Source organism: Schistocerca piceifrons, chromosome 1 (assembly GCF_021461385.2).
Source record: "Schistocerca piceifrons isolate TAMUIC-IGC-003096 chromosome 1, iqSchPice1.1, whole genome shotgun sequence".
Taxonomy (NCBI): domain Eukaryota; kingdom Metazoa; phylum Arthropoda; class Insecta; order Orthoptera; family Acrididae; genus Schistocerca; species Schistocerca piceifrons.
In genome coordinates, this window is record NC_060138.1 from 1,211,046,195 (window position 1) to 1,211,190,373 (window position 144,179).

Here is a 144,179-nt window from a genome sequence, read left to right on the forward strand (position 1 = left end):
AAAAGAACCTCTTGTCCAAGTCAGTATTGCTCCACGATCCGTAATAATTTACCTATAATTATCAGGAATTTGCTACTATAATGTACAGATAGTGTTATTGGGAGCCAGTTGTTGCCTAGACACATGAATACTTTTACTGAGTCGTCTGAGTAGATTCACTGGTACATTCCTTCTAAATTGTGGTACTGTCTTTTATCTTACCAGATGAAGTTGAGCCAACCCCAATAATTACCTTTCTTTATGAACGATGATAGTACAGGGTACAACTTTGCCTAATTTGGCTGGTGATCATTTATTTTCACGTAATTACAGTTTACTCGATTGCTAATAGATCATTGGTTCGATTCCTATTTACGTTGCTACTGCTTTCTTTCAGCAGAAATCTTTAGGGAAGCAAATTTAGCCTGACACCTTTCCATTGCCCTTTGTCATGGTCACAAAAATAAAGATATTTTCACAAGGAAAACATTAACAGCATGTTAGTACCTTAATAGTAGCCAGGAGTGTTATACGTTCTGCAGGTTTGATTTTCATTAGGATGTCAACCAGTCTGTGCAATATTCAAATATAACTTGAAAGTCTTCCTGGTGTCACACTCATTTTATTCTGTACAGAAGCGCTTCACAAAAGCAGCTCACACTGTACCATATTATTTAATATTGAGCATCTTTCTGAATATTTCTTTGTCTTTTTTTTGCTTTTAAATTTTCATACTAGGATTTTGTGAATTATGTTGTGATTTATTCTATGATCAAGTATCTTTGGTTCCTGTGTTCCATGGAACCTGACGAATTAAACTAAATTAAGTCAAATATATGACAGTCTAGATTTTCTCACTATGTACCTGTACTTAATTCCTCGGATTTCAGCAGTGAAATTTAATGAATGGTAATCTCTTACCTCATCTTCTGCTGAGAAGTGACATTAATCGTGGAATGAAATTTGCACTGAGTGGTTTAACAGCAGAGTAGACGAAAATCCTCAATTTCCATAAAACACGCTACCATGAGTGGATGTCCTGCTGGTGCACATGTCCCTCTCCCTCTCACATGTTCTGTGCTGGACTGCGTCCACTCACAGAGCTGCCAATCACAATTTATGAGGACGCCGTGTACAGTCGCAGGGCATGGAGAGTTCATTCGCGTCCATGGTGATGAACAATCGAATTTTTGTATTCCTGATTGCGAGTAATGGAGGGAGAGAGGCGCAGGCCGTCTGCTCCCGTTATTTCGTCACGGGTCCGCCAGGGCTGCGTCCTGACAGGGTCGCCAACTCTGCTGAATTATTCAGCGGCTTAAAACCAGAGTACGTCAAAGCGGCGAGTATGAGGGCCGAATAACTGGACGCCACGCTGCTGGTTAGCGAAACACAGCCAGAGAGGGAAGCCCTTGTGGAAAAGCCGGAAAATCCGGCAGCGGATTTTTTTTTTTTTTAGGCCGCAGACTCGACCGCGTGATTTTTCCGTTGCGAGGGGGGCGCTAAAGCTGAACTCCACTTGCGTAATCGCTGATCTCTCTGATACAAATTCACACATGCACGCAAGCACGCACACACACACACACACACACACACACACACACACATACAGGGGGAGGCAAAACTGCACATGGAGAGAGAGAGAGACAGACAGAGAGAAGGAGTGGGAAACGCAGATCCAGAAAAGCAGAAATAAGATATGTAAAGAGTTATAGCCCCAGTGGTTTTTTGTACAGCTGGTACCTTGAGTACCTCGCTGAAAGTAATGAATGATATCTGAGTGAAAAATGTTGGGAAAAGTTTTTGGCCAGATTCTGTGTACCGATTATAATTTTTCATAGCGCTATTTTATTGCATGTCACTTCTTTCCTGGTTTTGCCCAGAAATTTATAATTAAAGTGAACTATATTCACATTAGTAATATTCTCATACAAAACGAAGTGAATGGCATTTATAACTTAGATAGCTCTATGACCACATTTACACCTGTTACATTAGTGTACATAACAAAAAGTGTCACTGCTGAAGTAACTAAAACTCACCCAGGAAACAATAGCAGTACCACATATCATCATGATAGTCATCGAAACTTAGTCTGTAGTGACTTTCTTTCGAAATGGAAGCAGCAAGTAGCTGCGCTGTCATCAAGTTGATTTAGCATGGCGTTCAAGGGTACAGTGATAGCTGCAGTAGAAAGAGGTGAATGTCTCATTACTGAAGTACAGACGCATGTTTACACGGTTTGTTTGTGATCGACGGTCTGGCGATATTTCTTTGAAGTACATGAAACGAATATATGAAATACACTGAATAACCAAAGAAATTGGTACACCTAATATCGTGCGAATACGCAGAAGTGCAGCAACACGACGTGGCATTCACTCGACTAACGTCTGAAGCACTGCTGTAGGGAACTGGCATCATGAATCCTGCAGGGCTGCCCATAAAACCGTAAGAGTACCAGTGCGTGGATATCTCTTCTGAACAACACATTGCAAGGCATCCTAGATATGCATAATAATGTTACTGTATGGGGAGTTTAGGGACAAGCGGAAGTGTTTAAACTCAGAAGAGTGTAACTGGAGCCACTCTGCACCAATTCTGGACGTGTGGGTTGACGCATTGTCCTGCTGAAATTGCCCAAGTCCATCGTAATGCACAATGTACAAGAATGGATGCAGGTGATCAGACATGATGCTTACGTACGTGTCACCTGTCAGTCGTATCTAGGCGTATCAGGGGTCCCATATCTTCCAAATTTGCACACAACATTACAGAGCCTCCACCAGCTTGAATGGTTCAAATGGCTCTGAGCACTATGGGACTTAACATCTGAGGTCATCAGTCTCCTAGAACTCAGAACTACTTAAACCTAACTAACCTAAGAACATCACACACATCCATGCCTGAGGCAGGATTCGAACCTGCTACCGTAGCGGTCGCGCGGTTCCAGACTGAAGCGCCTAGAACCGCTCGGCCACTGCGGCCGGCCCACTAGCTTGAACAGTACCCTGGTGGCATGCACGGTCCATAGACTCATGAGATTGTCTACATACCCGTACACGTCCATTCGCTCGATGTAATTTGAAACGAGACTCGTCCGACCAGGCAACGTGTTTCCAGTCATCTAAAATCCAATATCGGTGTTGACGGTCCCAGGCATGGCGAAACTTTTTGTATCGTGCAGTCATCAAGGGTACACGATTGGGCCTTCGGCTCCTAAAGCCCATATCGGTGATGTTTCGTTGAATGGTTCGTACGATGACCCTTGTTGATGGCCCAGCATTGAAATCTGCAGAAATTTGCGGAGGTGTTGCACTTCTGTCACGCTGAATGGTTTCCTTCAGTCGTCGTTGACCCGTTCTTGCAGGATCTTTCTCCAGCATCTGCGATGTCGGAGATTTGATGTTTTGCCGTATTCCTGATACTCACGGTACACTCAACAAAACAATTTGGAATATTATTACAAGGGAGACAGGGCAACTAAGCGTACAGGATGACGGCATCACCATCAAAGCGAATGGAAACTTGATCAACAACAAGCCGGAAGTCGAAAACATTTTGAATAATCGTTTTTTAAATGTTGTAGAGAAAATAGGATCTAATTGTTCACTAGAAGAAGCAAGGCAGTTAATGGAAAAGGCCTTACCGACACCATTTGATACAACTGAAATTCCGCCCACCTCTCCTTCTGAAATTAGGAAGATAATAAACTCTCTCAAGAATAAAAGCTCGCAAGGAATTGAACGCATTTCCAGCAGGATAATAAAAGCTTGTTCCCAAGAAATAAGTGGGATTCTCAGCCACATATGTAATAGGTCTCTGAAGCAGGGTATTTTCCCAGATAGACTGAAGTATGCCATTGATAAACTACTGCATAGAAAAGGGGATACGTCTGATGTCAACAACTATCACCCAATCTCTTGAAAAAGTAATGTATTGTAGAGTAGCTTCACACCTTTGTAAAAATAAAGTTTTAACGAAATGTCAGTTTGGTTTCCAGAAGGGTTTTTCAACGGAAAATGCTATACATACTTTCACTAACGAAATATTAAACGATCTGAGTAATCGGAAGTCACCCGTTGGGGTTTTTTGTGATCTATCAAAGGCTTTTGATTGTGTAAATCGTGGAATACTTCTAGATAAGCTCAAGTACTGTGGTATGAATGGGACAGTGCTCAAATGGTTTAAATCATACCTAACTGGAAGAGTGCAGAAAGTTGAAATAAACAGTTCACATAATATGCAAAAAACTAGTTATTTCTCAAACTGGGGAACAATCAAGAATGGGGTGCCGCAAGGTTCGGTCTTGGGTCCTCTGCTGTTCTTAATATATATTAATGACTTGCCATTCTATATTCACGAAGATGCAAAACTGGTACTTTTTGCCGATGGTACAAGTATAGCTATCACACCCAACAGACAAGAATTAACCGGTGAAATTTTAATGATGTTTTTCAGAAAATCATTAAGTGGTTCTCTGCGAATGGGCTATCATTAAACTTTGACAAAACACAGTATATACAGTTCCACACAGTAAATGGAATTACACCATTAATAAATGTAGACTTCGATCAGAAATCGGTAGCTAAGGTAGAATATTCAAAATTTCTAGGTGTATGCATTGATGAGGGGTTGACCTGGAAAAAACACACTGAGGATCTGCTGAAACGTTTGAGTTCAGCTACTTATGCTATTAGGGTCATTGCAAATTTTGACGACATACATCTGAGTAAATTAGCTTACCACGCCTATTTTCACTCTCTACTTTCGTATGGCATTATATTCTGGGGTAACTCATCATTGAGTAAAAGAGTGTTCATTGCACAAAAGCGTGTAATCAGAATAATTGCTGGAGCTCATCCAAGATCATCCTGCAGACACTTATTTAAAGAGCTAGAGATCTTCACTGTAGCCTCACAATATATATATTCACTTATGAAATTTGTTATTAACAATCCGAACGAATTCAAAAGTAATAGCAGTGTACATGGCTACAACACCAGGAGAAAGGATGATCTTCACTACTCAAGGTTAAATCTAACTTTGACTCAGAAGGGGGTAAATTATGCTGCCACAAAAGTCTTTGGTCACTTACCTAATAGCATCAAAAGTCTGACAGATAGCCATATAGCATTTAAAAGGAAATTAAAAGAATTTCTTAATGGCAACTCATTCTACTCATTAGATGAATTTTTGGATATAGTAAGTGGGTAATTTCCGAACCCCCACAAGAAAAATTAAAAATATTAAGTGTCATGTAATATTTTGTGTAATGTAATATCTTGTATACACACCTTTTATTAAGCTTACACGTTCCACATCATTACGAAGTGTCGTATTCATGATCTATGGAACAAGTACTAATCTAATCTAATCTAACTCTTGAAATGGTCGTAGGGGAAAATACCCTCTTCATCGTTACCTCGGAGATGTGTCCCATCGCTCGTGCGCCGACTACAGCATCACGTTCAACCTCTCTTAAATCTTAATAACCTGCCATTGTAGCAGCAGTAACCGATCTAACAATTGCGCCAGACTCTTGTTCGTCTTATGTAGTAGTTACCGACCGCCATATTGCGCCTGTTTATATATCTCTGTATTTGAATACGCATGCCTGTACCTGTTTCTTTGGCTCTTCACCGTATGTCCCTTAATAGGTAAAGTTACATGGGTAAGCTAACGAAAAAAATTCATTGATCCATGTCTTTGGGAAGGTGTACATCAGAAAAGAAACAAAGGATTTTAAAAATAGGTTGTTTGAAAAGGAATTTTCACTGGCCGATGGTGTATGCTATGGTTTGACACTTCTTGTTAGATTTAAACTTCTTGTCATAGCGAAATTCGAACATGGGACCTGTGCCTTTCGCGGGAAAGTGTCCCACCGACGGAGCTGACGAAACTCGACGCACCCAACCCGTTTACAGTTTCACTTCTGCCAGTACGTCTCCGACTCTTCCAAGCCATGTATCCACTGAATCTTTTCTGTCAGGAGTGCTAGTTTCGCAAGCTGCGCAGGAAAAGGTCTGTGACGTTTAACATGTAGGACAAGAGGCACTGGTCGAACTAAAGCTGTGAGGGCGTGGTGAGAGTGGGGGGTTGTGTCACTAGAGAAATCAGTCAGTGGAGTTCCTGCTCGCGAAGGCAAAGGTGCTAGTGCAAATGTATGTGAATTCCTAAGGGACCAAACTGCTGCGGTCATCGGTCCCTAGACTTACACACTACTTAAACTAATTTACGCTAACGACAACACACACACACACACACACACACACACACACACATATACCTACAGCCGAGGGAGGACTCGAACCTTCGGCGGGAGGGGCCGCACGATTCGCGACATGGCTTCTCTAACCCTGCGGTCAAAGGTCCTAGTTTCTAGTTCCGTCCAGTACAGATTATTAAGCTGCCAGGATGTTTCAGGCTAGCTTTTATTCTTTCCAGTGTTGATTGAAAAAACTGGAAAACAATGATATGTGTTTAGGGGCGGCGTTAAGGATAGATTTTACGGCACAATTCAAATGGTTCAAATGGCTCTGAGCACTATGCGACTTAACTTCTGAGGTCATCAGTCGCCTAGAACTTAGAACTAATTAAACCTAACTAACCTAACGACATCACACACATCCATGCCCAACGCAGGATTTGAACCTGCGACCGTAGCGGTCGCTCGGTTCCAGACTGTAGCGCCTAGAACCGTACGGCCACTCTGGCCGGCTACTGTATAGTTAAATACTTCATTAAACTTTTACATACAGACATAGGAGCTAAGTTTTTTACATTATAGACTGATATCAATCATTTCTCTATCTAAGACAGATAGAAATAAGTAATCAGTTCGTAAAATATAAACAAAATGATAAAATATATGTTATTTTTGGGTATACCAAGTATTCTGAATGGACTCTGATGTCAAAACGTGCCTACAGGTAGTGCGAAATTTTATTTGCGTTGCGCTTGAAATAAACCGCGGCCGTTTGACAGATGTAGGCCGCTTCCAGGTGGCCGGATGTGTCCGTGCTGTTGTGGCAGACGGGGTTGGACTGTTGCCGCCAGAGGCTTTGGCACTTACGGGAACGACCGCGTGTGGTGGCGAATCTGCGGGCACCTCACTACATACGCTAATGAGTCAAACCAATGAAAATACTACAAACCTTTTGACTGCTGCCCACCGTCAGATTGAAATCCTCCCAGTGGCGTTGCAGGCATATAATGCGGTAAGGAAAGTATATATGGTGATTCATATTAACGTATTAATTTTTAAAAACCCCTAAAGAGACGAGGTAAGGATGTAAGTATGGAAAAGAAATGTTTACTTCTCTTTCAGCTTCAAAAATTAGCCAAAGCTAATTCATAATGTTTTAGCAATGAATGTAATAGTATGAAACACAAACACTAAATATGTTAAAAATTAAAAAACATTTTCTGCTTGCACAACAACTCATTAATTTTTCAGGAAGTGCGGGTAATGTGGAAACGCCTTAAAATTGTGGGAAACTGACTACTTCACACGAAAACTATAAAAATGTTGGACACTATTTTATTTTGGATTGCATTTAAATTTCACAAAAATATTTTAAACGCAACTGTAATAGAAAAATGCTTCATAAGCGAAGTTCACTTGCAAAAATCGCATATGTAAATATCTCCTTCATTTCCGGCACACAAAGAGTGACTCCACTCCTCACACACTACACACTTAATTCACAATTCCCCCCCTAACGTCTTTGGAAAATGTGCCTCCACAAAAAATACAAATGGCATCTTCTTCAGTAGGTTTTTCTTCCCCAACTGGGAGATCCAAATCTGACTCACCTGAAGAGACAGTTGGTGCATTGGGCTCTTCATCTGAATTCTCAGATAACTTAAGTCGTTTTTTGCACGGTTTTCTAGGAGGAGCTTCACGTTTTTTCGTGCTTTTGGCAGGTGCCTTAGGAAGCTTCTGTTTACCCTTCAGTAAGGAGTCTTCAAGGCGTGGTTTATAAGGCGAAGATGTCATAACAGCTGAAGAACCTGGCTTACGACCTTTGTTGGAAACCTTCCTCTTCAGAGGAGGGATTGGCATGATATCTTGTAGAGAAACACACGTGTTTGATGAGGTATTTGACAACAATGTTGACCTTCTGCTTTCTCTTTGGCCATCTTCACTTGGGCTCTCAGTTGTCACAGGTCTGAATGGGTTCTGAATTTCTTCCTCCTGGAGATGCTAGATTCTCATAAGTTCCTCTCAGACTTCCGGCCTCATCTAAAACTGACGTGGCAGCTATAAAGTCGATTTCTGCAAAACACAGTCCTGGCACATGGGAAAATTCCAGTCTCCAAAAATTCTTTTGCAGCAATAGAGCTAGTCTGGCACATTAAGTAGGCTTTCCCAAACAACTCAGATATGTCATATGGTCTTAAGGGCCGGCTGCTGTGCCACAACCATTGGTGAACATACTCAGCGTAATAGGTCTTTAGAGTCCCCGTAAAGGTCTTATCAAGTGGCTGAGTTTTATGAGAGGTGTGAGGCGGGATGCTCACGATTGTAACATGGTTCTCCCATGCATGTTCTATAACTTGGAGGTTTCTGTCATGACTGTTATGCCCATCAAGAAATCACAACACAGGAGATTCTTTTGAGGGATATGCCTTAGAAATGAAGTCGTCAAACCACTCGAAGAAGAGTTCAGTTTGAATCCAGCATGGGGGATGGCATTTACCAATTGTTCCAGGTGGTGCTCCTTTCAGTAGAGTATCAGTCCAGTTCTTCCCGGGGAAGATCGTCATTGTTGGTATGAAAGTGCCGCCAGCACTCATACAGCATATGACAGTCACCATGTATCCTCGCTCTGCTGATGTGAGGGCACCTGCCTGACGTTTACCTTTCAGTCCAATTACATGTGGTAGTCGGCTCTGTACGACACAGAGCCCAATGTCGTCCACAGTGTACACACGATCAGCACTATACGAGTGTTTACTGTACTCAGCTTCCAAAATGTCAAAAAACTTGTCTGCAGCTTCGCTGTTGAACCCATTTGCTCTCGAGAATGAGGTCCTCATAGGTTTGTGGATTGTGAGTTTATTTCTGTGTCGTCTAAGAAAAAGATCAAACCAAGCTCTACCTTCAGCATTTGAAGTAAAAGGATGATTAATATTATTTCTTTCTGCTAGCTGATATGTCATTCTCTTGACATCTAATTTGGTAAGGCCATAGAAGCGATTATCGATTTCAGTGAGATACTGTACCAACTGTTTCTCAATAGCATCAGGTAGTACAGGCTTACGTCCAAGTCTCAAAGAAACACGTTCTTCAGGTGACATATGACTATGCACAAACCTTTGAAGTAGGTAGGTAGGTAGGTAGGTAGTTAGTGTTTAACGTCCCGTCGACAACGAGGTCATTAGAGACGGAGCGCAAGCTCGGGTTAGGGAAGGATTGGGAGGGAAATCGGCCGTGCCCTTTCAGAGGAACCATCCCGGCATTTGCCTGAAACGATTTAGGGAAAACCTAAATCAGGATGGTTGGAGACGGGATTGAACCGTCGTCCTCCCGAATGCGAGTCCAGTGTGCTAACCACTGCGCCACCTCGCTCGGTAAACCTTTGAAGTGTCGTCTGAGGTACACTGAAAGTTTTTACTGCTCTTCTTAACCCTATCTGCTTTTCACTTAAGGCTATTATAGCTTTAATCATGTTTTCAACATCCCACTTCTTTACAATAGCTTTTGGTTTCCTATCATTTAGCTTTCGTGGCATCTAGAAACAAACACAAAACGTATTAGAAATAATGTATTTGATGTTGGTATTGTGAAACGTTTCCACATTGCCATCGTATGTACACTTCGAGATTACCTAAACAATGGCCATTTTAAATTTCGGTAGATTACATTAAGCAACTATCCATTTAAGGTTGACAAAGGACTACCAAAACCTTCTATGCACCTCACTTTATAAAGACGTAAAGAAAGATAACTACAAAGTATGTAGATAAATATAATACCAAAACTTACCGCGAAAAAGGTTTAGGAAATGCGCGAACGTAAATTGCATCACTGTCACGGCGTCTGTGACTCAACTGACTGCTGTCTCTCTACCGTGACAAATAGGAACTATTGCAACAATTTCTGGCTGCCCCGCTCTAGTGCAGCACTCTGTAGGCCAGGTACCAGACGTTTCCACATTACCCACACGCTTCCATATTTACACTCCTACCTCTAGGTGACGCTGAGACATGTTGTTTAATATAAGACACGTGGGACCGCAAATGCTAGGAAATACCTTAAAAGCAGTTGAAAAAAAATACTGGACTTGTGACGTCACCAGGTCGCGTACCGCGCCGCACGTAGCATAACATTACGCTGTCACCACTTTCTCGCTTCTGAGGCGCTAGGCGTATTTCAGGCAGCCATACGCTTGCCTAAGGGCTTATCCGGACATCGACCTGGTGTAAAGTGGAACGTTACTCATCCGATCAGGCGACTCGTTTCCATTGAGCCACGATCCAGTCTCGCTTATCGTATAACTGATGATGACACTGTGTCAACATGGCAACACGTAGGGGTCGTTTGCTGCGGAGCCCTTTGTACTACAACAATGTGCAACCGAACGGCGTCCTCCGAAGCACTTACGACGGCACCAGTTCTGTTCTCTGCCGTCACATCTGCCACAGATCTCTGTCTAACCTGCTTAACAGACCTGGAAAACTTCCGACCTTCGCGCCCTTTTATGTGAAGTGGACTTCCAACACACTGTCGCTTACTCGTGGTTTCACACCCTTCGACTACTTTCCATCGATGCTCAAGTCAGTAATACGCGAACAACACCAGCTTCATGAGATGTTCATTTCCACTTGCTGGGCCACAGTAATTTGTTCTTTGTCTGTCGCGCGTGTCAATCGGTTTTCCTATTTGCGGTCCGTTTCTTCGCTAGATCGATTCCTCATTCATCTGCGCTCCATTTATGAATATTCCTCACCTCGCCACGTGTCCGCAGCGCCAACAGGTGGCATTCAATATAGTGGTGGGCAGCGGGCATAATGGTTTGATTCATTAGTGCGTAACGGCAGACTCCAGGTGAGTTATCATTATCATGGACACAGTACATAGACGTACCTCATAATAATCGTGAATAACAACGGCATTGATAGTCGTAGTAATAATTACATTTACCTTTACATGATTACTCTGCAATTCACAATTAAGTAATTACTATTAAAAACAGTCTTGATCACGATTTATTTTATAAGGTGACCGGTTTCGACCACTACTGTGGTCATCTTCAGACCATTGAGTGGAAACCCCTTTCTGTTGGAGAATCACAGATGAGAAAATTAATGCAGTGCGAGAAACTATTTTTAATAAGAATAATAAGAAAATTGCAGCCCTTGTTAGTCACCAAAATATGTGTTCACAAGATGTTTCACCAAATGTACATCACTTTCATCCAAGAGTAACCAATCTAACCAAAATTTCTTTTACTCCTGCCGAGACAACACTTTTAAACAAAGGCCTAAAATATAATTTAGCTCCACAATTGAGCAATGCAAATATTAAACGTGTGATTGCTGATGTAAAGATTGCTGCAAAACATGCACAATTTAGTAGGTCTGAAATATGTGACATTGCACGTAAGAGTTGTGATTCTCCAACAGAAAGGGGTTTCCACTCAATGGTCTGAAGATGACCACAGTAGTGGTCGAAACCGGTCACCTTATAAAATAAATCGTGATCAAGACTGTTTTTAATAGTAATTATTTACAAGACATTGATCACTGCTGTTCCCATAATGCATTCAAAAGTAATTCACAATTAAGTGCCTGCCAAAGGGGTCATCGAACCACCATTAGGTTGTTTCCCTACCGTTCCACTCTCGAAGAGCTCACTGGAAAAACGAACACTTGTATCTTTCCGTACGACCTCTGATTTCCCTTACTTTATTATGATGATGATTTCTCCCTGTGTAGATGGGCGCCAACAAAATATTTTCACTCTCTGACGAGAAAGTTGGTGATTGAAAATTCATGAGAAGATCTTGCAGCAACGAGAAACGCCCTTGTTTTAATGAGTGTCACTCCAGTTCGTGTATCATATCCGTGGCGTTCTCCCCTTATTTCGAGATAATACAAAACGAGCTGTCCTTCTTTGAACTTGTTCGATGACTTCCGTTAATACTATTTAATGCGAATCCTGCACTGCGCAACAATGCTCCAGAAGAGAACGAACAAGCGTAGTGTAAGCCGCCTCTTTAGTAGACCTGTTACATTTTCTAAGTGTTATGTCAGTAAATAGCAGTCTTTGGTTTGCTTTCCCCGCAACATTATCTACGCGATCGTTCCACTTTAAATTATTAGTAATTATAATCCTTAAATATTTAGTTGAGTTCGCTGCCTTTACATTTGTGTGATTTATCGTGTAACTGAAATTCAGCGGATTCTTTTTAGTGATCATGTTGACGATTTCACATTTTTCATGATTTGGAATCAGCTACCACTTTTTGAATTGTACAGATATATCGTCTAAATTATTTTGCAATTCGTTTTGATCTCCTGGTGACTTTACATGGCGGTAAATGACAGTATCATCTACAAACAATCTAATAGGAGTGCTAATATTGTCTTCTAAATCGATTATGTAGATCAGGAACAGCAGAGAGCCTATAACACTTTCTTGGGGAACGCCAGATGTTACTTGTGTTTTAGTCGATGACTTTATGTCACTTATTCCGAACTGTCACCTTTCTGGAAGGAAATCGCGAATCCAGCCACACAGATGAGACTGATTGCATATGCACGCAGTTTCATTAGAAGTCGCATCTGAGGAACGGCGTCAAAAGCCTTCTGCAAATCTAAAAATGTGGCGTCAGTTTGGAGTCCCCTGTTGATAGCACTCATTACCTCGTGAGAATAGAGAGGTAGTAGTGCTTCGCAAGAACGATGTTTCCTTTATCCGTGTTGGCCATTTGTCAATAAATCGTTTTCCTCGAGATGATTACATAAATATTTGTCTCATTAATATTATTTTAAGGAATTTCTCATTATATGTAGCTCCTGTCGAGATTTTTTTTTCCTTTATTGGATTTCCATCCTCCCCCCCCCCCCCCCCCTTGAAGGGGGCGGGCTGGCAGTAGCATAGTACGAGGCTCTTCAGCCCACAGAATTATTTAAAACATAAGAAGATAAGAAACAATAAAAGCAAGCGACTCCTGTCGAGTGGGAAGAATGACATACTAACACAATGTATGCTAGCAGTACACAGGGAATAAAATATGGAGCAGACGTTGACAGGGCGGGGGGGACAGAGAGAAAAAAAAAAGTGCAGTTAGCAGATAACATGGATGAAAGAAAAGCAATTAATGAAGAGGAAAGTTGAAGTAATGCTGACATTGTGGCAGAAATACTGGTACACTACTGCGCAGAAGGAAGACAACCGGGATATACTGAGGAGGAAGTTAGATTTAATGGTAAAAGATATAGCTGTAATCACTTCATGGATGCACTGTGATTTCGGATAATCCGCATATTGCTAAATGGCTTGTTCAAATGGTTCAAATGGCTCTGAGCACTATGCGACTTAACTTCTGAGGTCATCAGTCGCCTAGAACTTAGAACTAATTAAACCTAACTAACCTAGGGACATCACACACATCCATGCCCGAGGCAGGATTCGAACCTGTGACCGTAGTGGTCGCTCGGTTACAGACTGTAGCGCCTAGAACCGCACGGCCACGCCGGCCGGCAAATGGCTTGTTCCCGGCTCGTCTGAGTGAAGTGGAGAGAGAGGTGGACGTATCAGACCCTTTATTCCAGTACTGGAAATATGACTGGTATGTGATACGTGAGGAGAGGCATTATCAGTGATTAAGATCCAATGCAGTAAACAGAGCATGGCTTAAGATCCAATGCAGTAAACAGAGCATGGCTTATCCAGTCTCATTCGGTCTAACTTAGCGTATGAAAGACTCACGCGATCAAACAGTCCGATATTACACACATATCTTCCAAGCAGTCATTTGCAGTTTTCACTGTTAGTCTCATGATGAACTACACAGCAATAGCAAAGATTTCCCAGGACTAAATATTGCACTAGTATTTGTTACAGATTGGCGAGTGAACGCGACATTCATAAGTGCTCCCACAACTATTACTTCATTTATGGAGGTAACTGATGTACTGTATGTATTGCTATGATTACGAACCTTACGCTGTGTATGTGTTGCATGTTTAGTTACTAGTAGCAAATGGTTACTAGCTTGTCGTGACGAAATGGTAGACCAATTTACTCAAGAGTAAAGCAGTCAAGAGGGTAGAAGAAATAGTTCTATCGTTTGCAATATTTTTGTAGGCTGTTGGACTGCGTAGAAATTCTAATTCAATGTATCTGCGTCAGCAACTGTACTCTCAAAATAATTTCGAAATTCGTGGGTGAGTGTACTTTCCGTTGTGCCAAATATTAAGGTGTGCGTGGGAAAAACGACTGCTTGTACGTCTCCATAGGAGCCGTTATTTGACTGACTTCGTCTATGCGGAATAAGATACACAGAAGGTTGGAGAGTATTCGCAGTTTCTGTCGTGAAAGAAGGTTCTTGATGTTTTCTATACAGGCTCACTTAAACATGTATAATGCCTTCTACGAGTGTCTGCCAGCTAATGTTTTCGCGCAAGACAAAACAAGCCTTCATAGTAAACACTCGATATCCCTTCTTAGCCTGACCTAATGTGGGTCTCATGCAAATGAACGGTATTCAAGTATTGGACTAATGTGGATTTCGTATGCAGTCCCCTTTGTAGACTGGAGTTTCCAAGTAACCTGCCAATGAATTGTATCCAGCAATTAGCTTTACCTGCAGTCAAACTGATGTGACCGATCCAGTTCATGTATCTACATTCTCCAATATTTGTGTAACATGAATTATTCTTGATGTGACTCATTAATGTTGTACTGAAAGGATACCACGCTTTCAGTTTTCGTGTTCACGAATTTGCGTTTCTATACATTACTAGTTAGTTGACAGAGTCTGTACTTGACTTGAGATCTAAATAGTACTAATATAATTTTTACGGACAGAATTTCTTCGTAGTTAACTGCATCATCTGCGAAAAGCCTGAGGTCACACATGGTACTATCCAGTAAGTCATTGCTCGATAACATGAACCGTAACCATCATTGTACGGGAGGCGTTCATTAAGTAATGCAACACATTTTTTTTATCTGCCAATATCGCTGGAAAAATACGGAATTTGTTGTGGCACATCGTGCGATATTCCCGCTTCAGCTCCTTTAGTTTCATGACGTGTAGGTGTATGGTGGTGCTACAGGTATTATTGAAAATGGCGTCTGTACCGGAGGTGCTTTCCAAGCAGACATATGTCACTGACTTTCTTTTGGCGGAAAACCAGAACATCGCAGATATTCATGGGTGCTTGCAGAATGTCTGCGGAGATTGACAGTGAACAAAAGCACGGCGAGGCGTCTGGCATCATAGCAACAAAGTCGCGCAAACTTGTCCGATCTCCGTAAAAAGCTGTGACTCCTGCGGTGTTCGAACGTGCAGTCACTCTCAATCGGGGTGCAGAATTGTACACCTCTGTTATAGCGCTGACATACTCGTCCACCAGTTGGAGTGTGTTCCCGAAGGGTTCGTCACCACCTAAGACAATAAACAGCAACGAAGGACCATCTGTGCGGAATTGCTTGCACTTTACGAGGCTGATCGTGACAATTTTTTGTCGAACATAGCTCAGGCGATGAAACATGAGTTCATCACTTCGTACCGAAGAAAGAACGACAGTCCATGGAGCGGCCCCCCACAGCTTATAACCTCACTCTTAGTTGGTAAAGTCCTGGCAAAAGTCTTCAGCTACTCTGAAGTGATTGTAGGGGTTATTTTGTTTGATGTTCGCCATCATGATACAACCATCAACTCTGAAATCTATTGTACTACCCTTAGGAAAATGAAGAAAAGACTTCAGCGTGTTCGTCGCTACAACTATGCAAACGAAATTCTCCTTCTCCACGACAACGCAAGGCCTGACATAGGTCTGAGAGGAGCCCACAAAACTTCACTGGACTGTTCTTCCTCATCCACCTGGAGTTCGGATTTGGCACCTTCCGACTTCAATTTGTTTGCCCCAGAGAACTATGCGCTCCACGGGAAGCATTACATGCGTTATCGGGAGGTTACTCCTTCACTAACACGTCTACCAGTAGACTGATACCAAGCCGGCATACTGCCCTTCCACTGAGGTGGCACAAGGCCGTCGCATTGAACGGAGATTATGTTGAAAGATAGAGATTTGTAGCAAAAAGAGTGAGGAATAGTAAGGTATATTCAAATTCTGAATGAAACCAACCTGCTTTCAGAAAGAAACGTGTTCCCAGGTAGATGCCGTGTTTCTTGACTTCCGCAAGGCGTTCGATACAGTTCCCCACAGTCCTTTAATGAACAAAGTAACAGCATAAGGACTATCAGACCAATTGTGTGTTTGGATTGAAGAGTTCCTAGATAACAAAAATGGTTCAAATGGCTCTGAGCACTATGGGACTTAACTACTGAGGTCATCAGTCCCCTAGAACTTAGAACTACTTACACCTAACTAACCTAAGAACATCACACACATCCATGCCCGAGGCAGGATTCGTACCTGCGACCGTAGCGCTCACGCGGTTCCAAACTGACGCGCTTAGAACCGCACGGCCACACCGGCCGGCTCCTAGATAACAGATCGCAGCATATCATTCTCAATGGAGAGAAGTCTTCCGAAGTAAGAGTGATTTCAGGTGTGCCGCAGGGGAGTGTCGTAGGACCGTTGCTATTCACAATATACATAAATGACCTTGTGGAGAACATGCGAAGTTCACTGAGGCTTATTGCGGATGATGCTGTAGTATATCGAGAGGTTGTAACAATGAAAAATTGTACTGAAATGCAGGAGGATCTGCAACGAATTGACGCATGGTGCAGGGAATGGCAATTGAATCTCAATATAGACAAGTGTAATGTGCTGCAAATACATGGAAAGAAAGATCCTTTATCATTTAACTACAATATAGGAGGTCAGCAACTGGAAGCAGTTAATTCCATAAATTAGCTGGGAGTAGGCATTAGGAGTGATCTAAAATGATATGGCCATATAAAATTAATAGTCGATAAATCAGATGCCAGACCGAGATTCATTGGAAGAATCCTGCTTGAACAGCTGTGTGGGACCTGTACCAGATACGGTTGATAGAAGAGATAGAGAAGATCCAACGGAGAGCAGCGCGCTTCGTTAGAGGATCATTTAGTAATCGCGAAAGCGTTGCGGAGATGATAGATAAACTCCAGTGGAAGACTCTGCAGAAGAGACGCTCAGTAGCTCAGTACGGGCTTTTGTTGAAGTTTCGAGAACATACCTTCACCGAGGAGTCAAGCAGTATATTGCTCGCTTCTACGTATATCTCGCGAAGAGAGCATGAGGATAAAATCAGAGAGATTAGAGCCGACACAGAGGCATACCGACAATCTTTCATTCCACGAACAATACGAGACTGGAATAGAAGGGAGAACCGATAAAGGTACTCAAGGTACCCTCCGCCTCACATCGTCAGGTGGCTTGCGGAGTATGGATGTAGATGTAGATGTTGCGTTACTTACTGAATGTCGTTCGTACACTCCCTTGCGGGCAAGCCAGACATTGCTTCACAATCTGTAGATGATGCTCCTTACAGGATAACGCGCAAATCCGTGCCCCTCAACAGATGCAAGCGTAGATTTATCGAATTATCCGGCGGAAATAAGAAATTCGGCATCAGTAGTAGCCAGTGGAGTTTCCAAAGTAGAGCCACGGATCGTCTGACAAGAGACGATGCCGGATCACATGGAGACCCTAAATCCAGCGTTTTAAGGAAGAAGGGACGCATGTCGCGGCAAAGGGAACCATAAATCACTGTGCACGATGCTTTCTGCGGGAGTGGTCCACACACGGTATTATGCGGGCCCGCTTTCCAGACGCGTCCCCACGCCGGCCTGGCTTCGCGAGCAGATGGCCTGCAAAATCCTTCGGGACCATCACCAACAGCTCATCCTCATCTCTCGATCTCCTTCTCTAACTCTCTCTCTCTCTCTCTCTCGTTCGCACGCACACACACTCACACGAGTACAGTTTTCGCGGTCCCACAGCGAGCTGCTCTCCGCTCTCCAAATATTTGTCTTCCGCTCGGCGAAAATTGTTTTTCGGGTTTGAGTTTTGGCGAGCGCAGGCTACCACCTGCGTGTCTGTGTGTGTGTGTGTGTGTGTGTGAGCGGTCACTCGTCGCGCAGAGCGGAATTCGCGGAATTGAGCAGATGATGGCGAATCTGGGGCGCTGCGTGTTGCGACAGAAACCTCTTCTCTACTCGGCGGCATCACCGAATTCTCCAAACGAGATTTCGCATCCCCCTTGCTGACCAGTCTATAGAAGAAATAACTCTACAAATTCCTCCAGAATTTCTACGCTTTTCATTGCTACCCATCACTACGTGATATTTGCTATGGACGTACACGGCGAGGGGAAGCATCAGCCGCTAGTGGCTTAACTCTCACACTCACTTACACAGAAGAATATATTTTCTGATTACTGCATACTTCCAGTTACAGGCTTACACTACAAGTATTATAAACAATTAGTAATTTCTAAAGCTCTATTTAATTTTCATATATTTATCGAGTTGCGTGCCATGGAAGTTTGCAGAAAGTTACTGAGGGGGGATGGGGTGGGGGGGGGGGGGGAAGGCCAGTAGTCCGTAATTACCAATTTTTATACAAATGAGGTGGTCACTTTCGAGAAGGCATAGTATCGTCTCACTGCGGTCAACCACGAAGTTGTACAATGACTATGCACTTTATTACAGTTCATGCTTTCTTCACAATCTTACTCTCATGTACCCGTTTCACTTCTCCAACGTGGCATGCTTACTGACTTCGTAAATTGCGTATCTGCCTGTAAGCTTCAAATTAAAAAAAATCCTTGCTTGCTTCTCGATATGCTACATTTTATATCTTAAACCTTAGATACATAGCCTGTACTAGGATTTAGGAACATGTGCTGTGTGAACTTTGTGAATTACATCGAAGGTCCAGAATGAGATTTTCACTCTGCAACGGAGTGTGCGCTGATATGAAACTTCCTGGCAGATTAAAACTGTGCGCCCGACCGAGACTCGAACTCGGGACCTTTGCATTTCGCGGGCAAGTGCTCTACCATCTGAGCTACCGAAGCACGACTCACGCCCGGTACTCACAGCTTTACTTCTGCCAGTATCCTGTCTCCTACCTTCCAAACTTTACAGAAGCTCTTCTGTGAAACCATGCAGAACTAGCACTCCTGAAAGAAAGGATATTGCGGAGACATGGCTTAGCCACAGCCTGGGGGATGTTTCCAGAATGAGATTTTCACTCTGCAGCGGAGTGTGCGCTGATATGAAACTTCCTGGCAGATTAAAACTGTGTGCCCGACCGAGACTCGAACTCGGGACCTTTGCCTTTCGCGGGCAAGTGCTCTACCATCTGAGCTACCGAAGCACGACTCACGCCCGGTACTCACAGCAAGATAATTATATCTTGACACACAGTGCAGATTCAGAAAATATCGTTCTTGTGAAGCAGAACTAGCTCTTTATTCGCACAACAGGGGATGTCATAGTGATTCCATACTTTTAGATATCCAGGCGGTTTTAGACTAACAAGCGATTTCTAATCACATAGAGTACTTGTGGAGTATCGGAGTATCATCTCAGTTGTCAGGTTCGATTCATGAAATCTTGTCAGAATGATTACAGTTGGTAGTAACTGACGGAAAGACATCGAGTGAAAGAGAGCTACATCTGGCGCTCTCCAAGGAAGTGTTATAACAGGCTCACCGCTGTTCCTAATCGAAATAAACGGTTAAGAGTTAATTTGAGCAGCGCTCTTAGAGTACTCGCAGATGATGGTGTCATTACCGTCTAATAGAGTCATCAGCAGATCAAGACCAAATGCAAGATCATCTAGACAAGATATCTGTGCAGTTAGAAGAAAGTGTGAAGTCATCCACATGAGTACTAAAAGGAAACCGTTGAATTTCGGTTACACGATAAATCGCACAAATGTGAAGCCTGTCAATGAAACTAAATATCTATGGATCATGAATTGGAGAGATAACAGAAAATGTTGTGGGGAAAACGAACCGAGAATCCCTTTCATTGGCAGAACACTTGGAAGATGTAAGACATCTACTAAAGAGACTTCCTCGACTTCGCTTGTCTGTGGTACTGCTGTGCGGTATGGGATATTTACCAGCTAGGATCGATGGAGCACATCGAAAAAATTCTAAAAAGGGCAGCACATTTTGTACTATCGTGAAATAGGGAGAGAAAGTCACGGATACAACGGCGGGGGAGGAGGGGGGGAGGGGGGTGCAAGCATTTAAAGAAAATGCTGTTTTGCTCTGTGACTAGATCTTTTCAAAAAGTTTCAATCAGGAACCTTTCTCTGCTGAATTCTGAAGTATTTCGTTGACGCCCTCGTACGTGGGGAGAAAGGATCGTCCGCAGCTCGTGTTCGTGCGGTAGCGTTCACGCTTCCCACGCCCGGGTTCCCGGGTTCGATTCCCGGCGGAGTCAGGGATTTTCTCTGCCTCGTGATGACTGGGTGTTGTGTGCTGTCCTTAGGTTAGTTAGGTTTAAGTAGTTCTAAGTTCTAGGGGACTGATGACCATAGCTGTTAAGTCCCATAGTGCTCAGAAACAATTGAACCATTTGAGAAAGGATCATCGTAATAAAACAAGAGAAATCAGAGCTCGCAAGGAGAGATTTAACCCTAGTAATAGCAACGCGTTTTGCATAACGCGTACTACCAGCGGCGCGGAGTATTTCATATCCACCACAAACCCATAAAAAAATTCCGTCATTTTTGTTATCATTTATAAACAACCTGATTTTTAAATATGTACAGAGCTAAAAGTAGGGTCTAGAACCTGAAACTGTCTTTTAGCACAATCGTACCAATATCAACGCATTTTCCACAGTGTGTACACGAGAGAAGGGTCACTTTATGACGATCATAAACATTTTTAAAAGACACTGCTTTCGTTAAATGTCGTTGAGTTTTATTCACAGCATCCATATGTTGAGTTACGTTTTACTGAAAAATTCAAAATAATTACGAAATCTTTTATAAGAAATCGATAAAAATAGATATACTTTCAAAAATTTTAAATATAAAGTACATAACTAGATTACAAAAGTACGGCATACGGCCTCCCCTCCCCCCCCCCCCCTCCCCCCTGATATTGCGAGGATTATGTGTTCATTTGTCCTACGCGCCATTCGAAAATGGAAAGGTAGAGAAGTAGCCTTAAGGTGGTTCGATGAATCCTCTGCCACGGACTTTAAGTGTGAATTGCAGAGTAGCCAAGCAGATGTGGATAAGGGCGAATAGTATATTCTTATGTTACATTGCCTGGAAGCTTCTGAAAGGAAGAGTTCAGCTTAGAATTTTGAGCAGGAACATTGGAAAAAATTAGTATAATTGCATAGGGATTTCAAAGCGGAATATTTTTTGTCTGTAAAGGTTTCTTGTATTTGTCGATGTTTCAACGAGAGTATCAAAAAGACGTTGGACTGGAATAAGAAACGATGGAAATGATAGTAGCACTCGACATACTCCTGGCCAACCTCTGTGAGTTGACATGAGGGGTACTGATGTGGGTAGGACGTAAAATGCAGTTCCATATTTCATGGAATATTGTTAAATGTTGAGTTCTAGTTCATATTGACACTGGCTGAAGCTCAATAGTAATGTAAAATTTGAAACTTCCTGGCAGATTAAAACTGTGCGCCGGACCGAGACTCGAACTCGGGACCTTTGCCTTTCGCGGGCAAGTGCCCTACCAACTGAGCTACCCAAGCACGACTCACGCTCCGTCCTCATAGCTCTACTTCTGTCAGTACCTCGTCTCCTACCTTCCAAACCTTATAAAAGCTCTCCTGCGAACCTTGCAGAACTAGCACTCCTGAAAGAAAGGATATTGCGGAGACATGGCTTAGCCACAGCCTGGGGGATGTTTCCAGAATGAGATTTTCACTCTGCAGCGGAGTGTGCGCTGATATGAAACTTCTTGGCAGATTAAAACTGTGTGCCGGACCGAGACTCGAACTCGGGACCTTTGCCTTTCGCGGGCAAGTGCTCTACCAACTGAGCTACCCAAGCACGACTCATGCCCCGTCCTCACAGCTTTACTTCTGCCAGTATCTCGTCTCCTACCTTCCAAACTTTACAGAAGCTCTCCTGCGAACCTTGCAGAACTAGCACTCCTGAAAGAAGTTTTAATCTGCCAGGAAGTTTCATGTCAGCGCACACTCCGCTGCAGAGTGAAAATCTCATTCTAGAAACATCCCCCAGGCTGTGGCTAAGCCATGTCTCCGCAATATCCTTTCTTTCAGGGGTGCTAGTTCTGCAAGGTTCGCAGGAGAGCTTCTGTAAAGTTTGGAAGGTATGAGACTAGGTACTGGCAGAAATAGAGCTGTGAGGACGGGGCGTGAGTCGTGCTTGGGTAGCTCAGTTGGTAGAGCACTTGCCCGCGAAAGGCAAAGGTCCTGAGTTCGAGTCTCGGTCCGGCACACAGTTTTAATCTGCCAGGAAGTTTCATATCAGCGCACACTCCGCTGCAGAGTGAAAATCTCATTCTGGAATGTAAAATTTATTCACCCACCTCAATGTCTCTATTATTAAAGTGTCAAAAAAAATTAGTTCACTAAACGATATACATTGGATCATAGCAATACGTAAAATCCTAACCTCGAATAAGTTAACCCCGTATATTCACTAACTGCACTTGATTGAAACTAAAGCGCTTGCTTTGAATACAGCGTGGATCCTCTTTGCGTCTAATTCTTCCTAGTGGAGGCTCCTGCTAGCAAAGAAGTATTAAGAACGATATTGGTGTTTGAGACTGTTAAATTGGCTGCCTGCAGTGATTTATTCAGCATTCAGCCTGTCCACCCGACCGACTAATGAGAGGATCGTGAACAGGGCTGCCAACATGGTGAATGCGAACTCTGGCTACAAGTCGCGATTCGCAGAGGGGATCGCATGAAAAGGCTTTCTGGCAAAAGCGTCTTCTGCCGGTACACCTCGCACTCGATGCACCCGCTCCATGGAATTATGGCATCTTAAGATTCGTTATAATGAGCTTAAAAATTTAATCATCTCTCAGATATTTTAGCTCTTCTTAATTCCCATACTTACACAGAAAAACTGGAGGGAATTTCCGCCTTGCGTAAGGCAATTTAGTTTTGTTCTACACACACTCGTTTCGTATTATATGCAATCTTCAGTGTTTTTTTCTTATTATTCTGCTTCCAATACGCTATCCGTTTTTTGAACTTATAGTACTATGTATTTTACCTTATAGTAAGTTAATATGAGCTGAATGCAGAAACTAAGTGTTTTCGAGATTAAATAAAATGCATGTGTGATAGTTCAAACAGAGGTCGTTATCAAAGTAAGTGCTTTATGACAGCTAATACTGTAGTAAACAGAACACAAACACAACAGGATACTTTGAAAATCTGCTTTAAGACACTACAGATCCAAAATAGTGGAGAGTACATAAGGTGCTGAAACATCTTTGGATAAAAGAAAAACTAATGCATTGTTTCGCATAAGGCAGCATTTACCTTAAAAATTTAAATAAATGGCTATGGAAATTCAGTTTCAGTAACCATATTGCTGAAAAATTACGTCGAGTAAAGAATAAACACTTGAGAAGATCCACTCTACCGAAAGTGACGAGCGGTGTGCTCAATGAGCAAACAGACTTTCTTCTTTACAGTTTCTTCCCACAAACTTTCATCAGTTTAGCAAACAGAACTACTGCAACCTTCATCCTAATGGATTAACGTTCCAACCACACACATTCTGAGTAATCACACAATATATAAAGTGAACCTAGGCCAAATTACATCAGTTTCTATAGTACTGTGCAACGTAAATATCTCACTAACATGACACTTCTGATACCGTAAGTATGTATCTCACAAAACCTGTCGCCTTTTTCTTCCCATACTGTTCCTACCATTCCACACATCTCCTACTCCACTAACTCCACAGAAGTTACACCTTGTCTAAAGTCACATAAGAGTACATACCGTCGATTTCATTGCAGCATTCAAATGTAGCCATGCCAGTAACTTTAAAAACTGTGCACATACCGTCTGACGAAAAATATTTAATGCTACATTGATATATTTACTTTTAAGAGCTTCCAGAAATTGACTCGATTTAATTTGAGGAGGATTTAAACTATATTGTTATTTTTAGCGGGAAACGTTTCATAGAATGTGCCCCCCCCCCCCTCCAACAGGAAGACTCTTTTCTTACCTTTGATTTTAGTTACTTTGTAAGAAGCTTTGTATTTTTGCAAAGCCGCTGGACACATGAGTATTGCGTTTTTCACATCTTTTCTTTGTTCCCTTGTTATATGTACACTGAAGCGCTAAAGAAACTGATATCGGCATGCGTATTCAACTACAGAGATACGTAAACATGCAGAATACGGCGCTGCGTCGGCAACGCTATACAAGACAAGTGTTTGGCGCAGTTGTTAGATCGGTTACTACTGTTACAATGGCAGGTTATCAAGATTTTAGCGAGTTTGAACGTGGTGTTATAATCGGCGCACGAGAGATGGGACACAGCATCTACGAGGTAGCGATGAAGAGGGGATTTTCCTCTACGACTGTCTCACGAGTGTATCGTAAATACCAGGAATCCGGTAAAACATAAAATCTCCGACACTGCTGCGGCCGGAAACAGATGCTGCAAGAACAGGACCAACGACGACTGAAGAGAATCGTTCAGCGTGACAGAGGTGCGAGCCTTCCGCAAATTGCTGCAGATTTCAATGCTGGGTCATCAAGAAGAGTCAACGTGCGAACCATTAAACGAAATATCATCGATATGGCCTTTCGGAGCTGAAGGCCCTCTCGTGTATCCTTGATGAATGCACGACACGAAGTTTTACGCCTCGCCCGGGCTGGTCAAGACCGACGTTGGACTATTGATGACTGGAAACTTGTTCGTTGATGGGACGAGTCTCGTTTCAAATTGTATCGAGCGGATGGGCGTGTACGGATGTGGAGACAACCTCATGAATCCAAGTACCCTTCATCTCAGCAGGGGACTCTTGAAGTTGGCGGAGGCTCTGTAATGATCTGGGGCGTGTGCAATTGGAGTGATATGGGACCCGTGACACGTCTAGATACGACTCTGACCGGTGGCACGTACGTAAGCATTCTGTCTGATTGCCTTCATCCATTCATGTCCATTGTGCATTCTGATGGACTTGGGCATTCCGGCAGGACAATGCGACACCCCACACGTCCAGAATTGCTACAGAGTGGCTCCAGGAACACTCTTCGGAATTTAAACACTTCCGCTGGCCACTAAACTCCCCAGACATGAACATTATTGAGGATATCTGGGATGTCTTGCAACGTACTGTTCAGAAGAGATCTCCACCCCCTCGTAATAGTACGGATTTATGGACAGCAGGATTCATGCTGTCAGTTCCCGCCAGCAGTGCTTCAGACATTAGTCGAGTCCATGCAACGTCGTGTTGCGGAACTTCTGCGTGCTCGTGGGCCCCTACACGATATTAGGCAGGTGTACCAGTTTATTTCGCTCTTCAGTCTAGCTACTACGCTAAGTTTGTGCTGACTGCCACATTGTACCACTCGTTCACATGTTGTGGCAGAAATATTGTAGAAAATGTGTTCCAGATATGTTCATAAAAAGTAATATGTCCATAATTAGATCTGTGAATAGTTTCTTGAGAGGTTCAAGGGGTCAAGTGTTGTATTTCCGTGTCATTTGTGCACAGTGTCAACAACCGACGACACATAAGTGGTCGTTACGTTGTTCATAGCTGATTTTTCGTTAAAATTCACCAAGATTAACGTTTACTCGGTCATTGCGCACACATGGCAATTAGCACGAATCCTATGGTCTGACATATGTAAAAATCACATTCTTCGATCATCTGCAGTTGACTGTTACGCATTAGAAATTGATCGTACACTGTAAATAAACTACACGGAAGTGCCTTGATGTGAAATGATTACTTTTGTATTACACAAACACGGAACTCTCTGTAAGCCCATAATATTTAAAACTTATTAGTTGTACATACTTGAAGTTTCTCCGACGTAAAGGTTACTACATTTCAGTTCAAAACACTCAGCTGAAGATGGCTGAATGATTGTAAGCCGAAATGTGACAAGAAGTCAACGTCATCCAATTGCAGTTCCGGAGCTTCGTGGAACAGTTGCACATAATTTCAAACCAGAAACTTTATTTACAGAGTTCACAAATTTCCCAAATAAATTATTATTTGTAAAGAAACTATAACGTGAAACTACAGCACCAAGAACGAACTTCACAGATGTTGAAGACAGGAAACAGTCTAAATTTGGGAACGAAATCACACAGCAATCACGGTGATCAAATGAAACTATATCGTTCCAGATACCTTTCCAAGTCTCAAACATCTATGACGTGTGTATGCTGACTGAAGTGACTAATAAAAATTTGTTCCGAGGCTCGGACTGGAATCAATGTCTCCCACTGACTAGGTAGACGCACTAATCACTGTGCCTCCCTGGCATAGCCGCTGTGCGCAACTACTCTCCTTCCGGCTACCTGCCAAGACACACTTTAAGATCACTTTCTTCACTGCAATAGACTCGCAATAATGTGCTGCGTCATATATCCCTTACAGACCATAAATTAGTTTCACATACATAAGAGTTTCGTACAACGACACGATTATTACGAAACATCTTACTTTAAATGAACAAAACAAAAGCAGTTAACTACGGATTATTGACCAGAATGTAACATCCAGAAAACTTGCTGAAAAATATTAAAGAAACACAATATTGATGACGACATTACATCAAAATTCTACTACCACGAAGTTGATAGCAATGTATCGAAAATATTTTACGAAATTGTTACGAAAAACTATGTTTTCTACAAAATCCCCATTTTTTGATCCTTCTCAATGAAAATGAATGTTCATTTGACATAATATATCACAGCTGCATTTTCAGATTTCCTGCAATTTTTAACATTCGTCATGACAATACTGTGTCGTATTGGAACACCTTAGTTACATCACTGAAAGGCGTAATTGTGAGTGTCCTCTATATGACAGCAAAGACTTGTCTTTATTGAGCGTGCTATTCACTAACTCGCTATTGTGAGCATTCGTCAGAAAATTCCAGAACATTATGTCACCTATAATATGAAGAGGCATTGTGGCTAGCGTCTCTCTTTCTACCAGACACACTCTTTCCACAGATTAGCTTTTCACGAAGATCGCTATGGTTGGTGTTCATGATAACATTTCTTACAACACCTATCTTAGGAGGAGATGAAAAGTGAGCCGTTTCCTTACTTCCTTAACTACAGTAACTTTTTTACGGAATTCACTTTGATTGGAATATACGAAAAATTTTACATTTCTACACTTACTCTATGATGCAGTTGAATGAGGGGTCATCCCTCCATTTTCACAATTACACTTGTACAACAAGGTCATTTTATTCATCGCAGCGAGCAGTCATCTGTCCTCATCTAGGTACCATTGAGTCTCGTATCAGGTTTACATAATGGACGTACCTGCAAAATACAGCACGTGTAAGTCAGGCAATCATAACTTTGCAGCCAGAGAGAAGAAAGTTTTTACATGTTCCTTCTAACTACGTATGAATTTTTCTCATCGCCATAAACAGGAATTTTATAAGGGGGGCTATGCTCCAGACTGAACGCTGAAATGCATAATCAGTCTTAAATGACGATGATGATGATGACGATAATGATGATAATAAACAGTACTTTTTCACAAAGACAGCTATATAATCTTCCTGTAACATATATTCAGTCATAACTTTACTCCAAAAAGTATTATTCAGTATTGAGAGTTTTTCAGAAAAAAGTGAACTAACAGCTACTAATAAAAGCAAAATGATAACTACATGGCGCTATTGCTTCTTGACTCAGTTTCCTAGACGTATATAATAATCAAATGCTCTTCAATCTCATATTTATTTCTTTTGCATGTTACTGCTGAAAGCAATCTGTTATGCAGTTTACTTCTCATAACATATACAAATCCACGATAAATGCAAAACGCTGAAAATATTGTCAGTAGTGCGTGTAGTTCGCAATAAACATAGAATACAAAACCAATTTACCTTATTTTGTGTAAGAATTTTTTTCGCCTGATACTTTGACAGTCATCAGTTTACTGCAACTGTTCTGAAACTTACACATGGATATACTGTACGATATTACTTTACCTTTTCATTACACATCATCTTATTCTACAAAATTTCCGCAATACACACTGGTCTCTCTCATGACTCATCCACTAGTTAATAGATCACTATGTATTTCTGTATTTAAATTAACAAAATGTTCTCCTTATAAGCATTGCTTTTGCTTTATATTTTTACAAAAGAATTTCCCATAACTGTTATCTCATACAAACGCTATATACATTATTTAGACAAGATAGGGAAGAAGGAAAAACGATAGCAAAATTTCTAAATGAAGAAGACATAGGTTGACAATGCGAAACTAAAGGAAGTAATATTGTTCAGTAACTCTGGGTGCTGTGTTGGCAAACACCTGACGTAGCAAAGATCTTGTGTTATCTTAGGCCAGTTAATTACTACTGCCCCCATATTCATTATACAAAACTATGACTTCCTTTTTCATGCTGTAACATATAAGCACATAGTGCTTTTCCACTGGTTTGTAACTAATTTCTTCCCACAAGGAAATGGCTAGTGCTTTCCAATTTACAACAATGACAGCATCTATATTTCCCAAATCCGACTTCTCTTCGTATTTCTTCAAAACCTCTGCTCCAGCCATCGTTTCCACACTTGAACCGGATATTTTAAGAAACCCCCGGTGCAGCTGAATACCTTGGATCTTTATAGGTAAGATAATTTCTTGCTTTAATGCTTTCTTACTCTTTCCTGTGGCCACAGTAATGATTGCTCGAGAAGCTGGCCTAGTAAACACTTCTGATTTATCAAGGAGGGAATTCACAAAGGTACAAACATACATCCAAAGCAATTCCAAAACAAGGTACCTTCTTATGCAAAATTTAAACCACGGTCATCGGTTGTTATGTTGTTTCTTCAGCGATTTGAGGAGCAGGTCCGTCCACCAAATTTTGCACTACTTCATGTCAATTGAATGCTACACATTCTGTGAACATAAAGCACATATAAATGGGAGAATTTTTTTCCTGAACTGTGGCAGCTTTAACCAGTCTGCACGCCAGTGAAAAATTAAACCATTTCTCAAAACCTTCTCTCTCTCTCTAATAATGTCACATCCTACAACAATTTCTTCTGTGTTGTCAGAATTTTCGAAATAACCCCCAGTTTCGTTTACTTTTTTTACTTCATCACTATACGACGAATTTTCTTCTCTCCTATAAAATTCTTCTTCTGTTTGTCTATAGTCCACTTCTGCTAGTATTTCTGCATTCACAGTGCTTTCTCAAAGGTTCTCTATAGGGTTCTCATTATCATACCAGTGCTCATTTACATTATGCGCACTCACCAACGCAGTAAAATGCCACTTAGCTTTTATCTCCTCGGTGCCAGCAGGGCGCAATGATACTGGGAGTTTGTCTGCCAAGCACTGCCAGCTCCGATGTGGAATCTGGGTCCCACAGCATCGTCGACGGCTGCTAACTGCTCCTGCTTCCAGACCGCCACGCCACGCCCCTGCAAGCAGCTTCCATTGCTGCCGGTCTAATTCGCTGAACAACTCCAGCAGTATCATGGTTACACCGCTAATATTCTTCACAGTACACCGTAGTGGCACTAAATATAAGTCCTTATTATGTGGTCCCGTTCGAAAGTCTGTCTCCACACGTGTGGGTGTTTCATTTTAATGTTTTATACTGCTGCTTTTAAAATTATAACTCACTTCGACTTTACGTTTCCCGGACGCGAAATGCACCATAATCGGCGGGGCAGGATATATAGTCTCATCCCTAACTCTTCAGTCCACCTACCTCAATAGGTTTCCTGTTGTCTGCCCCTACACTCTGCGTTGATTAATACTGATTCAGACGATAAAAGCAGTTTTGAAGAAAAAAATGGTTCAAATGGCTCTGGGCACTATGGGACTTAACAGCTGTGGTCATCAGTCCCCTAGAACTTAGAACTACTTAAACCTAACTAACCTAAGGACATCACACACATCCATGCCCGAGGCAGGATTCGAACCTGCGACCGTAGCAGTCACGCGGTTCCGGACTGCGCGCCTAGAACCGCGAGACCACCGCGGCCGGCCTTTTTTGAAGAAAATTCGACTACGTTCCTACCAAGCAAAGGTCGCGTTATTCAAGTTTGGGCTGCGGCGTGAATAGTAATTTCGATTGAAGATGGAGGTGAGATAGCGTTGTGTGTGCAGTTGGGCAAAGCTACTGTGCCAGGGTGGCGTAGTGGTTAGTGCATCTGCGAGTGAGTAGCAGGCCTGGATGCCAATCCCAGCCTTGATAAAAATTTTCATTCATCGCTTCAGTCTCCATGTATCATAAATCGCAGTGAACTTATCATGACCGCACACTTTTTGTGTGATCATTATTGAGTAAATTAATGCGCTCAGGGAAAGTTTCTTCACACAATAACCAGCTTTTCCCATTGTTCTATGGACAACAACGGGAAACTACTATGACAGAAAAACCTGATTAGGCACAGTGATACATTTTTATTGAATTCATAGCTATTCTGGTAAATCAGACTTCAACTACAACCATTTGATCTGTTCTAAATAGATTTCTTAAGAAGGAAACTGCTTTGTTCGTCGTGACCAAAATTCTGCACAGTAAAAGTTGGTTCTGATGCAATGTAACGAACAGTTTTGGCGACTACATGAAATGGTTTGAAATTATCTGTCCCTGCCCTTACTGATCTTTTTACTTGTATTTAATTTGTCAAATTTCTTCATGTGTTTTAAGTTTTCGTATTTAGTGTGTCATTTACAAATTAATCCAGCTTTTCTATCATGTTCTGGAAGCAAGAATCACCTTCTATATGCAATGAAATAATATTTTTTGCATCTTCCATAAATAACACTGTAAAGCCTGATGGGGGAACACTATCTAAATGAGTATTAGAGCACTGCTGAAAAGCTGGATTAACTAGTGAAAACATCGATCAGTATATATCGATAAATCTTGTTATACTTTGTCTTCTTGATTCTTATCCTTCTGAGGGTTAAAACTGAATTTTTTAGGGTTAAAAAAAGAAAGATTTCCGTTGTACTTGCTCACGAGACTAAATTATTTTCGAAAGATCTTTACTATTATTAGTATTTGAAAACACTGTAGTATTGCTCACATAAGTCAGCAGTAATTACGTTTATGCGCAGATCGAAGCGACAAATGAAAATTTTTACAAAGGTTGGGATTCCAACACAGACCCCTGCTCTGTAGGCAGATGCGCTACTACACATCCTGGCACAGTGGCGTTGCACAACTGCATGAATTACCCCAGCAAGCTTCCCTCCTCAGTCCCCATTCCCTTATCCCTACTCGAATCTCCAACTTGGTACAAATTCTCATTCATTGCTTCAGTTTGCACATATACATCACAGATGTGATGTGTGAATGGGAATTTGGTTGAGGAGGGAGGCGTGCTAGGGTAGTGCATGCAGTTGTGCAAAACCACTTTGCCAAGGTGGGGTAGTGGCTAGTGGATCTGCCTAGTAAGCAGAAGGCCTGGGTTCAAATACTGGCCTCCATAAAATTTTCTCGCGCACTCAAGTCTGCACCTATAAGTTATAGATGTCTGAGACTTCAGAAGGTCTCTGGAAGCACACAGTTTCATTTGATTACAACAATAACTACATTTTTCAAATACTAGCATTAACAGATGATAGAATATGGCGCAGGTTACAGCTCGTGAAACATATGTGTGAACAAAATTTCCCCAATTAGTCCAGCCATTACACATATACTTTGTTCTGTGTAAATTCATTTATGAGGTAAAACTGAGAAACTATGTCACATGTACCGAAATAGCTCATGAAAATACCTTCTCCCAATTGTAGATAGTTCCACCAATGGATGAAAAATTGTTTCGTTGTACAGTTCACAATAGATAAACAAGGAATTGACAGAAATACACACCAGTAACTATATAATGGCTACTACATTGGTGTAGAGCCTGCACATTATTATTATTATTATTGAGAGTGGTCATACACAAAGCATTGTTAGCCTTAAGTTTTCCAATGTCTACCAGTTCACAAGTAAGGAGTCCAGGAATCAAGTGGGTTACAAACAATGAGCGTACATTGGTGTAGAGCCTGCAAATTATTATTATTATTGAGAGTGGTCATAAACAAAGCATTGGCAGCCTTAAGTTTTCCCATGGCTACCAGTTCAGAAGTAAGGAGTCCAGGAAACAAGTGGCTTACAAACAATGAGTATAGCGGACGCATTTTAAACTAGTTGATTGTAAATGGGGGTGTGGTGAACCAAGTGTCGCTAGGGAAAGAAATGGCGTAGAGGAAGGGCGTTCTGTAGTGTCTACGCAACATGTGTATAGTTAGCTTTCTTTTCTCAGAATGATTTTTACCTAGTGCTCACGATACACTGAGAATTGCTTAATCATTCTGAAAAAGAAGTTTGGTCAGAAATAAGCAGTATTATTTGATTTATTGATTAATTAATTAATGAGATACCTACAAAAACTAAGTGTAATCTACCTTTCGTCACTTAAAAATAAAATTGTTGAAAGAAAATTCTTTGTGATTCTACAGTTTACACAGGTGCTGATGAGGGAAGGTGTGTTGTGGGGGTTGGGGCTTGACAGGAGTACTAGCTAATATATAGTTGTGCTTTGATGTAATGGTCTCAGAACGGTTGCTAACCACTGGTCTAAGGAGTATGGAACTTTATTTTCGTAATTCTGTGAGCAATTTTACCGCTAATGATCGCCCTAGTTCGCTATGACACTAGTAAAATATGTAAATGATAGGTGCACACTGTATACACCCATACAGGGTGCTGGTGTGAAGTTAGGAAAATTGGAGTAGCACTTGAAAACGGCACGATGCCAGTCAGCCATAGTGTAGCTTAAATGACAGTAATTGCCTAAAAATGAATGTGGAAAACAATTTTTTAATAAGTATGGCTGTGGTTCTTGATATTAAAAAAAAATACGGATACAAGGCTTACATGCTACATATTTAAAAGCGCTTTTTATTTAACAGTGCTTGGAATGTGTTCAAAGGCGTTTTGTAAGAACTTTTTTCCTTCTGTCGCACTGCTTTAGGAAGTCGATATCCGGATACTAACCTCCAGATCCCGTAAGTAGGGCGAAAATCGAAGGGGTCCCTCGGCTTACGAATGCATGTTAGTATTGACACGGTTCTGTCTAACTGCCAGGGCGCCCACGTGTAGCAGGCGTGCCTAGCACACAGGAGCTGGGTACTGTATCGCAGGCGTGCCTAGCAGGCAGGGGCTGGATACTGTATTGCGAGCGCACCTCTGAGGGAAGGGCGAGGGCTCGGCTGGTAGCCGCGCAATCAGCGGGCATTCAGAGCGCCCTGGTCGGGGAGGAGCCGCCGGTGACATCGATAGCCGCTGCCATTCCCAGGGAGGATAGGGGAGGGCGAGGGGAGGAGCAGAGGAGAGAGCAGACGGCCAAGTTTCCCCGCGGCAATGCGAGACGTGACCGCACTGCGGAGAGCTGGCAGTGGCGGCCAGGCCGACCGACAGTTCCAATGAAACTTACTGCACAGCTCTTTTGTTACACTTCGATTCATCGCGATATGCGTTTAGATGGTACGTGGAATGATTCTGGTCTCCTGTGCTTTTGTAGCGCTGTACACTCAATATTACTGTTACATTTATTTACGAGCGTGAAGAGTTCATCATCTCTTAAACCTTATCACACATCCTTAATCAGGTAACACTGCAATCTGCAGAGTGCATGACACCGTATGTAGTATTACTAATAACAATGATTAAAATAAAAAGAGTACAGTAACTAACTTATTGTATTACAGTAATATTAGTCTTATTTACATTTTGATGATTATTTTTCCAAATACATATAGTTTGTGTCGAATGGGAACAATAACTAACAGAAATGTGGGGCAGCAGTACAGGACTACTGGTCTGAAAAAGAAATATTAATTTTAAGGGAAGAAATAATCCGGAAATGGGTAAAAGAGATGAAACCAGTAATAGCAAGATAGCTTGAATTTCCTCTTGTTTTTCGTGTTGTTTTGGATAACATGCAGGTTACAGCATAGGTCTATTTTTGTCAGAATCGCTTCAGTAATGGAAGCATGTTACGTATTTTTAATTTTTAAGCAGATGGGAGAAGTAATGAGAACACTAGGACTAAACAAGTGGTGAAGGACGTAGAGTATGTGAAAGTCACGTCGCCTATACAGTGTTATCCAGGGTGCTCAATTTTAACTGAAGACATTGAAATATCTGGGAAACCACACCCAATAATACCACACACGACCTCTCCACCCTACTATTTTCTGGCAGCATCTACATACGTTTTGTGTGAGGCATATTCTTCGCCCCCCCCCCGCCCCCCCCCCCCCCACACAGATGGCGCTGTAGTCGAAGGAACAGAAATGATTACACAATCGTTATTTACGGCATGCTACTCAATGACCTCCCGAGTGGTCCCTGGATATACAATGGCACATGGAACCCCACCTCCATGCTGCGAGCGTAGGACAGGGCAGCATTTCATAACTTCTAACTGGGTACCCCATTCGCAGCTTTGTCTTCCTCAGACATATCGAGAAGGGGACTTCTCGATGTGCCACTGTGGCTGTGGCTACTCTGCTTTTCCAATTACAGTAAGTGTTCAAACTTAGTACCACCAACTTCAATACACTTACAAGGGGACTCCACTTCGTTTGGAACGCGGATTTATTGTAAACTTCGTACACTCGTAGTAATCCATGAGCACAAAAAAATGTGTAAACATTAGCGCGTACGTCTCAAGCGTTACTGGGAAAATCGCATGATAATTTCGGTCGTCAAATATGTATCTGTGCGTGGCCGTTTTAACTATAAAGCGACTGCAGCCGAGTGGTGCCAGCACGGTAGCTCAGCGTTTTGGGTAAGAGCGTTAGCTTTCCTGTGTAATAAAAGAACTGAGGGAACGGATGAACGAAAAAACTGTACGGGTGTCATCGGACGCCCGCCCTGAACAAATTCAGCGAACAATATAGAACAAATTTTGTTTTTAAAAAAAGAAGAGAAGTGGTTGGCGTTCAAGTCGCTAGATCGCTGGATCGAGTTCCGTTCGTCAGTTTTTTTATTTTCTACACAGTCATTTTCTTTACTATTTACACTCCTGGAAATGGAAAAAAGAACACATTGACACCGGTGTGTCAGACCCACCATACTTGCTCCGGACACTGCGAGAGGGCTGTACAAGCAATGATCACACGCACGGCACAGCGGACACACCAGGAACCGCGGTGTTGGCCGTCGAATGGCGCTAGCTGCGCAGCATTTGTGCACCGCCGCCGTCAGTGTCAGCCAGTTTGCCGTGGCATACGGAGCTCCATCGTAGTCTTTAACACTGGTAGCATGCCGCGACAGCGTGGACGTGAACCGTATGTGCAGATGACGGACTCTGAGCGAGGGCGTATAGTGGGCATGCGGGAGGCCGGGTGGACGTCCCGCCGAATTGCTCAACACGTGGGGCGTGAGGTCTCCACAGTACATCGATGTTGTCGCCAGTGGTCGGCGGAAGGTGCACGTGCCCGTCGACCTGGGACCGGACCGCAGCGACGCACGGATGCACGCCAAGACCGTAGGATCCTACGCAGTGCCGTAGGGGACCGCACCGCCACTTCCCAGCAAATTAGGGACACTGTTGCTCCTGGGGTATCGGCGAGGACCATTCGCAACCGTCTCCATGAAGCTGGGCTACGGTCCCGCACACCGTTAGGCCGTCTTCCGCTCACACCCCAACGTCGTGCAGCCCGCCTCCAGTGGTGTCGCGACAGGCGTGAATGGAGGGACGAATGGAGACGTGTCGTCTTCAGCGATGAGAGTCGCTTCTGCCTTGGTGCCAATGATGGTCGTATGCGTGTTTGGCGCCGTGCAGGTGAGCGCCACAATCAGGACTGCATACGACCGAGGCACACAGGGCCAACACCCGGCATCATGGTGTGGGGAGCGATCTCCTACACTGGCCGTACACCACTGGTGATCGTCGAGGGGACACTGAATAGTGCACGGTACATCCAAACCGTCATCGAACCCATCGTTCTACCATTCCTAGACCGGCAAGGGAACTTGCTATTCCAACAGGACAATGCACGTCCGCATGTATCCCGTGCCACCCAACGTGCTCTAGAAGGTGTAAGTCAACTACCCTGGCCAGCAAGATCTCCGGATCTGTCCCCCATTGAGCATGTTTAGGACTGGATGAAGCGTCGTCTCACGCGGTCTGCACGTCCAGCACGAACGCTGGTCCAAATGAGGCGCCAGGTGGAAATGGCATGGCAAGCCGTTCCACAGGACTACATCCAGCATCTCTACGATCGTCTCCATGGGAGAATAGCAGCCTGCATTGCTGCGAAAGGTGGATATACACTGTACTAGTGCCGACATTGTGCATGCTCTGTTGCCTGTGTCTATGTGCCTGTGGTTCTGTCAGTGTGATCATGTGACGTATCTGACCCCAGGAATGTGTCAATAAAGTTTCCCCTTCCTGGGACAATGAATTCACGGTGTTCTTATTTCAATTTCCAGGAGTGTATATTACAACTGATGTAATGGGAAAAATACGTGTAATCGGATGGACTCTTATTAAATTTACAATGTTATTTGGCAGAATACTAATTTTTATTAACACAAATAATATAATATTCATAACTATCGACTAGTAAACGACTAATCGCATAAAGTGATAATAAAAATGTATGCTTGTCAGTGTCTTCAAAACTGTTCCCATTTAATCGAAAGAGAACGAGAAATTGCTTCTTGGAAGACGCTATTAAAATACTCTCGATACTGCATAACCAATTATCAGCGCCGATTGTTAAGGAAATACTGCGTTATGCATGGTTTGCTTCCAAACTATCGTCTGAAAGACAGGTTTTTGAAAATGTTAACAAGGTTTGTTTTTCCACGGAAAACGTCAAAAGACCTTGCGTATGCGGAAACATAGCATTTGTTCAATGCAGCTGGTGCCGTTTAACTTTATGTTTTCCATGTTTTTACGAAAAATACCATCCTGAAAGTTGTACTAGTAAAGTCGAAAGCGACGATTAATTGTACATCTTTCGAAAGCCGTCTGTGCCGGTCAAATTTTGGAGGTAACAAGTCGTTTCGGGCGCCTTGCAGGTATAAGATATTTCTCAAATCACGGACAAGCATACCTTTTCAGTATGACTTTATGCGTTTGGCAGTTTACTACTCGATAGTTATGAATATTACAATATTTGTGATCATAAAAATTAGTAGACTGCCAAATAACATTGTAAATTTAATAAAAGTTCATCTGATTACACATAGTTTCCCCATTATATCAAGTGTAATATAAATAATAAAGAAAATGACTGTGTTGAAAATAAAAAAAAAACTGACGAACGGAACTCAATCCAGCGATCCAGCGGCTTGAACACTAACCACTTAAAAAAAAACAACACTTTGTTCTACATTATTCGTTGAATTTATTCAGGGCGTACGTCCGATGACACCCATTCAGCTTGTTCGATTGTCCGTTCCCTCAGTTCTTTCATTAGAAAGTAAAGCTAGCGCTCTAACCGAACATGCTGAGCTACGGCGCCGCCACCGCTCGGCTGCAGCCGCTTCATGGTTAAAATGGCCACGTACAGATATATATTTGACGACCGAAATTATCTTGCGATTTTCTCAGTAACGCTTGAGAAGTACGGGCTACTGCTTATACTTTTTGTTGCCCTCATGGAGCACTACGAGTGTACGAAGTTTGCAGCAAATCTGCGTTCCAAACGTCGTGGCCCCCCCTTGTTAGTGATCCGCCTTTCAAATGACCGTCCACAGGAGCCAGGGCGTTTCTGATGCGGCCGACCAAATCTTCACGGCTTGTTGACACTTGATGGTACACCATATCCTTTACATATCCACACAGAAAGAAGTCCAGCGTCGTCAAATCTGGCGACTTATGGGGGCCATCTGATAGGATCACCTCTACCGATCCACCGAATAGTGCAAAATCGGTCTACCACCTACCACACTTCAATTGCGTAATGTACTGAGCAACCATCATGCTGGAACCACATACGTTGTCGAACACCTATGGCAACACCTTGTAGTAATACCGGTGGTTTCTGTTCCAGAAACGTTCAATATTTGCGTCCGTCCAACGTGCCGTCGATAAAATACGGATTAAGGAGTTTGTTCCCCATGATTGCACACCATACGTAAACCGGCCAAAGACGTTGATGGTCAAATGGCCGTAGCCGGTGAGGATTGTCTACACTCCAGTAATGCATGTTACGCCGGTTAAGACTACCACGGTTTGTGAATGTAGGCTCATCGGAAACTAGTACCTCGTCTGCATTTGTTAATGTGCCCATTCACAAACCGCTAACCGGTTACCGAAATCGACGTCATAAAGTTCTTCATGCAGTGACACGTGGGAACATGTTTGCTAAGTTTGCTTCGTTTCCTTTTGCCGGTCTGTACGCTGCCATCTGACATTCAACAACATGCTTATAAAAGGACGAACGATGGTGGTGGTGGTGGTGGTGGTGGTTAGCGTTTAACGTCCCGTCGACAACGAGGTCATTAGAGACGGAGCGCAAGCTCGGGTTATGGAAGGATTGGGAAGGAAATCGGCCGTGCCCTTTCAAAGGAACCATCCCGGCATTTGCCTGAAACGATTTAGGGAAATCACGGAAAACCTAAATCAGGATGGCCGGAGACGGGATTGAGGACGAACGAGAGTGTGCTTTCGCTGGAAAACACTCGGCATACAAGGCAGCAGCATCCTCAACATTTCTCCTTCATTATCCGTAAATTATGATCACTTCAGTTTTTTCTTCGGTGATTGCAACGTTCATCGTACACTTACACGTCTCTTCTAAAAACGATAGGTAGGTGTGCAGGCAATAAACACTGCGTAAGTATTGTAATGTTGGAGCCGCTATCTGTTCTACTCTGCACTATATGTGAGCTCCGGTCACACTGTACTGCGTGTTATTATACGTTGTAGTTCGCTACATGGGCACGGTGGCGCGTTGAATAGTCCCATGTTAGATACTGCGGAGGAATACGATACTTCAAATTGGGTTTCGAATTAGAAGTTATAAAATACTGGCGTGGCCTATACTCGCAGCATCAAGGTGGGGTACCACGTGCCATAGGATATTCGAGGACCATTGAGTAGCATGTTGTACATTACGATTGTGCACCCTTTTCTATTCCTCCGATTACAGTGCCATCTGAAAAAAAAACGTATTTAGATTTTACCATAAAATCGTAATCTGCAATAAAAACCGGAGGTTATCATTGAAGATTTCAAAGTTGCCCCCGCCACCCAAGCACGAGGTAAGATTGGGTGTGGGAGGGGGGGGGGGCGGTCGAGTGTGGTATCATGGGGTGTCCCCTCAGAGACAAACAAATTGAAATTGTATTGTTTTTATCCGATCAGTAGTTTCCGAGCTGTTTCGATGTCTAGTTAAAATGAACACCCTGTCTACCTTCACTGAGCATAGAAGAACAACTGACATGGTCAAACAATCGTAAGTTACATACATCCTGAAGCAAGCATTCACGACTACCGCTAGTCTTATAGAGTTTCCTTTATTTGTGCTGCGTAATGGTTAAGATTCGACCTTGCTAAAGAAAGGTCAATTTTATGGAAATATTTATTAGACTCTCTAAATTGAAAATAAGCGTGAGTGGCAGCTTGTGACTAGTTTAGATGCTCTTATTAAGTTATACCATAGTCTATCGCTGTATTTGTGTTGGGCTAGCTGTATATCGTCAGGAAAAGTGCAACTCTTTTATCAAAATGTTGACTGACAAACTTTCAGTGGAATATTAGGGCAGCCTTGGGCTTCTAGTTATACTTATTTTGTTCCTACAGACCACTGTTCGCCAGGATCTCAAACTAAGATACACTACGAAAATTAAAATGGAATTACACAACGACTATGGTAACAGAATTGAAGACAAGTCTAACCAACAGTATTCTGTATAACGTCAATATCTCATCAATGCAAACGTCTCAAACGCGTCGGTTCCATTTATTACGGTTTTCCTACAGTCCGTGTTTCGCTACCAATAATGCTGTGCTCCAAACGTACCTTCTCAGATATTTCTTCCTCAAATAATGTTCGAGGTTTGATACTAGAAGACATCGTTTGGTCAGGAATGTCCTCTCTGCCTCGGCGAGTCTGCTTTTTATGTTCCCCTTGCTACGTCTTTCATACGTTATTTTGTTTCCAATGTAGCAGAATTGTTTCACTTCTTCTGCTACGTGGACCTCAATTTTGATGTTAAGTTTATCGATATTCTCATTTTTCCTAATCGTCATTACTTTCGTCTTTCATCTGATTGGCCTCAATCCATAGAATGCGTTCGTTAGACGTAGTTCAATTTAATATGTCCTGCAATACTTAGTTTCTTTTACCGAGGACAGCATGTAACCTCCCCTCAGTAAACATAATATTATACATCATTCAGATTTAGTGTAACCTCCCAACAGTAAAAAGAATATAAGTATATAATTCACATTCAGCGTAACCTTCCAACAGATACACTCCAAAACCTCCCAATAGTAAAATTTCGTAACCTACCAATAATTCAATGTGACTATCTCTCAATAAAAAATTGTCGCTCACTTAAAACCTTTCAATAATGACTGTGCATTTAAACTGGTGAATTTTGGACGTCAGCAGTGCTGCGTCATGGCCCTGAAAGATCAATCTCAATAAATAGAAAATTCTTACCTCAATAAGGTCGCCGGATAACGCGTATATATCTGCTCCTATAGGAAATTTTCTTGGCACAGCTCAGTGCAATGCTGGCCGATAGATTCGTTATGTATAAAAAGAAAGAACTGATTTTTCTTTACAATAATCAGGATGACCAAGGACTGGAGAAATTAGTAAAATCTTTTAATTGAGTTGAATGATTGTCGAAAGTTAATTTTTTATAAGAAAGATTATTATTAAGAGATTTCCTTTCAAAAGCATTTACATGGGACTTGATATAACAATACTACATATACACGAGGCTGCTTTTACCTTATACTACAACGCTCAGGCACCGCCATTGCTCCCACGACCGGCCCAGCCAACTCCACACACACGACTGTTAGCTAGTAACCTACTCCTACTGCTACACAGTTCCTACTGCAGTCAGCACTGCTCTTTGGTCTGAGATTCTCTTACAGCTTACATATCGCAGGCAGCGCGTGAGCAATCCATCGAAATTACATCTGCTCGAGTGCGCTAGCGAGAAATTCCTCAATCATGGACCTCTTACAAGCAAATACCTCTTATCATTGAAATCCTTTCACCTTGAATTTTAATCTTACTCTCTAGCCATTTTTTATTTGTATATTTATTTTTCGATGTATAGATTCAACAGTGCAGGCTAAAGATTCCTTCCCATTCTTTGGCATCTCTAATCCGAGCTCTTCGTTCTTATTGTTCTATTCCTGTTTTTGTCGCGTTTTGCTCTTACATTCTTGTTTTTACCCTGTACGTCTTGTACATACTGTGTACGCTAATATTTCCGTATAGCTTACATGTATTTTGCTGAGAATTTCGAACATCTCACACAATTCAACAAAACCCGACTTTTTAATTTCACACAATGGGCATATGGTTTGTGAAACTGAACAGTTCAAATTTCTAGGTGTTCAGATAGTCAGTAAAATCTCGTGGAGAGCCCAAGTGCAGGATCTTGTTCAAAGACTTAATGTTGTCATTTTTACTATTCGAGCGGTATCTGAAGTAAGAGACCGTTCGGCACGAAAAGTAGTCTACTTTGCTTATTTTCATTCGCATATATCGTATGGTATTATATTTTGGGGTAGCTCTCCCATTCTCAAAGGATATTTTTGGCTCACAAACGGGCAGTTCGGAGAATAAGTACTTTAAGTTCGTGAACCTCTTATCGACCCTTCTTCACTAGTCTGGGTATTCTGACATTGGCCTCTCAGTACAGATAGTCTTTATTGCCGATTCTTGTTAACTACATCAGATTAACCCCAAGAATTAGCAGCTTTCACTGAGTTAATACCCGGCAGAAGTCCAGTCTGCATTTGGATCACACTTCCTTGACTCTTGTGTAGAAAGGTGCGCAGTATACTGTTGCATCCATTTTCAATAAGCTCCTAGCAGTAATCCACGCGCTTTCAAATAGAAACTGAAGAGTTTCCCTCATGGGTCAATCCTTGTATTCTGTCGAGAAGTTCCTTGAAAAATTAAGCTGATTCGTATATTTTATTGTTGACTACGTTTACTTAAACTTATAGCTTATCTTTCTTGGGTTCATGAACATTTTATATTATCTGTTAGTATTTTTATATTGTAATTTCATGTACTGATTCGATTCATAACCTTGGAGATTTGCTCGTCAATTCAGTCCTACGGAACTAGACATGTAAAATAATTTTTTTTAAAAAACTGTACATTAACTAACGCTTTATCCCGTCGAAAAATCCTATGAACGTTTCTTGTCCTTAAGTCTTGATTCCATTGTGAAGCGCTACGTCAGAAGTGTCTCTCCTGTATCTTTAGCTTTGCTAATGTCAAATTGATCGTCATTTACCAGAACCTCAGTTTCCTTTTCTGCTCAAGGCAATGTACCTAAATATAAACCCAAAGAACTATGTTCCCTTTCGTGACAATTATCTCTTAATGGAATTCAAAAGACAATCGTGCTGAAATATGCCGTGTGGCGCTGTTTGTAAGAGGAGCTTTATCTGCGTCTCTAAAAACCATTTGATGTAAATGGTGTAGTTCAAATTGTCCAGAGCTGTCTACGGCTATGTCACTTAGGGTTTGCGCATCGTGATGCTCAGCAGTACCACAACCAGTTTGTTATTACCGCAATAACGTCTAACATGTAACCAGACATCACTGAAGGATATAAACATACATAGAAATCATGTATATATTGTTTCTAGAACACTAGGAGTTTTGTTGTCAGGCTCACATGGAATGAGACTGTAGTGGCGTATGGACAATGGAAGCTAACACAACGCCTGTAGCAGACGGTGGCTGAATGTTGAGTTGGCAGGACCACACCCGTTCCAGTCTTCCATCATTGGCACTGTAGCATATTACGGTAAAGCTGCCAAGACGCTGGTGATCTGTGCTGTCGTCTCATTTTGTGACGCATTGTACACCCCTTACTCCATGTGTCCCGTTTCTGTCCAGTTTTTCAATTTTCTTATTAGAGTTTTAGAGGGAGATATATGGCATATTGTATTAAAATGTATGCCCCGTCATTCAGTATATTCATTTAACATATCTCTCAGTGTTCTTCTGCTTTGGATCTGACTTAGTCTCTGACTTTCTCAGTCTACCTACTGTCTGTCAACAGGAAGAAAAAAAAATTCTGTCCTCTGTCCTACAGTTCGTTATAATATGTCTGCGTTGGAAATCATAAAACATCATGTATCGAGACATCTGAGAATTTTTACCAAAAGGGAAATCGAAACCGCTAGTGATATCCCAGATTTATTTTGTGCAATGAACTTAATTTTTTTTAGACTGAATCATTTACTCTGAAGCCAAGTGTGAGCAGTTGTTTGTACTTCCCAGCCGCGTGTCTGTCAGGAATACGAACCTGAAAACCTGCTTTTGTGGACAGTGCTCTTCTTCAGTTGTCCATGCACATCTCAAAGCTACTTTTTTTGGTAACTATATGCATCATTCCAAATGTATCGGAACTTCTACTACACACTTTGCTGGATTAGGGCTCCTGGTGTTTTTCGTTGTATCTCTCTCTCTCTTGTCTCTTGCACTCTTGGATGGTGTGTGAGCTCGCCATAAATTCATCCTTTGCTGCTTCAGCAGTATCATACTAGTTGTTCTCTTCACTGATGCTTTGAGAGTATTTACGGCACTTACACCTGTTATTGTTGATTTATACGAAACACGTTAGCTTCAGCTACTGTTGTTGTTCTCTACATGATGTCATTCCTTAGTCGAGACGTGTTGGTACTTGTTAGGTCATGAAAAAATGTGGCAGGGACAGTTATCTTGCTGGAATATACCATCACCATAAGCGAAGACATCAAGCTTGAAAGTGTAAGTAGGCTGTTTAGGTTTTTATATTGGTAACGCCACGTAGCGCTCTGTATGAAAACCACTGGCTGTGCTGTGTGCAGTCTGTGGCTGGTTGGCATTGTTGTAATATTCTCTATTGTAGTGTTGCGCAGTTGGCTGTTAACAGCGCGTAGCGTTGCGCAGTTGGAGGTGAGCCGCCAGCAGTGGTGGATGTGGGGAGTGAGATGGCAGAGTTTTGAGAGCGGATGATCTGGATGTGTGCCCATCAGAGAGAGTAAATTTGTAATATAGAGCGAATTTACTTTGTAGTTGAAGTTTTTCATTGTTGTACAATAAAACAGTTGTGGAATGCATGTAGATTTGCACCAAGTATTTCGCAGCTGCCCTTGCAGCTAACTAGATATTATTTTCAGTGCTATGTTAATGTGTTTTCTTTTTTTTGCTCTTCATATTGTGGTTTTCTTGTTATCATGTGAAATACGTGATAATTATGGCGTGTGAAAAACGTAACACTAGGCTTCAAAGTAATCTGAGAAATGATAGTGACGATGAGCGTAGCTTATCAGCACCACCGTGTAATGAATTAACAAACATTCAAAGTAGTAATTTGGTAACTGTGCATAGGGAAATGGAGCGGACAGCAAATAATGGTATAGAAAGTGAAACAATTAGTGAACAGGGAAGCATTATCGATCGATCGGTCGGCAACAGCTCGCCTCAGGATTCCGAAATGACAGGACACAATCTCGCAAATACTGTACATTCAGGTTTTGGGCCCTCACCGTTTTCTCAAATAAGTCAAGACACATTTTCTGCTTTTCAAAATGCGAATATTGCCGGTTCAAATGCACTGCCGAATAGCACTGAGGAACATGTTACAGACACCAGTGCATTGTTATTACAATTAATGCAACAAATGGGACAAAAGCTTCAAAAGTTAGACACAATGGAACAAAATCTTCAAAAGTTAGACACAATGGAACAAAATCAGAGACAAACACAGCAAAAGTTAGACACAATGGATCAAGATCAGAGACAAACACAGCAACAGCTTCAAAAGTTAGACTCAATGGAACAAACGCTTGAACAAACACGTGAAGGTTTAACTACTGAGTTACTTAAAATCGAATCGAAATGTCAAAAAGTCTGTAATGACGTAAAAACACAAATTTGTGAGCATTTTCAACCTATTTTTTCGTGGTATGAACATGCATTACAGAATCACGAAGCAGCCATAAAAGAACTGCAAACTATTGTTCATGAAAATCACGAGACCTTGCCGGCTCTAATTGACTCAGTTTCATCTACCCATTCGGTTACGCTATTTGCAAAAACTCAGGATAACTTAAAGGACACAGTAGATACTCTGAAAATTGGTTCAGAAAGAAACATGGAGGAAATTAGTTCATTATCAGAGCAAGTAGTCGAACTTTCGGATCAGCTAAATAATTTATCTACGAAGGTAGATGATAATCTGAATGACACAAGACCGGTAGTCTTTAATGATACAGAAGATTGCGAACAAATTAGGAAATTCAAACAACATCAAAATCAAATTAATACGCGACACCAAAGAGAAATCCGGGAAGTACAAGATCAGTTGACACAGGTAATACAAGAATTACATATTTCAGAAGACACTCGCGCTCCAATACGTGAAGAGGGACATAGAAATACGGAACAGCCATAAAATAATAACACGAGGCACTTCGTAAATTATGAAATAAATTGGCAGGGTACACTGAGTTTTGAGATGGAACCGCTGAAAAGAAGTAACAGTGACCGATATGCGACTCGCCGACATGATGATTTTGACTATAAGCTGTTCATTACTACACGTAAATTCAAAACATTAAAGAATTCTGGCAACGACATTCATCCACAAGCGTGGCTCCATCAATTCTTTCATTGTTTTCCTCCCATGTGGTCATTGGAGCACAGGTTAGAATTTATGTTTGGCTACTTAGAGAATGAACCAGCTGTAAGAATGCGATCGGTGATTCACGATTGTCACAGTGAAGGAGAATTTGATCATGACTTTCTCTCAGCATATTGGTCTCAATCTACACAAGACCGAATAAAATGTAGCATCATAATGATGAAACATTTCGAACAACTTGAATTTTCCAGTCTTGTGAAATATGTTGAAGACATGTTGCACAAGAATCAGTACCTGTCAGACCCATACAGCCCCTCAGAACTTATCCGCATTTGTTTAATCAAATTGCCTGAACATTTACGACATATTATTTTGGCAGGACGTTGCAAAGACGACATTGAAGCTTTTCAGGGACTGTTACAAGAACTGGAAAATGACACTGACAATCGCGGGACGCGAAAACAGGAACACAACAATTACAGGTCACATCCGTCACAATTACGCGATGAAAGAAAAAATAACTGGACATGACAAGGCTATTCATACAACGCAAATCGTGACCAAAACAGACAGAATTGGCAGAGTAGTAATAATTACAGAGAAAGATCGCATTTCCATAGTAATGAATGTGACAGAGACAACTATAGAAACAGACAATATGCGAACCAAAACAATTATTATCAAGGGAGACAGAATAACTTCAGACACAATGGTCCTCCCCGCAGTTACGACTCAGCGAGAAGTTATCCACCATGTGACCGACAAGAAATTAATTACAGAAATTACCGACATGACGACAGACGATATAATCGTAACGACAGACCTGAATTTCAACAGAACTGGCGAGAGTCAAACAGGGCAGGGCCTTCTCGTCAAGGCGAATTTGTAGAAGTTAGGTCTCCTAACCCTAATAACGACGCGCGCCAACAAAGAGACAGACAATGACTCGCACCGCAGGCAGCCACTTGCGGCAGCTGGCTCAGAGAAAAATGGCATAGACGTTAACCTTGAGAAAAATTTTAGCATTCCTTACCGATATATACAAAATGATAATTGCTTTGAAGTTGAAAGTCTGCTCACTAGAAAGGGTAAAAGATTGCACCACATTTCACATGTAAAACCGTTTATAGAAAGATAATCTGCTTTTTAACTTAGTCTTTGCCATAAAATTTTTCTCTTCACGTTACTAGTACACTTTGTCACACTTAGAAACTGTTAAAATGCAACTATGTCTTAGAGTTAACTATCCAGTCAAGAACCTAGGGAACTTATTTAGACAGTAATTACAAATGCATTGTTATAGTGAACAGACGACACAGTGTTATTGTGTGTGTACATTCTTGCTTGTTAGTTGCATGATTACATAACGACTATAAGGCTTACATACTTAGAACATATACTGCTAATGAGATTTTAATGCAACATTTTGGTTTACTTGAAAAGACATTCTTTATTTGAAATACTTTCTGTGAGATTAAAGCTGACTTAGTATTTAGTTTCTTTGACAGCTACATGATTGTATCACGACGCTACTAATGTGTGACATAATTTACATTGTTGCTTTTGTGCTGTATTTGTTTTATATCTGCACAGTTTTTCTGAATTCTTCTGGAAAGTAAAACATGTTTTAGTAGTAACTTTTGTGGTATAGCAACAATGAGAAAGCCTTTTTCGTAGCACAACAATACGTTACAGTATAGTACATTCTTGATCACAGTACTGTACGTGATAGCTACGATATCTACACACATAGCATTTCACTTTTGTTTATTACGACGTAAGTACATTGACTTCTACAGAACTTTGCTTACGGACGATGATAGTTATGACACTTGTTACATTTTTACCCTTAAGTAATGACAGAGATTATCTTACAACAAGGCGCAAAATTTAGCGCTACAGTACACGTATGTGAGTGATTAATTTTCTACTAAAGACATTTATTTTTAAATATTTTTGAATTACAAAGACACAAAGGTTTTCCGTGATATATTTCATTCCATTGCTGTAATCTGTAACACCTGAGGGTATAATTACATTAATCCCAAGAGGGGTACACGCCTACTTTGTGTAACATGTGTTTGGCAAGCACAAGGAGCCCTAGCTAATATGGTATTTGCTTATACAACTTTACAAATCGGTACCATATTTCTCTAACACAGAATTACAAAGCTATTTGATTATTTAACTGAGAGAGACAAACATTTCTTTCGACTGCGTCAGTGACAGATGTTTACGTAATTACACAGTTGGCTAACTTCACACTTATGAAATTGTATTTTGTCTGTACTTTGTGTACTGTTTATATTTTTTCGGAACCATTGTGATACTATGAGAGCTTTGAATGTCGTATTTGGTAAGGGATCATGATTTTTGAAGTACGTTTCAGGTAGATGACTTTATTGAAGGTTTTGAAATTTTTGAAAGAAGCTGTGACAAATTTGAGATGTGATTGATCTGTTATGATGTTATTATTATGACGACGATGTGTATTATGCTGTTGAGATATGATCAATAAGCTGATGCTAATGAGGAATTTGATTATGCTACGTATCTATTATGATGAAATATTGAAGAAGTGTCGACGAATATGTATATGTGTTATAAGGTAAGGAATACTGAGTAGTGGTTAGGGACTCTGATTTGAGAAAAAGGATGTTGGAAACCAAGAATCGTACTTTAAGAGTTATGAAATGTGTGTATATGTGTGAATGTATAACAATGCTGGCGAAAATTTTTTGGAAACTGTTACATTTATAGAATTTCGTTTCTACACGTGTAACGCAAATTCTCGACTTGTGAATTTCTTTTTATTTGAGACTGTCACTGTAGCGCAAACTGCTGTCGTAAATATTTCGGTAAGAAACCTAAGTGACCTTGACGTAATGCGTTGTGGGTGCCCAGCTGAGCCACCTGCCTGAAAAAAAAAAGCCATTAGGTGGAGAGAAAAAGAGGCCATTAATCTCTCTATTGACATTCCTTTGCAGAAAGCATCGCAAATATGACACGCTATTACTTGGAAACATATGATTATACTGTGGAGCATGTACTTTGTGCTACTTACTGAAATGCTTATGAATTGATGGGAAATATTCTTACATCTGCACACCTGATTATGACAAGTGTCTTTCTATGAGAATTGAGAGAATTTCTACTAACTTATGAAATGCCACATGGCTATTGAATGATATATTTATGCTTTGCTTTACATAGTTGCTTATTTCATTTGATATCTGGTTTCCAGCTGTGTTGCAGCATTGGTTTTATAAAATAAAATTAAATGCATTTGCTAATGTGAACACTTTCTGTCAACAGATCTATTAAATAATAATTTTATGATCCACATTCTTCGAAAAAGGAGCACTTGCAAAGGAAACAACATTAAGAAGGGACTAATAACAGTAACTGCATACATAATTTTTTTTTAAAGTACTTGGTAATTTCTTTTGTAGAATAAGTTGTGGTGCACCACTTTAATTATATAGACATTAAGATGTGAATAAACATTTCCCTTATCTGCATTGTTGTCTTTAGTGTACTATTATTTCTGCTTGAGCTTTGTCATGTTTAGATATAAGTTATAGCATTTGCTGCTGTTGTTTGTCAGGCATAATGCTACTAAATTTCACTTTGTATTACTCTGTTAAGCCAGTTTTACTACTGATTTATTTTTCTTGTTGCTGCACATTGGCTCATATTAGTTGTAATGTTGCATTTGTTCTGCTAATTTAGGTATGCTGCTGCTTGCTTTGCCAATTTCCATTTTTTTTGTCATTTCTGTTTGTGTTAATTTGCTTGGTGCTGCTGCATTGCCTCCTCCCTTAGTATATGTATCTGAGGTCAGTAGATTTAAGTTAGCTTAAGAGGGGATAGACTATATAAGAAACTAACTATGAAGAATATGGAAAGAATGCATTGAGAAGTTATACAAAAAAAGTTTGTAAAAAGAAAAGGTACTGTACAATGAAGAATAATTATTCAGAAAGAGGATATGAATAGAATACAGAAAGCAGGTATAGATAGAACTTTTTGGGAGTAATGATGAATGAAGGGAGATCTCCAAGAAGTAAAGAAAGTTTTGTTTGCAAAATACTGCAGTAAAACAAACCCTGTCCTTTCCTTTTGTGTTATTCCGCTATGTGTTTGTGTACTCTTGTGTATTTGTGTTCTTCCTGTCTTTACGTGTTTATCTTATAAGAGTTATGTTGTAGAATTTTTCTAATAATATGTTATTTACTTTGTAAAGATGTATAGACGTTATTTATTCTGTTCCGTTTTAATGCTCATGTGTGAAATTAATGTTTCGAAAACTATTCTCACTATTTTATATATTTACTTATTTCATAATTCCTGTAACGCTGATGTATATGTTTATTTCTATTCTTTTGTAAAGCCTGTATTACTACAAATGTTATCTGTATTATTACGTTCTTTAATGATGTTTTCTGTACCTCTGTATTCTCATGTTATAAAATTGTAATTGACACCAGTTCATCAAATTAAGTAACTTGTAAGCATACATTTCACTGCACATGTTTTTGTTGGTCATAGTACACGCAGAATATTCGAAAAAAAGGGGACTGTTAGCATTTGAATGTGTGTTGATAATTCTGCAAGGGACTGGTTAACAGCATTGCTGGTTCTAAGGACATTAAAAAAAATTGTGAGTGCACGAGTGGTGGTTTATGGACTTGCTATACTATCCGCAAGACTCTTCAATGGTGATTGTGCACCTGCACAGTCGCAACAGATGGCTGCTGGCCGTCTCTATAAGGACTGCAGTGGGTCTGCACCTCTGGTGGCCCACCAATACCGTAATCTCTACAATGACTATAGTGGGTCTGCACCTTTGATGGCCCACCAATACCATAATTTCATACATTGATGACTCACCAATACCATTATTTCTACAAGGACTACAGTGGGTCTGCTCTGTGATGACCTACCTACCAATATTCTTGAATACTTCGACTGACACTGCCGTGGGTTTGCCCTGTTGTGACCCATTACCTGTTTGCATGTCAAGAGGCAGCATTGTCTTTCCGTTGGAAGAACAACACTACTTCTTCAAGACTGTATGGAAATTCACTACTTCCGTGTGCATTTTCTTTTACTGCTCAGACTTTGTGCATAAAATTGTTATTAATACTGTGATGAATGATCAGGACTGTCTTTATGGACTGTGAGAAAATTTTAGCTTTTGACCAACATTGCATCGATAAGTGTGTGCATTTGATATATTTGTTAACGTTAATATACAAAATTTTTAAGAAATATGTATTGGTCAGTGCCCAAAACAATTTGTAAATTTTTTTGTGGGGAGCATGGGGGCTATGTAAGTAGGCTGTTTAGGTTTTTATATTGGTAACGCAACGTAGCGCTCTGTATGAAAATCACTGGTTGTGCTGTGTGCAGTCTGTGGCTGGTCGGCATTGTTGTAATATTCTTGTATTGTAGTGTTGGGCAGTTGGCTGTTAACAGCGCGTAGCGTTGCGCAGTCGGAGGTGAGCCGCCAGCAGTGGTGGATATGGGTAGTGAGATGGCGGAGTTTTGAGAGTGGATGATCTGGACGTTTGTCCATCAGAGAGAATAAATTTGTAAGACTGGATGTCATGAACTGTTATATATGTAATGACTTTTGAACACTATTAAGGTAAATACATTGTTTGTTCTCTATCAAAATATTTCAATTGCTAACTATGCCTATCAGTAGTTAGTGCCTTCAGTAGTTAGAATCTTTTATTCAGCTGGCAGTATTGGTGCACGCTGTATTGCAGTAGTTTGAGTAACGTAGATTTTTGTGAGGTAAGTGATTCATGAAAGGTATAGGTTGTTAGTCAGGGCCACTCTTTTGTAGGGATTATTGAAAGTCAGACTGCGTTGCGCTAAAATTTTGTGTGTGAGTTCAGTGAATGTCTGAGAACGTTCAGTTTTTCTCAGCTGTTTGAAAATCAAATAATGTAGAGGTTTTCCACCACTGTCATTTATAAAAATTTTCTAAGGGGACGTTTCAAAAGGACGGAGGTGATACACAATTATGTTCACACAGTGCACATCAGTCATGGTGCTCTAGATTACAACAAAAGACCCCATGGAAGCCACGATAAATATCCTCTATGGCTTAATAATGCCCCATTGGCCTGAGTTCGTGACACAGTGCATGTTTCGTGCAGCCGTTCACATAGCATGTCGAGACACAACCAATGACCTAATGTAACGACAAACATCCGGCCATGTTACACAGTTCCATTGATCGATTCTCTAATTTCGATAATCCCATGCCCAATGCAATAGTAACTCAGATGTCATGTTGTCAACACGAGTAGACGGGGAATCGTTTGCTTCAAAGCAGCATGTTCACCAGCGTGCGCTGAACAGTACTCTCCAAAAGTATTCTGCTTATACAAGATTTTTACTCGTTGTTAGGTCTGCCTGATATCGCCGTCTGTCGTTTCGATAATGAAGTGTGGAATTGCAACGCTTTGTTATCTACTTGTGTTTTAGTGTCATTTCAACAACTTTCTGTAGATTCTCACCGGAGTTGCATGCGGACAGCTTACCACCTTCGCTATTTTCGAAATTGATGTTCCTAGTCATCTGGACACAGCAATTTGCCCTTCGAGAGGGTCGCTTGCGCCATGATATTTCCCCCATTGGAATGGTTACCCTTATGTCTCCACTCCACTTTTATGTTATCCTTGCCACGTCGCGCTCCCGCACTACAGCTAGTGGTATTGAACTTCGAAGTGGCCAGAGGTCATAATATTTTAGTATGTTAGTATATATTGTGCATGTACTCATATATCGATTTTACATCCTTGGAAGGTGCCTGAAGATTAGGCAGTTATGCTCTGAAATCTGTAAAACGTATATTGAATACAGTAAATGTTATGATGCGAGTCGCCAACCGCTATGTTTGGAGGAGCAAAATGTTATGTCTTCGTTGCTAATGATAGATGTGGAAAGTGGCCGAAGGTATCCGTCGCCTTAGGAATATGGGCAGCTAAGCAAAAGATTAGCTGACACAAGTGCACTTTAATAATAATAATAATAATAATAATAATAATAATAATATAATAATAATAATAATAGTTCCCGTGGAGGCCCGGGAAAAGAATAGGCCTCCAGTATGTTCTGCCAGTCGTAAAAGGCGACGTAAAGAACAAACCACTAATAGGGCTAACCCCCCCCCCCTTTTAGTGTGATTAGTTGGTTCAGGACAGAACCAAAGAAGCATCAGACAAGCGCCGTCATGGTCAGGGACGACGCTTGAACCCTATGCCCGCCCACAATGGTAACGACACTGCTAGCAAACTGGAAAATGATTCAAATCCAAATAGAGGTGTTTTGCAGGATATGCTTCCTGCAACCACCCTAGAAGGAAAACAAAGACAGAGGATGAGATGGTCAGATGAAGTTAATCGACACCTCATGTTCTGTTATTACCAAGCAACAAACCTAGGAACCAACACAACTGGATACAGATCACAAGTATACACAACATTTATTACCAGATACCCAGAATTAAAATTTTTAACAGAACAACGACTAGCTGATCAGATCCGTGTAATAGTAAAAAATAACAGGATACCCCAGTCAGAATTAGAAAACATCAAACAACAAGTACAACAAATACTGGAACAAAATAATGTGCAATCAGAAGAAGAAGAAGAAAATACAGTAATGGACTCAAACATCCCAGAGCAAACAAACAAAGAACAACACGCATCAATTAAACAGTCAGAGGAAAACGAAATCTTAAGACAGCCACCAGAACAAGCACAAATAGAACACGAAGTGACACACATGTTAGATATAGAAGAAAAATTTCAGCTGACATATATAGAATACAAAGACACAAATTCGGACATTAGACCATTCTTGCATAGACCGCCAAATAACCCACAAGTCGAAACAACAATAAAAACTATCAACACAATCATACACAACAAAATAAATGAAAACACAACTATGGAAGAGTTACAACTACTGGTTTATATAGGAGCACTCACTACACTAAATATACACACTAGGCAGAGATCAGAAACAACCAACACACAGAAGAAACCCACAAAACCAGCATGGCAACACAGGCTACAGATCAGAATAGAAAAACTGAGAAAAGACATCGGACAGCTAACACAATTTATAAGAAATGAAATGTCAGAAAAAAACGAAAAAGGATAGGTAAAATCTCACAACAAGAAGTGATAGAGCAATTAGAAGAAAAGAAGCAGAAATTACAAGCATTGGCCAAACGACTTAGAAGATACAAAAAAAGTGAAAATAGAAGGAAACAAAACCAAACAGTCAACACAAACCAAAAGAAATTTTACCAGACAATAGATGACACACACATTAAAATAGACAATCCACCAAACATAACAGACATGGAACACTTCTGGAGCAACATATGGTCAAACCCAGTACAACATAACAGGCATGCATGGTGGATACAAGCAGAAACAGATACATACAAGATGATACCACAAAATGCCTGAAGTGATAATTTTGCAACATGAAGTCACCCAAGCAATTAATTCTACTCACAATTGAAAAGCCCCTGGAAAAGATAAAATAGCAAATTTCTGGCTAAAGAAATTCACCTGAACACATTCACATCTAACTAAATAAATTTAACAGTTACATTGCAGACCCATACACATTCCCTGATACACTTACACATGGAATAACTTATCTGAAACCTAAAGATCAAGCAGACACAGCAAACTCAGCTAAATATCGCCCCATAACATGCCTACCAACAATATAAAAAATATTAACTTCAGTCATTACACAGAAATTAATGACACATACAACAGAGAACAAAATTATAAATGAAGAACAAAAAGGCTGTTGCAAAGGAGCATGAGGATGTGAAGGGCAACTGGTAATAGATGCAGAGGTGACATATCAAGCTAAAACTAAACAAAGGTCGCTACACTATGCATACATTGATTACCAAAAAGCTTTTGATAGTGTACCCCACTCATGGTTACTACAAATATTGGAAATACACAAAGTAGATCCTAAATTGATACAGTTCCTAAACATAGTAATGAAAAATTGGAAAACCACACTTAATATCCAAACAAATTCAAATAATATCACATCACAGCCAATACAGATTAAGCATGGAATATACCAAGGAGACTCATTAAGTCCTTTCTGGTTCTGCCTTGCTCTGAACCCACTATCCAGCATGCTAAATAATACAAATTATGGATACAATATTACTGGAATATACCCACACAAAATCACACATCTGCTATACATGGATGATCTAAAACTACTGGCAGCAACAAATCAACAACTCAACCGATTACTAAAGATAACAGAAGTATTCAGCAATGATATAAATATGGCTTTTGGAACAGACAAATGTAAGAAAAATAGCATAGTCAAGGGAAAACACACTAAACAAGATTACATATTGGATAACCACAGCGACTGCATAGAAGCGATGGAAAAAACAGATGCCTATAAATATCTAGGATACAGACAAAAAATAGGAATAGATAATACAAATATTAAAGAAGAACTAAAAGAAAAATATAGACAAAGACTAACAAAAATATTGAAAACAGAATTGACAGCAAGAAACAAGACAAAAGCTATAAATACTTATGCTATACCAATATTGACCTACTCATTTGGAGTAGTGAAATGGAGTAACACAGACCTAGAAGCACTCAATACACTTACACGATCACAATGCCACAAATATAAAATACATCACATACATTCAGCAACTGAAAGATTCACATTAAGCAGAAAGGAAGGAGGAAGGGGATTTATCGACATAAAAAACCTACATTATGGAGAGGTAGACAATTTAAGAAAATTCTTTATAGAACAAGCGGAAACTAGCAAAATACACAAAGCAATCACTCATATAAATACATCGGCTACACCACTGCAATTTCATAACCACTTTAGATCACATAACATCAACAGATACGAAGAAAGTAAATTGGAAAAAGAAAACACTAGATGGCAAGCACCCGTATCATCTAAAACAGCCACACATCGATCAAGACGCATCCAACACATGGCTAAGAAAAGGCAATATATACAGTGAGACAGAAGGATTCATGATTGCAATGCAGGATCAAGGAATAAACACCAGATATTACAGCAAGCATATTATTAAAGATCCCAATACCACAACAGATAAATGCAGACTTTGCGAGCAACAAATAGAAACAGTAGATCACATCACAAGTGGATGTACAATACTAGCAAATACAGAATACCCCAGAAGACATGACAATGTAGCAAAAATAATACATCAACTGCTTGCCTTACAACATAAACTTATAAAACAACATGTTCCCACATACAAGTATGCACTACAAAATGTACTGGAGAACGATGAATACAAGTTATACTGGAACAGAACCATTATAACAGATAAAACAACACCACATAACAAACCTGACATCATACTCACCAATAAAAAGAAGAAATTAACACAACTAATCGAAATATCCATACCCAATACAACAAATATACAAAAGAAAACAGGAGAGAAAATTGAAAAATACATCCAACTGGCGGAGGAAGTCAAGGACATGTGGCATCAATAAAGTTGACATTATTCCAATTATACTATCAACTACAGGAGTCATACCACACAATATCCACCAGTACATCAATGCAATACAGCTACATCCAAACTTATATATACAACTACAGAAATCTGTAATTATTGACACTTGTTCAATTACCCGAAAGTTCCTAAATGCAATGAAACATATACCGTACAGTTAAAAGGAAGTCACACTTGATCAAGGTCCGTGTCACCTTCCATTTTTAACCAGACATAATGTCTGAGGCAAGAAAGAAATAATAATAATAATAACTTTATTCAACATAGAATGGTACACTGCACATGTACAAAGAAACAGTAATGATTACAGTTATTAGTACAATACACAAGACACATTCTTCTGAATAGGTCATTAATTTACAGCAAAATTACTGTAAGATGTTTACTGATTTCTATTTACATAATTTTACAAAGCATTTGTTGTTCTTCATATAAGTATGGTACTCTTCTAATGTGTAGAAAGGCTGTTTTACTAAAAATTTCTTAAGCTGATGTTTCAATTTAATTGCAGGAAGAGCCATGACGGCAAAAGGCAGTGCATTAGTTAGTTTTATACCTGCGTACTGATGCTCCTTTTCGTAAAGTGCTGTTATGTGGCTACCGATGTAAAATCTTTCTTTATTTCTAGTATTGTAGTGGTGGAAATCCGAATAAGTGACTGGGTGCAGTCTTTTCACAAGAAATATGGCTTTTAGAATGTATATGTTTATAACAACTAACACCCCTGTTTCTGGAAACAAGTTGCGACAAGATTCCCTATATTTTGCTCCACAGATTATTGTCACATCTCTTTTTGAAGAATGAGTAACTTATCTAAATTAGTTTTGCTTGTTTCCTCCCGAATTTCAATACCGTAATTCAAGTGAGAGAAGAAAAGACCATGGTATGCAGTCTTTAGGACTACAGTGTCTTTACACGCCAGCCTTGGTGGCCGAGCGGTTCTAGGCGCTTCAGTCCGGAACCACGCGACTGCTACGGTCGCAGGTTAGAATCCTGCCCCGGGCATGGATGTGTGTGATGTCCTTAGGTTAGTTAGGTTTAAGTAGTTCTAAGTTCTAGGGGACTGATGACCTCGGAAGTTAACTCCCATAGTGCTCAGAGCCATTTGAGTCTTTACAGAACTTGCTAATAGTACCGATTGTAAATGTATTTTTTGACAACTTAGTTGCTAGGGAGTCAATATATATGTCCCATTTCAGGTTGCTTTGGATTGTTAGGCAGAGGAATTTTACACTAAACTCTTTCTTTACTAATTCGTTGCCAATGTATAATTTAATTTCATTATTCAAACTACATTTGTTAAACTCCATAAAACATGTTTTAGTGGCGCTTACATTGAAGTGGCTCTCATTAAAAAATCAAAGGCTTTTTCCAGGTGTAGGTATACACCCGCCACACGTTCCTTGCCTTCGATACCCCGTAACACCTCTTCAATTAGTTGAGCAGCTGCAGTGCTAGTTGAGTTACGTTTTAGGAATCCATTTTGATTTTCAAACATCAGGTTGTGTTTGTTAAGAAAGTTTATAATCCTGTTGTATGTAACATTCTCAACTATTTTGGAAAATACAGAAAGGATCGAGACTGGTCTCTAGTTTTCTATTTTTTTTTATTGTTACCTGTGCTATTTTTAGTCTATCTGGAAAAGTGCATGATACTATTATATTGTTGTCTGCTACAGACAGAGGTACAGACACATTTTAGGTACAGGCTTTTAAAACATTAATATTTAGGCCATAGTGTACAGCTGAATCGGAGGGTTTTAGAGAGCTAATGATGTTCATTATTACTGCACAGTTTTTGGGGGCTAGATATATACTATGGTCAGATGCATTACCTTTATAACTGTAGTGCATGTTTTTATGTTTGTCATTTATGGCTTCCCCTACGGAAGAAAATATTCGTTAAAACTATTTACAATTTCCAGTTGGTCTTTTATGAGCATGACATTATGGTTAATAGTAAAGTCCATACAGGATTTGTCATTGCAGGTTCTAAAACTATTTAAATAAATATATTTTACTCAATTTGTTACTGGGGAACTGTTACGACAACGTGTGTCAGCCGTGGCTAACTATAAGTAGGAGCCCGATTCGAGCGTGCGTCTATGTACACTGAATGTTTGCCGGTAGAGCTAGCTATCAGCAAGTCGGTGTAACGTTCGGCGCCAACTAGCAACACGGAACTAATCTCGAACTAGCAAAAGGTAGTCAGGCGCCCGCCACTTATAACACCGTCCTTACGGTGTTACTTCATCAGCGGCCTGGAAGTTCTTCAATAGTCAGGTCATTCTATTGTTGGCGAAGTTCAAAGCACCGCTCGCCGTGCCCGCAGGAATCTCCATTGAACCGCCGGCTCCGGCACTACCGATAAGCCACAATACTACAGTAAACTCTCTGGAATGGGTAAAGAAAGAAAGAGGAAGAATGTTTGCTTTCTTCCGTGAAAAGTTTTAATTACTGAAACTGCCTTTTTTAATGATAGAGAAGCGAAACTAGGTTATTTACTCCATACAGTGTTCTCACTTGTTAGTTTAATACACTTAAGAGCAATTGTGCGAGCTAGGCAGGGGAAGCTTCCTGACTAAGCGTAACTTTGGCGTACCAAAAGAGATGAGATTTAACACAACTTTAAACCAGACTACGGTGGCCATTCGTAAATTAGTGACGAGAACAGTGCAAATACTATATTTCTTCTCCCTCTTCCCCCTCCCCTCCTCCGTCCGTCACCTCATCCTCTGAGTAGCATTGTTTGCAACTTAAATGTGCATCAACGGAAATTTGGAGGAAAACAAATGTGAAGTATTAGAAATGCTTCTGCAACTCAAGAATGATAAAAATCGAAAGTGAAGAAATACTAAACGGAAAAGGTGACAGAAGAAGTTTATTGAAGAGTGTGGCGTTCGCTGTGTAATTCAGAGGTTTGGTATTTAACTAATTTGTAAATGCAAATGATAATCTTATTTTATTAATTGAGTAATTACTAAATAATTTTTCTCCCAGCTAAAGACTTGATCAAGTTGCTAAAGAACTCCAAGTTAACGTCGTGTTAAAGTGTTGTCTGTAAGTTGTGTAAGTGTCACTAAATCACAGTTCATACAACGGATTCTATACAACTATGGATTATGATGGAAACAGTTATCTTTAGCAAAATGATCATTAAAACCACCGAATATCAGCCGCGCACAACACTGACGTATGTTAGCAGAAACAATATTCTTCGCAACTCGTGCGTAATTAATTTCGGCTCTATACATTAGCTAGAAAAGTTTGTTATAACGATCGTGCTATGAACACTGTTTTTAAAGAAGCAATCTGATTCGAATTATTTTCATTAAAATGAGTTCGGAACCACCGGTGCACATTTATTTTTACACATTTGTATTACGTTCGGCATTTATGTCTGCAGAGTTGCGTAATTTGAATTTGCTGCTGAGATAATTGTTAAGATGGCAGTAGACAATTGATAGAGACTTTCTATTGTTAGAGCAAATAAGTAAATATTTAAAATGTTTAATAAACGCTATAAACTATACTTTCATATTGTGCAGTATTTAGACCTCATCAAGCAAACATTTGATTTGTTTCTAAGGAAAGCACAGACAAAAACGCGATACAAATCGCTATCATCAATGGCTGCGCTCGTTGCAGCGGAAAGAAAAACTTAACACAGATAATGCTTACTGAGAGAGGAATTAAAGTTACAAATAATTATTCACTCATGTTTATAATAATAATGAACTCTATTTTCAAGTAATAATTAACAAATAATTACAATTTCTTAACAGACCTCAGTTCGATATGCGTCAGCAACTTACAAAAGCCAACCAACAAAAGGTAAAAACAAAGGCAGACAAACGCAGATCATAAAAGGAATTTACAATTATTATTGTCTTTGTATGATACACATCGCTATGTCTAATTACATCATAGAATATTATATAAATAATTAATATTTATAAGTTTTCATTGTTTTTTCATACGTCGAATACATAATGTTTATAACTGTTAGAGACATAATTTCCTCTCGTCGCACTGTAGCCAAAAATTTATCTCGTGGATGTTACAAGAGCCCTAACGGAGGAAGGGACAAGTTAAAGGGGCATCTTCAGCTTTATCAAGGAACTGTTAAGTTTTCTCTTCGTGGAGAAGTATAGGGGGAAAATAGCACAGACAAAGACCAGAAGATGCACAGGAGATAGTAGAAAATGTAGGCTGTAGTAGATACGTAGAGCTGAAAAGATCAGGATAAGATACGATGAGACAGACGACAGCATCAAAGCAGACGAAAGATTAATGCCTTAACACTATGGACGTTTACTTCTCAGATGTAAATCTATGAAAAATGGACTAGAAAAAATTGTCTCAATAATGCTTTAAGGGAACACAGTTTCCCGCCAGTGCCGTAGGTACATTTACTTTAAGCTCCTAATTCATTGTCCCCTCTTTAGACAACTTATTCTTAACTTTCCTGATCGTCTTTCTCCTTCAATTCACAGATCTGTGACAGGTTATACCATCAAAACATTTTCCCCATTAATGGTGACTGTAATTACCAGCTTTTGCTCATGAACCAGCTGTTACAAAGGCTATGAGCTGCAGAAAGGGTTCTTTTTAATCGACAGGTACCAAGGGAGATTATTTTAAAAATGACAGTGAACTGTTAATATATGTATACTCGTTCAGTACAGCTTTAATCATCATTCTTACATGGTGCACTAGATGTTGACGATTTTAAGAGCATACAAAAATCTACATAAATGAACTCAGAATTTAACCTGTTACTACTTCAAATTAGTATAAAATTAATTTTAACCAACAGTGAAGACGTACATTTATTGGAGTTCATCTTTCATTAGCGTTTATCCTAACAATTGGGAGCACTCTTTTACCATTTTCGTATGCAATATTTATCATATTGTAAGCCTATAGGAAGAGTGGGGTATTCGTTTTACTTAATTCTATCTTATACTTCATCAGTTGCCTCTGTTTTCTGAACACTACGTGTTTTGCATGAAATCCATTCTCTTAGTTTGTCTGTGGGCTAAGGCGAATTATCTGCTCACTCCAAGCTTAGAAACGGAGGGCACAGGACAATAGCAGGGTGGGCGGGGGGGGGGGGGGGAGAGATGGAAGGAATCGAAGAACAAGGAGATAAATGGTGGCAGAGAACCCCAGCGCTTTCTGTCTTGACGTACGTGTCTTGGAGCACGTAGGTGGAACGATCTTTCCCGCAGAATTAGTGGGCGACAATTTCCACTGGTTGCTGGAAAATAGCGGTAGAAGCTTAGTATTTTACCTAGGAAATCTGTTAGTTGAGACGGACGAAAAAGGGGTCCGTAGGGTATGCTTTTTGATGCGAGCTGCTGTTTTGCACCCGGAAGCTAGGTTCGTTATTTACCGGAAAGTACGCCAGAAGGTGCGCCCTCTCCGAAGTGTTGAGGAGGGAACGACAGGCAGTCGAAGAAGGGGCGAGCTACAGTCTGGATGCTGTGGGGCTGTGGGGACACTCCGTGCAGATGCAACACGAGACAATGATGGCGAGAAGCAAAGCAGCTGCTTGCTGGCACGCTGCTAGTTAACTCGCGATAACAGCTTGTCCATAGTTACAGTTCTTTGTACCAAAATCCTTCCGAATCTCTGAAATCTTGGTCACGCGTTTGTCATCAGGCAAATTCTTTACAACGCCCTGTTCTAGGTTGACCAGTATGTTCGTTCCCTTGCTTCAGTAACTGTAAAACGTGTCCATTTTTCTCTCGCTTTGCTCTTGTCCCGCGCACACCGGGTAACGAAATTTTAGGTTTATCAGCACCACGAACCTCTGACAAGGGAACCTCCCCATCGCACCCCCCTCAGATTTAGTTATAAGTTGGCACAGTGGATAGTCGTTGAAAAACTGAAAACAGATCAGTTGAGAAAACAGGAAGAAGTTGTGTGGAACTGTGAAAAAAAAAAAAAAAGGAAAATATACAAACTGAGTAGTTCATGGGAAGATACGCAACATTAAGGACGATGGGAACGCAGGAGCGCCGGGGTCTCGTGGTAACGTGAGCAGCTGTCGAACGTTAGGTCCTTGGTTCAAATGTTCCATCGAGGGAAAAGTTTAATTTTTTATTTCAGTTTATGTGACAAACTCTTATGTTTTCATCACTTTTTTGGGAGTGATTATCACATCGAGAAGAAAACCTAAATCGGGCAAGGTAGAAGAATCTTTTTACCCATTCGCCAAGTGTACAAGTTAGGTGGGTCGACAACATATTCCTGTCATGTGACGCACATGCCGTCACCAGTGTCGTATATAATATATCAGATGTGTTTTCCTGTGGAGGAATCGGTTGACCTTTGACCTTGCGATCAAATGTTTTCTGTTCCCATCGGAGAGGCACGTCCTTTAGTCTACTAATCGCACGGTTTTGCGATGCGGTCGCAAAACATAGACACTAAACTTAGTACAGTGAACAGAGATGTCAATGAAAGAACGGACAGATAATAACTATGCAAAAATAAAGAAAGTAAAATTTTCAGTCGAGGGAAGACTTGAACCAAGGACCTCTCTGTCTGCAGCTGCCCACGCTACCACGGGACCACGGCGCTCCTAAGCTCAAGTTCTCCAATATGTTGCTTATCTGCCCCATGAACTACTTAGTTTGTATATTTTGCTTATTTTTTCACAGTTCCACACAACTTCTTCCTGTTTTCTCAATTGATCTGTGTTCAGTTTACCAAGGCCTATCCACTGTGCAAACTTATAACTAAATCTGAGGGGGGTGCGATGGGGAGGTTCCCTTGTGAGAATGAGTAATAACAACTTCCTCTCTGGTTCTTCGCCCTCAGCAACGCAACACACAGAATTGCCGAGTGTGGGGATCTTCACCTCCAGTCACCGTGCATGACGTGTCACCGTATGGTGTGGCTTCAAGGCTACGTTCATCATTGGCCCAATCTGTTTTGAACAGGTTGGCGCTCAAGAACCATAAACGTGCAGTGCGACTGGCCAGCGTTAGTTCGGTATGCTTCGCCACCATGTCATACCCGCCCTACAGGAGAGAGACGCATTGGACGGAATAGTTGTCATGCAAGATGGGGCCCCTCCTCAGATCGCTCGTGAAGTTCACCTGCTTCTCCGAAACACATTTGGAAATGATCGGCTGATAATTCGATCTCACTCCCTGTGATTCTTGGTTTTGCGGCTACCTAAAGGACAGGGTTTGCCAAGGTAACATTCCAACATGCGTCGATCTGAAGCGCAGCATGTCAAGAGAGGCACCCAGCAAACGTATGGACATGATTACTTCTGCTGTGCAGAATGGAGTCCTGCGCTCTGAGGTCCTTCTGGAAGCTGATTGGCGCCATATTGACCCCCTTTTGTAGTAGTAATGGTACCAATATGTCATGGCATCAAGGTGTTTGAGTCGAATTGATTCTGCATTATTTCTCTTCCCCATGTCCGTGTTATTAAAGCTACCAAGTTTGGTACTTGTATGGTAATTAGTTTCCGTATTATAACACGTTAAATAATGGAAGATTCATTATAACCACCGGTATTTCGTTTATTCGGTCACTTTAGTGGACAATAATATTGTATCTGACAAAAATCAACTTTGTCCTAGCATGGCATCCCAGCATTGATACATTATTGTTTTCTTTTGCTGACTATTGATTCTAAATATACAGCTACTCTTGCATTCTCACCTCCCATGATACTCAAAATGATGTAAATGTTGGTTATTTTTTATAATTAATGCGACGATGAGCGACTCTGGAATGAAAGGTAAGAGTTTCTCAATACTACAGTGACGTTCTTCAAACAAGATTGATAAAAATGCGTCATTCCTTTTTTTCTAACTGTGGAATTCTGGAAGTGAATAAACCGTTCTGGAATCTCTGCAGAGAATAGCACGGAAGAGTACTTTGGTAAAATGAGTTCAAATGTTCAAATGTAGAATTTCCAAGGGTCCAAATTGCTGAGGTCATCGGTCCCTGCACTTATACACTACTTAAACTAACTTAAACTAATGCTAAGAAAAACAGATACACCCTTGCCCGAGGGAGGGGTCGCGCAGTCCGTGACCTGGCGCCACAAACAGTTCGGCCACTCCGCGAGTCTAAAATCAGTAACAGTTAATTCGAATAGTAAGTTTCAGAAGACACATTTATTTTCAGACAACCATAATACAAGGTAGCTGCCACACAGTAATTTTGAAATAGTACAATCTCTTGCTGCAGTGTTTTCTGCGTTATGTGTGTGCACTCTTGTGTGTTGAAACGCGTACGTTTCATATGTATTCATTAACAGCGATGGCGAGGCATGACAGAATCTCTGACCAGAGTTATTTATCGTTGCTAGTCTGCGCTTGACCGCGCGAGAGTTCAGTTCGAGAGTAGTAGAGCGCGGGAGACAGTTGTAGTAGCGCGCAGGAGACGGTAGTAGTAGCGTGCGCGAGACGACAGAAGTAACATGTTGCGAGTCGGCAAGAGCAGTTGCGAGTTGCACTCTGTCGGCAGTAGTTGTAGCGAGTGGACGGTTGTACTGAGCGGGCGTCGCCGTGCTCTCCCTCCATCTCTGTTCACGGTTCGGGACGAGGTATTTTGTTATAGAAGGTAATGAAGCAGCATTGCGCTCAGCTAATAACATATGTTAATTGTAATTAATTTGTTCAAGAATTGCCCCAATAATAATTTTTTATAATGTAAATCTTTTAAAGAAAAGTAATCATTTCAATTTAAAGAATTTTTGCACCCTTTTGAAGAAAAAGATTCATTTCAATTCAAAGAATATTTCCTATGCATTTCCTCCAAGAATAAGAATTAAATATACGCCAGCATTGCACGAAGCTGTGCCAAAAATAAGAGCAGATAGACATACAGTTTTACTGAGGTAAGAATTTATCAGGTTTGATTATTTCACAGGGCCGTAGGTCAGCGCTGCTGTGCCTATAAAATTTATCAGGTTTAATTATTGCTGTTCAGATGTTACATTCAGTTCATGATTCATTATTTAATTAACATTATTGAGGGTTATATGAGCAATGTTCATTCGTTAATGTTTGTGGGGAGTTTACATTTGGGCCATTATTATTCTTTAATTTTGCAACGAGGTTACGCTTGGCTCATTTTTATTATTCACTTTTGTGAGAAGACAACATTTGGCTCATTTACATTTTTACTTAACATTGACTTTCATATTTTTTGCGGGGAGGTTACACTTGGTGACATCCGGACCAGGATCGTATTTCTTTGAGAATCTTTTGAGAAGTAGTCAGATATCTGCTCTTATTTACTTAAGAATAATTAGCATTTGGCGCAACGTTTTTACTAATATTGTGACTTTCTCTAACAGATCATCGGCAATTCGTTGCTCTTTGTTGTATTTGTTGGATTTTGCATTGGCTTTGTCTCATTTGTGAATAATTGTGACTAGTGTAAAAATGCCGCGAAAGACTGTTAATAGTACATCGCGAGGTATAATGAGTGAAATAACTGATTTAAATAACTTCACCGATAGTACTTGTGACACACAGTGTATTGATGACAATCCTCTGTTTACTGACAATCAGTACGTACCAACCACTTGTAATGATTTTGATCCTAACGTTGCACAAACGAGTTCAATTGTGTCCTCTGTTAATTTGACGACAATTGACGATGCGGGGCGTTCTGTTGCAATGAACGCTGCCCAGATCAACACAACCGGATTGCAAAATTTACGTAATGAACAGACAAATTTCTCTAATGAAAACGAACAGTGTAATCAGAATGCGTCGGATTTATTTAATTCCGATTTAGTGACCGACAGTGTACATCCGATTAGCAAACATTTTCAAGAATCGCAGAATGTCCAAATGGATACACAAAACGTGACAACTGCAGACACGGCACCAAACAGCACAGTGAATAGAGTAGGTAATATTGGTCTGGATCAAATTATGGCATTATTGCTACAAATTAGTGAAGATAACAAACAATTTACGGAAAATTTCAAACAAATAGATAACAATTCCAAACAACAGAATGAAAAACAGGACAACCTTAGTGAAAAGTTAGACAACAATTCCAGACAGTTAAATGAAAAATTAGACAACCATTCCAGTCAGGTTAGTGAACAGATTAGAGGCGTTGCCGGGCAGTGCCATGATACGAAAGAACAATTACGTGAAGAAATACGGTTTGTACTAGGAAAAGTAGTGGGGAAATTAGATCTGTTGCTCAAGAATTAAGGGATTTGCAAACAGCTGCAACAGATACACTTAGAGACGAGATTAGTGCAGTCGGTAAACAATGCTCTGAGACGGCAACACAATTACGCGACGAGTTTAAGTTAATGACAGCAGAACTTTCGCGCACAATGGATGCAAAGATAGACGCGAAATTTGAACAACAGAATAGTCAAATTGACGAGCGTTTTAATCACCACCTACAAAACAGTGATACGCGTTTCCGTAAATTTATACAGGAACAAAATAAAGTAAAACGACAAGTCACGGAAACAATCACTGCACAGAGACAGGAAGACAAACGTAAATTGTTCGCGAAAGCAAAAACATACGTAGACAACAATATTGCTACAGTATCCGACGAAATTAATACCATTAAACAGTTGAACACAGAATTACGTGATGAAATTTTTGATCTTAAATCAAAAACAGATACGCACACAGTAGATATTCAAACAGTGACCGACAGACTCGAACAATTAGAAATAACACAGGATTCCGATGACATAAAAGCTGACGTTAAAAAACTGAACGAAACCACACGTAAAATGCAAAAACAGATTAATGCCTCTGACACTAAAACCAATGATCAGGTAAAAATACTGACTGAAAAATGTGATGAATTGGCCAGTCGTATTTACGTTATAGAAAATAATAATGACAGCAAATCAGATGATACTGCACCGATCTCGTTTAACCAAACACCTGAATTCCAAAATCTACAACAGACAATCAGTGAGATAGATTCGTCTAATAATACATTACGTAGAAAGTTGTCAACCTTACAGCAAGAAGTAACAGAGATAAAAAATATTTCAGTTAATAACACGTCACAGAATACGCCACGTTGCGAGCATTTGTCACACTCACACAGCCAGTGTAACCTAAGCAATTTACAGAGACTACGCGACTTAAAATCCGAAAAGCTATGCGACTTAAAATCTGAAAAGCTACGCAACTTGAAATCCGAAATGATACAGACAAACAGATTCTCACACAAACCCGAACGTGTTCTCAAATTCAGAGACGATACAGATTACGAGCAATTTTTATTCCGTAAGAAAATCTAAGGAATTTAATAATGGCAGAACACAGGTACACACTTTGAACTGGATACGTCGATTTATTTTTGTACTTTCACCACCGTTACCTGTAATGCAGAAACTGGAATTGGACTTGATACTACAATTTCTTTCGAATTTTTACCGCAATTGCCTGCAACGCAAAAGCTAAAATTTATTTGTAGCACGTAATAGACCTCAGGGGATTCATTATGCTTTAATGAATTTGTGCCGTAGCGTGCACAGGGCCCCGAGCCGTAGTAGTGCTGTTTCATCTTTAGTTTTCTGCACTGCTGCCTTCTCTTCTACTATCCTTTATATCTATCAAAACAGCTCTTTTACTATCGCTCTATCTAGTATTAAGAATGAGTAATGAAAACTCGATATGACAAATTTTACCGAAGTGACAGTTCTCTTTAGACACTCCCGAAATGACGACTATCGCCGTAACATTAATAACAGATATTTTCGTAATCATCAGTATGTGTAAAATTATCAGCAATAGCAAACGCATTTTGGCAACAATACACGTTTTTCTCCGCAACAGCATGAAAGCCAGCCGGTTAGCATACCTAACCAACAATGTAATGCACAAGGTCAACCAAGCTTTAATGTTTCTCCACGTGCACGATAGTCTCAGCTCCAACAAATAGTAACGCACAGCAACAAGGAAATAATTACGTGCAGAAAACACAATATTTCAATTCCTATCGCAATGCGCTGTATAGAAATGACTATCACGACAGACGTAAAAATAATGAGCAAAATTTTCAGTGTACATATAATAACAGTCGGTCTTACCAATAGCAAAATCATCCGCAAGAACATATTCTCATGAATGAACCAGATAGTAGATATCATCCAGAGCGTAATACGTCTGGAAGAAATAACAGAACAGTTCAAATAGTCGAAATGCCACAGAATCCTCCTGAAAATAATAACACGCCAGATAGAATTTGACTAGATACAGTAAAGGTTGCATCTTCCAGTAACACAAGCACTACTTTAGACACGCATAATCTTGTTCACGAAAATGTTATTTGAAACATGCTCTCTTGAATTCACCACTTTTATCGCACCCAGATCTTACCAGAAATTTTTCCATTGCCACCGACAGTTCTAACACCGCTTTAGGCGTACATATTTTCCAGGAAATTGAAGAAGATGGCTCTACAGTAATTAAAAACATCGCATTTGCAAGTCGCATACTGTCACCTGCTGAACGAAATTATTCTGTTACAGAACTGGAAACATTATGTGTTGTTTGGGCATTTACGAGATTTCGGAATTTTCTTTATGGAAGACATACCACAGTTTACACAGACCACAGAGCGATACAATTTATACTTTCGGCTAAATTTACTCACGACAGATTAAGCAGATGGAAACTCTATTTGCAGGAATTTTATTTCACAATTGTTCACATTTCCGGAACACAAAATATTTTAGCAGATGCACTATCCCGTTCTATCAGCAACAATCAGCAAGACATCGCAACCAACTTCTGCGAAGCAAGTTTCAGCGTCATGTACATTCAACAAGTTGCATTTGAAAATTTCATTTCATCGTCATTACAGGACATAGCACAAGAGCAAAGTAAAGACAATGTATGGAAAGAGATTAAACACCTTTGGCAAGATAGGAAAAATGTTACGATTAGAAACCATTACACTGTACGCAATGACATTCTGTTTCGCCGCTCTCATCCTGACAGCAACAATTGGTTATTATGCATTCCTGATGAACTTGTTAACAAATTAATCTGGTATACTCATTTAAGTTACGCACATTACGGAGCCAGAAAACGTTTTCTTATACTGAGACAGAACTGTTATTTTACCAACATGGAGAAACGTAGAGGACGAGTTTTAGCGTCATGTAAAATTTGTCAGAAAGCTATGTCAGCCACAACTTCACATATTCCTCCATTATATCCCATTGTACCTGTTAAATTGAGACATATGGCAGCTGTAGACATTTTTGGTCCGATTCCCAGAACTAATAGAGGTTTTTGCTACATCTTTGTCGCTGTTGAACTCACTTCAAAATTTGTTACCTTCACTCTGTTACGCAAAGCTACTGCTAAAACTGTTTCGAGAGCATTTGTGAAACATTTTCTATTTCATGTAGGGCATGTGATGAAAGTAATTTCTGACAATGGATCACAATTTCGATCTGCTATATGGACACGTGTAAGTAGGCTGTTTAGGTTTTTTTATTGGTAATGCCACCTCTGTATGAAAATCACTGGCTGTGCTGTGTGCAGTCCGTGGCTGCTTTGCATTGTTGTAATATTCGCCATTGTAGTGTTAGGCAGCTGGCTGTGAACAGCGCGTAGCGTTGCTCAGTTGGAGGTGAGCCGCCAGCAGTGGTGGATGTGGGGAGAGAGATGGCGGAGTTTTTAAATTTGTCATGAACTGCTATATTTATATATGATGATATCAAGGTAAATACATTGTTTGTTCTCTATTAATATCTTTCATTTGCTAACTATCCCTATCAGTAGTTAGTGCCTTCCATAGTTTGAATCTTTTATTTAGCTGGCAGTAGTGGCGCTTGCTGTATTGCTGTAGTGGGAGTAACGAAGATTTTTGTGAGGTAAGTGATTTAGTGATTTGTGAAAAGTATAGTTTAATGTTAGTCAGGGCCATTCTTTTGTAGGGAATTCTGAAAGTCAGATTGCGTTGCGCTAAAAAAAAAATATTGTGTGTCAGTTTAAGCACAGTCTTGTACAATTGTTAAAAGGGGACGTTTAAAATGGCGACCCTGCCAGGAGGAAATAAGTACACTATCGGAGAAAGTAGCCGAACTTTCAGATCAGTTCACTAATTTATCTACGAAGGTAGATGATAATCTGAATGACACAAACCGGTAGTCTTTAATGACACAGAAGAGAGCGAACAAATTAGGAAACTGAAACAAAATCTGAATCAACACCAAAGAGAAATCCGGGAAGTACAAGATCAGCTGACACAGGTAATACAAGAATTACGTATTTCAGAGGACACTCGCGCCCCAATACGGGATGAGGGACTTAGAAATACGGAAAAGCCGCAAAATAATAACACAGGGCATTTCGGAAGTTATGAAAGAAATTGGCAATGTGCACCGAATTTTGAGATGAAACGGCCGACACGACCTAACAATGACCGATATGCGACTCGCCGACATGATGATTTTGACTATAAGCTGTTCATTACTACACGTAAATTCAAAACATTTAAGAATTCAGCCAACGACCTTCATCCACAAGCGTGGCTCCATCAATTCTCTCATTGTATTCCCCCCAACTGGTCATTAGAGCACAGATTAGAATTCATGTGTGGCTACTTGGAGAATGAACCAGCTGTAAGAATGCGATCGGTCATTCACGATTGTCACAGTGAAGGAGAATTTGATCATGCCTTCCTCTCAGCGTATTGGTCTCAAGCTACACAAGACCGAGTAAAACATAGCATCATGATGATGAAACACTTTGAACAATCTGAATTTTCCAGTCTTGTCAAATATTTTGAAGACATGTTGCACAAGAATCAGTACCTGTCAAACCCATACAGCCCCTCAGAACTCATCCGCATTTGCTTAATCAAATTACCTGAACATTTACGGCATATTATTTTAGCAGGACGTTGCAAAGACGACATTGAAGCTTTTCAGGGACTGTTACAAGAATTAGAAATTGACACAGGCAGTCGCCGGATGCGAAAACAGGAAAACAATTACTACAGGTCACATACGCCACAATTCCGCGATGACAGAAACAATAACTGGACATGACAAGGCTATTCTTACAACGCAAATCGTGACCAAAACAGACACCACCCATATGACAACCACTGGCAGAGTAATAATAGTTACAAAGAAAGATCACATTTCCGTAGTAATGAATATGACAGAGACAATCATAGAAACAGACAATATGACAACCAGAACTATTATTACCCCGGGAGACAGAATAACTTCAGACGCAACAGTGCAGCGCGCAGTTACGACTCAGGGAGAAATTCTCAACCACGTGACCGACAAGAAAGAAACTATGGAATCTACCGACATGACGACAGACGATATGATCGTAACGACAGACCTGAACTGCATCAGAACTGGCGGGATTCTCGTCACGCTGAATTTGTAGAAGTTAGATCTCCAAATCCCAATAACGGCGCGCGCCAACAAAGAAACAGACAATGACTCGCACCGCAGGCAGCCACCTGCGCCGTCTGGCTCAGAGAAAAATTACACAGACGCTAACCTTGAGAAAAGATTTAGCATTCCTTACCGACGTATAAAACATGACAATTGCTTTTCAGTTGAAACTCTGCGTACTAGGAAGAGTAAAGGTTTACACCACATTTCACATGTAAAACCGTTTATTGAAAGATAATCTGCTTTTTAACTTTGTCTTTGCCATAAAACGTTTCACTTCACGTTACTAGTATGCTTTAGAAACTGTTATCATGCAACTATGTTTTGAAGCTAACTATCCAGTCTAGAACCTAGGGTACATATTTAGACAGTAATTACCACTGCATTGTGATAGTGAACAGAGGACACAGTGTTACTGTGTGTGTACATTCTTACTTGTTAGTTGCACGATTACGTAACGACTATGGGGCTTACATACTTAGGACATATACTGGTACTGCTAATGAGATTTTAATGCAACATTTTGGTTTACTTGAAAATACATTCCGGATTTAAAGTACTTCCTGAGAGATACCAGATGACACAGTGGTTAGTTTACGTGACAGATACACGATTATATCACGACGTTACTAATGTGTGACACAATTTACATTGTTGCTTTTGCGGAGTATCTGTTTTATATCTGCACAGTTTTTCGGCATTATTCAAGAAATTAAAACATATTTTAGTAGTAACTTTTGTGGTATAGCAACAATGAGACAGCCCTTTTTGTAGCACAACAATACGTTATAGTACAGTACTTTCCTCATCACGGCAATAAGCGTAATAACTAAGATATCTATACGCAAAGCATTTCACTTTTGTGTATCATGAGGTAAGTACATTGACTTTAGCAGAACTTTGCTTACAGAGGACGATAACTACGACAGTTCCACAGAATTATCTTACAGCAAGACGCGCATTTAGCGCTACAGGACACGCATTTGAGTGATTAATCTTGTACTTAAAACATTTATTTTTAAAGATTTTTGAATTACAAAGAAAGTTTTCCGTGATACATTTCATTCCATTGCTGTAATTTGTAACACCTGAGGGTATAGTTACATTTATCCTCAGGGGGGTACACACTTACTTTGTGTACCATGTGTGTGGCAACCACAAGGAACCCTAGCTAATATGGCATTTGCTTATACAACTTTACACATCGGTACCATATTTCTCTAACACACAAATTACACAGCTATCTGATCATTTAACTGAGAGATAAACATTTTTTTACTACATCAGTGACAGATGTTTACGTAATTACACAGTTGGATAACTTCACACTTATGAAATTGTATTTTGTCTGTACTTTGTAAACTGTTCATATTTTTTTTGGAACCATTGTGATACTATGAGAGCTTTGAATGATGTATTTGGTATGGATTCATGATTTTTAAAGTACGTTTGAGGCAGATGACACTTTTGACATGAGCAGAGAATTTTTTTAGGTTTTGAAATTATTGGAGGAAGCTACGACGATTTTGAGATTTGACTGAGGTGTTATGATGTTATTATTATGACGACGATGTGTATTATGCTGCTGAGGTATGTTTATGATTAATAGGCTGATGCTATATGAGTTATTTGATTATGATACTTATCTGTTATGATGCAATATTGAAGAAGTGTCGACGAATAAGGTAAGGAGTAATAAATAGTGGTTAGGGACGCTGACTTGTGAAAAAGGATGTTGGTAACCAAGAATCGTACTTTAAGAGTTATGAAATGTGTGTAAATGCGTGAATGTATCACAATGCCGGCGAAAATTTTTTGGACAATATTATATTCATAGGATTTTGTTTCTACACATTTGCAACGCAAATTCTTGACCTGTGAAATATTTTTATATGAGACTGTCACTGTAGCAGAAACTGCTGTCGTAAATATTTCTGTAAGAAAGTTATGTGACCACCTGCACATAATGTGTTGTGGGCACCCAGGTGTGTCAGACGCCTTGAGAACGAGCCATTAGTGTGAGTGCCTCGTCAAAAGCACAGGTAGAAAAAAAGAAAGGGGAGGCCATTGTCCTCGCTATTGACATTTCCTTGTTGAAAGCATACTGTGGAGCTCTTAATTTATGATATTTACTGCAATGCCTAATGAAATGACGAGAAATATTTTTATGTCTATACACCTGATTATGACAAGTGTCTTACTACGAGATTTGAGAGAATGTCTACTAACTTATGAAATGTCACATGACTATTGAATGATATTTTTATGCTTTGGTTTGCGTAATTGCTTATTTCATTTGACATCTGTTTTCCAGCTGTGTTGCAGCATTGGTTTCATAAAATAAAATTAAATGCATTTGCTAATGTGAACACTTTCTGTCAACAGATCTATTAAATAATAATTTTGTGATCCACATTCTTCAAAAAAGGAGCACTTGGAAAGGAAAGAACAATAAGAAGGGACTAATAACAGTAACTGCATACATAATATTCTTTTCAAGTACATGGTAATATTTTTTTTACAATAAGTTGTTGTGGTGCACCACTTTAATTACTTAGACATTAAGATGTGAGTATACATTTCCCTTATCTGCATTGTTATCTTTAGTGTACTATTTTTTTCTGCTTGGGCTATGTCATGTTTAGATATAAGCTGCTGTTTGCCAGGCATAGTGTTACTGAATTTGACTTTGTGTTACTCTGCTAAGCCAGTTTTACTACTCATTTATTTTTCTTGTTGCTGCACATTGGCTCATATTAGTTGTAATGTTGCATTGCTTGGTAATTTAGATTTACTGTAGCTTGCTTTGCAAATTTCCATTTTTTTGTCATTGCTGTTTGTGTTAATTGTTTTGTGCTGCTGCATTGCCTCGTCCCTTAGTTTAATATCTGAGCTCAGTAGATTTAAGTTAGCTTAAGAGGGGGTAGACTATATAAGAATCTAACTATGGAGAATAGGGAAAGAATGCTTTGAAAATTATATGAAAACGATTTGGGCCTAAATGAGTATTGTACAATGAACAAAAGGAGATCTCCATGCAAAATACTGCAGTAAAACAAACCCTGTCCTTTCCCTTTTGTGTTATCCCACTATATGTTTGTGTACCCTTGTGTATTTGTTTTCTTCCTGTCTCTGTGTACTGTTTCATAGAACTTTTTTCTCTTCTAATACTAAGTTACATTCACTATGATGAGGAATACTGTTATCCTCAAATACAATTGGCATTAGTAATGTGTTATTTACTTTGTAAAGATGTTTAGACATTATTTATTCTGTTTTGTGTTAATGCTCATGTGTGAAGTTGATGTTTCGAAAGTTATTCTGATCTTTTATGTATGTACTCATGTCATAATTCCTGTAACACTGACGTATATGTCTATTTCTATTCTTTTGTAACGCCTGTTTTACTACAAATGTTATCTGTATTGTTATGTTCTTTAATGATGTATTTTGTACCTTTGTAATTGTATTCTCATGTTATAAAATTGTAATTGACACCAGTTCATCTTATCATTAACCTGTAAGTTACATTTCACTGCACACGTTTCTGTTGGTCATAGTATATGGACAATATGTGAGAAGTAGGGACTGTTAGTGTTTGCACGTGTGTTAATAATTCAGCAAGGGACTGGATAACAGCATTGTTGGTTCTAAGGACAGTTCCGAAAACTTTGTGAGTGCACATGTGGTGGTTTATGGACTTGCTATATTATCTGCAAGACTCTTCAATGGTGATTGTGCACCTGCACAGTCACAACAGATGGCTGCTGGCTATCTCTACAAGGACTACAGTGGGTCTACATCTTTGATGATCCATGAATACCATTATTTCTACAAGGACTGCAGTGGGTCTGCACTATTTTACCGTGATGAACGATCAGGACTATCTTTATGGACTGTGAGAAAATTTGAGCTTTTGACCAACATTGTATCAATAAGTGTGTGCATTTGATTTCTTTGTTATTGTAATTATGAAAAATTTTTTCAAATCTGTATTGGCCACTGCCCAAACCAATTTGTAAAATTTTTTGTGGGGAGCATGGGGGCTATGTAAGTAGGCTGTTTAGGTTTTTTTATTGGTAGCGCCACCTCTGTATGAAAATCACTGGCTGCGCTGTGTGCAGTCCGTGGCTGCTTTGCATTGTTGTAATATTCGCCATTGTAGTGTTAGGCAGCTGGCTGTGAACAGCGCGTAGCATTGCTCAGTTGGAGGTGAGCCGCCAGCAGTAGTGGATGTGGGGAGAGAGATGGCGGAGTTTTTAAATTTGTCATGAACTGCTATATTTATATATGATGATATCAAGGTAAATACATTGTTTGTTCTCTATTAATATCTTTCATTTGCTAACTATCCCTATCAGTAGTTAGTGCCTTCCATAGTTTGAATCTTTTATTTAGCTGGCAGTAGTGGCGCTTGCTGTATTGCTGTAGTGGGAGTAACGAAGATTTTTGTGAGGTAAGTGATTTAGTGATTTGTGAAAAGTATAGTTTAATGTTAGTCAGGGCCATTCTTTTGTAGGGAATTCTGAAAGTCAGATTGCGTTGCGCTAAAAAGAAAATATTGTGTGTCAGTTTAAGCAGTCTTGTACAATTGTTAAAAGGGGACGTTTCACACGTATGTTACGAGCTAGAAACATTTCTCCGATATATATATATATCCAGGTACCACGCTTCTTCGAACCCTTGTGAACGATTAATGAAAGAAATTGGTAAGCTGTGTAGAATATACTGCCATAAAAGACATATTGATTGGGACACACACATACACTCATTCCAGGATGTAATTAATTCCATACCAAATGAATCCACTATGCTATCTCCGTCTGTTATACTGAAAAATGTTGAACCACCTAACAAAATTAAAGAATTAGTAACCTTTCCTATATCTCGTCTACTACGACACCATGAAATAATTGACATTGCGCTGAACAACATCAAACGTGCCGCAGAGCGCCAGAGAAGACAGCAAAAACAGGTTTGTACACGTCGTGACTTTCACGTTGGACAGAAGATATTAGTACGTACACACTATTTATCCAACAGAGTAAAAGGTAGGTGCAGTAAATTTGAACTTCTATACGCAGGTCCATATCGGATTCGCAGCATTCCTCACCCCAATGTTGTACACGTCGAAACTTTGAGAACCAAGAAATCCAAAGGAAATCACCACGTCTCCAACATCAAACCTTTTGTTGAATGAACTACTTTATGATTTATCGCACTGTAATGCCATTTCCTAATTTTTTTATGACCGCTTATGCAATTATATTTATGTGAATACTTACTGATGATTATCGCATTTTTTCTTGGCAAGTGCCCGGCAAGGTAAGATTAGCAGGTCGCTTTTCTTGTCGTTACACATCAGACTGTGCATATTTTTCCATTTTTTAAGTATTTATGGTTGTTTTCCTGTTTGTTTGTATGAATTATGAAATAGTTAAGATATAGCAAACACCAGTTGACTTTGACATTTTTGCCCTATGAGATCGCAACATCGTGACTATTTTTACATTTTTTGCTGCTGCATAATGATATTCTGTGTACATTTTTGCATCTGAACACTGCCTATATTTTTTGACATAATACGTTTTCTGTCATGTTATGCTGTATGCTTAATTATATCACTATAAACCAGTTTTTATTTAATGAGTATATGATGTAAATGCAAGACATTAATCTTTGTTCATCATTTTCGGAAAGAAATGACGTGTAAATGAAATAAATTAAACAGAAATGGGAATTTCACCTACGGAATAGACGAAAGAAGATGCAAAAAACCTTATGAGGAAGAGTAAATGGATCAGAATTAACAAACATTAACAAGAATATACTATACACATCGTAGAATAGCAGTCTTAACTAATTTTTCCTTTCAGAATATGAAGCGATTGATGCAGTCTGTCAGACAGAACTTCACATCTTAGTTTTAGTGATGAAATGTACTAGAAATAAGAAATAGTTGTATAATGAGTAATGAAGTGACTTTTTTGCAGATGATGATGAATGGTGATGAATAATGATGAAGAATATGATAATATGGATAATGAAGTTTTTCTTTGCAGATGAGGGTATGGATAATGAAGTTTTTCTTTACGGGTGACGATAATGATGGAGTTATGATAATGAAGTGATGGATAATGAAGTATTTTCTTTACAGATGAGGGTGATGTTGAAGTTTACGTATTTATGCTCTGTAGTTATTTAAGTATTTGTTGCAGTTCGTTTTGACAGTATGTGTTATATTGCATAGTAGGATGACTGAAGGTTTTGGAAAGGACAGCTAGGGAACACATTTTATACACATTTCACTACCTGTTAATTCGAAGTTCACTACTTTTCAGCATAATATGCGTTTCTTCTTTCAGTTTAATATTCCATTTTTGTATGTTTTTACAGGAGAAATTATTTATGAAATTATTGTGCTATAAGCAGTTGTTCATTAAGTCTATGTCATTTATGAATGTGATTACATATACTCTACTTATTTCATAATCTTGCTACAGTTGACTCATGACGAATGACGTTACACATTTTCATTTACAGCAACAACCCAAAAGCAATTTTTTTTATCCCCTGTAATTACCCAACGCAATGCATTGCTAGCACACACACACAAAAAAGGGTATGAGTAATACTGAGTGATGTTTTGCTATCACAGACTTTGAGTAACAGTTACAGTATGATAATAATGCTATGTAATTGGGAAATGAATGCTACTGATTACTGTATTGAGATGACCAATGATTAATTATGACCATTATTCTGTAATACTATGTTATTGACTACCTCCTGTTTTATGCTTTGTAACTGGAAATGAATGCTACTGATTACTGTATTACGATGACCAATGATTAATTATGAACATTATTCTGTAATACTATGTTACTGACTATGTCCTGTTTTATGTAATGACTTCTGATGATTTGTAATTAGGGAATGAGTGCCAATGTTCTCTGTAAAACACCACATGCATATAATTACGTAATGACTTCTGATGATTTATAATTAGGTAGTGAGTGGCAATGTTCTCTGTAAAACACCACATGAATATAATTATGTAATGACTTCTGATGATTTGCAATTAGGGAATGAGTGCCAATGTTCTCTGTAATACGCCACATGAATATTATTATGTAATATAATTAGGCAATGAGTGCCAATGTTCTCTGTAAAACGCCAATCTATGAACATTATTCTGTAATACTACATACATGGTACAGAAATGTTCAATAACTGGGCAATGAATGTCGCAAACTACTAATGTAATTCTCAGTGAAGACTAGTATGTGACTTAATGTCCTTCACCTTCTGGCCTAAGTACCCTGAATTACTGCAATATCCGTTTGTCCTGTATATCCTCTTGATCAGGGAGCACTATATTTGACTTTTGCACTAATTGTACGTTGGTGTATCTTACAAGGACATGGAGTTGACACGACATGCTGTCCACCACCTTGAGCGATGGAGATGTTATTACGGTCTCACTGTTTGGTGTACCTAATGTACTGCCAAAATGATAACGTGGAATATTACTACGACATTTCAGTGTCTTGGCTACACTGATTAATACTTCAAGGAAAAGAACTTCAGATTGTCTCACTTGGTGTTGTGCTTCTGTAGAAAGATATGGACTTTCAGTGCAGCTGCGTGCAACCTAAAGTGCTACAACCATGATGCAATCCTTCCCCTTCCTATCCTAATTCTTGTAACATGGTAAAGAAAAGTATATACGGTACATGTACATTTGTCATTTGTTAGTATGATTTGTATTCATTGCCTTTACATTTTGTGATTTCCTGATATGTTCTAAACTACAGTGCATGTGCACTTGTGTCATTTTGTTAATATGATTTGTATCCATTATCTATACATTTTTGATTTGGTGATATGTTCTGAACTACAGTACATGTGCACTTATGTCATTTATCAAGAGATTTGTACTCATTATGTCTATTTGTTGTGAAAACTTTGAAGAATTTTTCAATGCATGTGCACTTATGTCATTTGTTAATATGTTTTGTACTCACATTTTGTTATTGCCTAATATGTTTTGTACTTGGTACATGTGCACCATATTTACTTCATGCTCTACATCTGTATATTCTCTAATTGTAAAGTCAATTAATTATAAAAAAATTTGTTGCTCATGGCAAGTCCAAATGTCTCACCATCGCTGCCAAATGTTTAGCCCCCCCCAGTGGAGGGTTATGAAACGCGTACGTTTCATATGTATTCATTAACAGCGATGGCGAGGCATGACAGAATCTCTGACCAGAGAGTTTTTTATCGTTGCTAGTCTGCACTTGACCGCGCAAGAGTTCAGTTCGAGACTAGTAGAGCGCGGGAGACAGTTGTAGTAGAGCGCGGGAGACAGTAGCAGTAGCGCGCAGGAGACGGTAGTAGTAGCGCACGCGAGACGACAGAAGTAGCATGTTGCGAGTCGGCAAGAGCAGTTGCGAGTTGCACTCTGTCGGCAGTAGTTGTAGCGAGTGGACGGTTGTACTGAGCGGGCGTCGCCATGCTCTCCCTCCATCTCTGTTCACGGTTCGGGACGAGGTATTTTGTTATAGAAGGTAATGAAGCAGCATTGCGCTCAGCTAATAACATATGTTAATTGTAATTAATTTGTTCAAGAATTGCCCCAATAATAATTTTTTATAATGTAAATCTTTTAAAGAAAAGTAATCATTTCAATTTAAAGAATTTTTGCACCCTTTTGAAGAAAAAGATTCATTTCAATTCAAAGAATATTTCCTATGCATTTCCTCCAAGAATAAGAATTAAATATACGCCAGCATTGCACGAAGCTGTGCCAAAAATAAGAGCAGATAGACATACAGTTTTACTGAGGTAAGAATTTATCAGGTTTGATTATTTCACAGGGCCGTAGGTCAGCGCTGCTGTGCCTATAAAATTTATCAGGTTTAATTATTGCTGTTCAGATGTTACATTCAGTTCATGATTCATTATTTAATTAACATTATTGAGGGTTTTATGAGCAATGTTCATTCGTTAATGTTTGTGGGGAGTTTACATTTGGGCCATTATTATTCTTTAATTTTGCAACGAGGTTACGCTTGGCTCATTTTTATTATTCACTTTTGTGGGAAGACACCATATGGCACACGTATTCATTAACATTGACTGTCATAATATTGTGGGGAGGTTACAGTGTACATATGCAAGTGTTGTGTTGTCGAAGTAAATCCTGGACAACCTTCCATAAGGCCTTTGCATGAAATCGATGGGACGATTTTCGAAGCATTTAGAGAAGTTTTATAGTACTCGCGTTTTAGATACTTTTTTGTATAGATAAAAAGTCCAGGCACTACCGTCAACAACTGTTTGGATTGTTTCTCTTGCAGCTGATAGTTTATTTTCTATAAACCAGTAGCTAATTTTGCTACTGCATTTACTGAATCATTAACATCACATGCCATGCTTATGACACTTACATAGAAAAGAAATCGAATCTGTTGTCTTGCTAGAGGTAGATATTGATGGGTCCTAGAACAGTGACCTGCTTCACATCCCCTCCCTCCCTGCTACTGTACCCCCTCCCCATTCCAATTAACAGCACCCTGTTCCCTGTTTGTTGACACTGTACAGCAGAAATTCGTTTCCTGTTTTGTAGATGTAAATTGAAACATTGTTCACCTTTTCACTTGATTCCCTTTTTGTTCTTGTCCCAGTTCTCAAGACGCCTTGCGAAGTGTGGATGTAATTCTAATTTACGCAAAAGTATAGCACTGTCCATACAGTCAAATTTGTTAAATTAAAACAGACACCAACTATTCTTAACGTATCGTTGAGCCATAAAATTGCCCTCTTCTCCAAAGAATGCGCTTACGTTATTGCTGAAAGGGCTATATTTTTATGTCAGTTGAAAACTTAATATTTGTTTGTGACCATTATTTCCTGACCTCAGTCTACTCGGTTTCTGCTATGGGTTATGGAACGCCCTCTATAATGCGTTCTAGTTGGGATGTCTTCTACAGTTTGTTGGAGTTAGTTACAATAGCAGCAGAAAGTCGTGTACGAAACTAGCTGTGTAACAACTATTATTAACAGCCAGTTACACGAACCGACAGCTTATTTTCATCGGCTTTCAAATGCACAGTTCTCCTTTGCCGCCATATCTTTTGTGACTTTCTCACCCGCTGGAGAGATGAAGCACAGGTTTCAGCACTTCCACAAAAGTACTTTTAGAGCGGATGGTGGTACAGCCCCTCCTGCGAAATACGTCTCAGTTAGCCGCACTTCCGATCTACTTGCTCGCACTTGGCACGCCAGATATCGGGAAAACTTTATAGCTTCGCTAGAACTCTGATATTAAGTGCATTATTGTCCCTGTGGAGGGGAACATGTTTACGTCGTACAAACCGGAAACAATACGGTCGCTTAAACAAGAGTCGCGCTGCGGATTTCTCATTAAACGCCTTCCGGCTCAAGAAATTTCCCGCACTTTAGGCCCATTGTTGCCTTCCGAGCAGCGGCGAGACTTTCTTTCGCTTCTGAACTGCCGCTGGTAACTAATTATCCGCTTTGTCTGCCGAGGGCGGAGAAGGAAAGCGCTCCCGCCAAACAACGGGCAGCAAAATTCTGAGAAGTGGAGAGGAACGTCTAAGAGGAACAGAGGCCGCAGGCGGCTCTCCAGTGCCTCCGCAGGGAGTTGACTGACTTTTAATAATTACAGATTTGAATTCTCGTGGAACGATCACAGTGGTTTAGCCCTAGAACATTGATGGGGCGGAAATGTTACATTGTTACTAAATCATCGCAACTTTTACTACTCCTTATTTAATTGGAAGTACGTTACTAAGCGTATAAGGTCCGATTAGGCTCGAAATGAAAACCATTGAGAAAATCCGATGGCACTTTGCACATATGTGTTGGGCAGTGTCTTTAGTGTGTCTGTCAATGGCTTCCCGTCGCTCTTTTCATTTCAGAGCGCAAAGTGATCATGTAGAAATGTCTAAAACCATCAGTCTCTCCCGCCAAGTATGTGGAACTGGTGAGAGATTTCGCCTAAAACCATGCAGCCCGCATAACATAAATGTCACACGTTTCTTTCTTCATGACAATTTTCAGTCGCATTCTGCAGGGGCAATGAAGACGCTCCTGCAGCATTTTCGATGGAAAGTGTTTGATCACCAACAATACAGTCCTTAATTGGCTCCCTCCATTGTTCAATTCTGCTCACATGAACCGCTGGCTAACGAAGACAACATTTTGGCACAAACAACAAAAGGAAGACCAGCGTAGAGAACTGGCTGAAAGCACAGGCGGCTGATTTCTAAGACGAGCGTTCTGGAAAGTTTGTACAACGCCACGACAGATGTCTAAGTCGGAGCGGCGACTAATTAGAGAGGTAGCTGGAGGGTGTGGCTAACTGTTGCGAATAAAAAATTTCTGATTTTCACTGTAGTTTTCACTTGCTACCGATCGCATCTTACTTTCCGAACAGCCCTCGTACAATTTGTACTGTATGTACTAGATAATTCCAATTACAAGATCTCTAGTGGTAGGTCAAACACAAAATAAGTACAAAATGTCCTGTTTTACATTCTATACAGACAATACTAGACCGGCGGGAACCACGATGGTACCAACCGCAAACGTAAATTTTTCGAGGGTTTAGTAGTCTAAGGTTAACCTTCAGTATAACGCTGGTCTTATATCGATAAAGTGAAGAGGATTTGTTCTATTTGTGTTGGAGAGAGATAAAGATGAAAATTAGCGTTTTAGTATGTTTCGTGTCCTGTCCACAGCCTTTGGGTATGTAACTCGGAAATTTCTGGTCTGCAGAGTGAATTGTTATGGTGCTAACGACAACCCTCTTGCATGAACCGCATTATCGGATTGTGTAACGGTCTTCTCATATCGCACATCCATACACTCGTTTTTTTTCCTGTACCAGAGGACCAGAGAGATTTAAGAGGAATTATGGGCGCTAGAATCAATTTACGTTTTGGATCACCGTGTACTAATTATTTAGAAACCTACGTATGTTTTTGAATAGGGTCCGCCTTTAGCTAAACACAATTTTGTTTTTTTACCCAAACATGTTACATTGCAGTTGCAGCATCTTCAGTGGGCTCTTATTTCTCATCTGTTAAAGATAAAGAAGGTTCTTTACTGTTCATGTATATATGTAACTATTAGTTTTTAAGTCGTAATTACAGATATTTGAAAAAAACACAAATTATGAATTCATACCTTTTTACCAGATGGTTTGGTTTTTCTGATATGTTGTGTTTCTACAGTGACTGTTTTGTTCCGCAGTTTGTCATCTGCAACCACCTACACCTTAAAGTAGATAAATTGTTTAAACCAATATTTCGATTTGAAATTGTTATTTCCATGCCTGAAATTAATTAGTTCTAGAATTAATTAGTGTAAGTGGTTGCAGATGACAAACTGTCGAACAAAACAGTCAATATAGAAACACAACACATCAGAAAAACCACACCATGTGGTAAAAAGGTATGAATTCATAATTTATGTGGTTTTCGAACATCTTTAATTACGACTTATGTAGTGGCGTTGCAAGACAGCCACGCCACTCGGAAGTAGCCGAAATGCACGCGTTAAGCTCACGCAGGCTGGCGTGAGGTCTGAAACAGGATACGTAATGAATGCTATAAAGAAAAGTACGTAGCTTCTGGAATACTTAACTTTAATCCATAATTGTAGAACATCGCTCTTGATGATACATGCTTCATAATATTAATTAGCAATTGAATACGGCACCTTGCTAGGTCGTAGCAAATGTAGCTGAAGGCTGTGCTAACTATCGTCTCGGCAAATGAGAGCGTATTTGTCAGTGTGGCGTCGCTAGCAAAGTCGGCTGTACAACTGGGGCGAGTGCTAGGACGTCTCTCTAGACCTGCCATGTGGCGGCGCTCGGTCTGCAATCACTGACAGTGGCGACACGCGGGTCCGACGTATACTAATGGACCGCGGCCGATTTAAAAGGTACCACCTAGCAAGTGTGGTGTCTGGCGGTGACACCACAACTTAAAGCCGGCCAGGGTGACCGAGCGGTTCTAGGCGCTACAGTCTGGATCCGCGCGACCGCTACGGTCACAGGTTCGAATCCTGCCTCGGGCATGGATGTATGTACTGTCCTTAGGTTAGTTAGGTTTAATTAGTTCTAAGTCCTAGGGGAATGATGATCTTAGAAGTTATGTCCCATAGCGTTCAGAGCCATTTTTTACGACTTAAAATCTAATAGTTACATGTATACAAACAGTAAAGTACTTTATTTATGTTTAACAGATGAGAAATAAAAGCCCACTTGTAACGCCGGAAATGCATATACTCCTATTTCCATCTATTGTACTATTTTTTTTTCCTTGTTTTGTTACCTCAAGATATGACATTTCTGTCTCTTTATATATTGTAATTGTTTTACTGTTTGTATATATATATTTATGCACTCATGTCGATGTATAATTGGTTTGTTTCGTAAATATTATTTGTATTTTTACGCTGGGTCTTGCCTAGGGAAAACTGCTATCGAACGATTACGTCGATAGGTCGTGTGGCGAATCAAAGTGTGTAGGATCTTTGGTAGTGTTAACTCTGCCGCGTGGAGCGCGGGCAGAACAGTGAGAGTCTGGCGGGAGTAGCGAGTGGAGCAGGTGTTGTGTGACGCTCCCGCGAGTTGCCGCGCTTTCGGGGTTTGGCAGCATATAATTGCGCTCGACTCGCGATGATAGTTTCTGACATGGTGTCGCGGACTGGAAGCATTAGCTGGCGCACATCAAGAGCCCGTTTCGCCTGGTGACCGTGTCGAGAAGAAGGCGCGCCAACATCCAGCTTCTGCAACAGCAACGGCCGACAATGAGTGACTGTCGCCACCTCCTCGATCGACGGCTTCAAACCTTCAATCAACCAACAAGGAAGACTAAAAGCACGTAAAGTTTCAGAACTGTATGGCAGACCTCAGCTTTTCAAATTGTTCCATTTGCCTCGCAATATTACAGCAACTTAGCATGAACCTTTGTTGTTCATTGTCCCAATTGCATTGCCAAGCAGGGTCCCTTCCTTTTCCGAAATGAACCCGAGTGTCGTTGAAATTCAAACGCCAGCATTAAAATAATATGATTAGATTTCACTGCTTTAATTTCAAAGTTCAGTAGCTGGCTACAATATTTAGGTTACACGAGCACAAATTTAGAGTGCGAGTTTTGTTAGCATATTTTAGCTTACCTGTGACTGCAGCTCAGCTTGGTACGTACTAAATTTTACTATTGTTAATAGTTCAGAATCATTTAATTCAAGTTCAAAGTAAAATCTCTTGTTTCTAAATTGCGTAGAGTCAAGTTGCTTTTGAAATGATTGTTGAGGTAGTCCAAGACTAACCGTATTTTACTGGATTTCGATGTGCTTCAGAAAGAAAGCTCACTATTAACTTCAGTCACTAAATTAACTTTCGATTTTCCGGTTTTATTAATTCTTTTGCTAAATTAAGTCAGAGTGTAGCGAAATTTATTACTTCTGACAAACTTTCAGTTTTCACACTACACGTGTCAACCTTCAGTTGCCACGCTTCTAGTGTTAATTATGTGTGTAATAACCTTTCTTTTTCAGTTACTATAGTAATTGTCCTTAGGACTGGCGACCGTGATTTCCCCCAAATCTCAAATATCTAATTACCGCTAGTTAATTGTTAACGTAACGACCGCATATTTACTTTCTTTATTAACTTTACCCCTTTTCAAAATTAATTTCCACCAGTTTCATTTGCATTTTTCCTTTCATTTAGATGTAACCCTTTCCTCCCTCTTTACCGATAGATTAACTTCGGTGACGATTGCTTTTCCCAAATTTCCATTAGGCACACGCGGTTTAATTTTTCACTGTCATTAGGGTCGATAAGTGAGGGGGGAGGTTACACGTGGCGACCTGGTGACAGGACAATCTTCAAATTTGAGATTGTTCTGGACACGAATTTTGCATTGTGCAAATCTCGTAACAAAGTACTGGTTACGAAATGGTCGATACGTCAGCGAGAATATTCGTGTGAGGAATCCTAATTAGAGTTGAGATTTTGCATTTATATTGAAAATTATTAAAATGAGTGAAGGCAACAATTACCAAAATTTGGTAGACTTGGATACGGAACAATCGGTCGAACAGTGGGAAACGCGCACAGCGGTACCCATTGTTCCGGGGCAGGCGGCTAGCATGAAAGATGCGACCGCCGAAACGCAACAAAGAGCAGAAATGGAATTCCAGACTTTAGAAAATGTTTCGGAATCGGAAGTGAAAATCAAATCTGAATCCCTTGATGACGAATACGGGGGGACAATGAAAGAGGAAGCAGCTACGGAAGTAAAACCGGTGGTTTCCGGGAATTTAACTGATTTATTGAATGTTTTGATTAACGAAACCAAAAGTCAATCGGCAGAAATTAAAGATCAGGCTGCCAAGCAAGAAGCTCAGGCTGCCGAGCAAGCAGCTCAGGCTGCCAAGCAAGTAGCTCAGTCTGAAAAAATTGAACGAATGCTAGACAATCAGAACAAAGCTATTAATGTTGTTAACAACAATGTTGACGTTGTTAACACAAAAATTGATAAAATCAAAGACGATATTGTCGTGATTAATACCGAAATCGGTAACCTTAAACAGGAAATGATAGGCGTTCAGGCGGAAATTGCGAGCATAAATACTCGTTTTGATTCCGAAATTAGCAGAATCGAGAAAAGTGTAGGAGAATCAGTTGCTCCGATCATCGAGAATAAGGTGACGGAACAAATTCAATTAGTGAAAAAAGAGGATCAAAAGAAGGTGGAAACTTTAAAGGCTTTAGTATCCGAAGTAGATACCAAAGTGACGAAGCAGGCTAATACCTGCGAAGAGAAAAAGAGGGAAGTGGAAACGCTTGCGACAACCACTTGCCAAGTGATTACGAGGGTGTCGGAATTAGAAAGGAAACCTGTCGAAAAACGGAGCTATGTGCCAATCTGTGCACATAGTTCGGAGTTGTTGACGAAAGAGGAGCGGTTCGACCCCTTGAAAAAAGGCGGTATACACCCGACGGATTTCATTAAAAATTGTGAAAGAGTTTTACCCAGATCATGGACTAATGAGAGAAAAATTAATGCGATTATTGATGTGTTGGCTGGTGATGCCAAGCGTTGGGGCCTAAACCTCAACATTACGGACCTGACTTTTGACGAATTTAAAAATTTGTTTCTGGCTGAATACTGGTCAGAGCGAAAACAGCAAAGTGTCTGGCGCGAATTTGTCGTATCGAGGCCTTTCGATGCGAATTCGCGCGGTTCGATGATGGAGTTTTGTGAGGGCTGGATCCGCAAGTTGGAATATTTGCGTGACCGCCGCTCGGAATCCGAAATAGTCTGGGAACTCTACAAAAAGCTTCCAGATGATACAAAACGCTACGTAGGGAGCAATCACAGGACAATCAATGATTTCCTGGGAAGAGTTGAGGACGAGGACTATTGGCGCAATAATCGCGACAGTGGCAGAGGCCGTGGTAACAACAACGGGTACCACAGCAACCACAACAACGATAACCACGGGAATAATGCATACCGCAACCATGGCAGCAATAACAATAATGGTTCGGACCGTAATAACAATCGGTACAATGCAAATAATAACAGGAATGACGGAAACCAGTATCATACTAACGTGATACGGGCTTCACAGAATAGTAATAACGCCAGAGGGTGTGATCAGCCGCCTCAGCAGCATCCGGGGAGCGTATCTGCTGGGACGAGACAGGGAAACCATTAGCCGCGCCGGTGAGGGGCCGACCAGGCGTGGAGAAATTTTGGCGGCCCAATAACAGGAGAAAACCCAGGTGTCGTCGTTATGAAAATTCCGTGTGGAATAATCAACGGCGGGAGAGTGTGCCAGTGTTAAGAGAAAGGAGTGCGCCCACAAGTAGTAGATCAGCTGTATACACGGCAGTAGAAGGTACATTCACTGTCAGTGAGAACAATTTAAGTAGTGTTCCGGAAATCGATTATAAGGTGCCAGCTGTAATACCCACAGCGGAACTGGAGATTGAGTTTAAGAATGATTCGCAATTGTTGAGAGAAGATCAGATGTCGGATAAAACGTCCGTCATCGAGCGAGGAGATGCAGAGAGGGATGAGGTCTGGTTAAGGCAGTTCGGTCGCTTATACGACGAACTAAGAGATTATAGGGGCCTGTACGGGAGAAGTGTTTATGGGGAGCGCGGGCAGGATTTGCCGCGTCTCGTCCCGCAGGAAGATAGTGATTGTGAAGTGATAGAAAGTTCTGGCCCTAACCGGCAGACTTTACTAGAAATAGTTGATGTTAATGGGGAGCACGAGCAAGATGCGTCGTGTTTCGTCCCGCAGGAGTTGAATGTTGAAGTAGTAACGGAAAGTTCTGGCCCTAACCGGCAGACTTTACCGAAAGTTGTAATGGTAGAAGTAGCCGACCCATCCGACGCGAACCTCCAGTTTAAACATTGCGAGAGTATTAAGGGGAAAGATTACGAAAATTTTAGTGATAGCCGGACACAATTGGTAGAAAAGCACATAGATTTCAGCGTGTATGAGGTTAGAGCTGACGTTATGCGGTCAGACGGTAGCAGTGTGGGTTGCGCAGATCCAGAGGAAGTAATTTCAGATGCGACTGGGCACATTCCTCCAGGTAGATTGGCGGATGAGATTAATCTGACCAAAGTGGAATCAACGAAGGTGACGATTAATGAATTGATAGCAAAGCAACACTCACTAGTTGACGAGTTAGAGGAAAAGGTTTCGGTATTGGAGGCGAAGCTAGAGACTAAGCCTCAGGACAAACGTGTTGAAATTAAAACTGTATGTGAACAGAGGCTGAAAAAGCCGCCAGATAAGCCGGATTTAGGATCAAAGCCGGATGGTTTTTTCTGGAATGACCTGGATATAGACGAGGATTTACTGTGGGAAAATAAAGAAACAGTCGAGGACAAGTGTAGACAGATAGTAGTGTCTGTTAATATGCACGACCTACAACTAAACGTGTTGATTGACACCGGTGCAGAATTGAGTGCTGTATCTGGGAAAATATTTGAGTTACTGAAAGACAGACCTGGCATCGTAGTTATGCCAGTAACAGGAGTGAAAATTATCGGTGCTACTGGGAAGGCCAGTAAACCGGTCACAAAACAGATTTTTGTCAACTTCGAGATATGTGGGGCACGATTTGAACAAGAGTTTGTCGTCGTGCCAGACTTAACTACGGAAGTAATTATCGGGTTAGATTGGCTGTTAAAGTACCGTGCAGTGATTAACTGCGAAAGCAAAACGTTGACATGTACGTCCCAAGATAAAACAATAGTAGTTAGTTTTGACGAGGCAGGAGACGGTGTGCATCGGCAATACCAGCCTATACACATTGTTAACTGGCCGAATGGTATTGACGTAGGTATGAATTTGAACTACTGTAATGTGAGGAATCTCGGCATTGACAATAGTGTAGAAAGTGAATTGGAAAGTATTGTAGACGGTGTGTCAAACGTAACACACGAACAAAGACGAGGCCTGTATGAAGTAATAATGAGGAATAAGAGTGTGTTTTCAGACAAACCGGGTCTTGTGGAAGGATATAAATGCAAGTTGCATGTAATTCCGCACGAACCATTCTTCGTGAGACCGTATGCTATACCGCTGTCCAAAAAGGAAGCAGTGCAACGGGAGATAGATAAGATGATCGAATGGGGAGTGATTGAAAGAAGTACAAGTCCATACAATAACGGTTTGGTCATTGTAGCAAAACGGGATGGTAGTGTGCGTATTGTGATTGACGCACGCACGTTGAATAGGGTCGTTCAACGTGAAACAGACAGACCAGAGAGTATGGAGGAGATTTTGCAACGTTTTCATGACGTTAAGTTCATGACTAGCCTCGATCTGACAGCTAGTTACTGGCAAATAGAACTAGAAGAAGAATCTAGGCCATACACCGCCTTCTTGTTTGCGGGCAGGTGTTATCAGTATAGAGTACTGCCGTTTGGACTTAATATATCTGTGTCCGTGTTCATCAGGGCCCTAGATAAAGTGCTAGGACCGGCTTTGAGTTCAAGATTAACTGTATATGTTGACGACCTATTGTTGGCCAATGCCACTTGGCATGACCATTGTGACCTGTTAGATGAAGTTTTTAGAGCATTGCGCCGCGGCGGAATGACTCTAAAGCTAAAGAAATGCGAATTTGTGAAGCAGGAACTGAAATTTTTAGGGCATGTAATTACCACTGCTGGTATTACGAAGGACCCAGAAAAAATAGAGGCAATAAAGAATTGTCCTCCACCCAAGTCTAGGAAACAGTTAAAAAGTTTTCTAGGGCTCACAGGATTTTACCGTAAATTTGTAAAAGGACAAGTGTTTAATGATGAAAATTTGAATAACCTCTTGCGCAAAAATGTTCCGTTTGTGTGGACTGACGGGTGTCAGACCGCTTTCGAGAGATTAAAAGACGAGTTGTTAAGATCTAACATACTATTTCATCCTGATTTATCGCTACCCTTCCATCTGGGAACGGATTCGTCGAATTACGGGGTGGGGGTAGAAGTGTTCCAAGAAGTTGGTAAAGGAGAGGATAAGGAACACCGGACGATAGCGTTCGCGAGTCGAACTTTATCAAAAAGTGAGCGAAACTACACGATTTCTGAGAAAGAGTGTCTCGCTATCGTGTGGGGATTCAAGAAGTTCAAGGGTTACCTATGGGACCGTAAGGTGATTATTCGTACGGACCATAAGGCGCTCACTTATCTGAAGGATTGTAAACTACTTCACGAAAGACTGACTAGGTGGTCGCTGTATTTACAGCAATTTAACTATGACATCTGTTACATAAAAGGGACCGACAATTGCGTAGCGGATGCGCTGTCGCGGTTGCCCGAGTCTAATCAAGGTCTATTGAAAGATGAGGCAGATGGAGTGGTCAAATTGTACTATTTTAAAGAAGTTGAGGGACGTAAATTAATAATGAACATTTGTAAGAATCTACGTCGTCATCAGAACGAGGATGGTTGTTTAAATATGGTGAAAACCCGATATGATGAAAAGAGTCCAGAAGGAGAGAAATTAAGGAAGTATTACAAGATATACGATCATATCTTGTACATACGTAAGGGTGAAGATAGTAATATTTGGCGGGTATGCTGGCCCAGCAAATACGTCACGGAAATAATAGACTACTACCATTTGGCGTATGGTCACTGTGGACCAAAGAAATGTACGGAAAAGCTGAGTGAAGTAGTGCATTTCAACAACATGTTAAAACGAGTTACTGACAGAGTGAAAACTTGCGATTTATGTCAGAAGGTGAAGGTTACCAACTGTACGAGTCGTGGTCCTATGCAAAGTATAAGGCCTAACGACACCTTTGAGTTACTGTGCGTGGACTTGTACGGACCTTTGCCCAAGTCATCAGGAAACTTTGCCTACATTTTAGTAGTGCTAGAAGCTTTTTCCAAGTTCATCAAACTATACCCGATTAGGAAAGCTACAGCCAAAGCAGTCTATAGCAAGCTTGTGAACGATTATTTTGTTCATATTGGTAAGCCCAAGGCGATTCTATCAGACAATGGGGCACAATTTACTTCTAAGTTGTGGAATGAAGGCTTGGAAAGTAATGGGGTCGAGGTGATCCATATTTCAGCTTATTGCCCGGCTGGGAATCCCGCTGAGAGGTATATGCGCGAGCTAGGCCGACTGTGCCGTACCTATTGCCATCACAACCATAGGGCATGGGGCAAATATGTAGCAGTATTTGAGAGAATTATGAACACCTTGAGACATGAATCGACGGGATTTTCTCCAGAGGAAATCCTGTTGGATGACAGAAGTAAAAGTTTAGTGGAAGAGATAATCAAATTCCCTCCACGGATTGACATTAGTATTGGTGTGAAAAAAGATCGTTTGCGAGAAGTAATGAAGCTTAAAGCCGATGCTCGCATACGTCGTCATGACGCTAAAGCGCGTTTTGCTAAGTTTGCGATCGGAGACTTAGTACTTGTAAAAGCTCATGAGAAATCGAGCGAGATAGACAATGAAATCTCTAAATTTAAGTTTGTTTATAATGGACCATATAAAGTCATTGGTATACCTCACACAAATGCTTATTGCTTAGAGTATCCAAGCTCTGGAAAGCTATTAGGTATACGAAATATAATAGATTTGAAATTGTACCAACCTAGGATCGATTAATACCACACAATGGGTAATTTGTACAATATGTAAATATAGAGTGTAAGATTTAAGGTTTGCTAGATTGCCATGCTTTTGACTGACCAAGAGGACATTAAAGAAGTTGTAATTAATAAGTAATTAATTTTGACTAAATGATTTAAGAGAGAGTGATTATTTATCAATTGAAGAATCCAAGCTGCTAATTTAAGTTTTCAGCTGAGTCACAGTAGATTAAGCAACGTAAATATGATTTTGTAACTAGCTGTAAGATTTCATGAATATGTGTTTTACTAGTCATTGCCGATGTACTTAGACGCTGTTTTAAGTTTCAGGCTAGTACATGCGTGTGATGATGGACAGTGTTGAGTTATCCACTGTGATAGTATTAAGGGACTCCTTGAGATTACTCGGGAGTGAGTTTTTCCTAAAGAATTCAGTGAAACGGACGTTCTGGAAACGCCGTCACAAGGGCGAGTGAGATCAAGCGTGCCGCACACGCGGGCGCAACAATACTGGCGAGGCGAGCCGCTGTCGGCTCTTGTGCCGCTGTTGGCTCTTGTGCCGCTGTCGGCATTCTTTGTACTTGCGAGTACGAAAGGCGGAATAGTTTTTCTTCCCGGACAGCTGATGTGAAAGAATTCTGCTGTCAATATTTATGTTTTTTTCGATCTACTGAATATTATTTTCTTGTTTAGCGTTAAGTGGAATCTCATGACGAGATATTAATTATGAAAAGGTTATGTAAAAATGTGTATTCTATGTAATTAATTATTAACTTGCGTATTTTGATCTACCTGTTTTTATGACCATGTACTCTGATTAATTTTGCAAATAGTATTCCATTTCTCATAGTGTTACGAATTTTAATGATTTTGGAATAGCTAAACCATTTTCTATATCTTCTATGAATTTTAATATGTTGTCAACCTGTTTTATTTTGTGCAAGATGACAGAGTGGAATACGATTATGAGTGTCTCCACTCAATTATTATGGTCTAAAAATTGATTTATGGTTAATTAGACGAATGCTAAATTTTGTTGATGTTTTGAGCATATGCATTTCCGCTGTTTTTTTTTTTTTGGGACATTTTCTGAGTCTGTTTAGGTTACACGAACATCCTCAGACAATGTGGGGCACGTGTAACGCCGGAAATGCATATACTCCTATTTCCATCTATTGTACTATTATTTTTTTTCCTTGTTTTGTTACCTCAAGATATGACATTTCTGTCTCTTTATATATTGTAATTGTTTTACTGTTTGTATATATATATTTATGCACTCATGTCGATGTATAATTGGTTTGTTTCGTAAATATTATTTGTATTTTTACGCTGGGTCTTGCCTAGGGAAAACTGCTATCGAACGATTACGTCGATAGGTCGTGTGGCGAATCAAAGTGTGTAGGATCTTTGGTAGTGTTAACTCTGCCGCGTGGAGCGCGGGCAGAACAGTGAGAGTCTGGCGGGAGTAGCGAGTGGAGCAGGTGTTGTGTGACGCTCCCGCGAGTTGCCGCGCTTTCGGGGTTTGGCAGCATATAATTGCGCTCGACTCGCGATGATAGTTTCTGACATGGTGTCGCGGACGGGAAGCATTAGCTGGCGCACATCAAGAGCCCGTTTCGCCTGGTGACCGTGTCGAGAAGAAGGCGCGCCAACATCCAGCTTCTGCAACAGCAACGGCCGACAATGAGTGACTGTCGCCACCTCCTCGATCGACGGCTTCAAACCTTCAATCAACCAACAAGGAAGACTAAAAGCACGTAAAGTTTCAGAACTGTATGGCAGACCTCAGCTTTTCAAATTGTTCCATTTGCCTCGCAATATTACAGCAACTTAGCATGAACCTTTGTTGTTCATTGTCCCAATTGCATTGCCAAGCAGGGTCCCTTCCTTTTCCGAAATGAACCCGAGTGTCGTTGAAATTCAAACGCCAGCATTAAAATAATATGATTAGATTTCACTGCTTTAATTTCAAAGTTCAGTAGCTGGCTACAATATTTAGGTTACACGAGCACAAATTTAGAGTGCGAGTTTTGTTAGCATATTTTAGCTTACCTGTGACTGCAGCTCAGCTTGGTACGTACTAAATTTTACTATTGTTAATAGTTCAGAATCATTTAATTCAAGTTCAAAGTAAAATCTCTTGTTTCTAAATTGCGTAGAGTCAAGTTGCTTTTGAAATGATTGTTGAGGTAGTCCAAGACTAACCGTATTTTACTGGATTTCGATGTGCTTCAGAAAGAAAGCTCACTATTAACTTCAGTCACTACATTAACTTTCGATTTTCCGGTTTTATTAATTCTTTTGCTAAATTAAGTCAGAGTGTAGCGAAATTTATTACTTCTGACAAACTTTCAGTTTTCACACTACACGTGTCAACCTTCAGTTGCCACGCTTCTAGTGTTAATTATATGTGTAATAACCTTTCTTTTTCAGTTACTATAGTAATTGTCCTTAGGACTGGCGACCGTGATTTCCCCCAAATCTCAAATATCTAATTACCGCTAGTTAATTGTTAACGTAACGACCGCACATTTACTTTCTTTATTAACTTTACCCCTTTTCAAAATTAATTTCCACCAGTTTCATTTGCATTTTTCCTTTCATTTAGATGTAACCCTTTCCTCCCTCTTTACCGATAGATTAACTTCGGTGACGATTGCTTTTCCCAAATTTCCATTAGGCACACGCGGTTTAATTTTTCACTGTCATTAGGGTCGATAAGTGAGGGGGGAGGTTACACACTGAAGATGCTGCAACTGCAGTGAAACATGTTTGGGTTAGAAAACAAAATTGTGTTTTGCTAAAGGCGGACCCTATCCAGAAACATAGGTATTGTTAAAGCAAACATGGAGAAAAGAGCTTCAACCCCAAGATGATTATTTAGAAGCCTGTTGTAGTTAGAAAAACACGCCGCCATGCATTTGTCTCGAGCGCTAGCGAAAGAAATACCTAACCTCATCAGCTTGTGCGATGACAGCAAAGTGACAATGGACCGGCAGCCAAGAGTGTCGGGACGCCATTACCACCGGTAAAGAAATGATAAAAAATGTAACCGTCAGCCGTTGCATCGTGTAACTGCCTGGCTGTTAATACTCTTACGTTGCGACACGCCAGATTATTTGAAGATAACTGTTGTTAATGTGAGATGAAATACTTGATGACAGGTAAGGAAATCGTGGCGTATTGTGTGTGGTATTTAATTAAAGACGATGACGAAAAAAATCGCAACACCAAGAAGGAGTTGTGCAATATAAATGAAAGTTTCAAGGGGTGTTTCTACACCTAAAAGGTGATACCGATTCAAATTTCACGGCTGTCGCATACGAATAGCGTTAGTGGCGCCACGATGAGGACGCAAATTAGGTTTGCTTTAAATACAAGCTCTAACGGTCGTGAGCGTTAGTTATCTTTGAGACTGGACGTGGTGAGTTGATGTTAGCCAAGAACGCCTTTAAGTCAACAAAGACGCCATGACGCCATTATCATCACCTCATTGAGTGTGAACGATGGGTACTAGGAACTGGATGTCTGCGATATTCCAGAAAGACTTGGCAGGAATATAGCCGCTGTAGATTATTGCTGGCAGCAGTGGTCACGTGAATGTACGGACGCAAGAAGACCGGATTTGGGATGGTCACTGAGAGGAAAGATCGCAATGTTTGAAATATAGCTCTCGCACATCTTATTCCACCTGCAGCAGCAATTTGTGCAGCAGTTGGCACCTCAGCGAGACAACGAACTGTTACACATCAGTTACTTCAAAGACACCTCCGAGCTAGACGTCCTGTAGCGTACATTCCATTCACCCCAGACCACCGCCATTTGCAACTTCAGTGTTGTCAAGGGAAAGCTCACTGGAGGACAGGGTGGAGGTATGTTGTGTTTTCTGGTGAAAGCTGGTTCTCCCTCGGTGCAAGTGAATGCCATGTGTGAGAATGAGGTCAGTTGGGGGCCTGCAACCAACCTTCTGCGTGCTAGACACACTGGAGGTACACCTGGAATCATGGTCTGGGGTGCGATTTCGTGTGACAGCAGGAACACACTCGTAGTTATCACATGCCCCCCTTCTAACAGCCGTGTACCGCAAGTCTCTAGAGGAACGGAAGTTTCCAGATGATTGGAAAAGAGCACAGGTAGTCCTAGTCTTCAAGAAGGGTCGTCGAGCAGACCTATATCTCTGATGTCGATCTGTTGTAGAATTTTAGAACATGTTTTTTGCTCGCGTATCATGTCGTTTTTGGAAACCCAGAATCTACTCTGTAGGAATCAACATGGATTCCGGAAACAGCGATCGTGTGAGACCCAACTCGCTTTATTTGTTCATGAGACCCAGAAAATATTAGATACAGGCTCCGAGGTAGATGCTATTTTCCTTGACTTCCGGAAGGCGTTCGATACGGTTCCGCTCTGTCGCCTGATAAACAAGGTAAGAGCCTACGGAATATCAGACCAGCTGTGTGGATGGATTGAAGAGTTTTTAGCAAAGAGAACACAGCATGTTTTATCAATGGAGAGACGTCTACAGACGTTAAAGTAACCTCTGGCGTGCCACAGGGGAGTGCTATGGGACCATTGATTTTCACAATATATATAAATGACCTAGTAGATAGTGTCGGAAGTTCCATGCGGCTTTTCGCGAATGATGCTGTAGTATACAGAGAAATTGCAGCATTACAAAATTGTAGCCAAATGTAGGAAGATCTGCAGTGGATAGGCACTTGGTGCAGGGAGTGGCAACTGACCCTTAACATAGACAAATGTAATGTATTGCGAATACATAGAAAGAAGGATCCTTTATTGTATGATTATATGATAGCGGAACAAACACTGGTAGCAGTTACTTCTGTAAAATATCTGGGAGTATGCGTGCGGAACGATTTGAAGTGGAATGATCATATAAAATTAATTGTTGGTAAGGCGGGTACCAGGTTCAGATTCATTGGGAGAGTCCTTAGAAAATGTAGTCCATCAACAAAGGAGGTGGCTTACAAAACACTCGTTCGACCTATACTTGAGTACTGCTCATCAGTGTGGGATCCGTACCAGATAAGGTTGACGGAGGAGATAGAGAAGATCCAAAGAAGAGCGGCGCGTTTCGTCACAGGGTTATTTGGTAACCGTGATAGCGTTACGGAGATGTTTAGCAGACTCAAGTGGCAGACTCTGCAAGAGAGGCGCTCTGCATTGCGGTGTAGCTTGCTCTCCAGGTTTCGAGAGGGTGCGTTTCTGGATGAGGTCTCGAATATATTGCTTCCCCCTACTTATACCTCCCGAGGAGATCACGAACGTAAAATTAGAGAGATTTGAGCGCGCACGGAGGCTTTACGACAGTCGTTCTTCCCGCGAACCATACGCGACTGGAACAGAAAAGGGAGGTAATGACAGTGGCACGTAAAGTGCCCTCCGCCACACACCGTTGGGTGGCTTGCGGACTATAAATGTAGAATGTAGATGTAGATGCAAATTTGTAGGGTGAGTCGACCTGTTGTGCTGATTTTCATGAACAGCATTCCAGGTGGTGTTTCCCAACATGATAACGATGGTCCACAAACAGCTGTTGTAACCCAAAGTGCTCTACAAAGTGTCGAAAACTTGCATTGATCTCCTCGATCACCAGATCTGTCTCCAATCGAGCACATTTGGTACATTATTTGCGGTGACTCCAGCGTCATTCACAAACAGCACTAACCGCCATCTAAAAACAGCAGGGAACCTCCACCTTGCTGCACTCGCTGGACAGTGTGTCTAAGACATTCCGCCTGACCGCGTTACCTCCAAACACGTCTCCGACGATTGTCTGGTTGAAGGCACACGCGTCACTCGTCGGTGAAGAGAACGTGATGCTAATCCTGAGCGGTCCATTCGTCATGTTGTTGGGCCCATCTGTACCATCCTGCATGGTGTCATTGCCGCCAAGATGGACCTCGCCTTGGAAGTAGGGAGTAAAGTTGGGCATCATGCAGTCTATTGCCCACAGTTGAGTCGTAACACGACGACCTGTGGCTACACGAAAGGCATTAATCAACATGGGTGCGTTGCTGGCAGAGTTCTTCCGAGCCATAATCCGTAGGTAGTGGTCATCTACTGCAGTAGTAGTCCTTGGGCGGCGTGAGCGAGGCATGTCATGGACAGTACCTGTCTCTCTGTATCTCCTCCATGTCCGAACAATATCGCTTTGGTTCACTCCGAGACGCCAGAACAATTCCCTTGTTGAGAATCCTTCCTGGCACAAAGTAACAATGCGGACGCGATAGAACCGCGGTAGTGACCGTCTAGACATGGTTGAACTATAGACAACACGAGCCGTGTTCCTCCTTCCTGGCGGAATGACTGGAAATGATCAGCTGTCGGACCCCCTCAGTCTAATAAGCGCTGCTCATGTATCGTTGTTTACATCTGTGGGTGGGTTTAGTGACATCTCTGACCAGTCAAAGGGACTGTGTCTGTGATACAATATCCACAGTCAATGTCTATCTTCAGGAGTTTCTAGTATGGTAAAAAAAATTTAGGTTAAATTTATTTGAATTTTTTTTCAAATTTAATCTATTAATTGTATATATATAGTGCGTTTCATACTAGAATGTCGTGTTCCCAGTTTGGCACAGCTTTGCCACAGGAGACACGAAAGCGGTCGAAGACATCCGTCTTCTGGTCGGCTCCTGATCGTTGTCAGAAGGAGGCTAGTTTTTGGTTACGCAAAGACTTCTATTATTTCGAAATGAACAACCCGGATTTCTTTAGGTAATCGGTATGAATTTTATAATTACCTAAGGGACCTTTAACGACGAACAATAAAAAATTGCACTTGCAGATGAAATCATTAATAAATGGGGCAGCTATGAGTTGCATAGAAGACAAGGGGCAGCCATCTGTCTACGACCAGGATGCCGCAGTATTCTCTGCTGTAGTAAAGGCTGTTTGACATTTATAAAAATAATATGGCATGGAGGTTAAAAAAGTATAAAGGAAAAGAACAGAATAAGAAACCTGGTAAACACTAAATGTATTCAAACAATTCTCACTAGCAAATTAGGGCTTATTTATAAACAGTATAACTTACATAAGTACTTTTCTAACTGTAAGGTGCGATCAGATTTCAGCCTGTTCTGTACTAGCTCCTTGGTTTACGTTTTTGTCACAAATCACAGTTATTACTTTTCTCCTTCCCTCGAGACAATTCTTGCACCGTTCAACACCTTCATAACAATAACTTGCCGATTTACAGTTTCGAACATAAATTACTTGAATTTTATTAATTAATAATGTTGTCTGCACGTTGGCAAGACCGCTCACTTTTTTAGCTTAAAGTTGACCTTCTTTACGTTTTCACATTACAAGCAGAAGTACATTAAAAATCTGAAGATCTACAAAAGTTTTTTACTGTCATCTTTTATTTAGATCGAAGCGGAACGTCAGTTCAGCTTCTGTTAAAATGTTTCTTTGACAGCGCAATCGATGTATTAGCGTCCGCGCTAGATGCGCATCTTTACATTTACGTAAATTATACAAAACAGATGTCTTTCAAAGAATATGTCTCATCTCATAAGTTGATCATTTAATATACAGATAGGTGAATGCCTTTCCAAGGGTACTCACAGCTTTCATACTACGGAAATCCCAATAATATTACATCGCTTCCCGCTTGAGGAGTAATGATTCTGAAAGATCGTTACGACTCACGCGCAGTCGTAATATTATTGGATTCACGTACTTAGTGAATGAAGTATTTAAGGATCTCTCCTTGTAGGGAGCAAAACAAACATAACATAAGAAATATAGAGGTATATACGTTTTACACTAAGTCGTCAAAGCTACTCACAGTTCTTGATCATTAACAAACTTGGTTGTGGCATGATGCCATCATAAGTGTTCAAGGATTTAACATAGGTTCCTTTTCGGAGTGTTCTCAAGAATTACTTTCATTCAATCAATAGAAACATTGAAATACTAACATAGATACAAGTACAAATCAAATACAGATACAGATACATATATACATAAATACTGACAAAAAGAAAAAAAATTCGATTACAGTATTGGTGCAGTTCCGCCAATTTTGAACAGAACATAAAACTTTTATCAGTCTTTCTCGTAGCGACGTCACTCTTCACTTTGTAGTTGGGAGTATTTCTCATGAACTCGGCTGATTTTCACAGGGGAATTCTTTCATCACCTTTCACTTTTCACTACACTATAACTGGGGATCACCTTTTCACATTCTGGTGGAAAACACTGGGAATATCACTATGTGAAGGGGGAAGTGATATTTCTTGACTCGACGAACCATCAGGTCATGTCGGGAAACAGGGAAGTTGATGACCGGTTCAATGACGAATGAGTCAGTTTGGTAGCTGTCTTAATCTCATTTCAATTCATGTTTCAGCACATGAAAATACAGAAAAAAAATCTGTATTAGGACTTGCTCATTAACTAGCATCTTAATCTAAGGGAATATATAGAGTAAGAATTTAAGACAATAAAAATTACTACGTAGACTATGTACATATACATTATATATTATTCATGTTTTGTGTCTAGGTTTTATATTCTTTCGTTAGCAAATATTAGCGAAACACTTTTCGTCTTGTACAGGTCTTTCTTAAGCAATGTATTTAGCAATATTGCCGTAGAAATTTTCATAGTTAAGGAAAAGTCATCATTAGTGTCCTTTTAATTTAAATATAGTAAAATCGTGCGTAGTTTATCAACGTTTTATAATTTTTATGCCCATTTTCGTCTCAAATCTGGAGCACGATCACGCCCGTTATGGAGAGGAGTGCTTGTTGTTGCGTATGGGCCGGCGAGCAGTCATTGAATGTTGCCACAGTGCTTCACAGTCACGTGGTAACGAACTGGCGGTTTGACAGCGTTGGCAGTCCGCGACCTGCACGAGGGAGATAGTTCAGTGGCTACCAACCGTTTTTTTTTTTTTAACTTTTGCATTTTGTTGAATTGTGGGTACTGGAGCAGCCCGTCAAGACGACATGGTCAACCTGGACGGTAAATTGACTGCACCAGCGACGAAGAACAGTCATCGATGAAAATGACTACTGTCACCTATTGCAGTGAGTACAATAGCTTGTCTATCCTTTGACTGATAGTCACTGTATCGTCGTTACAACGTGAGAATACTTGTAATGCTACCTCACACGCGGAACATCACACGTGTCCATAGGTTTATTACAGTTTTGACTCACAGAGATAACTAGTTTTTCGTGTCCATACATGTGTCAAATTACGATTTTACACCTGTGTCCATCATTTTGTCACTGAGTCACACGCATCAATCCATACGTGTCCATTTAGGTGTCTTTATATTACAGAGTAGTACAGGTAATGCTAAAATTACTTATCATGAAAGGATCATTTACAAAATATACATAGTTTTTTTTTATTACTGTCCAAGACCTAACGAAAAACGTGTTTGCTATTCTGAATGGTGCTTCTGAAGCATGTTAGCTTTTATATGTATGTTAAATCTGATCTTTTTCCTTTTCTTATTGTTCTATAACAGCCCTTATTTTGTTTTTTTTTATTTACTCGGTTACATCAATAATCAGTAAAATATACCCACTTTGGCGTGCCGAACAGTTCACGTTCAAAACTTCATCTAACAGAAATCGGGAAAATTATTCATATTTCCTAGGATGCTTTTGCTCACAGCAAATCAGATTTACATCACGTTTCGATAGGTAACTGCAGATAAGCATTAACCAACGAGCCACGGTCGTCAATACATACAATATACACACGTCAAGTCTTTTGAACCAATTTCCAAATTTCTTCCCCTACCGGGTAGGGTAGAAAGGTAAGAATGCCAAAGAAGAAAACTACAATACGATAGTGAAAAAAATGAAAGATACGAAAATAAATAATAGGTGAAATAATCAGTTTAGCAAATTCATTCTTCGGCTCCACCGTTTTTAGTGTCATCCACGTGGCATAACTTGACTTCAGTATTAAAATTTCGCACAAATACGCTTCCAAAGCATCTTCAAATACATCTCAAAATAATGGCATGCGGACATAGCAGAAGAATATAAGCAGATTATCTCAGTCCTCAACTAGGTGTCTTAATATCGAAGGTTTCTGCATGATACTCATGACATAGGAATAGTCTCTCTAAGTTTCTCCAATACAGGACCTAATTATCATAATAAATCCATATTTCTTAACTGGTTGACTCATAGTAATAAATAAATTAAAGTTGCTCTCCAGTTGCGAGTACCATTATTCATTTCTTTGTACATTAACTGTATGTTGCTGCTTATACTCGGTGTAATCTACAGATTACAATGTATCAGTTTTACATCGTATATGGTTCTAGCGACTTAAAATATCAATCCTTTGCAAGCTTAACTTAGGTTATTACTTCACATATACGGACATTCGGGTCTGAATGAGGGGTTTAAAGAAAACCTTTACTACTTGGTAAAAAGGAGATTTGCCATAACTTAAAACTAAAGCAGCAGGTGGTACTTTGGCACATCCCTTATTCAATTCAACGACTGCAGCCCTCTATTGCTCAAGAAACTTAAAACTAAGGCAAATCTTATTTTTTCAAATTCGTAGAGTACCTCCATCATCACTTCGTATCTTTCAAGCTCCATCATTACTTTGTGTCCACCTCACTCAAATGATTACGTCACCTGCAGAATACATGTACATGCTGTTGACTCACATACTTTCTAAACAGATCACACTCTTGTTTCAAGTTGCAGCTTAACATAATAAATGATATTTTTTTAAATATTTTTCATGGTACTTCTTTAGGTCTACATGGTGGTAAAGTCCTTTTATTCGTCCACTAACTGGATCTGCCAACACGTAACAACCATTATGTGGCTTCCTGACTATAACAAACGGTCCTTCGTATAGGTTTTGCCACTTACGATTTTTACATGAGATAAGAGATGGTTTGAAGTGTGTCCTCAGAAGAACACGCTCGTTCAGGCGATACGACAGAACTTTATTGATATGCTTGTCAAATGAGTTGTGAGAGAGATCAGGGCTTGTCTTAACTTATTATCTTGGTTGACTTCTGGACCTTGTATCTTGGGGATAGGATCAGTCCATTCATTGCTTTCCTTTTACCTGGAGATTAGTTCCGAAGGTGTGAAACCGGTCGAAATGTGCGGAAGATTATTTACAATCTCTTCAAATGGAGTAACGAAATCGACCCACCGTGTTTGCTGGTTCGGTACATAGGTGCGAATAAAACGATTAAATTCTTTGAAGACTCGTTCTGTCGGTTTACTTTGCGGTCTAAATCTTGAGATTAGAATCTGTCTAATACCACTATTGGCAAGAAACTGTCTCTACTCTTTTCCAACGAAGTTTGAAGCCTTATCAGACAACACGGTTTATGGCTTACCAAAAAGAGGAAAATAATCCTTTTCTATTAGTATTATTAAAGATTTTGCACTGGAAGACTTCATCGCGTATAAACGCACGTGCTTAGTGAAGAGGTCTAGCAAACCAGCAAGGTACTTAGCACCTCCTCTTCCTCTCGGAAGTGGACCTGCATAGTGGAGATTGACGATTTGGTTAGGACGCTCAGTGTAGATACGATTCAAAGGTATGACATTCGAAAGATTGAAGGGCTTTGCCTTCTGACAGATTAAACAAGTGCTTAGCAGTTTATGAATTCTCTTATGCAGATTGGGTACATAGCAATAGGCAGAAATCTTTCTTTTACACTTCTCGGGGCCATAATGTCCCCAGGATAGGTGAGTGTACCATATGAGATATTCAACGTACTCCTCAGGAATACAAACACACCATTGCTCCGTCAACATAGATGTAAGATGAAATAAAACACCATTGTTTGATTTATAAAATTTCGACAAACGATGATTGGGGTTATCTTGTAGAAGCTGTTTGACTGTCTTCCATTTACGGTCACTTTCTTGCAGAGTACCTATCTGTCGGCAAAGACGTAGAAAATAACTAAGATTCAAGGGATCTTTCATAAGGAGTATCTTGTGATTGGAAATCTGTTCTACAAGTTCCGTAGGCTCCGGCATACCTTCCGGCATGCGTGACGGTGCATCTGCAACGATGTTGGTCTTGTCTCTCACGTAAACAATTTCGAAATTGTACTCCTGTAGAAATAGGCACCAGCGGGTATGCCTTGAATGATAGAGCTTACACGAAAGGAGAAAGCTAGGAGCTTGATGGTCGGAATACACTTTGATCGGATGACCATAAATGTAATAATTAAAACAGCGGAACGCCCATAAAACTGCCAATCCTTCTAACTCTGTAACAGAGTACGATCTCTCGCACTCCGTCAGCACACGACTGGCGAAACTAACTATCCTAATCTCTTCTTTATCTCCAGTTTTCTTCAGCTGGAACAAACAAGCGCCCAAGCCTTGAAATGAGGCGTCACAAGAAATGCAGAATTCGGAGTTCATATCCGGATGAATGAGGATATTGCTATTCAGAAGAGCTTGTTTGATTTTGTCAAAGGCTTGCTGACATTCAGAGGTCCATACCCAATGAACGTTTTTCTTTAATAGATTATGCAACACTGGACTGTTCATGGATTGATTCGGTATAAAGCGACGAAAGAAAGACGTTGACCCTAGAAACCCTAGTAATTGTCTTTTGGTGCAGGGCACAGGGAAATTCCTTATTGCAGACAGTTTGTTAAGATCGGGAGAGATTCCCTCAGAAGAGATAATATGACCAAGGAATTTTACTTCCTTTTTTACAAACATTGATTTCTGTAAATTGGCAGTGACGCCAAAGTTAGCAAACCTCACGAAGATTTTCCGAATCAAGTCAAGATGTTCCACCCATGAAGTAGAGGCTACTAAGATATCATCGACATAGACATTTATTTTGTCCAGTAAATCATGACCTACGACATGGTCAAGCGCGGCAATAAAGACACCTGAACTAATATTCAAGCCAAAGGGTACGACACAAAATTGATATGACCGACCCGCAAAGATAAAGGCCGTGTACTTCCTTGAAGATGGCGACAACTTCACCTGCCAATAGCTACTTCGAAGGTCGATGGAGGTTAGAAATTTGATACCATAAAACCTTTGCAGTTGCTCCTCCAATGCTTCCGGTCGGGTACACACAGGAACAATAATTTTGTTGATGTTCCTAGCGTCTAGAACAAGCCCAACACTTCCGTCCTGTTTAAATATAGACAATAATGGGCTCGAATATGGAGAGTCAGAGGGCTCAATTATTTTCCAGTTTAACATCTTGCGGATGTCCTGTCGTACTGCTTCCTTGCGGGATTGCGGAACTGCATAGGTGGTTTTACAGTAGGTGCTGTGGGGCTTAACATTCATGTCGAATACACAGTTGGCTATGATTCCCGGTTTCTTAGAAAACACATTGGTAAATTGTGTCAACAGGTCGTATAGTTCTTTTCTTTGTCGGTCACCTAAACTGTCAGATTCATTTGCCTTCGTCAGTAATTCTTCATGTGTCGGTAATAAGTCCAAGTCTTCGTCCGCATCTCCTGACTCATCTAAATAATTGAAATATTGTTGCCGAGATGGAAGTTTGCGTAGCTTTACTTTATGTTCTTGGCTGGACAACTTAACTTTGGTCCTCATAAGTCGAATCACTATCCTCTTATCACTGCATCTGAAAGTACATGTACCTTCATGCAAATCTATGATGACACGATTCTTACGTAGAAACTCCATTCCTAGGAGGCAAGGTACTGACAGATTTTTAACAACTAGAAAAGTACATGGTACGGTGTCTGATGCAAATCTCACTGGTACATGAATTTGTAGCGTCACCTTTTGAACTAGAGAGCCTACAGCTCCGGATACGGTACACCCTTGTACTGGCAATGACAGAACTTTTGCTACAGAACACACTTTCTTATATACACATAAAGACAAAACATTGATATTGGCACCAGTATCTATTATAGCGACAAGTGGTACATCATGAATATGAATCATAGTGGATGCCTGAACCTAGTTTTCCCATAAATCCTCACCATTCAAAACGTCATTCTCCTTCAGCAAGTCATCTCGTAAGTCATAGTCATTGTCATATCGTATAAGGTTGATTTGCCCTCTAATGAAATCGCCGCCAACATGTTCCGCAGCTTCCCCAAGGAGGCAAGAAAAGGAAGCTGCTTTTAGTTTTCCGCATGTTCATTAGATTGAATTTCGCTCACAATTACTTTTGAAGTACCGGGCGGTAAGCTCGGTACGAAGTTTGCTTCCGTATTCCACCTAATTTGCGAGCTATTTGCCGGAATTTCAGCCGAGATGGTGTGTGATGGCTGGTTTCCTCGGCCATAATAGATGCGAGAAGTTTGAGGTTCATGATTTTGAACTCGATTGTTAGTAAAATGTGGAGGACTATTCCTAAAGTTTGGAGCATACCGTTCTTTGTATTGCTTGGAAGGATCTAGAGCATTTCTCCCTTGAGAACAGTACTGGAATGTAGGCTGGATACCATACTGCTGTTGTATGTTGGTGTTACTCCAAAGTCCTTTTCCATTGAAATTATTATTGCCTTGGCGATCGTTATTGTAGTGATAGCGATCATTGTAATTAACTGGTGAATTACCGTATTGCTGTTGTGTTGTCTGGTATATGGGGTGGTACTTGTTTTGATCCTGGAATTTATGTTTCTGCTTCCCGTTACGGCGATAGTAGATGTTATTATCACCCGGAACGTCGTATCCTTTACTGTTGTTGAGTTGGTGTGATATACCTGAGTCTGCGCCTACACCGTGCGGCTGTGCAGTGTGCAGGCCAAGATTACAATTACTTCGCGCACTAGCACGCATGTCTTCTTTAATCATGTCAAGGTTGTCAAGTACTGACAGAAAAGCCTCCGTGTCGTCGTTACTGACATTTACTAACTTCTCCCTGATTGGTACCGATAGCTTTGACTTAAGGATCATAATTACGTCCTTCGTGCAAATGGGCGTGTCCCAATATTGTATTTATCGCAGGTATTGCTCAAAGTACCTACGGAGACCAGCACTTCTCGTGTTAAACGGTTCAGCATTATATACTTCCTTTCTAAGGCGTTGTTGTATGCCTGAACTCCAGAATCTGTTCAGAAATTGCTTTTCGAAGTCAGCGTAATTATTACATCTGTCAATTACTTCTGTTCCCCAGACAGAACCCTCTCCCTGAATGTAACGTACTATAAAGCGCATACGTTGCTTGTCATCCCAGCTCTCAGGAAAAACACCATTAAATGACTTCAGAAAAACCATTGGGTGGATGTTGCGTTTCTCTGGCAGAAAAGGCTGGAACACGCTGTACTTGAGAACGCTTTCTTCTTTCATGAGCTCGACAAGAGTTACTTGATCATTCTGGTTGCGTCCTAACGGACTCTTACTGCTGTGACCATGTACAAGTGGAGAGAATTTTACACGAGACGCGGGATTATTATTGTATTCATGTTCTGAAAAAAAGAAATGTCGTGTGACGAGGGCCTCCCGTTGCGTAGACCGCTCGCCTGGTGCAAGTCTTCCGATTTGACGCCACTTCGGCGACTTGCGCGTCTATGGTGATGAAATGATGATGATTAGGACAACACAACACCCAGTCCCTGAGCGGAGAAAATCTCCGACCCAGCCGGGAATCGAACCCGTGCCCTTTGGATTGACAGTCTGTCGCGCTGACCACTTTTTTTTTTTTTGTTTATCTCATTTTAATCTATATTGTTCGTTGAATTTGTTCGTAGCGGACCCAGTCCCTGAGCGGAGAAAATCTCCGACCCAGCCGGGAATCGAACCCGGGCCCTTTGGATTGACAGTCTGTCGCGCTGACCACTTTTTTTTTTGTTTATCTCATTTTAATCTATATTGTTCGTTGAATTTGTTCGTAGCGGACGTCCGATGACAATTGTTCAGGTTGTTCGTTGATCCGTTTACTCAGTTTTTTTATTACAGAGGGTCGCTAAACCCTCTGACCGAACACGCTGAGCTACCGTGCCGGCGTGACCACTCAGCTCCCGGGGCGGACTATCCATGTTCTGAAGAAAGCAAGTGTGAATAGTCACTTCTATTATCATTAGGAAAATCATCGACTTGTTGTTTCAACTGCTCGATTTCCTCAGTGAGGCGTCGTTTCCGCTCGGGAAGATCTCGGTGAAAAACTCTACGAATCTCTCCTAATTCACTGAGAAGCGTATCTCCTGATATACCTGGAGCAGCTAAAACTTCAACTGTGGCTGACTTAACGGCTTCTATTAAGTCGTGTTGAACGTTGTTTTGGCCGGTCGCGGTGGTCTAGCGGTTCTAGGCGCTCAGTCCGGAACCGCGCGACTGCTACGGTCGCAGGTTCGAATCCTGCTTTGGGCATGGATGAGTGTGATGTCCTTAGGTTAGTTAGGTTTAAGTAGTTCTAAGTTCTAGGGGACTGATGACCACAGATGTTAAGTCCCATAGTGCTCAGAGCCATTTGAACCATTTTTTTTTGAACGTTGTTTTCTATGTACTGTTCTTTAGTCTCTACCCACTCTACAAATTCTTTTCCTATCGTGGAACGTACGTTTGCTGCAGCATCATTCACTCTTTTTTCAATGTTAATGTTGGATAGCGCCTGTGTCAGGTCATTGACCTGGCCTTGCAGAGTGATGACAGTGTCTGCAAGCTTGTTTACTTTAGCTCCGACTTCGGCGGACTTTTATGAAACTTCCGTTGTAACTGTCTGGCAACTTTCGATTTGTACTTTGATGTCTTTGTGCACGTTACCCACTGTGCTCTCACATGCATCTACCTTCTGCAGAACACCTTCTATCCTTTCATTAACTTTAGTACTTAATTCCGCGATATATTTCACCGTGACTGTCCTTATTCTTGCCTCTAAGTTGGTATCAATATTATCTATTTTTCATTGTACCAATGGTGGTATTTAGGTCAATCCATTTTCGCTCTGTCTACCGTTTCTCCTGTTCTCTATCACGTTTTTTTTGCAATTTATAAGCTTCCCTTTCCAGTTTCTCCTGTTCTCTTTCTTGAAAAAAAATTCTCATCATTTCAACCATCGAATTTTCCCCCGCTTGCTGTGACGATGATTGCTGTGCGATACGTCACGCACACCATCATCGTCTGCCGTTCTCGCCATTCGCGAATCGGGTCTGCCTGTTCCCGTTCGCGAACGTAGTGGGTATGACTTGACGACTGTGTCATCAACGTCATCCACACTCTTTGTCGGCTTGCCTCTGTCATCTGACATGTTTATTTTCAAGTTTGTGACGTAACTGCTCAAAGAATCTTTCGCAGCACGCCGATCCTCAACTATCAAATGCGAACGCTGCGACGCTTCCTGATAGTCAAAGGTCACACCGCGGTAGCTGAGAATTGCAGAGCTATACCGGGTAGAAGACAAGATGGCAGCTCACTTTGAAAATAAGTGACAAACACCTACTAGACACTTAATCCTGCTATTATGGCATCCATCTTGTGTTCTTATCCGTAGCAACAATGAAAATGCTAATAATGCTAACAAATAAACTTTGCATTAAGAGATGATCAGAAATGAATTCTAACTACGTAAATAAGCAACTCTGCAAGGAAATAACAGCGATAGGATAAAATGAAGCAGTAAGGAAAGAAATTCCGGAAATCAGTTTTTTTTTATACAAGATGTGAGATTTTATGCGTAATGAAAACCGTACTTACATCAGTCGTTTTGCGTACTGCTGCTATTTTTCGAAATTTTTTTTAACACTTCCACAGTTTTGTTCAGTACTTCCTTTATGTATCCCGATGTCCACCGGATGACGTCACGAAACAATAACAGAACAGATTTAAATCTTTTTATCAGGTCCCTGTTCGGGTGCCACATCTAGTATGACAAAAAAAAATTAGGTTAAAAATATTTGAATTTTTTTCATATTTAATCTTATATATATATAGTGCGTTTCATACTAGAATGTCGTGTTCCCAGTTTGGCACAGCTTTGCCACAGGAGACACGAAAGCGGTCGAAGACGTCCGTCTTCTGGTCGGCTCCTGATCGTTGTCAGAAGGAGGCTAGTTTTTGATTACGCAAGGACTTCTATTATTTCGAAAAGAACAACCCGGATTTCTTTAGGTAATCAGTATGAATTTTATAATTACCTAAGGGACCTTTAACGACGAACAATAAAAAAATTGCACTTGCAGATGAAATCATTAATAAATGGGGCAGCTATGAGTTGTATAGAAGACAAGGGGCGGCCATCTGTCTACGACCAGGATGCCGCAGTATTCTCTGCTGTAGTAAAGGCTGTTTGACATTTATAAAAATAATATGGCATGGAGGTTAAAAAAGTATAAAGGAAAAGAACAGAATAAGAAATCTGGTAAACACTAAATGTATTCAAACAATTCTCACTAGCAAATTTGGGCTTATTTATAAACAGTATAACTTACATAAGTACTTTTCTAACTGTAAAGGTGCGATCAGATTTCAGCCTGTTCTGTACTAGCTCCTTGGTTTACGTTTTTGTCACAAATCATAGTTATTACTTTTCTCCTTCCCTCGAGACAATTCTTGCACCATTCAACACCTTCATAACAATAACTTGCCGATTTACAGTTTCGAACATAAATTACTTGAATTTTATTAATTAATAATGTTGTCTGCATGTTGGCAAGACCGCTCACTTTTTTAGCTTAAAGTCGACCTTCTTTACGTTTTCACATTACAAGCAGAACTACATTAAAAATCTGAAGATCTACAAAAGTTTTTTACTGTCATCTTTTATTTAGATCGAAGCGGAACGTCAGTTCAGCTTCTGTTAAAATGTTTCTTTGACTGCGCAATCGATGTATTAGCGTCCGCGCTAGATGCGCATCATTACAGTTACGTAAATTATATAAAACAAATGTTTTCAAAGAATATGTCTCATCTCATAAGTTGATCATTTAATATACAGATAGGTGAATGCCTTTCCAAGGGTACTCACAGCTTTCATTCTACGGAAATCCCAATAATATTACAAGTTCTGGGGACCAGGGTGATGCAAAACTTTTTTTGATGCGTGTATATTCTCTGGAATTTATATAACTCTTAGGACTCTGAACTTTAGATGTGATGTGGGGACGAAGTTATTTTAGTACATCAGATTTATATCTAGAGACGAAGACAGACAGCTTCAATTAAACTTTAGTTGGGAATATTTGTGGCTCTAAGTTTCACCTGGAGTTGAGTAATTTTTTTGGTGCCCTGGATAGGAAGTTAGGGAACAGACAGATAGTAAACTATTCCCAGCCCCTTAATATCAGAAACGCCACAAGTGTTGTGGGGCGGCGGTTAGAAAATTTACTGTTGTATATATATTTGAATGTTGAAACACTTCATTTCCCGGCCGATGCACCATATGTGGGGCGGCTGGTGAAATTAATTGTTTATATAAATGTTCCTGAATGCAAAACCAGTTCCTACTATTTATGCTGTCTTTTGCCGTTCCCAACACTGGCTCTCTAACTACAATATTGGCAACCAGAAAGTGATTAGCAAAACGTGAAGCCTGTAATTACAATTTCTAGTGCCCACTTCATCTGAGAAATACACTTATAGCTACAGCTTATAGCTCTGAGGAATTATGAGATTGTCTGGGATTCATAATCAAAAACGATCGTGAAAAAAAAAACTGTCTCTATACTCTGAAAGTAACAAATGAAAAAAAAAAAGAATCCACACAATCTAACTAACAGAGCTGTTCAGAGTCTAATGCGCTGATGCCACTATAACCGTCCAAATTAAATATTTAAATGAATGCTCGCCATAATTTGATGATTAGGTTCATCAAACGCCACGCTAAATAATGGTAGAATGTTTGTCCCGCGGCGGCACGTGAAAATACGACATACACAAACTGAAGATATATCATTAAAGTCATCCCAGAATTAACACTTCACTCGAAAATGATTTCATGGTTACGCGTATCCCGAGTAACTTAATACGGCATCCGAGGCTGTTTATAGCAATGATACCGACGCGAAGCGACTCCCGACACAGATGGCGTGCTATTCAGCGTCTGGAGAGAACTGGGGCCTTCGTTCCTCGCGCAGCGTTCTTATATATAAAGCCGCGGTGCGGACGGCTAAGGGAACGCATGATAAAATCGGCTCTCCCGACTAGCCGCTGGGCTAGTAATGCACCACTTTAAGTTATTGAATAAATCATAGCTTCTTTTGCTGATGGCCGATGAAGCTCTCAATTGAAATGTGCATTCAACACACAGGTAAGTAATCATAATAAAAGTTTGACGTGGCTAAGTTAGATATTTTGGGCGAGAGAATTAATTTAATTACACTGCACGCAGTAGACGAGCTCTGAACTTGCCCTTTGGAGATACGCTATCGCTATAGTTTTATAGTTATTCAAATGAAACTTCTCACATCTTTATGATTATAGCGGATATCTAATCTACTTCAATATAAACATCCTAGCGTTATTTATTAACCTACTTAATCTATCTTGCTTCCTTAATTTTTAAGACAAAAACCAGAAAATCATGAATTTCAACTAAAATCTTAATTTGTGAGATCCAGAAGACTGTTTCTATTAAATTATTATGAAAAAGGAATCTAAATATAAATTTTTAAATCTCTAGCTCTTTTCTGTTGTGCCAACAATCTTTACAGAAAAACATCCAAATTTCGAAAATGGTTAAAGTTATCGAACTGACAATCAACACATATTAATTTAGTGTTACTCCTGACATGCTAGAACCGTTTTAGGTTATTTACTTAATTTTTAAAGTATTGCGCAACATTTATGACGTTAGAGCTAGTTACAGAGGACTGGCTGACACACAATGGAAAGACTGATGTGAATTTACTATGGGGTGAGTAGGCTGCTTCCCTACAGTGCGACACAGGAATTGAACAGATCTCAGAATGAAGGACAATAGTACATGGAATTCCAGGAGGATCAGTGCTAGACCCACGCTTGACCTTAAAGAACGTAAATAACCTTCCAAATGACTTTAAAGCTGACTCAAATCTGTAGTGTTCGCTGATGACACGACAATACAAATCAGAGGACAAGAATGAGCCGTACCTAATACAGTGAAGGTGACAGCTGAACAAACCCGAAAGTGATTCACTCCAATAGTTTTAGTCTTAACCTCACAGACTTGTATCACATTATTTGAAGCAACCAAAAAAGACCCTCTACATCAGGAGTAGTCGTTAAAAGTGACAGACTACATGCCAGACTGTGTAACGTTTCTTGTATTCCAGCAAAATAACAATTTAAAATACAAACAGCTCAACGACAATAAAGAAACTAAATTTTGTATGTTTTACTCGTAGAATAATCTACGTACTACGTTTTTGCCATCAACATGGCCCGCATACACCTGTGTCACTTATGTTTAGCACTTACACGTGTTTCACATTAAACATGTTGCAAACGTATTTCTGATCATATTTCTAGCAAATTTCGCCTTGCAAATTCATACGAAGTCTCAGAAAAGTTGTAGTTCTACACGTAACTGATTCTCGTTCGAGAAAAAGGTCTCTCCTTTCAAACTGTCGGATTCACCGCTGTTATACATCTTACTACTCTAGAAACATCATTAAATGTATCCGTGGTATTGAGCTATGTGGCACATTTAAACCCGAAAGACGCTGTAAAATTTTTGTCCTTCTACACTGTTCACTGTCAGAACATTGCTGACCGCTGAACATCGCAAATAAGAGACAGCTGTTCTTTGCTCTTTTAAAGTATCCCAATTCTATTAAATACAGGAAAGAAATACCAACAGCAGGTTTTCGGATGTTTCTAAACGTAACTCCTTCTCAACCTTACCCCCCTAGTGGCAGTAGGAGATTCACAGTAGATTTATACACATAAAAATTCTGGTGTTACAGAGATACGGTGACATGACACTGTCACCCGTCCCCTCCCTAGGGGTAGAGATAAGAGTGAAACGTCCGTTTTGAATCGCCAGTCTTGTGGTTTGATGCGTTCCGCCACTAATTCCTCTTCTGGCCAACCTTTTCGTTTCAGAGTAGCAACCCCAGCCAACGACCAAAATTATTGGTTGGATGTATTCCAATCTCTGCTTTCCTCTACAGTTCCCTCTACGGTTCCCTCTAGTACCATGAAAGCTATTACCAGATGTCTTAACAGACGTCCTGTCATCCTGTCTCTTCTTCTTGTCAGTGTTTAGCACATATCCCATTCGTCTCGGATTCTTCGTTGAACCTCCTTACTACTTACCTTATCAGTCCACCCAATTTTCAACATTCGTCTGTAGCACCAGATCTCAAATGCTTTGATTCTATTTTGTTCCGATTTTCCCACAGTCCATGTTTCACTACCACACAATGGTGTGCTCCAAACGTACGTTCTCAGAAATTTCTTCCTCAAATTAAGGCCGAAGTTTGATACTTGTTGGCTTCCCTTGACCAGGAATGCCATTTTTGCCAGTGCTAGTCTGCTTTTTACGACTTGAAAAATGATGCGGTAACTAATTGCAATACTGGATTGTTCTTATTCTCTCATAGCCTACATCACTGGTGCACGGAAGGATACGAAATTTCGGGTCGTCATCTACCATACCATCATTTTCCACAATAAATTAACACGGAATTGTTTCACGGGTACTGTGATGTATCGTACAGTAATTCAAAAGCATAACACTCCTTATGGTAAACTAATTTCATCAGAGCAGTGTGTTCTTCAAATACGGCTCCAGTACAAAGCACTTCACATCATTCCAAGGCAGAGAATACGTCCTCCCAGAGCAATTACTACTTCTAGAACGAAGGATGGTTGCAAAAACAGACATAATGTCTGATGGGTTACCGCAATCACTGGTTTTAAAATGTTAATTATAATCCGTCTTGATTTCAAAAATGTTTATTCACATGACCAGTTTCCGTTCCTCTAGGACCATCTTCAGATCTGCAGGTTCGGTTACAGGAGTGACCCGCCCACACACAGAAACCTTACCATAGTTGGTTTAAAGGGGGAGGGAGAAGGGATCAAACTACTTGGTCATCGTCTAGAACGTAGGAATAAAGAATAATAACGGTTGACTTACTTTTAGGTCCCGAAGCACATTGCAAATACAACCAACTAGGCCTGTGATGGGCAGGCGGCCAACCGCTCACCGAAACATGTATAACGATGCACTCATTATGCAAAGAGCCTACAAACGTACGAGAATCGATAAGTGATGAAGCTGGGTGGATTAAAGTTCTAGAGATAGCTAAGGAATAAACGAGGACTATGCGGAGAGTAAGGAACGATGTGTTGCGAAATGTAAACCACAGCGAAAATCGAAACTGTTGTTTTTGCACCACTTAGCTACAACTTCCAGCTACGTCGTCGCTCCAAGTTAGTCATATCTAGTAGCGTTGTACCAACTTTTCAATACAATCGTCACAGAGGGCAGCCTCCTGTGTTTTCCAAGAATGTTCGAGGCTGGACTGCACCTCGCTGCCTGTGCCAAAATGTTGTGTTCATAGCCAGCGTTTCGTTTGAGCAGAGATGAATGTCAGAGGCAGCCAGATCATGGCTGTATGGTGTGTCATAAAACACTTCCCACCGAAACTCCTGCCGGAGCTTCCCTATTTCCCCAAGCAATGTGCAGACAAGAACTGTCATGAAGAAGGAAATGCATGACACGTTACGTGGTGTTGCATGAAATCAGGCGAAATCCCTCGGCAGGCACCCACACTTGGCGGGTCACGCTATCTTCTGGGCAGCTGTTTACACGCCCCCTGCGCGCTCACGAGGTCCGCGAGGAAGACAGGCCGTGTTACGTACGTCACAGCACGAGTGACAGCAGCAGTCTCCAGCGGGGATCGAGTAACCATTCTAGACGAGTTTAATAATTCTTGACCGTGCGTTTAAATGCACGCAAGTTCTCGATAGCACACAACAAAATTAAGATAGTTAGTGGGTATCTTTTCAATTAAATATTGATTTATTGTGGGCTCTACATGGAGCCGAGCGTTCGCGAAGTGTGACGGACATGCCGACTAACGTGACGTCACAAGTTCGTTCCTCGGCCCGTATATTTCATTGGCCCCAGGGGCTCAGAACTGACGCTATCTGCGGGTATATTAGAGACACTGACCAACACACCTCTGCAAAGCTTCATTCGATTTTTAATTTCGTGACCGATCGTTCCTTATTTTCCGAATAGCCCTATCATGTTACAGATATTGATGAAGGTTAAACAGGTGGTGACAAAATGAAGGAGCAAACAACAGACACTTTTCAGTGATTTTTATCTCTATAGAATGATCACGAGCGTGCGTACAGCAGTATACAAAAGTTTCATCGTAATCGGATGAATGGTACAGGAACACACACAAGAGCACAAACAAGTAACCTTTTTTCTGTATTAGATTAGAATTATTATGGAAAATTTGAGTAAGTAGAATTATTTTAAACAGGAGCACAAATATTATTATCCTTTTCCTTGTTTGAAATTTGGTGCATGGTACTGCATACAGCCAACCTTGGACCATATCGAGAAACAAAATCGGTATACCGATGAGCAAAAGCAACACATGTTGTGGTCACGTGACGTGTAAGGAAAGTATATGAGTGGCGCAGAGGCGAATGAGAAATCGGTCTAGCGACGATGCAAGCCGCGAACAGGGAATTCCACTGACATAAGCCGCACTGGCAGACTGTTACGGTCCAGCGTTTCGAAACAATTCGCAGGCAGCGAAGCTGGTCGACTGTTCGTCTGTTGCTATAGAATGTGGCTGAAGGACTGTGAAACCACGAGTAGGAGGCAGGGTGTTGATTGTCTGCATCTACGTCTACATCTACATCTACGCCTCACTGCAGAATGTGGAGGTCGGTGGCCTGCCCCCTCCACCGAACAGTATCGAACAAAATAAGATAAAATAAATAAATAAAAAAGCTGGTAGAGCACTTGCCCTCGAAAGGCAAAGCTCCCGAGTTCGAGTCTCGGTCCGGTACACAGTTTTAATCTGCCAGGAAGTTTCATATCAGCGAACACTCCGCTGCAGAGTGAAAATTTAGTTCTGGATACATTCATCCAGCTTTTCATTCCATAATCTCACTATTTTTTCTAGAACTCAATTAAAAAGGATTATTGACAGGCCATCGCCTTGCTATTCACCTGCCGGCCGGTGTGGCCGAGCGGTGCTAGGCGCTTCAGTCTGGAACCGAGCGACCACTACGGTCGCAGGTTCGAATCCTGCCTCGGGCATGGATGTGTGTGATGTCCTTAGGTTAGTTAGGTTTAAGCAGTTCTAAGTTCTAGGGGAATGATGACCTCAGATGTTAAGTCCCATAGTGCTCAGAGCCATTTGAACCATTTTGCTATACACCTGTGCTTATTTCGATGGCTGGGTTATTTCTCCAATAAATTTCACTTTAGGTACTGTGTCTGTAAGTGTTGCATGTACTATATTTGCTAATTGAATCTTTACACCGAATTCTCGGATTATTTTAACTTAGTTGTCTGTCAAAGGAATCAAGGACCTTTCTGAATTCAACAACCGTTACTAGAATATCTTTTGAATTCAGTAGTCAGTGGCGAATAGTAATATTGATTTCTCGGATTATTTTACCTTAGTTGGTCTGTCAAAGGAATCAAGGACCGTTCTGAATTCAACAACCGTTACTAGAATATCTTTTGAATTCACTAGTCAGTGGCGAATTGTAATGTTGATTTCTGTGTGGTCACTCTGGGTGTCTACTAGCCAACGTATTTTGGATTGTTGGATTCCGTTGATGATGTGAAAGATTTTTTGGTCAAGCGAGAATCGTCCATTAGGCTGTAGAACTTCATACATCATTCCCGTGGGAGTGAAATGAACCATCCAGTCAGCGAATACAGTTTATTCTGTCACAAGGATCGCGGTTGGTGTCGACACTAGAAACACGACAACAGGTCAGACAATAAGCAGCAGTAGAGAGAATAAGAAACAGATCTCGCTAACTGCCAGAAAGAGGCCACTGAGGAGCACTGCTGGAGATGCCTGCCTTGACAGTACACTCGTGTTCAGAAAAACTTCAGAACACTTTCAACGACTAGAGACAGGACGTTATATTCGCAGGACATGTACATTAGTATGTTCTGCAGAAATGATTAGCATTACAGTCATCTCAGTTCACATGTGCCTGGTAGGCACAGGAAGCTCCATGGGCCCTGACGACTTATTCCATGCGTGACGGCATCAATGCGTATAAGGTGCGAATGGCGTTCTGTAGTATAGCCATCCATGCTGCATTCACCTCGTTCCAAAGTTCATCTGTGGTGGTTGGCATTAGGTCACAGCGCTGGACCTGTCTTCAGTAAATCCCAGACGTTTTCGATTGGCGAGAAATCTGGTGATTTGGTGGGCCAGGGCAAAACGCTGACACCCTGTGACACCAAGACGACACGTGCTCATGTAGCAACATGTGGTCGTGCATTGTCTTACTGAACAATGGTTCAAAAATGGTTCAAATGGCTCTGAGCACTATGGGACTGAACTTCTGAGGTCATTAGTCGCCTAGAACGTAGAACTACTTAAACCTAAGGACATCACACACATCCATACCCGAGGCAGGATTCGAACCTGCGACCGTGGCGATCGCGCGGTTCCAGACTGAAGCGCCTAGAACTGCTCGACCACTGAACGATGGTGTCAGGTGTGCTGTGCAAGAGCATGGCTTGGGGTTTCAGAATGTCATACACGTAGGTAACACTCGTCACAGTGCCCTGGACACGCACCAACTGTGATTTGTTGTTGTACCCAATGGCAGCCCACGCCAGAAGGCCTTGGATTGGCGCTGTATGTCGTGCGAATGCAGTCACTGTGATGCCACTCTCCCTGTCTGCGGCGAAACAAAATGCGGGCATCATTTTCAAACAAACAGAACCTGGATTCGTCCGAAAGTACTATCTGATGCGATTCCTGTCCCCAGTGGCGTCATTCCATATGCCATTGCCGTCTAGCATGTTTGTATGTGTCTGCACATTCGTCAAATATAGTCGGAGAAGTGGATGAGGTGCACGTAACCCTAATAACTGGCACAATGGGACATACCCCCAGCCATGCACTTCACTGTGGTTTGCAGAGTATAGATGCGGATGTAGGTACATATACCAGGCTATTTTCCAGTTTTCGAGCCCTATCGTCCCGACCATAATTACCATCCACCTCTGCTCCACTAAACTACATTTGCATCTATATCAATGCCCCGCAAGCTACCTGACGGTGCGTGGCGGAAGGTACTTCTGATACCACTAATTGATCCCACCATCCCTGTTCCATTCGTTAAAGGCGCATGGGAAGAATAATTGTCGGTAAGCCTCCGTATCGCCTCTACTTTCGCGAGTTTTTTTCTTCGTGGTCATTTTACTAGACTTTTGTCGGAGGAAGTAATAATATATTGCCCGACTGTTCCCACAAAGTACTCTCTCTAAATTTCAGTAGTAAACCTCTCCGTGATGCCCAACGCCTCTCTTGTAGCGTCTGCCACCGGAGTTTGTTGAGCATTTCTGTAACCCTCTAGCCGGCCGATGTGGCCTTGCGGTTCTAGGCGCTTCAGTCTGGAACCGCGTGACCGCTACGGTCGCAGGTTCGAATCCTGCCTCGGGCATGGATGTGTGTGATGTCCTTAGGTTAGTTAGGTTTAAGTAGTTCTAAGTTCTAGGGGACTGATGACCACAGATGTTAAGTCCCATGGTGCTCAGAGCCATTTGAACCATTTTGTAACCCTCTCGCGCCTTATAAACGGCCCTGTGAGGAAACGCTCCGCTCTTCGTTGGATTTTCTCTACTTTGAGTCCAAGCTGGTGGCCTTGCCGCAGTGGTTACATCGATTCCCGTGAGATGACAGAAGTTAAGCGCTGCCGGGCGTGGTCGGTACTTGGATGGGTGACCATCCAGGCCACCATGCACTGTTGCGAATTTTCGGGGTGCACTCAGCCTCGTGATGTCAATTGAGGAGCTGTTCGACCGAATAGTAGCGGATTCGGTCAAAAATACCATCATACCGACCGGAAGAACGGTGTGCTGACCCCACGCCCCTCCCATCCGCATCCTCCACGGAAGATGACACGGTGGTCGGATGGTCCCGGTAGGCCACTCGTGGCGTGAAGACGGAGTGAGTCCTAGTTGGTAAGACTCCCAGACTGATGAAAAACACTCAATAATCAGTCGAATAAGAGTTTTGTAAGCAACTTCTTTCGTGGATGAGTTCCATTTCAGTAAGATTCTTCCTATGAAACTCAGTCTAGCGCCTGATTTTCCTACTATTTTTTTACGGGGTTCTTTCCACTTAAATTCGCTCTGTATAGTTACCCGTCGATATTTTACGGTATGTAGTGTTCCCAGCAATTTGTCATCAGCATTGTAGTTGTAGAGTAAAGGATTTCTTTTTCTATGTATGCGCAATATGTTACACTTATTTACATTCGGGATGAACTCCCAGAGACTACGCCATTCATTAATCTTCTGTTGGTCATTTTGCAAATCGATACTGTCTTCTGGCGTTGCTACTTCCTTGTAGACAGCATCATCATCTGCGAAGAGTCTTAAAGAGTTTTCGACGCTTTCTACTAGACCATTTACATACTATGTAGACAGTAACGGTTCTATCACACTTTCTTAGAGTAATCTGCAACTTCCCTTTACATCTGTCGGTTTTGTTCCGTTAAGAGCGTCGTGTTGAGTTCTATCTGCAAGGAGCTCCTCAATGAAGTCGCAAATCTGGTCCGTTACTCGGCAACCTCGTAGTTTCATTCTTTTTCCACTAGACGGCCGGCAGTGCGGGCCGGTGTCAAATTCCTTCACGAAATCAAGGAACGCAGCATCAACCCAGGCACCATTGTCTATGGCACTGTTGATCTCCGGAAGGAGCAGAGCGAGCCGTGTTTAACAAGATCTCCGTTTGTGGAATCCATGTTGAAATTTATAGAGAAAATTTTCCCTCTCCTGAAACTTCATAATATTTGAGTACAAAACATATTCCAAAATTCTACTACAGATAGATGATGTCAACCATATCGGCCTGTAATTACGTGCATTGTCCAATGACAATTGTTGAAAACGAGAATGCCCTGTGCTTTTTTCCAGTTGCTAGGTGCCCTTTGCTGTTCCCGTGAACAATTCTACTACCAGAAAGGGAGCAAGTTCTCTCGCATAATCTTTGTAGAATTTTACAGGTATCTTATCGGGTCCTAATGGCGTTCCGTTACTATTCAGCAGCCGGTTTTCTCAGTACCTGCCATTTGAGGTTCGTACGACCGTTGAAAGGAGTGGCCCTGTTGTACAATGTTCTGCGGTGAAACAATTTCGGAAGATCGAATTGAGTATTTCTACCTTCTCTTTGTCATCTATTTCGGTAACCGTACGGTCACTGAATGACTGACCAGATTTCGACCTGTTTACTGATTTTACGTAACACCAAATCCTCTTAGGTTTTTTAGTCAGCTCGGCTGACAAAATTTTACTTTCAGAGTCACTGAATGCTTCTCTCGTCGCACTCCTTGCGCTCATTTTTGCTTCGTTCACCTTTCGTTTGTCTGATGGGTTTTGATTCTCTTGAATCGGCGATAAAGCACACTTTGTTTACGTAGCAGTTTTCTAACACGGCCTTTTGGATGGCACTAGTGATAATATTTTGCAATTCTTCGTTACATGTGGCAAGAAGAGCTAACTCGCCAGCTAAATCTGTGTTGATATGAGTTCCCCTTGGAAACTGATTCCTCTTAGAAAATGTTCTCCCATATTCTTTACCTCTCGTTCGACATACAAATTAGAGAGCAGTGGATGTGACTGGGATAATTTTAATTCCCCTCTTGTTTTGCCATCTGCCTCCTTAAATTCGTTTTTTCTGTTTTTACAATTTACCATTAACATACGTAAGCATAATCTGCAATTCCAAAAAAGACAAAGGTTGGTCCTCAGTTCTAAATGATTTAACACCAGATCTAATTGTGTGCTTAGTTTTATATATGTATTTGATTTTCTAATTTATTTTGGTTACTCCTAGTTAGTAACTTTCATTATAGGGCGGAAACAGTAATTGTTTCGTAACTTAAATGCTGTTGTTGACGTATAAAAGCATATAAATTCTGTAATAATTATAAACATTTGGAAGACGAAATGCTAGCAGACTTTAAGTATCTATTTCGCTCCAGTTGGAAACATGTTATCAAAGCCAGCCCTTCATTAATTCCAAAGCAATTAACAGTTTTGTCAAAAGTATTTCTTGTGTAACTATTTTTGTTAATTTCACGATTTAAATAAATAATTTGGTGTAACCCTCGTGGTAGAAGAAACTTCTAAAAAGAACCAATTTTTCGTTGTATTCAATTAATTTAATGAGTTAAGTTTTAATTGTAATTTCTGTAAATCAAACTTCGAACAATGTGTAGTTTCAGCACCGATTATTGTGATGATATATAAGGGCCCGATTTTTGGTCACGAGACAGTCAGTCCATGGCCGAGTTTCAGACGAGTAACCGGTGCTGGGTAGAACAACAACAATACTTCAAATTAACCGTGGAACAAGTGTTAAACAATTAGGTCGTGTGTAAAAACAGTGACAGTGTCTGTTCCATACGTACCTGATTAAAGAACTGTTAACTTTGTGGCTACGTTTTACTGCTCGTAGATGTTCAATAAGTAACTATTGTGGAGTTTCGCCTGCTAGCTAATAATGAGGCTTATCAAAAGTTTAACAACAGTGCACTGGCCATATAATGTGTATCATTAGTGCGTTGTGAACAACGAAATTAAAGTACTGTAAAACGTACTGGGCATATGTAGGCTACATCATTTAAAGTAGTCAGGGTCGGAATCCACAAACCATATTTTTCAGCCAGTGTAGCAACGCAGTATGTCGACACCGAGGACAGCAATCAACAAACGAAGAGTTGAAAGAAGTGGAACCGTCGCATGGCGACAAGCTGCTTCGTTGTCTTAAGTCGTTCTTAGTGCAAAACTGATCTTTCTTGACCTTCCAGTTTCGTTATTTTCACTTTTATTTTGTAGATGTTGTGGGTTATTCGACTACGTCGCGTAGTGTCGCTGTAAACGTTGCAGCAGAAAGCGGATCCCTTCGTGGTTCGTGAAGCGTCACAAGACGCTGGGAAGTGGAAGTGTGGCAGTCTCAAGCACAGATAGCGCCCACCCACTGCCCTCTCCTTGGCCGGCGTCCAGCGCCCAGCGTCCAGGGGTCGAGTCAGAGTGGCGCCGCGCCGTATATCTGCGCCTGCGCCGCGCCTCCTTATCTGTACCGCGTGTGCCTGAGGATGCGTTCGTCCGGCTGAAACTGCGCTTATCTGGACGCCTGCGCCCGTTTCCTAACAGCGCGGAAGGCGTATACTTCAGTCCCCCCCCGGCCGAGGTACCGACCGAGATAACACACATACACAGGAGCTGCTGGTGAAATACAGCTGGTGTGCATCTGTCCGCCATTCTTTACCGTCCGCACAATGTGAGCGATTCCACACGCTACGGTCCGCCACATTTGCACTTTTACACAATCCTGCACAAGAACCATAACTTTACCTGTTCGAAAGTTATAGTGGTTCTCTATATCTACATCTACCGGGATACTGTGAAAATCACATGTAAGTGCCTGGCAGACGGTTCATTGAACCACCTTCAGAGTTCTCTATTATTCCAATCTCGTACAGCGCCCGGATAGAATGAACACCTATATCTTTCCGTACGAGCTCTGATTTGCCTTATTTTATCGTGGTGATCGTTCCTCCCTATGTAGGTCGGTGTCAACAAAATATATTTCCCATATTTCGCGATAATACAAAACGTGCTGCCTTTCTTTGAACTTTTTCGATGCACTCCGTCAGTCCTATCTGGTAAGGACCGCAAACAGCGCAGCAGTATTCTAAAAGAGGACGGAAAAGGGTAGTGTAGGCAGTCTCCTTCGTAGGTCTGTTACATTTTGTAAGTGTCCTGGCAATAAATCGCAGTTTTGGTTAGCCTTCCCCACAACATTTTCTGTGTGTTCCTTCCAATTTAAGTTGTTCGTAATTGTAATACCTAGGTATTTAGTTGAATTAATGGCTTTTAGATTAGACTGATTTATCGTGTAACCGAAGTTTAACGAGTTCCTTTTAGCACTCATGTGGATGACCTTACATTAATCTACGTGACTGGATAGTCTGCAACCCACGAAATGGAGTGTGGCGGAGGATACCTTATGTACTTACCGCCTTCCCTGTTCCAGTAGCGAATGCTACGTGAGAAGAACGATTTTTGGCAAGTCTATGTGTGAGTTCTATAATTTTACGATCATGAGATTTTCGCGGGGTGTACGTAGTCTGAAACAACATATTCACCGACGCTTCTAGGAACGTGCGAGCTCACAAATCCAACAGGAAACTACTCGTGTGACGTAGAATTCCTCTTTTCCAGCGTCTGCCACTGTAGCTAGTTTAGCATCTCAGTGATGCTTTGGTGCTTACTAAACGAACCTGTAACGAAATGTCCTGCTCTTTTTTGGATCTTCTCTGTTTATCAATTATATCCGGTACGGATCCCAGGCTGACAAGTAATATTATGTAATTTACCTTCTTCGTGGATAACTATTCTTCGTGGCGATTCATACGATGAATATGGCGTCTGCCTTATCTGCTAGTAGTTTATGTTGGGTCATTCCACTTTAAATAACTCTGTATGCATAGCTCTTGTTATTTTAAGTAAGTGACTGCTTCCAGCTATTCTGCAGTTGTGTAATCGTAGAATAATGGTTCTTTCTTTCTGTTTATACGCAGTACGTTACATTTATTTTGTTGAGGGCTAATTGCAACAATAAGAGTTTACCCTCTGCAGTGCTTCCTGCATTTCGCTGCAATTTTCTACAGTAGGAAATTCTCTGTATTAACGGTTTCACCCGAGAAACGCCTCGTGGAAATTCCAATGATATGTACTAGGTCATATATGTGTGTGTGTGTGTGTGTGTGTGTGTGTGTGTGTGTGTCTGTGTGTGTGTTGTGAAAGGTAATGGCCCTACAACACTCCCTTGTGCCACGCCCGAAGCTAGCATTACGTCTGAAAACTCCCCGTCGGAGTTTCGAGTCCTCCCTCGGGCATGGGTGTGTGTGTTGTCCTTAGCGTAAGTTAGTTTAATTTAGAGTAAGTAGTGTGTAAGCTTAGGGACCGATGACCTCAGCAGTTTGGTCCCATAAGATCTTACCACAAATATCCAAATTTTTTCCGTCTGAAGATTTCTTTCCATTGGGAACGACTTACTGTATCTTAGCATCCTACCAGCCGTACTTTCACTGACTGCTGGACCCCAGACCACCGAAGGTTAACCAATAACTATTAAATTTCTAGACTTAGTAACAAATTACATGGAGGGGAAATAGCTACTTTGGAGTCAAAAATATTAAAACAAGTCGATCATTACTACAGGGCAATGCAAAATGAATAAAGATGTAACAAATGGCCATAATTATTTAATCACATATCGACAAAAATAACAGTTAATACAAGTGAAAGAACAAATTTTTACATTCAGCTTTCTGAATGACTCCAGTTAATCACAAGATGAACAGCTAAAAGACCACACTTACTCAAGAATATATGGGGTCACCGATTAGAGAGGTATAGAGATGTTCATTTTGAGTTCTGGGATTGTTTTTGGCAAAGGAAGCATATTTAGTCGGTAATTCATTCGTTAACCTGTTAGGCCGCTTCAGTCTTTTCCAGTACACTGATTGTAACAGAACTTCACACAACACACTGAAATAAAAACAGTAGTACAAGTCCTGTTTCAAGCTAATAAGTTTACTTAGAGATGAAGTAATCCGTATTCCATAAAGAATGGCGTCCTGGTGTACTGGAATGATATTTGATGCATATCGTAGAAAAAAATTAGGTAAAGACATTTAAAATTACATTTTGTTCTTATCTCGAAGTTTCCGTGGCGTCGTGTGAAGTCATATTGAATCCACGCGCTCTTGGCGATCTGTGACACGCAAGACAAATTCTGGAACGTGCTACTTCGCATATATAATCGGAAACGTTTATTGGCGGACCGGAATTAATTTTCTGGTTTGCTACGGTATCTAAACTGTGTTAATAAGAGACGTCAGCCTCTTTTTGACCCACAAGACGAGGTTAAACTTGTCACTACTGCAATGACAATAATAAAATCCTGGTAGCAATCCAACTATTTCCTGGAAATAACAGCTACCACCCCGATAGCCACCACAGAATAAAACAAGAACACACTTCAGTATCAATGAGGCAAGAAAACTCGTAAAAAAGCACTCGTAAATTTCCACGGAATCAGATATAATTTATTGGCTTAAATTAAACATCGCCAAGTCCGTCTCGTTCACAAAAACACGACAGTCCAGCTAGCCACTGGCTCCTCCATATGATGAAAGGGATCAGTCTAGTGACCACGCTCACTTTCGCTGAAAGGCAACTCTCGTCCAGAGAACGGGAAGGTGCTTGAGCAGAATTCCACTCTGGGATACGGTAACGCAGTTCCCATTCTCGTAGACTTTCCGTATTGGGGAAGTAATAGAGTTGATTATTCAGGGTAACCAACTTCTTCGCAAGCACCCTTTAGAACTCTACTTCATCCCCAGAGGGTTCACGACACCACCTACATCGGCAAGGGCTGTAAGTTGACCCTTCGATCCAATCTCCAAACGCCTCTACGAAATTATTTGACAATCAGAGCTTTCAGCAACTCAGAGTCAGTAGCGGCATGTAGCGATTTCATTTCTTGAGTGAAACTTCTTGGCAGATTAAAACTGTTTACTGGACCGAGACTCGAAGTCGGGACCTTTGCATGCGGCGGTCAAGTGCTCTACCGGAGCTACCCAAGCACGATTCACCACCCGTCCTCAAGCTTTACTTCCGCCAGTACCTCGTCTTCTACCTCCCAAAACTCTCAGTTTTCCTGTTAGGAAGTTTCGAATCAGCGCACATTCCACTGGAAACATCCTCCAGGCTGTGGCTAAGTCATGCTTCCACAATATCCTTTCTCCCAGGAGTGTTAGTCTTGCAAATTTTGCAAGAGGACTTCTGTGAAGCTTGGAAGGTAGTAGACGAGATAATGGTGGAAGTAGGGCTGTGAGGAACGGTCGTGAGTCGTGCTTGCGTAGCTCAGTCGGTAACGCATTTTCACGAAAACGGAAAAGGTCCCCAGTCCTATCAGGAAGTTTCATTTCCTTTCCTCTCCCTGAAGTTCACTTCAGTTTGCGTATTCCTTCTGGGTTTCCAGCTGAGATAAAAACTGTCTTTCACATGACATGATGTAACAAAGCGCGGTATATTGCTTAGAGGTACCAGCTCTAAGGAGTATGGAATTACCTAATATTTTGGCTAGCATAACTAATCGTCATCTGGCTATTAGTATTTTGAGTTTATCGTGATTTTCAGTTGGAATGTCGTTGCGTCTATATGAATACTGACTGTTAGTACAAATCAATTCAACAGTGAAGGAGACAGTCAGTGCTAACTTTTGTAGTGCGAGCTTGCGGTTGGTAACCTATACTTTTCGTTTAGCACAGACTTAGTGGCAATTTGTTTTGGTGATTTTTCCAAACGAAAATGCAGTACTGTTTTTTTCAAAGAGCTCTCATGAGTTATTCAGGATGTATAGCACAGACTTGTAGCAGATGAACACAATGGAGTCTAGGGACACATCCCATGAGCTTTTCTCGACGGAGTTACATCGTGCGTCATCCAGTATCAAGCAGTAGATTTGTGGAGCTCACTGCTGAAAGTGAGCAATAAAAATATCTTGTGCAAGAAATGAGTTTAGTAAAACGTACGTCGCCGCATTAGGATGGTTTAATCACCTTCAGAAACTTTTCAGATTTTAAAATAGAACTTGAGTCGTTAATATTTCCCAAATGCCATCCATTTAGCTAATCTTATTAACGGTTTATGTCGCTGATGAAAAATACCTGCAGATGATTACTTAAACCGAGCAGTAGAACGTGTTGCAGGCACCCGTTGAAAGAACATCATATACTAATTACTGTTCATTAGTGTATTTATACCTTAATGAAATTTTTAATACACCTCTATCATATCTACAACTGAGTTTACTGAACCAAGACCTTGTGGAAGGAACTGGTCCATAATTCTGGAGCTTAAATATGATAATGATGGTCATGATATACTGTCACATCTCTTTCAGAAACGAACTATCCTGTATTGCATTGTTTTAGAAATTGCCGAATCTGCGGCAGACAACCATGATGGATGGATGTGTTTATTTTGACAGCGTTCCATATTTCAGGCAGCTGCCAGAACGCCGTCCCTTAACGGAATTCTGTCCTTACTTCTCTTCTTAAGATGTGCCTCGTTTGTGAATTCGGTCAACTTTCACCATGCATGGCAAGTTCTATTTTTATGTTATCCGATCACCATGATTGGGGGTCTTGTCCTGTTTCCTACCGCTTTTGGAGAAACCCCTCCCTGCCAGGCAAAGATAAAAATTAGAAGAAAACTAACAGCGAAAACTAAAAGGAATGCCATCCTTTTAAAAGTTGTAAGGTGGCAGAATAAATGAAGGTCAATTTCGCACCTCACATAAGAGTTTTATACATCGTAACAGAAATGTGAATATGACACCTACCATACTTCGGCGGTAATGAGCGGATTTGCCTATAAGTATGTAAGGCAAAAGGGATGACACTCAATCGACGATATTAAAACACTGATTGTATATAATGCATGTCAATAAGTAGAAGGTGAAGTAAGCAGCGAGAGGAAACGTTTTGTGTGGAAGCCAGCGTGGGCAGAAGCAGAGGTCGCACCGCGGGAGGCACCACCAAAAACCTCTTAGGGGGCGTCCCGTGGTGGGAGTCGGTGACCGGACAGGTGGCCCATACTGGAGAGCAAGTAATGGGCCACCAGAAATGGGACAGAAAGAAGCTTTAGGAAACTTCTTTTTGGAATTCCAAATGGATACGAACAAAACCAGTGACACAGCTGATCACATGAACAGCAAGTGGTACACACGTGATGTACACATGTGATGTACGCATGTAACTTTTAGGCATCTGGAGTGGGCACAAAACTGATAATTGAAATTTCCTGAAAAGATCTCGCAGCAACTTTAAACAACATTGTTTTAACGATTGTCACCCAACTTGTGCATCATATCCCTGACACTTTCTCCCCCATTTCGCGCTAATATAAAAGGAGCTGCCCTTATTTAGACTTTTTTGAATTCCTCCGTCAGTCCTACGTGGTAAGGATCAATCAGTATCAATGTGAAAATATTTTATTGTCGCCACCATGCACACAGGAGAAATGGTCTTCAAAATAAAATAAGAGAAATCACGACTCGCACATAACGATTTAAAAGTTCATTTTTCCCACCTGATTTTAGAAGTGGAACGGTAGAGAAATAGTGTTATGGTGGTTCGAAGAACCCTTTGCCAGATACTTAAGTGTGAACTGAACAGTAGTGATGTAGATGTAGGCGTAAATAGATGATGATGACGTTGCTTGGGTTGTGAGGAGCTCAACTGCGTGGTTATCGGCGCCCGTACAAATTCCCAACCGTTGCGCAGTCCAAACTCGCCACTTTCATGAATGATGATGACAACACACGCACACACACCCAGTCATCTCGAGGCACGAGAAAATCCCTGATCCCACCGGAAATCGAACCCCGACCCCCGTGATCGGGAAGCGAGAACGCGACTGCGAGGCCACTAGCTGCGGACAGGTGTAAATAGAGGTGGAGGAGACATTCGCCGCACATCCGAGCTCTTCCAGAACCAGCCACATTCTACTTAACAACGGCGAGTCGCCACTCACTGCTACCTGTGCTACTATGACGTCAGACCATCCACATTACGAATATTAATTCTTCTAATATTGAAACTTCCTGATAGATTAAAACAGTGTGCCGGACCGAGACTCGAACTCGGGACCTTTACCTTTTGCGGACAAGCGCTCTACAAACTGAGCTACCCAAGCACAACTCAGGAGCCGTCCTCACAGACTTAATTCCGTCATTATCTCGTATCCTACCTTCTACACTTCTAATATTATAATAGCTTAAATATCCAGGACAGACGCTCACAGAACGATACATGACATAACAGCTCCTCCCTCCTAACTATGACACTCCGTAACTTTATCATGGACTATTTTTTATTTTTCGCTTCTGTGTTCTGTTCGAATCTTCCATCAAGTCGTATCTATGGGATGTTTGCCCCTGCACGCTATGGTGTATTTTTATTTCGACCATTTTTACTATTCTGAAGCCAGCTTTTAGACTTCCAGAAGCCATAGCCTAAATTCCCGTCATGCTGATTTGCGTTTTCGTGGTCACCTATGCCCGTCTCCACGACCGCGACTGTCCGCAGCAGCCGTCGGTTCTTCTGAATTCGGATCATTAAAACTCTAAACTCCGTCGGAACAGGCCTTAGAAGGCCCAACGGTACCGACCGGCCGCCATGTCATCCTCAGCCACAGGCGTCACTGGATGCGGGTAAGGAGGGGCTTGTGGTCAGCACACCGCTCTCCCAGCCGTATGTCAATTTTAGAGACTGGAGCCGCTACGTTTCAATCAAGTAGCTCCTCAGTTCGCCTGTAAGGTGTCAGGCAAATCCAACACCTTCCATGAAAACCCTGACATGATAAGCAAATCCAGTAGTATGTCACTAAGTCCGACATTAAATTAACCAAAGTAATACGAGTAACGAGTGAGCAAATGGAATACCACGGACTAACACACGAATGCCTAAATGCATGTCATACCTTCCCACCGTGAGACAGACGCAGTTCTGAGGGGAGAAACGAGAATAGAGGCCGAGAGCAGAACCGTGTTAAGCGAGAAGGCCCTACGATAAGGGACGGACACCCACGTCGCCAGCTAACCGCTAGGACCACCCCAGACGCAAGTTTTAGCGTGAGACTTTTTCGCGTCTCTGTTACGTCAGGACCACCCCCCAGCCCATGTTAAAAGCTAGAGTTCTCCAGAGGAACAGTATAGATCTTACGATAACACAAAAAGAGCCACCCCAGCCGCATGTTTTAGCGTGAGACTTTTTCGCGTCTGTGATACGTCAGGACCACCCCCCAGCCCATGTTAAAAGATAGAGCCCTCCAGAAGAACAGTATAGATCTTACGATAACATTAAAAGGACCACACCAGCTGCAAGTTTTAGCATGAGACTTTTTCGCGTCTCTGTTACGTTGCAAACTTTAAAAACATTGCCCCACCACGAAAAGTATAACGTTTCTCATTGGATGGACAGAATTTTTGTAGGCGGAGCTTAAGGTTAATAGTGAGACCCTGATTGGTCAGATGAAAACACAGCCAGATAGTTTTTTTAAACCAACTTCGGTAAAAGGACCACACCAGCAGCAAGTTTTAGCGTGAGACTTTTTCGCGTCTCTGTTACGTCGCAAACTTTAAAAACATTGCCCCACCACGAAAAGTATAACGTTTCTCATTGGATGGACAGAATTTTTGTAGGCGGAGCTTAAGGTTAACAGTGAGACCCTGATTGGTCAGATGAAAACACAGCCAGATAGTTTTTTTAAACCAACTTCGGTAAATTGTGGTAAGGAGAAGTTAGGAGACAGTTGCTTCCGAGACGGCGAGGTGAGTGGAGCTGTGTTGCCCACCGCCCCCTGACGAACACCGACAAGGTAATGAACGCACGCGATGCCTCATAACAGCGCATAAAGCTTCACTCAGAACTGCAGAAGTCTCATCTGTTACACCCCCTTTTTGCGTAGTACTAGTATCGATCGTCAATTAAAGCTCATGGTGTTCACATTTGCCACTTGAAGTAAAAATCTGAAACGCGATGATTTTTCTGTTACATAGTTATTGAGAAGCCACATCAGCCACTGTAATTTACGACAAGTTAGATAAGTAATTAAAGATAATTGAGGGTCACTGTAGACCATTTTGATAGTTTTATCTTTTATGAAACTTAATATAAATCTAGATTATAGATGTGATATGGCATAGGTCATCCTTCGATCCATTGTAGAACTTGGAAACCCATTCAGGGAATATTCGTTCACATTTTTATTGAATGCAGTTGGTTTTTACCATCCTGTGTTAAAACATTTCCTTTGATCAATAGTGCAATTTATAAACGATGTTTTGTGAGTAGAATAAAATTTCCAATGGTAAACTTAACTGCTTTTTCGACATTATTTTACCAGGTAACTAAAAATAGGGAAGCCTTGAACCTCTTCCACTAAATTTAGTTAGTATTAAGATTCTTTTACAGGGAGTGCAGTGGAGCTGACGCTGAAATCATTAAGTATTTGGTTACATCATCGCTAGTCTCACTGAAATCTTCTGAATTCTACATGTCATGTGTGGTCTGGCGTCTCCTTACCAGCAACAGGTCCCAGGTTCAAACTAGTCAATTCCCTAAAAAACACGCTCAGAGCGTCGTTGCGCGAAAGTGGTAGGGAGACACGATACAGAACAAACAGACACCACGCAGAATGTTAGACGCCTCACTAGGGCTGAGTGCTCCCCGCGTGCCAACAGCGCTCGGCAGACCGGACGGTCACCCATCCGTGTGCTAGCCCAGCCCGACAGCGCTTAACCTCGGAGATCTGATGGGGGACCGGTGTTACCACTGCGGCAAGGTGGGATCAGTAAGCCCAATTAAAATTTTAATATCTCGTGATTCCTCACTCGCGTCACTATGCGGTTACCAACTATCTCCCTCTACTAAAATTTTACGTATATCTACCCACAACTCAATTCGATTCCAGTTCTCCTTCGTCATTCTAATTTATCATATTATTAATGGTGAGCTGAGAGTGGACAGTGAGATGAGATACCACTTTCACGTTTTACACTCACAAACGCCATTCGAAATGACCGTGGCGGTAAAATCAGGGAAATCAGAACTAGTATAGAGACTCATGGACAGTCAAATCAAATGGCTCTGAGCACTATGGGACTTAACATCTGATGTCATCAGTCCCGCAGAACTTAGAACTATTTAAACCAAACTAACCTAAGGACATCACACACATCCATGCCCGAGGCAGGATTCGAACCTGCGACTGTAGCAGTCGGGCGGTTCCGGACTGAAGCGCCTAGAACCGCTCGGCCACTGCGGCCGGCTCCACGGACAGTCGTTATTCCCTTGCACTATTCACGAATGAAGCTGGGAAGGGGAAACAATAGTGGTTTCAGAAGTATTCTCCTCCAGGCACATCAGTGTTCTTTGTGAATTGTATATGTAATAGTAAATGTAGAAACATTTTTAAAATCACTTTGTAATTACGCAGGCAATATCGATAGTAAATCGTTCACGAATTTCTTTTGTTCTTGTTAGACCTGAGGTGCTAGTACCAGGAAGTATATTTCATGTGTTATGAGTAGTACATTACTTACATATATTTTCCACATCAGTTTCCCTTATTTTTTAATGTTACATTTGCTTGCATTCTATGTCTGGTTTCACTCACTTGCTTCACCGGATCAGTAAACCATGTATATTTACACAGTAAAATCTTTTGTTAGTTGCTGTTAAGGTTAATTAAGTGCAGGATCAGTTTCAATCTACGTAACGGCGGTTTCTTAAACGTACCGTAAGTAAACATCAGAGTAAACAGACGCGATTAGGAAGTTCCTAGAATAACCTCTGAATTTAAAATAAATAACGACTAAAAAACTGAGAATTCCTTAGAGAGCAATGGAACGATGCATGTAGTAAATTTCCGGGAGAAAAAAAAGGAACGAAGATTAGGGTGTAACGTCCCGTCGACATCGTAAGTCATTAGAAATGGAACGCAAACTCACACTGTTCGAAGAATGGGGAAGGAAATCGGCCGTGTCCCTGCATTTGCCGGAAGAGATTTAGGGAAACCACGAAAACCTAAATTTTGATGGCCAGACGTGCATTTGAACGGTCGTCCTCCACAATGGGAGAGAAAGTAGAATAAAAATAGAATCAGGAATCAAGCAGTATTGAGAGTCTTAATTATGACAATGACGGAAAAGAAATGGATGTGAGCAATAGATGTAGCCAGGTGAACTGAAGGTTGATGTAAGAAGGCATTTCTGGTCCGATTCCAAAGGCTGAGAAAGAAGTGATATGACACTTTCCAGAACCTGAAAACTGTAATGAATGGGGAACTCTGGGGTTAGTTTTTTTATCCAGCGGTGGATGTCGAATGGCTGTGAAGATGATAAGTATATAATTTATGTTTTATTTCCTAGAACATAAATAATCAAGGTTGCTAGGAAGATCCTGTAGTCTTAATGAACAGATGAAGGTTTCGTTACGTGAGATATTCTTGAACCATACACCAGCTGCAGGCATGAACAATGATCGAGGTCTGGAGTTATGTTGTGGGCTTTCTCAGTTATATTTTAACTTTTATATCGAAAACGCATCAAGGGATGAAGTTTTGAGGTACGAAATGGAGAAAAAATTGCTACTGGTGTCCATAGGATTCAATTCTAGGACAGTTTCTGTTCATGCTGTACATAAAAGAATTTCAGATGATGCAGAGAAAGTGCTCGTTGCTGACGATGCAACCATAATAATTAAGCCCAATAGAGCTGCAACAACAGAACGAGCAATACATGAATTTTTAAATTGTGTTGTTGACTGGTTTGTAGTAAATGGTATAATATTTAAAGTAGAATTCCGAATAAGGTAAGGTAAATCATCATCAATAACAAACAGCAGGAAGGAAAGAAAATATGTAAAAGGGATTGTCCAAAATTCCTAGGTATGCATATTGGTAACTGAACTGTAAATCATTTGTTATGGATTTTTTCAAACGGTTGGGTTCAGTAGAGTTTGCTCTAGGTGTAATTGCTTACATTGCTGACGAAAACATTTGCTAACTTGCTTTCTTTGCATACTTCCACTCTTATGTGGAGCAACTCTCTGACACAATTCCACTCATAGATATAAAGATTCAGCGTAAAAAAAGTGCTATGCCGGTAATAAATGATGTCTACTCTCGAGCTTCATGTTGGCAACTATTTAAAGAATACCACAACAGCCTCACAAAACGTTTAAACTCTTATGAAGCCTTTTTTGTTTGTTTGGAAGTATCAAATATTATTTGGAGACAATAACAACATTGAGAAACAGAACACTAGAAAGCAAAATATCCTCAGCTATATACAACTTATCCTAACTTTCGACCAAAATGGAGCAACATATGTATCCCTCACTTCTCACTTGAAGATTCTGGCAGACAGTGAAAGTTTTAGAAGCAAAGTGGTATCACTTATACTTGATAGCTCATACTAATTCACAAATGAATTGTAATGGAATGCATGTGGTTAGGTTACTTTCGTCAAGTTTTTGTTGCGGATCAAGGCCAAAACAAAAATTTACTACTGTAAATAGCCAGCATGTAACCCTCTTCTCTCAGAGAAAATGTATCTTGTGTGTGCGCCTACTGAGACGTTCCACATCATTTTCAGTTATAGTGAACAGTACTACGGAAAATGCACACACACACACACACACACACACACACACACACACAAAATACACAAATAAAAAAACTGAACTAATTGCTTAAAAGTACTATAATTTATTCTTAAGCCATGGCCTCAGTACATGAATGTCGTCAGCATATATTTCCTGAATACTGCATGTTTCAAAAACTTGCAGATTCCAGCGCTTTTCCCTCAAAGCAATATGTTTTCAGAAGTTGGGAGACGATAACGACGGCTGTGCGATTTCTGTGATCTAAAAACGTACATTAAGCACGTTCCCCTCGCTGAGTTTAAAGGTGGGAATTGTCGGACCGCTGGCAACTTTTTGCGCTCCCCGTGGCATGCCACGGAGAAAGTTCGCGGGCCGCCGGCCTGTGCTGCCTGCTTCTGCTGACGGCAGCACTTTTGTATGCACGCTGCTGCCCGGGGCTGCCACCTCGTTAAAGGTGCGCCCAGATCAGCAGTTTTTCTAAGCTGACGGGGCCTAACTCCCACAGGCGAAACTGACGTGTCGCTCAAGTCACTTCACAATCTGACGTATCTGGTTGCCTACTCAATGCATGGAACTGTGCTCTCTGGAAACCCATTACGTCGATCTGCTTCTTCACAGTCGAATATCAGTGCGGAAAAACACGTACTATTTACGCTATGATTTTACGTATTAGTGTCCGTTTGTGGGTGCACATGAAACTTCGAGCTTTATCGTTTTAATTTTTGAAGATTTATGTTAATCTTTGCCCGCATCTCATGGTCGTGCGGTATCGTTCTCGCTTCCCACGCCCGGGTTCCCGGGTTCAATTCCCGGCGGGGTCAGGGATTTTCTCTGCCCCGTGATGGCTGGGTGTTGTGTGCTGTCCTTAGGTCAGTTAGGTTTAAGTAGTTCTAAGTTCTAGGGGACTGATGACCATAGATATTAAGTCCCATAGTGCTCAGAGCCATTTAAACCATTTTGTTAATCTTCATGTTCATGGTAAACTGCAAAATCTGGTATTTTATCGAAAGCCTAGGCAATATAAGTATAGAATGTCAAAAATCGTTAGGCAAGGTATGAAATGTGTGTTGTTTAATACTTTGCCAAGGCATCTCCTCGATGGTGAGTGTTCATCCAAGGTGAGGGTGTCATCTGGAGTTCCCCAGCGAAGTGTGGTAGGTCCGCTGTTATTTTCTATCTACATAAATCATCTTTTGGCTAGGGTGGATAGCAATGTGTGGCTGTTTGCTGATGATGCTGTGGTGTGTGGGAAGGTGTCGTCGGTAACTGACTGTAGGAGGATACAAGATGACTTGGACAGGATTTGTGACTGGTGTAAAGAATGGCAGCTAACTCTAAATATAGATAAATGTAAATTAATGCAGATGAATAGGAAAAAGAATCCTGTAATGTTTGAATACTCCATTAGTAGTGTACCGCTTGACACAGTCACGTCGATTAAATATTTGGGCGTAACACTGCAGAGCGATATGAAGTGGGACAAGCATGCAATGGCAGTTGTGGAGAAGGCGAATAGTCGTCTTCGGTTCATTGGTAGAATTTTGGGAAGATGTGGTTCATCTGTAAAGGAGACCGCATATAAGACACTAATACGACCTATTCTTGAGTACTGCTCGAGCGTTTGGGATCCCTATCAGGTCGGATTGAGGGACGACATAGAAGCAATTCAGAGACGGGCTGCTAGATTTGTTACTGGTAGGTTTGATTATCACGCGAGTGTTACGGAAATGCTTCAGGAACTCGGATGGGAGTCTCTGGAGGAAATGAGACGTTCTTTTTGTGAATCGCTACTGAGGAAATTTAGAGAACCAGCATTTGAGGCTGACTGCAGTACAATTTTACTGCCGCTAACTTATACTTCGCGGAAAGGCCACAAAGATAAGACAGATTAGGGCTCGTACAGAGGCATATAGGCAGTCATTTTTCTCTCGTTCTGTTTGGGAGTGGAACAGGAAGAGAAGATGCTAGTTGTGGTACGAGGTACCCTCCGCTACGCAACGTATGGTGGATTGCGGAGTATGTATGTAGATGTAGATGTAGATATTAGAATGCCGGTTACGTTTGAGGCAAAGTATGAAAGAAAGATAATTTAATTATTTCGACAATTAGAGGATCCACAGACATTATTATTGTAACAGTTTCAGTCAACTTCGGTCGCTGTTCAGTAGTGTCAGAGCATCCCTTTCGCTAAAATGGAGACAGCACGTGATGATCAAGAAAATGTTTTGCTTGGTGATGGTACAAATGAAATGAAATCAACATTTTAGATAGTTAGTTACAATGAGGAATAATACTTTAGGAAAAGTTTTTATTTATTTGTTATACATTTGTAACAACTGTTGAAAATTTGTCTCTTTTTTTCAATGTTTATTACATATTACTAATTTAAGAATAAAAGCTATTATAACACGTCTACTGCAGGATAAGCCAATTTTCAAGCATACACAATAGTGCTAATTTCCACATTTCAATTTAATTTTCATTAAACACGTAAATTTCCAGTTTCAACATTTCAATGCAATTTTATACTTTATCTGTGCCCATTCCGAACTTATTAAAATGTCTAGACATTTTGCACATTTCATGAGAAAAAATTAGATTAAATTAAATTAAGCATTTTGCCAGAAAGTTCTCTGCCTTCCACATATTGCCTAGGAAGTCTACACAGTGCCTTGATGAGACACTTTACCAGTAACATAGAAAGTACGCAACCAGCGCTATCTATATTACTAAGCGACTATCCCAGAAACTGGAATCCTGTCCCAGCTGCAGGATGCATAACTAATGGCTTTTGGGCAACAAAAATATGATCTTCAATATTTCGGGTAGTTACTAACTGAATTTAAAAATTTTAAATACTGTTGCAATCTACTCATTAAGAGGTATAACCTCATGCTAAAAGTTTAACACAATAAAAAAAGTGTTGTGGTTTGAAACTGTGTGTTTGCCATGAGGCAACAAAACTGATCTAGCGCAAATGCTCGGACCTTATTCCTCCAGCATTTGAGAACGAGAGCACTACTTTAATTCTTTGTTGTTGTTGTGGTCTTCAGTCCAGAGACTGGTTTGATGCAGATCTCCACGCTACTCTATCCCGTGCTAGCTTCTTCATCTCCCAGTACCTACTGCAATCTACATCCTTTTGAATCTGCTTACTGTATTCATGTCTTGGTCTCCCTCTATGATTTTTACCCTCTACGCTGCCCTCCAATACTAAATTGGTGATCCCTTGATGCCTCAGAACATGTCCTACCAACCGATCCCTTCTTGTAGTCAAGTTGTGCCACAACTTCGTTACGTCCCCAATTCTGTCCAGTACCTACTCATTAGTTACGTGATCTACCCATCTAATCTTCAGCATTCTTCTGTAGCACCACATTTCGAAAGCTTCTATTCTCTTCTTGTCAAAACTATTTTTCGTCCATGTTTCACTTGCACACATGGCTACACTCAATACAAATTCTTTTAGAAACGACTTCCTGACACTTAAATCTATGCTCAAATTTTTAGAAACTTTTTTCTCGTTGAACACTCCACAAAATGACGAGAGGAAGTAAGTTGATGGCTTACTATATTTTCGCCGTTCATTGAGTAACAAAAGACATCAGATATGACATTTCAATATTCCTTGAGTTCCGACTCTGTGCACATTCAGTTTGGAGGCAGTAGCCACATATACCACCGAATCTACCGGTAAAATTGTATCGTAATTCAAGCGACATGGCGTGATAAACATGGAGATGAGTTGAAGAAAAAAATTGCTTTTGCTTAAAACTGAGAGAAAATTACACAGAATGTATTTTTCCAGTGCTTCATAATGAGGACAGTTAGCAACTTCAACATACTTTAAGCATAATTTCAAACTTTTCCTCGCTTTCATGTTTAACGTCAAATATTTAATACACTTGTAATAAGACTTTAAGGCTTGGGATTGGATTCTTTAAACAATTGTGCGTTTACTGGTATTACAAAATCGTTAGCTGTGATTATTACGGTATGATTATCAAAATAATAAAGGAGCTTATAAAATGTAGAAAGTGCAGTCTGGCAGTAGAAGAACCATAGTGTTATAACGCGTAGTGTCGAGATAGACCAGAGGATGACCGATGCTGTTTTTAATGGATCATATCTAGATATTAAACTACGTCGCAACAAGCCATCAAGGTTGAAGGGTACCGACTGATTGCCGTGTCGTGCTTAGCCCGCAGGCGATTATAGAGAGGTATGTGGTCAGTACAGCGCACTCCCGAACGTTGTCGGTTTTCGTGACCGAAACCGCAAGTTCTCAGTCAGGTAGCTCAAGCAGAACCTTAATTGGTCTCACGAGAGATAATTGCCTCCCGCTTTCGTACAGCGCTCGGCAGACCGGAACTGCCACCCATCCAGGAGCTACCCAAGCCAGACAGCGGTTAACTTCGGTGATTTTCCGAAAACCGGTGTTACCACGCTGGCAAGGCCGTTGGCTGTCTTGATATTAAGCTTGTTCTTTTCTTTTCTTTTTTTTTTTTTTCATCAGTCTTCTCGCTGGTTGATGCGGCCAGCAACGAATTCCCCTCCTTTGCCAATCTCTTCATCTCAGAGTAGCACTTGCAACCTACGTCCTCAGTTATTTGCCGGACGTATTCCATCTCTGTCTTGCTCCACAGTTTTTTTTACCCTCTACAGCTCCCTCTGTTACCATGGAAGTTACTCCCTTACGTCTTGACACATGTGTCCTGTCATCGTGTCCCTTCTTCTTCTTGTCGGTGTTTTCCACATATCCTTTACCTCTCCGATTCTGCGCAGAACTTCCTCATGTCTTACATTCTTTTATTTCCATTATTGCTTCTTCTATGTATAGACTCAACAGCAGGGACGAAAGACTACATCCCTGTCTTTCACCCTTTTTAATTCGAGGACTCTTGGCTCTTCAACAACTCAGAATTTAGAATACCTTGCACTATTTTACATTGTTCAACGCTTTTTCCAGGTCGACAGATCCTATGATCGTGTCTTGATTTTTCTTAAGCCTTGTTTCCATTATCAACCGCAACGTCAGAACTGCCTCTCTGGTGCCTTAGCCTTTACTAAAGGCGAACTGATTGTCTTCTAACAGGTCCTCAATTTTTCTCTCCATTCGTCTGTATATTATTCTCGTCAGCAACTTGCACGCATGAGCTTTTAGGCTGACTGTGCGATAATTCTCGCACTCCTGCACTTTCGGAATTGTGCGATGATATTTTTCCGAAAGTTACATTTACACATACTACACACCAACGTCATTTTGATGGAATGTTATCTATCCCTTCTGCCTTATTTGATGTTAAACACTCCAAAGCTATCTTAAATTCTGATTCTAATACTGCATCCCCTATCTCTTCTAAATCGATTGCTGTTTCTTCTTCTTCATATTAGACAAATCTTCCCCTTCATAGAGGCCTTCACTGTACCCTATCCACTCTCTCATCTGCATTTAACAGTGGAAATCCCGTTACACTTTTAATGTGACCACCGTTGCTTTCAATTACACCGAAGGTTGAAAGGTGGCTACACTGAGTCACAGCGCCAGAGATTGCGCCAAAGAGTATTATTCAGCCGCCTCCACTGGAGTGCTTGTTGAGATGTGGTGGTGGAGAGTGCTTGTCGAGAAGTCGTAGTGGAGAGTGTTTATTGAGAAGTGGGCAGTAGGAGTTCTGATGTTGCCGTGACTAGTTGTGAGCACGTTGTATGCAGTTGTTCTGATGGGCTAGACAGCCGATGCTGTTCGATTGCGGATGTTGTAATGATCAGAGTGTATTTTTCGTCAATATATATGAAGGTAAAGAAAATCTTTTATTTTTTATTTCAAATGTGCTATATAACAATGACTCTTGGTCACAGGATCAGTCAACAAAGCATCTGGCTTGTGTTCATGTATTAGAGTGTAATTCTGGTTTATATGTGCAATTATAATATTTCTGTTTTTTTAATTACTTCTGTGTAAATGGTGCTTAAATTACCTTGTCTTATTGAGGAAGAACCGTGCCAGATGTGTACGTTGAATCACACTTCCACACACATTTGTGCTTTGTTGTTTCGTAGCTTTTATAGTTGCTGGGGACTTAATTAATTAATTGTGTTAATGGAAGTTTTGTTTCATTCTTTGTTGTTATTGTATGCAGTCAGATTGCGTACTAATACTGGTCAGGGCCAACCGGTTACGAGACTTCGTAACTGGACAGTCAGCTACTAAAATCAAAATTATTTGCAGTCTATTTAATTAAGCCCCCATGCACGTGGCGACCACTGCTTCGGATCGTCCCTTGGAATCTTCTGATAGTAAAAATAGCAGACAGTAGTATTGTTGAAGTAATTTGTAGTTTAGTAACTGTAGTTTATATTGCATGTGTAGATTTGGTAATTGAACATTTGTAGTTGTCATGTCATTCTTCTAATGGTATTTTCGCAGAATTTAATTTTTGATGTCGTGTACACGGGTTTGACAATTTTGTGCAATTATGAAGATTTCAATTGTTCGTTAATCGTGTTTGTCGGAAAGCTTTTCGTGTGAATGGTAGTGTTGAAGATAAAGTGTCATTGTGTGTAATTTTCGTATAGGGACGAGTTTTGTATATTTTGTAAATGATTACGCGATCAATGAAAAAGGCAAAAATGATGGATAGTCAGAATGACGAAATTGTTGACATGGCGAACTCGCCAACACAGTATGATGAAGTTATCACAACAGTATGATGAATAATGAAGTAGAAAACAATTTAGTAAGTCAGGAAAATAGTCAGGAACCAGTTCAAAATTTTTCACAATCAAATAATTCTCAGAATACGAGATTAACGACAGAAGATTCTGGAATAGTATCGAACACAGATAGGTTTACAGCTATGACGAAAGAAGTTGATTTTGCGGGAAACGTTAGGGGTGAAAGGAATTTCGAACCAGTTAATATGGAGCAGTTGATGAGTGCAATAATAAATTTGGGATCACAGTTAGGATCTGAATTAAAAAGAGAGATGGGAACTTTGGCAACACGGTTAAAAACTGGTATGGGAACAATGGAAACACGGTTAGACTCACAAATAGGAACAATTACAACAGAGATGGAAACAATAGAAACACGGTTAGACTCAGGAATAGGCACATGTTTCAATAACATGAAAGATGAATTAAAGAAAGAAATTAGAGAAGAAGTACAACCGATTTTGAACGCTCACAATAATAGATTAATTTCAATAGAAATCAGACAAAAGAAACAGGATAGAGAACAGGAAGAAAGAGATCGCACTATAGTACAAAAATTTTCAGAGTTAATTTTACAACGTGCACACGATAAGGAAGAAATACTTGAAAGAATCGAGGAATCCATACCAAATGACAGAATAAATAACCTAACACAACAGTATGAACAGTTAACTACTAAATGTGTTAATACTGAAACTCGAGTCGCGACACTTACGGAATAAGT